The sequence below is a fragment of the Gopherus evgoodei genome, chromosome 12, assembly GCF_007399415.2.
Source record: "Gopherus evgoodei ecotype Sinaloan lineage chromosome 12, rGopEvg1_v1.p, whole genome shotgun sequence".
In the NCBI taxonomy this organism is placed as follows: Eukaryota; Metazoa; Chordata; order Testudines; family Testudinidae; genus Gopherus; species Gopherus evgoodei.
In genome coordinates this window covers 38,299,242-38,401,345 of record NC_044333.1, presented here as the reverse complement: position 1 = coordinate 38,401,345, position 102,104 = coordinate 38,299,242, and the positions used below count along the sequence as shown (strand labels likewise).

The 102,104-nt window shown below is 46.4% G+C and overlaps 1 protein-coding gene across 1 annotated transcript; it reads left to right on the top strand.

Moving 5' to 3' along the window:
• The first annotated feature begins 6,747 nt into the window (after nucleotides 1–6,747).
• SLC7A5 (solute carrier family 7 member 5) lies at nucleotides 6,748–77,750 on the top strand. The gene is made up of 10 exons (XM_030581273.1): nucleotides 6,748–7,369; nucleotides 32,320–32,445; nucleotides 50,774–50,879; nucleotides 51,973–52,017; nucleotides 53,515–53,638; nucleotides 54,785–54,888; nucleotides 56,243–56,339; nucleotides 57,807–57,956; nucleotides 59,986–60,163; nucleotides 71,015–77,750. Exons 1-10 carry the CDS (start codon nucleotides 6,757–6,759, stop codon nucleotides 71,068–71,070), a joined length of 1,599 nt encoding a protein of 532 aa, XP_030437133.1. The 5' UTR covers nucleotides 6,748–6,756; the 3' UTR covers nucleotides 71,071–77,750.
• Nucleotides 77,751–102,104: the final 24,354 nt, after the last annotated feature.

Sequence of the window (102,104 nt, the reverse complement as noted above, 5' to 3'; positions counted from 1 at the left end):
AGGTATAAAGATATCAAATTAAACTTCAACCTATCAGTTGGACTGAAGAACTGATTGTTTGTTTAATTTGAATAGCCTATTTTATTAATAGGATTAATGTAACAAATTTCAGTCCTACCGTGCCGTGCCATACCATAGCACCTTTAAGATTTGGCTGTCATATGGATATTGTGGATTCCTATTTGAATTAATTTCATTAAACATACATCTGTTGATGTGTAAGCAGGAAATTTAAGACACTGGTTAAATGTTCCCACCTGAAATTGATTAAACACAATTGACTTGTATATTCAAGATGTTTTCTAGAGAATCTGCTTATTTGATTACAGTAGACTTTTTATGATCAAGGTACTTTTCCTGATAGAAGTAACCTGTGTGTTCATAACCAAACGGCCAATTTACTTGTGATACAGGTTATTATTTGCCTTTCCTATGGAGGTCCTTTTGATGTGACAAACTCACCATGTCTGAGTATTAGCATATGGAGGATTGATTGGATAATCAAATCATTATCAAAGACTCTGCAAAATAGCTTGGAGACCTGAACAGAGCTAATAAGTTAGCAGACAGAAGTAATACAAATACTTAGCCCTTACATGTTGGTTTATATCTTCAAAGCATTGTATGAACTAATTCCAACACCATGCCTGTTCAGTAGGTATTCTCCCCATTATACAGGTGAGGAAACTGAGCTACAGAGAATTAAGGCTGTGATCCAACAAGGTATTCAAGCATTGCAATCAGTGAAATTACTTGCATGCTTAAAGTTTGACATGTGCTTGCTGAACTGGGGCCTTGCAGAAGGAATTGATGTCGGAGTTGGGAGATCCTGGTTCTCCTAGACCTTTCCCTGGAAAGACGCTGATGGTCATTCTGAATCCATGAGGCAAAAGGTACTATCCTAAAGTGAGCCACAGTGATAGTTGAACAAGTCAACTTTGTCTCATGTGACCCCTAACCTAAAGAGAGGGGAGCTGGTAACCTGCACTTGCAGTGGCAAAATTAACCCTAAAATCCAAACAAGGGACACTTAACTACTGGTATGAGGGCAGACCACCTATTTATTTCAAGAGGACACACAGAGTATGTACTTTTAGGTTTCCAGTTTTGCAGTGTTTTTAAAGCAGTGTGATTACACAACAGGCAGGTATCAATGCAGGACACGATGATGAAGCATAAGTTTGCAATGCGTTTTAATTAAGCAAATGTTTTTTCACCTTTAGTTGTAGCAAACTTAATTTGTGTCCCAATTAAGTATCAATCGAAGTTAAGTTTTTGTAATTAAATTCTTTGTGTAATGTAATTCCTTCCCTGAAGAACCGAGGGACGCACCCCACCCATGTACTTATTCTCTACATCAATACTGATTTGGACTCTTAATACATTACATGGGTGGCATATCTGATCCCACTTATCCGCTGATGCTTTAAAAGCTCCCACACCCCAATCTGGGTCTATGCTGGTTATGTGAGATATACGTATCTTGTGATCCTTGTAACCAGTACCTGTGATCCCTCATAATTCAAGCCTGACCCCAGATGTACAGTACCTTCCCTCTTAACTTGTATATATTTAATTTTAAATATTAACTTAAATAAAAATTTTAAGCTCTTTGAACTGGTCTTTGTCGTCACTCTACATCATTCCACCCGGGTCTGATGAAGAGATAAGTATGCCTAGCTGACAGGGTGGAGAAATACTGTGGTACTTATGCTGCTGCTAACAAGGTCCCCTGTGCACCAAAGAGCACCAGGAATAAATAGAGCAAATTTTGGATGGAGGAGCTCTCGGGACCCACTCTGAAAGCACAAAAAAGTTTTGGGCAATAGGGTAAAGGACAAACATTGTCACTGATGCAAGTGAGCTGGACATGAAATTTGGGAAAAGTTTCACTCCTTAATGTAAGTGGATTCACTCCACAAGGTAAGAATTTAGTCTAAACCAATGGTAATATAAATTCAATGACAAGTGGTCCTGTTTATGTAGCTGTGTAACTAAATGTGTACATCCCCACAAAACACGATGTGCCATCTGACTTCAGTTATTCTGGATCCTCTTAGCTAGTTTCTGGTGAAGTGTGTTATGTCTAGCTGTATCTATTACAGCAGTCAGTTCATACGCAAACTCCTACATTTGCAGTTCTGTAAATATTGTGCTTGGAGCTAGAAGCTGGCACACACGATCCTGAGGTGAAAGTGTTTTGTGTTTTAATTTTAAACTTGGATTTGCAAACCACCACGTATACTGATGATGGGGTTAATAGAAAATGCCAAATCCAGCTTATGGTGGGTGTTCAAAATAAACCCATTCCATCTCTGATGCTTCCTGGGGATACCCAGGGTTGGGAGGCACCTTGCTACCACCCACCCCTTAGCATGAAAAAGTCTCAGCTGTGCCTCCCCAAATCCACTGGCCACAGACAACACAAGCAATCTCCTCTATGCCTCACAGGCCTCTCTGTCACTGCAGGTTAGCAATTGGCACACCCCCACCCTTGAGGCCTGCAGGCATCCCCTTGGCGTGTTCCAGCCCCCATTCCACTGGCTACTCTCAGGATCTGCTGCACCAAAGAAACGGTACCCCCCAGCTTACCGGTTCCACCTCAGATCACCACTCTGTTTAATACACAGCACTTAGATATGGTTACAGTGAAATCAAGAACAGGTTTATTTAACAAAACATAGAGGTTCAAAGCAATAGCCAGTGGAAGTATTGGAAACAAATGTTTACATATAAAATAACACCCATTAAAAAGCCTAGTCTTAATTAACAAGATACTCTCATAACTAGCTCACCCAAAGTCCTTTCACCATGTTAGTGCCATACTGGGTGTGATGCTCTTTTCATAAGACAACCACACTGTTAGCTTGTCTCCTCAATGAAGGATCCACGGTGTCCCTTGATCCCCCTAGATATGATTTAACAACCCATAGTCCTAATTCATAAACAGGACTCTTCCCTGCTGATTGTTTCTTCCTATGGCATTTATCTTGTTGATTCTTAATCACTTGATTAGCATCAGGCTCAGTATGCAAACAGACAGGCATTGTGAGGTGGACAATTCAGGTATGATCAGAAAGAAAGATAAACGTCTGTTTCACTTGCCTGAAAGGAACTTGTTCAGCATTGCTGCATAATTCTCAAATATCATCCGTACATACATTTCACAATAATTATGATGACAAGTGGGCTAGCCACTCTCTCTTGCTAGAGACCTCACATGCAAACCATTGGTGAACTATTATGCATGTATCTAGCCCACAGGATCCCTGTCCAACTCTATGCACCACCTGTGACTTCTGCCAATTGGCAAGTCCCAGGGTCACACAGCCTGTCTAAACTTACACAAGAAATACTTTGCATTCAAAACCTAATGTTCAGTAAAGAAACTGCTCTATTTTTCCCAATGCCTACACAAGCTGGCTGATTTTAAATGCACTAGATCAGGGGTGGGCAAACTACAGCCCGGGGGCCACATCTGGCCCTTCAGACGTTTTAATCCGGCCCTCAAACTCCTGCCGGGAAGTGGGGTCTGCAGTTTGCCCTGCTCCACGTGTGCCGTGGCTCTGTGGGGCTCCTGGAAGCGGCTTCCATGTGTAGGGGCAGCCAGGTGGCTCCACACCCTGCCTCCGCCGCAAGTACCACCCACACAGCTCCCATTGGCTGGCAACCATAGCCAATGGGAGCTGCAGGGTTGGCGTGTGTGGACGGGGCAGTGTGCAGAGCTGCCTGGTATCGTCACTGCGTAGGAGCGGGGGGACATGCTGCTGCCTCTAGGAGCTGCTTGAGGTAAGCGCTGCCCAGAACCTGCATCTTTGACCCCCTCCAGTGCCCCAACTCCCTATCCCAGCCCTGATCCCCTCCCACCCTCTGAACCCCTCGGTCCCACCTTCCTGCACCCCAGAACCCTCCCACCCGCATCCCTGCCCCAGGCCAGAGCCCCCTCCAGCACCCTGAACGCCTCATTTCTGCCCCCACCCCAGAGCCCGCATCCCCAGTCGGAGCCCTCCCGCCCTCCCACAAACCAACCCCCAATTTCGTGAGCATTCATGGCCTGACATACAATTTCCATACCCAGATGTGGCCCTTGGGCCCAAAAGTTTGCCCGCCCCTGCACTAGATAGAGCTATATTTCATTTAAAGGTGTGCAGGTCAATTCAGGTTTTGTTAAAAACAAAATTTTTGCAAACAACATTAGTATGAATATCTTCACTCAATTGTTCAGAACACTCCATTATTATTAGAAATAATGTTTCTCTAGTATTTGCAATCCAATTTTTGCAGCATCCTACTTCTGTATGAAAACTAGAAAGTGAAAATGTTTGTCTTCTATGATTATGGTAATATATACATAAAATTGTCTATAAACAAAACTGAAAATATCAAGTTTAATTTAATTGTCCAAGGATAATGAAGGGCAAAAGTAAACAAACACCACAAATAGTGAAAAATAAATTTGATTTTAAAGTTCTGTGTTTAATAATCTAAAGAAATGTTGGTCCAGATTTCTTCAACTTTTACTAAGATTTTCAAAAGTACCTATTAAATACTTCATTTTTTGAGTACTCAACTTAAAAGAACCTGGTTTTAAAAGGTGATGTGCACCCTTTCACTGGAAATTGAGCCCATTTCAAGTGTTGCAGGTAGCACATCCAAAAATTGAGGCACCCAAAATCAACAGTCACCTTTGAAAACCTTCTTTTAAAAATAATTTGGCGTAACAGTTTTGTATACAGTCAGCAAGTTGACCACTGTAACATGATCACTGTAATTTCACTGCAAATTGTGATAGGTGCATATACATTAAATGATTCCAGAAGTCTGGCTGGTGCAATGGTAATCTCGTTCTAATTTTTTTCTAAATGTGCATAATCAGAGATGTGGGTAAATCCTGGTTTAAATAATGTAATTTTTTTTAAACAGTCATGGTTCAAAGACCGCTAGATGGCACATTCTGACAATGCAATATTTTGTTTCTTGTTTCCAGTGAAGATAAATGCTCTAAGAAAATGACTGGGGAAACCATAACACAATTTGAGAGTGAGATTTTGCAAACATTTGTGCAGGTGAGTAACTTGATACGTGAGTTGTCCCAATAACAGAGTTATTCACCTGCACAAGTGTTAATAGAGTCTGACACTAAAAGTTGGAAATTATATTTAAAAATAAAAGTTAAATAACCTCTCCAGGAAAATATCGACTTCAGTGGTAGCTAAAGTTAGTGTCTTACAAGCAAGCCCCTTGACATTAGTGCCAACACTTAAGCATGTGTGTAAGGACACTCATGAGCAGAGGGATCTTCCAGTGGTTAGGGTACTGAGAGACCAAGATTCAAGTCGGTGCTCTGCCACAGATGTCTTGTGTGACCTCGGACAAGCCACTTATCCTCTCTGGGTAGGTCTACACAGCCTGCAGCAGCAAGCCTTGTGCTAGTGCTCTAAAAATAGCTGTGTAGACAGCTCTTGGAGGGGCTGACACTGGATTTTGAGTTCTGAAGCCTACCCCCTCCTTAGGTTTCAAGCTGGAGCTCTAACCCACCTACAACTTCAAAAAGCCACTATTTTTAGTGCTAGCAGAAGCCCCACAAAGGCAAGTCTATCCATCCAGGCTGTGGGTACCGTAAGGGTCTCTGTTCCCCATCTGTAAATCAGGAATAAGAGCAAGGCCTCTGCCTCAGGGATGTGGTGAGACAAATCTGATAAAGGTTGTGAGTCGCTCAGATACTAGACGGATGGGGCCAAATAAGATAAGTAATACCATGTCCAGAGTGGGCCTAGTGAGTAAAGTTATACATCTGCTTAAGGGGGGGTGGGATTAATGCTTGGGAAACTGATCAGAAGCACTGGCCAACAGAAGGAATAGGGAAGGGATGGACTGATGTGCTAGTCCTGGACGTTAGGACGGGTCAAGCGGTAAGAGCAGGACCTTGGTCTATAAATTACAAAGATGTTCGTCAGTAAGGCCAGGGCGGGGCACAGGTACTTTTAAACGCGGTTTGTGCGAGAACCTGGTGTCAGTTGCTTTATGGCGGGGTTTCTATTTCCTGCTAAGGCAGCCGGGTGGCTGAGAGACCGCCACCCCTGCTCTCCTCTTCTCCGCTCCGCCTTCCTCCCGCCAGACCGGGGCTAGCTGCCGCGGCCCACGTGGCTGGGAGCGCAACCGCTGCCGTGTCTGAATAACCTGCAGCTAAAACGCCCCCGCCCCGCCCGGGTTGCAGGGCCGCCGCGGCCCCGTCCCTCCCCTGCAGCCCAGCGCCCCCTTTCCGCGCCGAGCTCCGCCTGCGGGTCATGCCCGACCCAGGCTCAGCCGCAGCCCCCCAGGCAGGGGCAGGCACCTGCTCGCCACGCAGGGGCCGCCCCAGCCCCGCCTTCTCTCCGCCCCGCCGCGTGCGATGCCGGGTCTTGCTTCCGCCTCCCGGCGCATAAAGAGGAGACAAAAAGGTGCCGGCGGCTGCCAGTCCCGGGCACCAGCAGCAGCCGCGTGTCGCAGCGCGGCCCAGCCTCGCTCCCCGCCAGCCGCCGCCGAGCCCGGCCTTGTCTCTCCAGCGGAGCCAGCCCGAGCCCCGGCCGCCGGTCCGCTCCACGCGGCAGCGCTCCGTGCCGGACCGCCTGCCGGGGTACCCAGCGGGCCGGCTCCCGGGCCGGGCGGTAGCTGCTCCGCCAGCCGGGGTCTCCTGCATCCTTCCGGCGCGCCGCCCCGGGGGGCTCCGGCAGCCTCCGTCCAGCCAGCGCGCAGCGGCGCCCGCCTTCCCGGGCCATGTCGGGCAGCGGCGGGGTGAAGAAGCGGGGCTCGGCCGCCTCCTCCTGCTCGGCGCAGGAGGAGGAGCGGCAGGCGCGGGAGAAGATGCTGGAGCCGGCGGGGCCCGGCGGCGGCGGGGCCCATGAGAACGGTTGTGCCGGGGCGCTGGCCCCGTGCGCCCCCCGGGGCACGGAGCTGGGCCCCCCGGGCGGCCGAGACGCCGTGGCGCTGAAGCGCTCCATCACCCTGGTCAACGGCGTGGCCATCATCATCGGCACCATCATCGGCTCGGGCATCTTCGTGACCCCCACCGGGGTGCTGAAGGAGGCCGGCTCCCCGGGGCTCTCGCTGGTGGTGTGGGCCGTCTGCGGGCTCTTCTCCATCGTGGGCGCCCTGTGCTACGCCGAGCTGGGCACCACCATCTCCAAGTCCGGGGGAGACTACGCCTACATGCTGGAGGTGTACGGCTCCCTGCCCGCCTTCCTCAAGCTCTGGATCGAGCTGCTCATCATCCGGCCTTCCTCCCAGTACATCGTGGCCCTGGTCTTCGCCACCTACCTGCTCAAGCCCCTCTTCCCCAGCTGCCCGGTGCCTGACCAAGGGGCCAAGCTGGTGGCCTGTCTCTGCATCCGTGAGTATCTTCCACTTTCCAGCCGGCTCTGTCACCTCTGGCTGCAAATGCTCCCTCTAGAGCCACCCCGAAGCTGCCCCCTTCCGCGAGCTTCCCTTGTATTCTGTTGCCCCCTCTGGCTCCCTCCCTGTAGCCCTGAGCTCTGTTACTCGCCCATGTGGCTTCACTAAACTTAACTCTGTCTTCTGTTGCATCTCATCGCTCCCTGGGGGACAAATTGATCCTAGCTCTCACTTGTGCTGTCTTCTCCTTTAGCACCCTGGCCACATGCCCTGTGTCCTCTGTTTTGTGAAGAGACACCAGCCTCCAGTCTGGTTTGAGCAGAAAGCTCTAATCAAATGCTTAAACAGAAAAAGCCACCACACAGGCTCCTTGGCATCCCCCTTTCTGAAATGACTTCCAGAAGTGGCCTTGGAGCACAGCATGTAACAGGTGCAGTGCATGTCCCGTCTGTGCCTAGGGGTGAGAAGTCTGGTCTCATTACCCAGGAACGTTATGAGGATAAAATCCATTCATTATGGCAAGGCACTTGGATGCCCTGGGTGATACAGTGCTTCTATCACTGATAGTCTGCACTAGGAGGGGTATCAGTTTGGTGCAGCTGAACTGGTGCTGAAAGCGGTTTCACTGTAGACAAGAGCAAACTGTTGTCAGCACCATTTCTGAAAGAGTGATTAAGCTGCTCCTTGGCTTCCAGTAGACCTCCTTCAGCTGCACCTAATGCTGTCACGGGGTGCTTCTTCCTCCAGTAGACAAGGCACATGGGGGTAAGGGTGATGTCTGATATTACCCTGCTAAATCGAGGACCAGTGCTCCGCATCAACAGCCTGAAGTTTTCCCTAATGCTGAAATCCAGACAATTTTCTTCCCCCCATCCACTGTCTTGAAGTCTGCAGCTTTGCCAAAATCTAGGAACAATTCTCTTTGCTCCATTAAATGGGATGTTACCCTGACTTCCATACCTCTCAGCCTAGGACCACTTTCCTCCTTGGTTCCAGTACCACTTGATCAGTGTTTGACCCTGTAGTTCACTTCTAGATCCTCTCCTAATAGAGGAATATTTCGGTTTATTTTGGAATAGGTTTTTCTTGCATGTGAGTTTTTTAGGTCTAATAGTACTTAGCTCTTATATGGTGCTTTTCATCCCTAGTTCTCAAAGCACCTTACAAAGAAAGTCAGTCACCTTCACAATTGGGTTACCTGTGTATTTTTTTTTAAGGTTTTGGAGAGGATTCTAGTTATTTGGGGTGTCTAAATGGACTGTGTTTATACCAGACGCCTGTACCATTTGAGGATCACTGGCCATTGAAAAGTGCAGTATTTGGGCATTATGGAAGGGGACGGTCTCTGTGAATTCATTCATACACAAGCTGCCTAATTCCTTCTCAAGCACCTTGCAAAACTGGCTTGTCTGGCAAGTCAGGCTGTAGATTGTGCAAATCAGTTTTTCACATTGTCTGAACACTTGACATTTCTCAGCTGGTGGCTAAATTGTGAAGAGTGTCAAGGTTAGTGGAAGCCATGGCCACGTGCTCCCTCCCGATCTAATTTTGTAATAAACTAGATTGAGGTAGGTACGTCATGGGTGATACAGGTAGAAGTGTCACCTCCCTGAGAATAAGAAGCTTCAGACAACAGTTCTTTTGATTTTGCTCAAATTGGAATCAAGCATCTTTTGCACTAGTGGCCTTGATGTCAATATTCACTATGTTTTATGCTGCAAATGATACCCCCAAGAGTCTGTGTATATATTATGTTCAGTTATTTGCTTTGCTTAATTATACAAGTTTTAGAGTAATGTAAATACAGATTCTTTGATTACTTATGCTGAATCATTGCAGGGTTGAGTCTGAGAGTTGAGTGCTGTACGTGTAAAGGGTTTGTTTTTTTTTTGGAGGGGGTTATAATTTCATTGGGGGGGGATATTTTTAGCAATTTTTTATTTTTATAAAGATGTCCCAAAAACTGAGATTTTTCCGGGGCTTTCTTTTTGTGTATACTGTAATGAGTAATCTCTTTGTAATGTTCCATGGTGTGCCAAACCATACCATGTTAGAGTGGAGTCTGCATGGCCAATTAATGGGCAACACATTGCGTGCTTTCGATTAATCGATTCCAAGGCCAGAAGGGACCACTGTGGTCTCTCGTCTGACCTCCTGTGTAGCACAGGGCATAGAACTTTCCCAAAATAATTTCTAGAGAAGCCCTCTTAGAAAAACATCTGATCTTGATTTAGAAATCACACCCCCATAGTCCACATTACAGCTCTGTGTAGACTAGCCCTTGGGTACTACTAGTCATGACTGGCGTTTTCCATATTTATTGGGTAAACACGGATTTGTTTTGTATTTTTTATCAGAGGGGCATTTATTGTTTAAAATCTAAAATCAGAAGCCCTACTCAGGTAGTAATACTGCTTAAAATTTCTCATTGTCAAAGCCCTGTACATTAATTAGATCTCTAGCACCTTGTAAGTTAAGGTAACTATCCTCATCTTACAGATTTGGGAAACAGATGCAAAGAGTGAAGTGACTTGCCCAAGGCTGCAACCTGTGTTTGGTGATAGAGCAGGGATGATAACATAGGCTCTCCTGACTCCCAGCGCACTAGCCTAGTAGTTCTCAACCTTTCCAGACCACTTTACCCCTTTCAGGAGTCTGATTTGTCTTGTGTACTCCTAACACAAGAACCAGGGGTCATCAAATGAAATTAATAGGCAGCAGCTTTAAAACAAACAAAAGGAGGTATTTTTTTGCACAATGCACAGTCAACCTGTGGAATACCTTGCTAGAGGATGTTGTGAAGGCCAAGACTATAACGGTTAAAAAAAGAACTAGATAAGTTCATGGAGGATAGGTCTATCAATGGCTATTAACCAGGATGGGCAGGGATGGTGTCTCTAGCCTCTGTTTTCCAGAAGCTGAGAATGGGTGACAGGGGACAGATCAGTTGACGATTATCTGTTCATTCCCTGTTCTGTTCATTCCCTCTGGGGTACCTGGCATTGGCCAGGATCCTGGGCTAGATGGACCTTTGGTCTGACCCAGTATGTCTGTTCTTATGTCCTCCAAGTTTCACCTCACTTAAGGCTACAGGCTTACAAAATCAGACATAAAAATATGTAAGTGTCACAGCGCACTATTACTGAAAAATGGCTGACTTTTTTTCTCATTTTTTACCATACAATATTTATATTCCAATTGATTTATAATTATACTTGCATTTCAGTATATAGAGCAGTACAAACAAGTAATTGTCTGTATGAAATTTTAGGTTGTACTGACATCACTACTGCTTTTTACGTAGTCTGTTGTAAAACTAGGCAAATATCTAGATGAGTTGATGTATTTCCTGGAAGACCTCTGTGTACCCTCAAGGGTACAGGTGCCCGTCGTTGGGACCCTCTGCTCTAGGCTGCTTTGCTTCTCTAATGGGTAATGCTAATGTGTTCTAACTGTTCTTCTTGCACAGTAATTAGAAGTAATGGTTTCCCTGGAGCAGAGTTCAGTCTTGTACATCTAGTACAAAATGCTCTGGGAAAGAACTTGCTAGGTCTTCAGATCTGCGTCATTTCCACGTGTTGCTTCTTTAAGCTTTATTTTTTCCCTTAGGGTACTGTTCTATTTATACTTTGGGTTGAATCCTTGCATATGTCTCCCCCCCCCCCCTTTAAAAGATTACTTTGTCATCCAACACATCTTGTAGTGAGCTTTTCTCTCCTGCTAGTTTCTGCACCTTTGATTTCTGGAATTGCTTGTTTGTTGTCAAGGTGCCAAAACCTGTAGGTATAATAGAAGGTGGGTTTTATAATTTTGGTCTGAGGAATTAACAAGTGAGAGCTACTGTGTAATTTTTAACAAACTGGCTTGTTAGGAAGCTTGCACTGAGAGCTCATTGTTGCAGTGAGATTTTTTTAAGAGTTTAGGTTATGAGAAATTTGGTCTTTGGACATACATGTTGGAGACGTTAACAAATATCCCAAAGAGGAGGTTGTCTTGGGAAGTAAGATAGGAATCCAGGTGCTTGTTCTGAAGTGCTAATGTCTGGCTGTAGAGCTAAAGCCTGTTCACTAGTCTTGAACTGCGTTGGCTCCAAAGACCTTAAACTCATTTTTCATAAAGTTTGCCTTTCAGCAGGCAGTGAAATTGGCCATTCACACACTTGTGGCTGGAGGACCTTGATATACTGGTTCTGAACCCCCAGAGTCTCCCCAATTAAAATGTTAGTGGCTTTGAGTAAGGAGGCAGGTAAAACTACACTTGAAGGAGAGATGACTCAATAAACAATTTTAAATTGGGAGTTGGGTATGTTACTGTCAAGACGCTAAACATGCTGTGTAAGGTAATCACTTCACATATAACTAAATAGAGGAGGGGTTTTCAAGCTTTTTTACTGGTGACCCCTTTCACATAGTGAGCCTGAGTACAACCCCCACCTCCATAAATTAAAAAAACTTTGTTTATATTTAACACCTTTATAAATGCTGGAGGCAAAGCAGGGTTTGGGGTGGAGGTTGACAGCTCATGACTACCCCCCCATGTAATAACTTCACAACCCCTTTAGGGTTCCCAATCCCCAGTTTGAGAACCCCTGAAATAGAGGTTCTCTACAACCAGGATTGTAATCCACACATGTTTATGAGAATAGATAAATAAAAGTAAATAACAGAGCTCACAACAAGCAAATTCCGCCATTGCAGAACTGGTTAAATTATTCATCACAAGTGTAGGTCATTCTTCTGTTCATGATTTGTTTGCAAACCAAGCTGGTGCTGCTTATTGGAAGAATTTACCAGATAATTTGGAAGAACAATTTTCAGCCTACGGGGTTGTGCAAGAATTGATCCTTTTGACAATTTATAATGTGTGGTAGGTCACCAAATCCCATGCTGTTGTTCTTCTCCCTGATTGGATGACTGTACCTCCTAAAACAAGAATAATAAATAGCAACCAAAGCATGTCTGGTAAAACTTTCTGGACAAAAATTGTGCTAAAATTCACATAACTTTCAGGACTTGTGGGTATCAAATCTGATCCCACATAAATCAAATTCACCTCAAATTCTTTTGTTGCTATTACTGCAGGAGTGTCATGTATGTATGTTTCATTCTATCTTTACTGCCAGTGAAGAGTTGTTGTTCCAGGCAGCAGAGGATATCGCTAGAGCACAGGGTATCGTGAAGGTTATGCTTGGTACATTTCTTTTGAAAACTGCCCCTGTTTTACTACATTCTTTCTTTAATGTCTTGTAATGTGCCAGATTCTCCATATTGAAAATTTCTGCTTACGCCAGTCAGCTGTCACTTGTGTAGCACATCTTTGATGTTTTTAATAAAGATTTTTAGAAGATATAAAACAATGACAGAATACCTCAACACACCTAGTATGCAACGCAGGAGTACAAAGTCACACAGTTTTCACAAAATGACAGTTTCACATCTGTTACTTTCACTCAGAGTTTGCACATGTTGAAGTGCATAGAGCTCTTCCATTATAAGGAATATAGAACTTACTTGAATATCTCAAGAGTTAGAAAACAATGTTATGCAAGTTTTAAAGTGGCTCTAACTCTGGCGTTGTCTACACTAGCACTTTTCAGTAAAACTTTTGTTGGGTGTGTGTGTGAGAAAAGAACATGCTTCCAACTGACGTAAGTTTAATCGGCAAAAGTGCTGATGTAGATGGTGCTATGTCAGCGGGAGGTGCTCTCCTGTAAACAGAGCTACTGCCGCTCGTTGGAGTTTATGCTGGTTTAGTTATGCTGGTGGGAGAGCTTTCTCCTACCAGCATAGAGCGGCTACATGGGAGACCTTACAGTGGCGCTGCTGTACAAGTACAACTGCGCCGCTGTGAGGTTTGTAATGTAGACATAGCCTAAGTCAGGTTAATTACTTCCCTAAAGGGGTATAACAAGGAGGTGGCAGAGTAGAAGGTACAATCCAGGAGTCCTGACTTCAATACCTTGCCCTAATCAGAATCAGTAATTGTAAACTTAGGATCACAGTTGTTTTACATCAGTGGTTCCCAAACTGTGGGGTGTGCCCCTCTAAGGGGGTAAGGAGGAATGTTGGCCGGGGGATATGCACAGCAGGGCCTGGGTCAGCCCCCGTAGGGAGCAGGGAGGGAATTCCACCCCCTGCTGCAGCACCGCTCCACCCCAAACCCAGACTCGGCCACAGCATCACTCTGCCCCCAGCTCCTCCTTCAGCCCCAACTCCTCTGCTGAGCCCACTGTACAGTGATGGAGAGGGGACATGGACAGATTCCGTTACTGGTAAGGGGGGAGGCATGACAGGAAAAGTTTGGGCACCACTGTTTTAAATGCTAGCTTCCTCACACAGAAACATCTTGAAACCCTTGTGTCCCCACAGACTCCATTCCCAGTTTACATGGCCTGCTGTATATGCTTTATATACGTCTGATTGTATAAAACAACCTTTTAACTTCCATTTAAATTATTTTCAACAAAATACTTGAAATCACAGTTTTCTGCTGAGCTTTTCTTTTACTGTTACTGCTTTTATACAGACTTTTTTGTTTTGACATTCAAGGTCAAGAATAAAACAATGACTGTTTCTTTGTCTTTTAAATTATTTTGTCACTCATTAATTACCTACGTTAATCTCCTGCTAATAACACTGCTCTCCAGCCAAAATGCTTCTGAAATAAATGTAGTCCAACTTTACTAATTCTGGGTCACTGAGAACGAATATGATGCTTAAAATTGTTGATTGGCTCTAGTTTTCAAGATACGCTATTGGGTCAGTATATACGACCCTTGACATGGGAATGGTAGAGGATAAGTGAGTTATAAAGGGAAGGGATCTCATTTTAAACCAGAAATGACCAAAATACATCTTTGACTGGATCTATGAATAAATCTATGGCTGGGTTTGGACAGTACTTGCTTTTGAGGCAAAACAATGAATGATGCAATCTGAAGCTGGTATTGTGTCATACATGATATGAATTGCATCATGTTATTCCTAGAAGTCATGGATGATGCAATCATAACGAAGCTTACATCACTCTGCTGAACAAATTGCCCTATATCGGCTCTAGAAATCATACAGTGTCTTGCTCTCTTATTAGTCAGTGTTTGATTTTGCAAAGGGACACACTTCTGTTTAGCCAAAGTGAGCAGAGATGCCTCGTACTTGTGTGAACAGTGCAGATAACTTCTGCTATGTTTGTGGTGAAGTGACTTTTGCATCAAAAAAGCACAGTATAACCACTCTGGTTAAGAAAGCCTATCAACTTTATTTTGGCTCCAAAATTGGAGATCAGGACAAGAGGTGGGCCCCACACATATGCTGCAACACTTGTGCAACAAATCTTCGCCAGTGGTTGAACAGGAAAAGGAAATCTATGCCTTCTACAGTGCCAATGATTTGGAGAGAGCCAACAGATCATAGCAGCAATTGTTACTTCTGCATGGTGCCTCCAGTTCGGAAAGGTGTGTCAAAGAAGAAAAAGTGGACTGTGCATTATCCAAACATTCCATCAGCTATATGCCCGGCACCCCACGGAGAAGGGCTGCCGGTTCCTGATGCACCAGAGTCATTCTCACTTGAGTCAGACGAGGAAGAGGATGAAACTTCTGGTCCTGAACCATCAATGTCACAGGACCCACATTTTCTCCCATCCTCCTCCTCTGAACCACACCTCATAACACAAGGTGAACTGAATGACCTTGTCAGGGATTTGGAACTACCCAAGAATAAGGCAGAGCTGTTGGGCTCCAGACTACAGCAGTGGAATCTCCTGGCAGGCTATCAGGGCAAATGGAGACCATCAATGCTTGCAGACTATTGCTGGACAGTGACGAGATGCTCCATTTAATGAATACAAGAGACAAGCCAAGAAGCGCTGAGTAGACACTGAATAGGACTAAACTATGTACATAATAGTTTTTTGCCTTTTGTTTCATAATAAAGTTTATTTATATAACCCTTTTGCTGATTTTTAAAGTGTTACATACACAGGACAGGTGAAATATTATCATGTAAAGCAACCATAAACACATGAAAAGACCTAGGTTTACAATTTATGATTAAAACTCTACTAGCTACACAATATACATAAACATAAAATGTAAAAACTTAAATATCTTAGAAACAGTAGCCAATCAGTTGTTTTAATTGTCATATTTGAATTCAGCACATCAAAATACATAATATCACATTTTATCGCTGAAGCAGATGACTTCTCAAAAATTGTAGACCAGTGTAATCCAATGACACTCTGCTGCTGCCAAAACTGTAGCAGTTATCTTGTATGTAGACTTTTCAAACTCCCTTTCCTTCCCCTGCAAACAACATAGCAGGCATCCCATTTAATGCAAGAACATCACTGACTTAAAAGATCAATTACTTTTCATCTGTCTTTTTTTCTGTAAAGAATCTAATAGTTGAAGAATTTGCAGCAGTCTGTGCAGAGCTGCACTGCATGGGATGACACGTGGAGCAGATGAGAGTTGTGGATGTTACTAGCTGCCTTCCTCACAGATGAGTTTAAGAGTCAGCATTCTGTTATAAACTCTGATTCAGCAAAAGATTTAAACACCTGTTTGCTCTAAGTGCTATGCTGAGTCATGGCCCAAGCCTAGAAGTAGATGAATATTAAATGGCAGCCTTTCAGCTGAAAACTATACTTGCTGTGGAACAGATGTGTTTATATCATACCAGCGTGATGCTTTGTTAACTTCACTGTGAGCAGCAGACCAAATAACCAACTGCCGGATTGCAAACTCATTTGGTATTCACAGTCAGTGGACAGGCACAAAATAAGTATTCCGCTGGTCCATCTTGGGTGGGTTTATTCTGCACCACAGATGTTCAGAATTAACCTACCACTGCAAGGATGGCTTGGTGCTTTGAAAAGTAATATTAGCTACTAACAGCAACAGGGCTGAGACTAGACAGGGCTAGATATAAAAAAGGAAGCAAAGGAGGACCCAGGTAGCACAGCTTGCACTTGTTGGCACCTTTGTGACTTGGTTTCCTCAAAAATATCCCATTACATTTTATTGCATTTAAATGCTGTGCGTTTTCAGCAGAGTCCTTCAGGATTTTGATTTCTAAACTTCTCATGAATTTGGAAAGACTTTTCCAGAGAAACCCACCAGGATCCCTCTGAGTGACTTTAGGGGATTTCAGACATTCCAAGGGTCCCATAGTCAAACAAACTGAGCATAATGGAGCAGACTGTTGCCAACTAGCATAGGGAGCTGATTCCTGGCTCTTTGCAATGCAAGCTAAGCAGCATGATTCAGGCTGAAACCTGTTTGGATTTTTTCATTAAGTCCATGACCCTGAATTTGTTGCTTGATGCTACAGTGCAGCCACCTTCCCAAGGATTTCTGCTGAAAATGAGAATTTGGAGACTGCATGAGAAGTAGCCCAATCTTGAAGATAAAGGTGGTTTCATAGATATGGAAATAAAACTTCTGTGCTTTTAAGATTGGGGTCAAAATAAGGGAAGCATTCAGTCTGGATAAAACTTTATGAAATCCTGAAGTTTCTCACTTGGTCTGGTTATTGTTTGTCATCTGCCACCCCCTGTTCTTTTATTCAAACTTCACCTGGCTTAATTTCCAAACCAATCCAAAAATTCTCCTGCCATTAATGTACACACTGATACAAATCAAAGAGGCGCATGAGTGACATTTTTGTCTGAAATTGCAAAATGCTTATCTGCATCCAAAGCAGCCATCTTGAATTCCTAATGGCAATAGTGAAAATTGTGTGCCAGATGAAACATAATTTTTTTGGCACATCTGATGCTTTGCCCACCTACTTGATGTGTGTTGAGGATCAGGAAGCTAATCCCAACACAGAACTTTGTACATATTAAACCCTATTAACAATGCTAAGTTGTATTATCTTCCACTTAAACTTTAAAAAAAAAAATTAACTTTTTTTAACTGAAATCAGATTTGCCGCCTTCTTCAAGTTAGGAGTGTGGAGGAATTCCCTCCACCCCCCTCCCTTTATGGATCAGACTCTGCTTTAAAGATGGCCACCTCTTAATCACCTACCATCACCCATTTGGAAAAAAAACAACAAACATGATTCTCTAATCAATGAGCCAAACTAGTTGGCAACTGTAGTGATCCATTTACAAGGATCAATCGGCTCTAATACCTATGCTTCTACTATACTATATTGCCTTTGTTCTGTTCCTGGATGTTATGGTGATAAAGACATTTTGTTCTGTCTTGATCTTGATCACACTTCTTTTAGGCAGTATGAATGCTGACTACTGCAGCATGAGTGCTCGCTGTGCTGGTTTGCCCAGCTCAGAAGATCTGGAAATATTTGCTTCTTATTTTCACAGAATTACGAAATCCGTGAGTGTGCTGAGAAATTATCAGCAGATATTTCCAGTTACACAGGGCATGTGTGTCATACATTCTTGAAAAGTGAGTGAGCACTTGCATCATGCAGTTTGGAAGGCAGCTGTCAGTTATTCAGTCCTCTGTTTTAGGATCCATCTCTTGTCAGTGCTGTTGGATAGTGTATATTTAAATATGAAGATGCAACCTCTTTCCAATGTCTGAATAGATGGAAAGAAAACTTTCAGGTGCTTCTCAATGCCCCATTGGAGCTGCAGCTCCAGGAGGATGCGAAGAGTCCAGCCCCTCAGTGTAATGTAGAGGATGTTATTGTTGAGGAAGTCTGATGCGCAGCCCGTAAGATAAAGAATGCCTATGCTGCTGGTATTTGTGGTATAGCTGGTGAGGATTCTGTCTCCGAAGGCTGACCCATATTATCAACAGAGTATGGAGTCATGAGGACCTACCGGTGACTGGTGCTGTGGGATTATGCTCCCACTTTGGAAAGGGAAGGGTGATGCTCTGGTGTGTTCCAGTCACCACAGCATCACTTTGCTTTCCATTCCAAACAAAATATTCATGTTGGCTCTTCTTGAGCATGTTAAGGCCGCCATAAGGAATCTACACTGTCTACAGCAAACCGTGTTTCTGGCCAGTCAGTCAATTACAGAGCAATTTTTACCATTAGACAATTTATTGGAAAAAGCCAAAAAAGAGTTTTGGCACAGGAAGGATGAGGGGCGTGTAGTCTTCATTGATTTACAAACTGCATTTGACTCTGATCATTGTTCCTTTTGGTTCTGCTTGCAAGCTGCTAGTGTGCCTGGAAAGCTCCTTGACCTTCTTGTAGAAGTGCACCACGGATATGAGAGCTGTGTCCGCTTAGATACTAGGATGTCCAGCTGGTTGGAGTAAAACAGCAGTGTCCCACTTGGGTACATGGCTGCCTTGATTGGTTCAATGCTGCTGTTGACCAAATGATGGAAGCTGCCAATAGCTGCATACTGGGAGTGGTACTGTATGACTTCTGCATAACAGACCTGAAATATGCAGATGACACAGTTGTAGTCACATACTCACAATTTCATCAGTGCCTTGTGCATATGTTTACGGAAGAAGCAAGTAAACTTGGTCCACATGTCAACTGGAAGAAGACCCAACTGGTAAAAGCGGCTGATGGACCTCTACCACTACCCCTTGTAATCGATGGACAAAACATTGAATTTGCCAACATATTAGAGTGTCTTGGTTTCATTGTCACCAAGGAGGGAGGTTGCCTTGCTGATGGAAAAACTTCATAGATGGCCTTCTACATGCTGGAGAGAAGTCATGTCTTCTGACCTTGCTCGCCTTAGCCTTTACATAGAGCAGGCTTCAACATTAGCAGGAGACCGGACTCTCCGGAAGCAGGTGATCCAGTGTGTATGCTGTATGCTCCATGAGAGGGAGAATTTAATGAGCGGGTGACTCTCGTGTGCTGGTGGCTTTTCTTCTTCTATTCTTTCTCTGTTGGCCTGGTGACTGTTAGTCATTTGCATCCTTCCTTTTCACCTGCAGTTCAGATGCACCTACTCCCGCTTCCTTTCCCCACCACCCCAGTTGAGACTAGATGCCTGGGATTGTACATGCTGGTAAAACAGCCCTTGGAGCTGCATTTTGGTCTTTGGCAAATAGATTATCCTACTACTTTATGCTACGTTTTTATACTACTATACTACGTTTTCTCCCTAACTCATAAATAGCACGTGTGTGGGAATTATTTATCCTTCTTTTATACAACAACATTGCCCTTGGATTTCTCACATTGAAGGGAAATGCTTCTTTATTTATTTAAAGAAAAGCTGCATTTCTGTTTTATTTAAATGTCTTGTCCCTTCCCCCTCCACCTCAGTTTTGTGTCTAAATTAAAAATTTGAATCTTTCTGGTTTTAGGATGTACATCTGTTGCCATTGCATTGATTATGATGTCACAAATCTGGTCCTGTGAATTCACAGCCGGAGGAGCAACTGGATGAGAGAGAGGCTGGTTTTAAACATCAGTATGTTTAACAAGGAGGGAGAATGGTAAAGAACAACCAATGACCCAATTCTAATACTAGCGGATCATCTCTGAACTCAAGTATCTGAAAGTTGCCCTTTCTAGTGTACAAGTCTCTCAGTATTTGTCAATAATTTCCATGTGTTACTCCTGTTTGAATCTCCAGGAATCCATTTCTATTTAAACATAAGTCTGTTGGGACTCTGTTTCCATGAAGCCATGTCAGTACCATCTAGGGTGTAAAAACAGAGAACAAATTCCCTTTATTTATAATTATTGGAGGGGGTAAGAAAAATGAAACAAGTGATTCTATCGAAAGTGGGCATCACGCTAACAGGGATTTTTATTTATTTATTTTTTTTTTAAATTTTTTTTTTTTTTTTACAACATGCACCAGTGCTTCGCTGGCTCTAGCGCATGCAGAGCTGACCAGGTGAAAGAATAGATCTGTTAAATGACAACACTATCTTGACCTCAAACTACAAAACTCTCTTCCCAGAGCAACAGACTGTTCTCCAGGAAACGAATCCAATTGAGGACTTACTAGTGTCCATGTTTACTGGACCTGGGTTTGATATAGAGAGCAGGTTTCCCAATCTTTACAAAAAAATAATGATCTGTATGAAACCATTTCCGTTCGGCATTTTCTCCTCACCCTAGGATTGCCCTGCATGCCTATGATTCCAATCTGGCTGGGTTCCCTCTGTGAATTTAAAGTGCTGTTGTCTGGGCAGCAACAGTCTTTGTTCCTGACTGGGAAAGTGGGATATCTCTATCTGCCTGAGTTCTGGTCAAAGGTGCCGACTTGCCTGCCCCAGAGACTGAATTTCTCTGCCTAAAGAAGGGTAAGAGGACACTCATTGCCAATCTTTTACATAAGAACAGCCACATTGGATCAGACCAGTGGTCCATCTAGCCCAGAATCCTGTCTTCTGACAGTTGCCAGTGCCAGGTGCTTCAGAGGGAATGAACGGAACAGGGAAGTTATTGAGTGATCCATCCCCATCATCCAGTCCAGTCACTCTGATAAAAGATATTACCTCACCCACCTTGTCTCTCCAATCCTAGCTTCTGACACCCTGGAGTTCAGGAACCACCACACTGTGAAGTTGCATTCCTGAGCATCCTGGCTAATTAGCCATTGATGGACCTATTCTGCATGAATTTATCTAATTCTTTTTTGAATCCACATACTTTTGATCTTTATGACATCATCTGGCAACAAGGTCACAGTTGACTGTGCATTGTGTGAAGAAGTACTTCCTTTTGTTTGTTGTAAACCTGCTGTCTGTTGGGTAACTGCTGGTTCTTGTCTAATGTGAAGGGTTAAATAATGTTTCCCTGTTCACTTTCTGCACATCATATATTGCTTCTTAATTATCTCTGTTCTAAGCTGAACAGTCCTAATCTTTTTAATCTCTTTGTACACAAGCTGTTCCATACCCTTAATTTTTGTTGCCCTTCTCTTACCTTTTCCAATTCTAACATGTCTTTTTTGAGGTGAGGTGACCAGACATAGTATTCAAGATGTGAGCGTACCATGGATTTATATAGTGGCATTATGATATTTTCCATTATCTATTCTAATGTTCCTAATATTGTTAGCTAATTTAGAACCCATATTTGTGTGTATAGCTGGGGTTATTTTTTCTAATGTGCATTACTTTGCATCTCATCTGGACATTTTGTTGTCCAGTCGTCTAGTTATGTAATTCTTCGCAGTCAGCTCTGGACTTAACTCTCGAGTATTTTTGTTATCTGTAAACTTTGCCACCTCACTGTTTCCAGATGACTTGTGAATATGTTGACAGCACAGGTCCTACTATAGACCCTTGGGGGACCGCACTATTTACCTCTTTCCATTGTGAAAACTGACCATTCCTACCCTTTGTCCCCTTTCTTTTTATCAGTTACCGATCCATGAGAGGACCTTCCCTCTTATCCCATCACTGCGTAGTTTGCTTAAGAGTCTTTGGTGTGGGACCTTATCAAAGGCTTTCTGAAAGTCCAAGTACACTGTATTTATTGACTGTATCATCTCCAGTCAGAGCATGTGGACAAGGGAGTGGGTTGAAGGAAATTCGGAAACCTAGGCAAAGTGTAGAGGACCGGCTCCAGCAGACAGGTTTCCTTCTCCAGGAGCTAGACAAATGGTTGAACCTGAGGGGTTTACAGGGCAGATAAGACTCACAGGCTGTGTCTTCTCCACCCACTACCACCTCTGAGAACTCCCAGATCTGACAGGGCCCTGGGTTGGAACACAGGAAAGGCTACCTACCATAGCTCCCTACCTACCAAAGGCTCCCTACCATAGCTCCTTAAGAGCCTAGACCCAGATGTGGTTGGAAAGCTGAAGATCCCCAGCTTAAATTCTATCACCTTGTTGTGTGCTAGCCCTCACTTGAGTAATCTCATATTGGGGTTACCCCTGTCTTTCAATTCCTGTTCTCCCCATTCTTTCCCCACAGTCTGCTTTCATCACTAGTCTTGTCTCCTCTTACACCTGCTCCTTGTCATGCTCCTACCACTAGCAGCTTGGTGTTAGACCCTACAAACAATTTGGCTGTGCAGTGCTGGAGGTGCTACCAGAAGCAGACATTGGAAGCTAGCAGGGGTTACATTACTGTATAGCCACGCCATTAGTATCTGAGGGAATAAACTTCACAGGGTGAGTTGCTATGTGCCTAGGCCTGAGATGAACCCTGCAGAGGACAGTAGGTTGTTCTACCTTCAGTGAGTGGTTCTGCAACTGAGTGCTCTGTGGTTTAAACCACTGCACGCTCTGTGTTTAGGAAGGTAAAGTACTCCCCTGTTTGTCCCAAATGGAGTGGGGTAATGTAACCTCCCTTTCCATGTAGCATCTGTTTTCTTCTGGCTTACAACATGGCACTTTGCAGGCTATGTTCTCTCTAAGTGTCAGGTCCCATTTAATTCCCGGGCCGTGTCCTGTTGTCCACTTCATTCTTCATCTCCTGGTTGTCAGTGAGTTCAACTCGTCTTATCTCTCCTACGTATTTTGGAATGTTGGGTGCATCATCCCTTCCAGTAAAGCGGGTTTGGCCTCAATCAGCACTTCAGGAACAGGAGGAACAGCCTACACTGTAGGATGGGGCTGTGTCTAAACAGGTTGAAACTGCTCCAGGAGCAGTTGTAGCAAAGGATGGTGTAAACGTCTGCTGTTGGGGTTCGCCCCTCTCTGGGGCAGCTGGGAGCTAGGCTGCCTCACTACACAAGTCCAGTGCACTGGTGAAGTAGCCTGGTGGGGCAGGGAACAGCCAGGAGCTCGGACCTACAGGCAGGTGCTGAGCAAACAGGTAGCAGTTTAAGCCCAGGCTCCTGGGCCTGAGCTTCGGGGCAAGGGGGAAGATTGCCACCTGTGAGTGGGGTAGCGGGGGGGGACGCAGGCCTGCCCACTCCTCTGCATCCCAGCCCGGGGCCACAACAGCGGCAGGCAGCCTGCTGCTGTGTCAGTGGGGATCCTGGCCGCAACACACTGACATTGGCTCTGGGCGTGCTGCAGCCAGACTAGGGTCGGCTGCCCCCAGGCTACTTCCAACCTCCCCCTCTACCGGTACCTCTGTCCCGGCTGCATCTTCCGCAGCGTCCCACACCATGGGCTCCTCAGGATACTGAGCAAGGGGTAAACTGGGCAGCTCCTCGGGGTCCCTTTGTACCAGTCGGCTTGGGGCTCTTCCAGCGTCTGGTCATCGTCTGGTCAGCGTCCAGGCTCTGCAGGTATGGCTAGTCCTCGGGTCGGTCACAGGCGGCAGGAGTCTCCCCAGCAGGAGCTAGGGCACCAGCGTCTGGCCTCTCCGGCAGCCAGGCAGCCTCTGAGCCCTGGGCTGGGCTTTTATACTTCCTAACCTGCGCCATGACTTCTGAGGGGCGGGCGCAGGCTCCAGCGCGTCCGCCCACTTTGGCGTGTGTAGGGACTCGCCCCTCCTTGGGGCGGCTGGGAGCCAGGCCGCCTCACTACAGATGAATATAGGCACCTGATGAGAATGACCCAAGTGTGGCTTTCCAGTTAATGCTCAGCTCTTAAAGCACATTTCAAACATGAATCCTTGGAACACCTCTGTGTGGTGTTCCGGATGAGGGAGCTAAGGTAGAGAGGCTGTGATTTGCCCTAGATGCACCCCGCTCCTCCCATAAACCCAAAGTTTGCCCTTTCCTCCCCAAAGAGACAGTATGGTACCCCTGCCTGACCTGACAGATGTACACATCTTGCTCCCATGGTCCTGGACAGGTGAGGGGAACGGGACAGGAGGTTGCTTTCTGTAGACTAAAATGGGGATATTTGGCTACCTCTCACGGAAGTGTAGGATTTTTCAGTTTACATCTTCAAAGCAATGCATGGCTCCTGAGCACAGTGTAAATGTAGGGTAACTTGGTAACCACCGCAGTCCAAAAACTGAGGTTTGTACAGCTAATGAAGTGTGAGGAGGAAAGAAGTAGCTGGGGGCAGGGGCTTCCTTCCATAGTGGGATATGTATATAGTAAAACAGCTGCATCTCAGTCATCTAGACAGTCATTATCTCTTGCGTTCAGCAGTAACTAATGCACTCAAGTGTGTAGTTTCCATAAACTTTGTACTAGTCAGAGCAGGCCGCTGAGAATCAGGGCTTTCTTCTCCCGCTCTCAGCTCTCCTATTGGCTCACTGTGTCACATCTGTGTTACATGCAGTTACAATATTTACATACTGGCCCAGGGTTTGGAGATTTATTCATGTGTAAATAGCATTGACTTCCTGACCCGAAAGGTGGGTACTAGTGTTCTATACTTCATGTGCACATATTTAGCAAACCCCATTCCCTTACAGCAGCTGTTCTGTACAATGCACGGGATCAGATCAGATTCTCCCCCTCCCCCCTTTCCTAGGAACAGGGCTAGTATAACAGCCAAAGAGGGCTCCTGGTTTGCTGCTTGCTTGTTAGTTTTGAGTCATCTCCCCCACCCCCACCAGTATTCCCTGGAGGTTGTCCTGACTGCTCTAGATTTCTGGTCCCTGGTCCAGATCCAGTATCCAGAGTTCCCTGGAATTTACTATGAATTTTCTTGGGTGTGACTCCTCCACTCTCATGCTCTTCCAAGGTGTCGTGTGGCACTGTAGCTGCTGTGTGTTTGAGTCATGGTGTTTCTTATGCAATTTCCCTCATTTGCCTGCAAGCCAGTGTAAGTAATGTCATGTTTGCTTTGGGCAGAGCCACACCTTCAGCTTAAACACCTGGATTCTCTGCTCTGCAACCACCCAGAGCCTGTGTACACAGGAGCTTTCCCATGCTGGCTGAGCATCCCTTTTTGAAGGAATTTATTCATGGTGCTGTCAGTGGGTGATCCTGTTTAAAATAAAATCCCTTTGGAATCTGTTTAAAGAAATTTGTTAATAAAAGCTAGTGCTGAGTGGATCAAATGTAAGTGCTTGTGGGCACTATCACTATGGCATCACACACATGAATGAATTTGTCCTCAGTCCCTCATGTGAGGTAAGAAAGTATTATCCCCATTGTACAGCTCAATAACTGAGGCACAAATTAAGTAACTTACCCAAGTTCATGCCAGGAGACCAGCAGAACTGGGAAGGTAACCCATAGCTCCTGACTCCAAATCTAATGCCTTAATCACAAGATCACCCTGTCTCTCCTTGAAATCCTTGGGCTCTTGCTCTCCAGTTCTTTGTGGAATCTGCTGCCCTTAAAATCTCTTGAAAGGACTATGCAGGAACCTACTGTTAAGGGCTGAAAAGGCACATGGATCCTTATGAGCAGACCCTCCTCTCGGGATTTTATAATAAAATGTTTTCAAATTTGCTTTGTCGCCTCTCTTGAGATCAGTACAGCTTCTTGTTACCCTAGTTCTGTAAAGCTCCAGCAGAGAGACATGACTGATCAGCTCACTGTGTATGTTCGACATGGGCTGAAATTCTCCTTCTCAGAATGGCGACGCCTGCTTTGCACCTGTTCAGATTAAAGCAGTGGCCAGCTAGGACTCTGTTTAATGGAGGGGCAACCGCCATTCTCCTTGGTTCAAATAGCAAGTCCCAAGCTAATCGCTCTGAGTGGGAACTAATGGGAATGGAAGTTTCCCTAAGTAAATGTCTTCCACTCAAACCCTGCTTCTAATGCACAGTGTCTCAGATCAAAGTAATAAATCTTTAGGCATCAAAGAATCCTGTCCCTTTCCACTTGAGCTCTCTTAAGAAATGGAACATCACTGGAAATTTGTCCTCAAGGCTCAGGCCAGGTCCACACTACAGCATTAAATCGATTTAAACGACGTTAAATCGATTTATTTACGCTGTAACCGTCCACACTACAAGGCACTTAACATCGATTTTAAGGGGTCTTAAAATCGATTTCTGTACTCCAGCTAAACGAAAGGAGTAACCCTAAAATAGATATTACTAAATCGATTTAGGGTTAGTGTGGACGGAAATCGAAGTTCTTGGTCCTATTCTTTTACTGAGCTACCCAGAGTGCACCACTCCGGAAATCGATGGTACCCTGGGACCATGGACGCACACCACCGAAGTAATGTGCCCTAGTGTGGATGCGTAAAATCGATTTTATAAAACCTGTTTTATAAAATCGATTTTACTAATATCGATTTAAAGCTGTAGTGTGGACGTAGGCTCAGTGAAACTTACCCACGTGCTCTTCTCTCTAGTAGTATGTCTATATTGCAGAAAAAACACCACAGTAGTGAGTCTCAGAGCCCCCAGGTCCACTGTGTTGCAGGGCTTGTGCTACGGGGCTAGAGATAGCAATGTGGACATGTCGGCCCAGGCTGTGAAACCCGGTGAGGGGGGAGGACTTCAAAGCCCAGGCTCCAGCCCCCGAGGGAATGTCTGCATTGCTATTTTAGCCATGTAGCATTAGCCCCCTGAGCCTGAGTCAGTTGACCAAGTTCTAAGAGAAACTGCCATGGGGGTGGGTTTTTTTAATAGTGGAGGCACACCCTTGGGCCTATGATGAGACAATATTACTTAGTGCTTTGAATAGCACTTCTAACATTGAAAGGACTTTACATACATTAATTTTGCAGCATCCCTGTGCAGTAGGCAAGTGTTATTCCTGTTTCACAGATGGGGAAACTGAAGCATAAAGAAGTCATGACTTGCCCCAGCCCAGAAAATGTGTGAGCCTGGTGTCGAATGTAGGATTTCTCAGCCCTGTGCACTGATGCAAGTCATTTCTCTATTAATGCCCAATATCACAGGGTGGTGCTTGAGGTGAATTTAAAAAATGAGATGAATACAAATACTTCCACAACATTTTACATTTAAAACCAGGTGAAGGGTTTTTAGGCAGCCCTTTCCAGTCCCTCTAGCACAACCTTGCTGGTTAGGGTGCAACCAGAGGGGCCAGAAAGAGACTAGCATTTAGCGTGCAGGCTGAAGGGAATGTCGCACAGGAAACAAAATGGCTAAATGAAGAGTAAATGGATGTTAACACTCCAAGGGCCTGTCTATACTAGGGGAGAAAGGGTGTTAGTGTTAGCTCATGTTTTCAAATCCATGTGTAAACAGGGTTAGTTGTTGTGTTTTAACACATTTGCTAGCTGAGGTGAATGCTAGGTTCTCTCCAGAATTCACTACGGAGTTGTGTTTTAAAAGGTGGAAGCTATTGTGTGTAAATGATCCTGTTTAAACACATCTTTTTCTCTAGTGTAGACATACCTTAAGGTTGCCTTCCCTACCCAGGCAGGGAGCTGTTTTATAGAATAGCTAACTTAACAGTGCCCCTTCTAAGAAAATACTTGGATGTAGATGCTGTATGTTCACTCGTTACACAATGATAGGAGCTCTATCTCTGGGCCATGCTCCTGTTGAGCTTTGATAGTGCTGCCTGCTTCTTTTCCTACTGAATAACCTCAAAGTCAGACCACTTGGTAGCATTGGAATGAGGCATGGAGATATGCCCTATCTCCCTTGAAAAATATGTAGCAAAGGAGCCATGTTCTGTGGGTTTTAATTGCTGAGGGTGGGGTGGGGAGAAGGGTTTTTTCAGTTTGCTACAGCGCCTTCCGTTCCCAATCCTATGCTCTCTCCTGTACATTAAAGCAGATCAGCCAAAGCACAGCCCATGTAGGATGCAATGCAGAACTACATCCACCCTGAAAGGAACCACTGGGGGAGACTTTAAGTCCTACACAGAGCAGCTCTGGGTCAGGATGGAGCGTTTGTGTCATAAACCCCCAACATTCAGACTCATGAGTTGTATCCCCCCAAAACTGCCTGATTGGCTTAAAAATTATGATATATACATATACAAACGTTTTAGGTTCTTTTAGTTTTGAGCCTCTAAGCTATATTGGGTCACACTTGCATGCTTTTCTCTACAACCATGAGGGCCAGAATTCGTTGTTTAAATGAAAGCTGAAATTCTCACATATTCATATGACTCCAGAAACAGGAGCTTTAACAGAAACCCCTCTAATTGTCAAGAGAGTTGCAACAACAAGCATTTCATTTTAGGACCCGTTGTCTTTCATAGGCTCTCAGACCAGGAGGGACCACTGTGATCATCTAGTCTGACCTTCTGCATAACACAGGCCAGAGAGCTGCCCCAGAATAATTCCTAGAGCAGAACTTTTAGAAACACATCCAGTCTTGATTTAAAATAGCCAGTGATGGCGAATCCACCACAGTCCTTGGTAGAAAGTTGCACAGTGGTGGGTGTGATCTGCTCTGCTTTTACAAATTTGGTTCAGCCTTCAAGCTCCTGCCAAGCTTCTGTTGCAGTCCTTGGGTGGGCAGAGTTTGGGCATTAGAACAATTGGTGTACTTGCCATGCTGTGTGCTACGGTGAGCTTTTTGTGCTGTCTGAATGAATGATGCAATCATGCTCCGCTGTGCTGCTCCGCTGTGCTGCGTCACCAGGAAATCCACTCACTAGGATGATTCATTCATTCAGACACTCCCTGAACTTGCCTTCCACTGGGTGTATCTTCTGAACATGATGTACCCAGGAAGAGTAAGGCAACAGCTTTATCAGATGTTTAGACCCCATCAAATGCAAGTCAGGACTAACAGATTAGAACATTTAAAAGCAAAAGTATTAAGTAAGGGGGGGGTGTTTTTCCCCTTTCTCCTCCACCCCACTTAGATTATCAGCTTTTCCTCTCTTTATTGCCTTACAGGGTGGCTGTGAGGTTTAGTTAACTGTTGGAGACCTTTGGCTATAAGTCCATTGGTGGAGGAAAATTACTACTAGCTGGCATATAGAATATTAACTAATACAATTTGGAGGTTTCAGTGGTGTGATTCTGCCAGTTTGGGGTACATCAATCCTGAGGTTCAGGTTTTCAGCCTTCAAATTCTGAATGGCATGTCCGATTTCACAGTCTAAGTCACTGCCTGCACAAATGTGTCTAGCAATTTGTGCAGTCTCGGCATTTTCCACATTTCCTAAACTTTCTGCACAGCTCTCCCTGGGGTTTCTGTTTCAAATGGCCAGAGGAGAAAAACCAGCTTTTTAATCACTTCAGTGTTCAGGACGGAAGTCATGGGTGACTATACTATTCAGGATCTCAGCCCCTATTTCTTCCCCTGCCAAAAAAAGGGAAAGGAAATGAGCCCCCCACCAGTATTTGAAAATGGAAAACCCCAAGCATCACACCCATGCTATGTCTGCTCTACCTGAAATGTAAACTCTGACCTATTATGGATGTAAGGCTCGTCACAGCACTGCACAAAACAGCTGTTTGGAGAAGGGATCATCTTTTCTTAATGTCTACGATGTTGATATTAGCACATTGGGGCCCAGCTCCCTTCTTGGGGTGCCCAGGCACTACTGTGGTACAGTGACAAAGCAGTTCACCTGCTGGTAGTGCTGGGTAGGACCTCGTCTCTCAGACTCCAGCTCCTATGGATTTCTCTGGCCAGGCTGAGTGCGGGGAGCTGAGAGGGATCACTGGCTAGCTTGGGGGGAAGTGGGCTGAATACTTACTTAAGAGAATAATCATATCTTTATCTAAAAACTGCAGAAAGAACCACCTGGCTGGGGGTTTCCCATCTGCAAATGAACTCTCCCCGCCTCTGAAATGGAACCTGTTGCTGCACCCCATCAGTGGGTGGGCGGAAGGAGAAGAGCTGATCGGCAAGATGTCGGGTTGGAGGAGTAGGACCCTGTTAGCCCTCCCAGATGTTTGAGGAAGGCTTTGTGTGTGGTCGGCTGTGTTGCCTTGATTCCATCTGAACAAAGTGGAAAGATGATAATGTGACCGTCTCATCCCTGCCTGTGGAGAGCAGAATATAATAATTATCCTTGGTGGTGGGACTGCAGGGCTCTGCGCTGTCCACCCTCTCTGTGTGTAGGCACGTCCCCCTTTAACTCCTTCCAGCCCAGTCAGCTGGGCATGCTTGATACTACGCTGCCCCTCCCCTCGTTTCCACAGGGAAACCAATGAGTTCAGTCTGGGCCAGAACTGTCACATGGTGCTGACAGCCGCTCCTGGTTGTCATCTCTCTTTTTCTTTCTGATCAGACTGCCGGGGAAGCTAGTGTGTGTGAATCTGTAGCCCATTCTCACTCTCTTCTGCCCCCTGCCTTCAAAATCACACCAGTCCTGCCACAGCTTGAAAGGTGTAACTGGGACGTGAATAAATGACCTGTATATTACATCTCTTGGGGAAGTGTTGCTGTGTTTGGCCGAGGATCCTGTAAATCCGGGTTGTGCTGACGGTAGTTTGATAGAGGATGGGGGTTGTTTTGTGATTTGTAGGCAGATGCCTGTTGCAAAAAGGAAACCGGTGACAGCCATGCATTGGAATGTACAGTAGCCTGGGGGCTAATCTGACCCTTCCTGGAATATATACCACCCGCTTGGCTGCCTTCCTCCTCTGTTGTCTTGTTAGAAAACTCATCTAGCTTCTGAGGACTAAAAATATACATTGCAGCCCACATGCGAGAAGATCAGCACTAACCCATGTGCAAAATCATGGCTCAGGAAAAACAGCAACAAGATCAGATGTCCAAAGACGTCTCAGTGACTGCCTGGATCCAGGCCTGCAGCAGGGAGATGGATGTGGTACTGGATCCAAGCTCTGGGTCTGTGCATTGGAGAGAGGTGATGTGCTTAGATTTGGGTTCGAACAGAGGAGAGTTACATAGAACAGACTGTGGGCCGCTGCCCACTATACGGCATACTATTAACCCTGGTTTCACCTGGCGCTACTTGTCCATCTCCCCAGCAGGAGAGGGGAGCTGGACAAGGAGAGTGACCATGTGATGAAAACCCTTGTGATCTTCTGATCACTTACTAGCTTAAAAGGAAATAAAAGGTTTTATTAGTGAGCAGCTTTCTTTCACATTAAAAGTGGCAAAATGCCTTGTGCTTTTATATGAAGGCAGTGTGATCTAGTGGACGGCGCGTTGGTCTGGGCGTCAGGAGACCTAATTCTTGGGGCTGGTCTACACTATGGGGGAAAGTTGATCTTAGATATGCAACTTCAGCTACGTGAATAACGTAGCTGAAGTCGAAGTATCTAAGATTGAATTACTCACCGTCCTCACGGCGTGGGATCGATGTCCGCAGCTTCCCCTGTCGATTCCGCAACTCCGTTCAGGTTGGTGGAGTTACGGAATCGATATAAGCGCGTTCGGGGATCGATATATCACGTCTAGATGAGACACAATATATCGATCCCCGAGCAATCGATTGCTACCCGCCGATACGGCGGGTAGTGAAGACGTACCCTTAGTCACAGCTCTGCCTCCGACCTGCATTGTGACTTTGCACATGTTGCTTTTCCTTTCCCTCTCACTCTGCGTTTGTCTTGTTTTCTGAGACTTTAAACACCTCAGGGCAAGGATTTTCTTTTCCTGTGGGTTTGCACTGTGTCTAGCATGTGTCCTCAATTTCAATTGGGTGCTATTGTAATACAGGTAATAAATATATCATCTCTAGAAATAGCTCCCGGAGTCTGTATTTCCATGGTGATTATATGTAAGCTGTCTTGACCATAGGAGTAACGGGGATGCTTTAGGAGACATTGAAGCCATGTACTTTACTGTTAGTGCATTTTTATAATGTGTCACTATACCCATGTAAGGAGGCATGTCCCTGCTCCAGAGAGTTGTAATCTGTAGCGACCACCTTCTTGAAGACAAGAAATAGGGAGGGGGAGGGATTCATCCCAAGATAATTATATCTTAAATATTTATTTTTAGTCCCTAACCTGTGTTAGCTAAAATATGGCAAACCTTTGACTATATGGAATAGTGTACTTCAGGGAATATGTAGACCCAGTGTCAGATAAGTATTCTCAGGGGCTAGAGATCTCTGACTTTGTGGATAATATGGAGGGATTATACTACATTAAGTAACATAGGGTTACTACTTAATATAATATACTCTAATAATAATAGAGAGATTCTCTACCAAGTCTTTAGAAAGCAAGAAAGTCCTAAGATGGACTTGTGAGCTCTGTTTGTTCTTTCTTTCTTTCTTTTAGCAGTTTGTGTTTACTAAATTTTAACAGAAAGCAAAGGCCCGTGAGAAGTCTCAGGGTATGTTTTGTGTTCTAAAGATTCACTGCAATGGAAACTGATTTGTCTCTCCTTATCTCTGTCCTTAGTGTTTCTCACCGCGGTGAATTGTTACAGCGTGAAAGCCGCCACCCGCGTCCAGGATGTGTTTGCAGCGGCAAAACTGCTGGCTCTTGCTTTGATCATCATTCTTGGTTTTGTGCAGATTGGGAAGGGTGAGTATGTCTCCTGTTTTTGCTGAGGGAGAGAGTGCAAGGCTGGTGGTTAGAACTGGGGACTGGGAGTTCGGACTCCTGGGTTCTCCTAGCCCTACCATTTATTTCTTGTGTGACCTTTGTGGGTTTTTTTGTTTTTTTTAATGTCAATAGATGTAAACAGTAAAGCACATAAAGCTCCTTTTTGAAACAGGTTCCATACTATGTTGCAACTTTAACTGAATTCCTTCCACTATCTTTAAAAACAAACACACCAACTCCAAGCTAGTGCACATACTAAGCAGTGATACCTTTGCACCTGGATTTATACATGATAAGGATTTCCTCGTTTCCATCATTCTCAGTACGACTGAATTAGTTTTCTTGCCAAATAACTGATAGTGGAGCTGCTTATGCCTCTCACCTGGGGAAAGATCAGGGATTGATTCTCTGTCAGTTGTAGAAGGAAATTTTTGTCCTGTCGTTACATCATGAAATCACAGTCACCATAGTGTCTCAACACAACACATCTTGATGACTCAATTTAGCCTTTTTGTGATGCTAAAAATAAAATCAGGATTGTTTTCATTGTCCTGAGGGTCAGGCTTCTAGGCTGCAAGGCTAGCTTGCAAATTTCAGGATGTATCTAGGCAGTACAGTAATAAAAATAAATTAATAGTAATATCATAATCCAGTCTAATTCCCCTTCCCCTCTGCCTTTCAGGACATTGTAGCAATTGGCTACATAGCTTTCAGAATGTCCTTATATCCTCCCACTTCCAGAATATATTTATTTATGTTTTTAAAAATCATAATAGACCAAAGAAACCTTCAGATGGGTCCAGAAATATTAATTACTCTAGAGAATCTGTCCCCAGAAAAAATTATACAAAGGTGTGTTCAGAAGCTCTCATAAATGCAATACAAGTCTGTTCTCTTCCTGTGTGCTTGAGTGATGTTTCCAGCAGTCCCTTTATAAAAGTGGGTGAGCGTGTGATGGGGTGTGTATGGGTTTGTCTACGGATAAGCTGCCATATTTTACATCTGTAAAGGGATTGCTGGAATTTATATTAATGGTACACAAAGTATTCCACCATGCAAGGTATCTTCCACTTAATTCAGCCATTGGTTAATTTGGTTCCTTGTTTAATTTGATCAAAATCTAAGGGCCGAAATAACACTTATTAAATAACACGGTGTCCATCTTCTTATCTTGATCTCTTTAGCCCAATGTTATTGGGTAACCTGATCACTAAATGCAGAAGGTTATCTCTTAATGAAAAGGGAAGGCTGTAATTCTGAATGAAATCAGAGCGCCCAGGAGAAAGTCTCCATGATAAAAGATTGGTACATTTAAAGGTGACTAATATTTCTATAAGCCCTGACATGTTATACAGAGTGTGAGGAGGACCCTAGCGATCATGTGGATAATTGACCCACTGCTCAATGCAAGTGATCAGAAGAGACTTTATTGGAATAAGACGAATTGAAAATCCTGGTTAATTTACAAGTCGTCTGCAAAACGGGCACTCCTGTCTGGGCAGGAACTTGCTGTAGGTCACTGTTGCACCAAATGCCAATTTTCTGTCACCAAGACTTTTAAAAATATGTATTCAAATATTTAAAACCACCCCAGAGCTTTTGTGGAGTCTGCTATCGCCCAGATACAAGTTTAGCTCATGAGAGAACAGAAATTCCCTTAAACGGGCTGTATAACTCTCTCAGTTTCAGGTTAACTGCACCTTTGAACCCCTCCTTGCCTTCTGCAAGGACATCCACTTAAGGTTTCAGGCTCCCAGTTGTCATCTCTCTTGGGCAGAGACCTCTCTCTCTCTCTCCAGACTGGAGTTTAGGCTTGCAGTCCCTTTACACGTCACTGTGATTTCCCCATCAGGGTCCAGCACCTGTGGGTACCCTTTCTCCAGGGCTTACAGCAGTGTACATCACTTACCAAACAGCCTCCACAAAGCAAAATACAGTTATTTGTAAGGTAAAAGCGTTACAGAGAAGACACAAAAACCAATAAATGTTCCTGCATGCATGCTAATAGCTCACCAGGTGTCACCCATCAATCTTACGGAGTCCTAATAGGCTAAAGTATTTTAAACACTTCCGCCAGGGTTGTTGCCTCCACCCCCTTTGAACAGATGGTCTTGTCCATTTGCTGGGTCAGAAAGAAGGCCCTGAGTCAGTTTAAAGTCAGCCTTTTTATGTGAAAATCCCTGAGGTTGTCTGTTGATCTCTGGAAAATCCAGTTTGAACCCGTATCGGCAAGCCTTCTCAGGGAGTGGTACCTCTCTGGGAGTGGTTACAACCCGAGTGATTTGCCTTAATTGCCTTGCACTGTGTTTAGTTCTTGGCAGAGGCTGTGGTCCCCACCCACCCACCCACCCGCCTGTACAATCCCTGGCCCACAGCGATACATAAACCATTCCTAAACGTAATACAATGTGATCCCCGAATATCTGTCCCAATGGTGACCTGAGCACACCACTCCTCTAGCAGCTAGGACACAGTGTTTCCAACAGGATCATGTTCATTCATCAAGAACTAATTAAAGCCCTTATCTTTGTTGGCTGTCAGTCACACACTGCACATTGCCGTGGTAAATGTGAACTGCAGGCTTTGTGCTGAGACCTAAGCTGCCCCAGCTGTATATGACAATCGTCCATCAGTCTGTATTCAGCACCCATGAGGTAGGTGGGACAGAAATGGGATATCCCTTACAATGCTGGTTCCTGCAGGTCTTCACGAACATAGATGGACAATTGTAACTGATCAAATTGTGCCCTCTATTGATGGCTGAAAGCAAACCAGAGGGTGAGCAGATGGGGGGGAGAGGGCAGCTCTGTTCATTGATGCTGGATATGTGGCCTGTCACTTCTAGGCTGAAACCAGCCAAGAGCCACAGTGATTGAGAATTGCTATGCACTGACTCTTGTATGTCCTTATGTAACTGGTTCGTGGGTTCCCATCCGTTTCCTAGTAGTCTGCATCCGCAAAAACAGCCCTATGATTGTCATTATCCTCCCAGAACTATCTGTGCATTTTTGTCTACATCATCCCTCATGTATGGAACATCCTCCCTGGACTAGTCTATAAGGCCACTCCCATGTCATCCTTCATATCCTTCTAGTGTGATGACTATAAGAAATTGACCAACTAATAACAGTTATGTAGGCGCACTTGGGGGTAGTTGATACTGATTTTTAAAAATGCTCGGGCTGTATGTTTTAACTCTCTTGCCCACCTGCCCCCTTTCATAGGTTGCTGGTGCGCTCAGATTGTAAACTCATCCTGGCCGGGACTGCATCTTCCTGTGTGCATGGAAAGTGCCTAGCACAGAGTGGGCACTACTGTAATGCTATTAGTAATTAGTCCTTTTATTGGCAGTCTTTGCAGAGAAGCCAAGGATTAAATGAGGCAGGGAATATTATGTCGCCCCAGAGGTGGCTTTTCCAGGACTGGGTTGAGGGTATGTTGACTGGGCAGTCGAGGAATAAGTGGCACTGGTGCTAATTTACTGAATTATCAGAGGACTTCAGTCTCCGGCACTGTCAGCTGACACTAGCACTAAACTCTCTATTAATTGAAACATTTTAAAAATAAGCTTTTAAAAAAATAAAAGGTTTCTTTTCAGGAAGACAAAGGAAGTATTCTGCTTATTTTTTGTTGTTTCCTTGTATAGTTACCCTGTGAACTTACAACTTTCTCAAAGATAGGGAAATCATAGAATCATAGATTATCAGGGTTGGAAAAAGGTCATCTAGTCCAACCCCCTGCTCAAAGCAGGACCAATCCCCAGGCAGATTTTTACCCCAGTTCCCTAAATGGCCCCCTTAAGGATTGAACTCACAACCCTGGGTTTAGCAGGCCAATGAAATGCTGTATCTCAGATTTGATTAGCAAGCAAACTTACCCTTATAAAAAGAGTTTCCATATGACTGGATAAAAGTGGATGAGAATTTTGAAATCTGGGTTTTATGAAAAGAAACTTCTTTCAGGGAGCTATGCAAGCACTTTTTTTGTTCAATGTGGATAAATAACATTTATAGCTTGTCCATCCTAGCTTCTTCCTGGCAAATTCACTTCACTGCCCTCCCCCCTCCACACTTTTAAATTCCTGCCTGACCTTTGGGAGACACTGCTGTCTTTGCAGAATTCCTTGCTTCTTCAGAGGATTTTATTCCCCTTCCAACTCAGTGCCTACAGCTCTAGAGGAACATTGTTCAAGGCTTTGTTGCAAAATATACTTCCCTCCCCCTTCCTGCTTTGCTGAACTTTATCACCTTTAGAAGAAGAAGGAAAAAATCACAAACAAATCCTCTCCTCCAATTTCCCAGTAATTACTCTGGGGCAAGTGAAATCTTTGTTTTTTCATTTTCTGTTTATTATAGTAATAATAAAACTGCTGTACATCTTTGGAGCACTTTTACTCCACACAAATCTTACCCTCAGGTCTTTTGCAGAGTATGAGTCAGATTTGGCTCCTGGTTACATAGGTATAAAATCCACGTGAACTCTACTGACACACGGGTGTAACCAAGAGTAGAATTTAGCCCTGTTCATGTAGCAACCATCCTATATCTTCCTCCCTTATCACCTCTCCACTCTGTCTCTCTTTTGCAATCTTACTTGATAACCTCCCTTCTTCCTTGTCTCTGTGCCTCTTCATTTTTCTCTCCAGCACTAGTGCATACTTGTGTCAGCAAGCAACATTTCTGCCAACCGATGAGGGGTGTTTTATATCTCAGTCCCTTTAGCAAAGCCTTCCTGATGGGAGCTAGGTGCTCCTTTTTTCCAGCCCTTTAACAGACCTACCTAGGTCCCTGTGAGTTGCACAACAGGGCAGATTATAGGGGTCAGAGGTTGACTGGATTATAAACACTATTTGTTTGTTCCCTCATGAAAATGGAGGTTTGCTAATATAAGAGTATATTGGGTACTATTTATCTCTGTAAATACATTTTGGGATGTTGTTTGCGTGGAAGATGTTAAACGTGGATTTCCAGTTTTTGGTGGGTTGATCTTCCCACATCCTACAAAATCCCAGACATGTCAGGATGCATTCCATGGGATCTTGCATTTCTGAGGTACTTCACAGGCCACTCTGGTGTGGAATGCCCTGCACGTTTAACAGCTCTTGTTGAAGTACATTTAGGACAGGAAGTGAAGAGTAATGCAATTAGACTCAATAAGACAATAAGCCCTTTACGGCAGACACCATATCTTCCTTTGTGTTAATACAACACCCAATACAATAGGGCCCCAATCAGGATTGGAACCTTTGGCTGTTACCACTGTGCAAATAATTAATAATAAAGCTATCCAATTGAAACTCATGGTGCAGTTTGGGCAGGAGAATCTCATTACTCGCATGGGGTTTAGGTAGGACTGTACATGACTGTTCTATTTAGAATCTCTCTACCTGAAGTAGATAACTCTCAGTCATTCCATGTTTACAAGCTGCCCTAACTCAAGAGACCTACCCTTCTTGCTTGTTTAGTTTTTTTCTTTAACAAAATGCGAGGCAGAGGAATCTCCCTTGTCTAATACTTACTTTCACCAGCCTCGCAGTGGAAGAATCTGTCTCAATGATCGTCTGCTAGATTCACTTATTCCTCTCATGTGCCCTTTCTCATCCTCCATTCGTATTTTAGTTTCCATCTTCCCAAAGCTAACACTTCTCTGTAATCTTACCAAGAGCTGTAAGCCTGCTACAGTAGTGATACAGCAAGGGGACTATTTTTCTTCTTTCTCCAGTAACAGAATTACGTTAGTATCACATAAGGTTGCACAGCGTCTGGTTGCTGGATCTCTTGCACACTAATATCAATAGGCCTTGTGTATAAAGTGCTGGCTCTTTAAAATGGGTAATTTTTCTCAAAGCCTGTTAAACTCTGAGTAGGTGGGTGACAATAAATCCCATTTCCATAGGAAATAAATTTTTATTCTGTGTGTCCTTGTTTTCTTTTAGACTAATCATTGTACTCTTTGGACAAAAGGAACTCTTAGCGCTACGAGCTCCGTGAATTTGATCCTTGGTTGGCAATTATTGTTGTAGCAACATACACATCAAGTTTGAAATATTTTTTGCAGCAGCTTGGCTGGCTCTGAGGTCTGGGAGGTAAAAGGGTTGGTATGTTCCCATGACATTTCATTTTGCGTCTGAATGGAGTTCATTAACTTTTTTTCATTATTATTTTTCCTGCCACTATTTTATATGTACATGATCAGTAAACAGTGGAAAGTAACAATATTGTAGTCTCTCTTATTCAAATGTGGAAACTTTGGAGTCTTTATAGCCTGTCTGTCTGCATTTCCCCCTCAGTCCTTGGCTCTGTTTTTTCTCCCTGTTGTGAAGTGCTTTCATTACTTTAAGAACCGCAGTAAAATTTTATGGCAAAGAAAACATGTGACCATATTACCCTTTGCAAAACAGCATTTTCTTATGCGCTTTCTGTTTACACCTCTAATGCAGATCCAGAAGGAGAGCAGAAGTTGGTTCCTACACCTAGGGTCTGATTACTTTTAAAAGTTGTACCAGTATTACTGTTATGGGACAGTAAAGGGCGAGGAGCTTTGGTTTTGTTTTTTTTAAATCTGGATAGTTATACTGGTAAAAGCCTTAATGTGGATGCACTTGCGATGTGTTTCCCCTCCGGTGCCATTTGGAACTGGGGTACCACTGAGCCCACCTAACCCACCAGCCTGGATTTCTTTTCACACTGTGGTGCTGTGGTAAGTTGCCAAGCTCTCCAAGCTTGCTCTTTCACCAGCCTACACACCCAGCTGCAGCTTCCCCCACACATGCTGAGATCAGCTCTGCATGGGAAGGCTCAGCTAAGACACCTCCCAGTCGCTAAGGCAACCCCCTCCCCCCCGGAGTGTAAACCCAAAATTATACCGTCTTGCGCTGCATAGGGAATTGTACAGCGTAAACTCATGAAATTCGCCCCCTCTCTCAATGTGGAGGAAGATATGCAACAGCTTTCTCCTCCAAGTATAATTTCTACATGCTGGTTTTAGACAGTTTATTAACAAGCTTATTAACTACAAAAGATAGATTTTAAGTGACAGCAAACAGATCAAGGCAGATTACTTTGGTAAATAAACAAAACTGCAAACTGAGTTTAACACACTAGATAGGATATGAATTAGCAAATTCTCACCCTGAATGATAAACAGGCTGGCAGATTCTTAAGGCACAAGCTGCCTCGGCTTTCCTGGGTTTTCATACACAGACTAAAAATACCTCTAACCTAGGACCATCACTTCCCCCATTTCAGTCCTTGTCCCTCAGGTGTTTTCAGATGTGTTGTTGTGGGGAGAGTGAGGTACCATCATGATGTCATTTTCCCCCTTTTATATCTTCTTCCCACTTGCTGGAAAGCTGTTTTGCTGTGACCTGGATCAAACATTTCCCATTGTGTAATGCTATCTCTGAGAGGTTTCTGTTGTACACAGTTCCTGGGGTAATCCTTGTGCTTGTGTGCATTTCCTCAATAAGCCATTAACATTGTTTGGCCTTTTTACCTTTGTACCTGAAAGGCTGCTTGTGCATGTTTTCAACCTCACAACAAGTTTCAGTAACACATACAGAGCCAAACTTCACATATGATAATAGCACATACAGTCCAATGAGATATTAATGTCTAGCAGATCACGACTTTTAGAATGGTACCTCACAAGGCATACCTTGTGCAAAACATATCCTTATGACAGTGGTGAATATTGGGGAGCCAGGGTGCCACAGCACTTATGCCAGTATAAGGTACCTTATGCTGGTGTATTTCAGAGTAGCAGCCGTGTTAGTCTGTATCTGCAAAAAGAACAGGAGTACTTGGGCTTTCGTGGGCTACAGTTTATGCTCAAATACATTTGTTAGTCTCTAAGGTGCCACAAGTACTCCTGTTCTTTATGCTGGTATAGTTATTCCGCTTCCTGTACATGAATAGGTCATAATTGTATCCACACTGGGAGTGGGTTGTACCAGTTTAAACTATATATAAATATAGTTAAAGGGAGAGAATTTTCTAGTGTAGACATGACCCCTGTTTTTTCCCTCCACTGCTACTGCAGACTATCTTTGTTCTCTCTTCTAGTGATACACTCATGTTTAGTTTTTTCCTTCTGTCCAAGCATGTCTAAGTGTGATCTAGCAATTAGAGCAGGTAACTGGGAGTATGAACACCTGGGGCTAGATTCTGCATCTAGATTTGTTTGGCTGGAAGACTGGGGTCCAACCATACTGAACCAGTTGCAGCAGCTGGCTCTTGGGTTGTATTCCTGGATCTACATCTGATTTGTTATGGTTTCAATTAAAATTAGTATATGGATTATGAGTATTTTGGAGCAAAATTGAAGGGAGAAACTAAGAGGATTGGGGTAGCCTTGACTACGTGGCAGCTTTCCGATCTTTGGATTTGGAGCTGATCTGATTGGGCCATTAAGTTTTCCGAGGACATGAGCAACATAAACTATATCGTGATTATTCCCATTGCAGTTCTGCAGCTGTTGAATTTAGATCCATAGCTCTATTGAAGGCCTGCTTAAAAAATCAGACTGTAAGGATTTGTTTAAAGAAAAAATATAATAGCTTCACTGGGACAGTTTTAAAGCTGGTGCCTTTAATCTGTAGCACCACACAAGAATACGTTGGTATATTTAGATGTGGAAAACGTGAAGTGGACATTCTAAAGTAAAAAAACAGATTTTAATTTTTTTCTAAGTTTCTTAATTATTAAAACTGAACGTTCTTAAACTCCTAACTTCCTTTTTGCCATTAATGCTGGGTGAGATGCGTGTGTGAGATATATACACTTTCATTGATTAATCGTGATCAATGAAAATAGTCAAGTTCAGTTTCTGGTTCTTGTGCCCAGTGCTGCAATATTTGGTTACAACCACTGCTGTGGCATGCTTAAACCCAAAGCAAAACCTTGTTCTCACCGATTTTTTTTGGAGGGGTGCGTATGCGAATGGGAGTAATTAAATTTAGATTTCTGCTAGGTTACAACTTTTAAAACATTCTTGAATTCTGATTTTAAATCATTTGCCTGTGAGCCTCAAAGCGACTGCCTTAAATCCACTCTGGTGGCAACACTGAGAATTAAGACTTCCACTCTGTCCTTAACTCACTTCACTGTATTCTCAGAGGCTTAACACAGAGAGCTGTGGCTGCTGAACAGACACGGGTGAATTAAGGACAGATGTAGGTAGGCTGAATTTCAAACATTGCCATGGAGGGTTTAGATTAGCCCCCAAACCTCGTTTTTTCCTTTAATTATATGCAAACTATATAATCCTGTACTCTTGGGTCCCCCGCCTCATGGACTGGTTCATTGTTCAGGGTAAAATGGTCTTTAAAGGAACAATTGTGCTTGGCAAACTTCCCACTGTACGTGGGACTGTTTTTAAAATAAAAGTTAGGAACTGAAGATCCAAACCTTCAGAGACTAAGCAGAGCAGTACAGAATAAATCCGTAAAAGTCCAATAGAAATATTATCTACTTACTCTGGTTGCAAGGCAGCATCTTGGCTTTGTGTTTGTGTACGTATCTTTATTTTTAATTGAATCTCTTTCCCTTTTGCTAGGAAGTTCCCTTTTGATCTGCCTCCTTCAGTGAGGTTCATTTTACTAATTCCATGGCGGGAGAAAAAGAAAATTGCCTTGTTTGTGACAAATCCTCTGGTTAGAACAGATCTAAGGGAGGGAAAGTTTACCCTCTTCCACTCTACTGGCAATAATGGTAGTTGAATGCATTGAAAAAGCCTGTCAGAGTAAATCTGTATGAGACCAAGGGATGGAGTGAAGAAACCCTTGTTAATAGCAAAAGATTGGTCAGGTTAGAGAGGTCTGGTTTATTCTGGAATCCCATGAAAGAGAAGCTAAGAAATATTCTGTTGAATTGACAGGGAAATTTGCAGTGCTTGGCCAGTAATTAACAAAATCTCAGGCTTGAAGGATCTCAGAACATAAACTGTGGACAGATTCTGACAATACATAGGGCCACAGATAGAACAAGTGTTGTCATTGTCTATGTTCCCTGCACTCCATACCCAGAGTTAATTATTCGTAACCATTCAGAGAGCAGCAGACAATTAGCATAGTTACAGCAGTCAGTAGATTTTCTTCTAATGCCTGCTGGCTGGCTGGCTCAGGGGACTGGTAATGGGGTAGAGACCTTGGACATGAAGCTCACTTATTCAGATCTAATGGTGGCAAACTCTTGACTGTTTGGAATGAGTTTGGGGATCAGAGTGCAAATACCTCGTGGACAGGTGCCCACATGGCAAAACCCATCACAACAACTTCCTCCTGCTTTCCTCCCATTTTCTGATCTCTAGCAGCGAGGCCAAGGGCTATGGAGACCGAACTGCTCTCTCATCTTTTGAATTTGTCCCTGCAGATCATGACTGAGGCACGTACGGGGATGGGGGTAAGGAAAGCTTGCCCTCTTGTTGCCCATGCTGTTCCTGTTGGGTGGGTATGATGAGAAGAGAGGCTGTTTCCATAGCTGTCAATCTGTCAGGTTCTACCAGCACTTGAGGTTTGAAGGAAAACTGCTGTTATGAGATCAACTCCAGCGTTCCTCTTCGTCATCATGTGTGTGTGAAAAGTGGGTGAAGGTATCAAAATGGAGAGCGAATGGAGTCTGGAAAAGTAGACAGTATTCTACACAGCTCTAAATCGTATTGGGCTGGCCGCATGTTGAAGACTCAATTATGCAGGATTTCTTTATGGGCTTGTTGCTCTCTAACCACCAATTTAATCTCCAAGCAAAGATGGGTGCTAATGTCTGAGGCCAAGTGAACATAGTTGATGCAGGCACATGCCAATTGCCTGAGGCCAGGTGGGCATGGCAGGTTATAATGTGTTGCACAGTTCGCATGCTGCAGTTTAAAAGGAGGCATAATTAGCTTTACCCAGCCAGTTTGTCCTTGCCAGCTGCTGCGTTAAAGCTCTTGGTGACCAAGGCCAGGATTAGTGACACTTAGACTTTGCACATGTGCAGTTGCCTGTGCAAAAAAATTAACGTACATAAAAATACAGGTGCAGTCACTGTGGTTTCTCGTCCAGTCATAGGGACTGTATGGTCAAATGCCCATTTGTGTGTGTGGTGATTCCAGTTATGCAGGGTGCACATGGCAGACTGTCCCGCAATGCGGATGTAGGAGATGACGAAATATTTTAATGTTGCTTAATGGGAGCGATGATAGGCAGTGTAGTACGTCACTGCCACCTGGCTACACCATGTTTGCAAGCCCTAAATGGGCAAAACACTTGTGCCTGTGGCTATATACCTCTGCAGGGTGATCATCCGTCTGTCTGTATTTGAGTGGTCATTTGCAGGTACCCAAAATGCATTACCTTCTCCTAGCCGCATCAAAGTTGGTGCTTAAGCTCCGAGACCCACCAGTTCATTGCAAACTGGCCACGGAAAAATTACTTTTGGCCACTACTGATCTCGGCTAGATTCAAAACAGCAAATCAGATGGAAGGTTCCATTTTAAAAATACAGCCGTGCTAATGCTGTTAACAGTATGGCACTAAACACTTGCATATTTTGCTCTTTTTTCCTCCACGTCAACTCCTAGAGTTTGTCTGTCTACCTCCAAATCGCCTTTGACTGTAGTAGGAGCAGGTTACACCATTGACAGATCAATGCAATCGATAGCTTTTCTTGTTTTACGCTATTCTTTCCCCACAGCTTCTTACTGAAATGGAGCTATGATTAAAGGCTGTGGCCTTGATAATTACAGCCCTGGATACTGAGTTCGAGCAACAGATGGGTGGCTATGCCATCTCCAAGGGTCATTGGCTCTGTTACAGAACTAGTTGGTTGGCCTTAAATCAGTTTCTATTCAGGACCTTAGTTGGCTGACTTCCCTCCACACTCCACCCCCTTCTCAGCTACAAGTTTCTATGGATGTGGATTAAACCTGCTGTGCTCAATAAACTAAGCTAGTGGGAAGTGGCTGGGAATGCATTGGACTGTTTGGAGTTTGCATTTTGCCCTTAGCCTGCCCTAATGGGAAAGAGGTGGGGGTTATTTGTGAAGTGCCCCATCTGCACCTAAGATAAAAATTGCAGTAACTTGATACATTCCCTAAAGTCTCTAACCACCACCTTTGCTTTCTCTAATTCCCAAAGGAACCTTGCCCTGTGGCACACGCCTCACCCACTCCCAGCCTGCATGGCCCCATAAGTGTAAAATCAATAGTTCTGTATTTTTTTAATAGCCGCTTCCACCCTGGTGGTTACAAAAGTTGCAAGAAATCAGGAGCAGGTTGCACAGGGGAAGGGCTTGATTATGCTTCCTTGGTAGCAACAAAATGCAAAGGAGCCAAAGAATGCAGCAAAGTGTGCGTGTGCAGTGTGCGTACACAGTGGTGCAGTGGTAGTGTAGGGAAGATGCTGTTGAAATGGATTCCTTGGGCTTTGCAGCTTTCAATAAGCTATCAAGAAGGTTGTTTTCTGAGGCTAAGGGAATACCATTTTGGTCCTGATCTAGCAGGAGTCACACTCAGAGGAGTGGTTTGATGCCGTGGTTAGGAAGGCAGATTGTAGGCAGCCTTTGACCCTTCTGGTTTATGAGCCTACAGAGGAGCATAGCTCGAGTGGACAGATAGTTCTTTCTTTCCTACCCTGGCCTCCTCTGAGAGCCCAGGGTTCCGTGATGAAGATAATGAGGGGTAGAAATTTGGCAACCAGAACTCCCATTGGGCCTCCAGGTCTTGATTATTGTTGTTATTCTAATAATAATAGCCCTTTATGAAACGTTAGCTAACTAACCCTCCCAGCGCTCTGGGGAGGGACAAGTTATTACATTTTACGGAAGGGGGAACTGAGACGCAGAAATGTGCTCTGACTTGCCCCAGGCCACGCCGATCGGTGGCAGGCGCCATGAATGGAACCCAGAAGTCCTGATTCACAAGCGGCGAGGCGGCTCTGCCTCTTGCTGAATTCCCCAGCGCATGCCTTCCTAGCCAGAAGCAGAGTCTCTCAAGCTCTGTTGCCCCTCAGGAGAAGAGATGAGGATCCTTCACTTGCAGCGGTCATACAAACAGCAGGCAAGGCTGGACGTACGGCAGCAGCACTAGGAATAGGCCGATTGTAGAAATGAGAAGGTGGCAACACCTGTGTGAGTCCGATGTAAACCATTGCCTTGCGGGAGGGGCGGTGTAGAATGGCTTTCCCCACAAGAGGCCCACTAGTGCTTCAGCCCGTCTTGTTTTAAATGACTCCGTTGATAGGACTTCCACGACTGTCCCAACTGAGTAGCTCTCGTCACTGGGAGCTTTCCCTACAATCCAGCGTATGTTTCCCTTTGCGCAGTTTCATTCCTGAGCTAGATCCACTTGGAAAAACCCTGCGTCGCTCCCCTTTGCTCTTTGACTTAGATGGCTGCGTTCCCCTCTCGTTGGCATTTAGCCCAGCTACACACATTTAATTGCAATGAATTACCTAACCTCAGTAGAAGAGCCTGCATTATTAAATCGGGAATGGACATGACCTGATACTAAATGAGTGCTTTCAAAGAAAAGGTCTGAACATGCAGCACATGGCATGAAAATTCCTTCTGCACGAAGGACCTGGGTGGCAGAGAGGTTACAGGTAGAATTACAGGCGTCTTGTTGGCTGGCAAGAGCTGCAAGTAGGGATTGTGTCAGAACTCGTTACCTTAATGTGGTTAATTTGCAAGCAGAGTGTAATTGTACAACCCATTTAAACCAGGGTGCAGGGTGAAGCGAGAATGTTGCCTCTGTAGCACTTGTTGTGATGAGGTGAGGCCAGTGTTCCTAACGGACAATATTTAGAGTAGGGGGTATCAGCTGGAGGGAAGGGCAGGTGGGTATAAACGGAGCAGTGCAGCCAGTGTTCTACACCTGTATAGTAACATCCTGCTCCGTGGGCGCCTTGGACGCCATTGAGCATGTGTGGGCCCTGGCAGGGTGAGCTGCGAACGGGTACCTTTGCACAGATTCCAGAGCACGTGCAGCAGCTTTAACTGAGCCGTGCAGTAAGAGGGTGGGAGATGTTATGCTTGTCTGTGTCAAACAGAATTCCCTGAATCTCCAGCTTAAATGTCGGGCCCTTTTCAGCGAGCGTTATTCGTGAGACGGGTGGATGAGGTCAGACTGGCTCATCAGTGAGACTTCTAGGGCTTGGCCCATGGGGGAGAAATAACTTGCAGACCTTTCTGGACTGCCAGCTGGATGTGACCTTTATTGTGCCACAACATGTAACGCGTTGGCTGCCGCGTCTGTGTACATATGGCTTATGGGTGCAGTTAAGCATGTCCCTAGGGATGTGCTGCTGCTGCCTGATATGGGGAGGTGGAACTTTGGTGCAGGGTGGGAAGAAGATGTCTGCTCAGGTGAGATGTGCCCTCCAGAATATGTTTGCTAATGAATGGGAAGGCGGACTGTTTCATTAAACCACTCAGGGCACGTCTACACAGCCCGCGGAATCGAGCCTTCCAGCCCGGGTCGACAGACTTGGGCTCATGCTACCACACCAAACATAACTGTGTAGACCAGTGGTGGGCAACCTACAGCCCGCGGGCCGCATACAGCCCATCAGGGTAGTCTGGTTGGGGGCCGTGAGACATTTTTCTGACATTGACCGTCTGCAGGCACAGCCCCCCATAGCTCCCAGTGGCTGCGGCTCGCCGTTCCCAGCCAATGGGAGCTGCGGGAAGCAGTGGCCAGCACGTCCCTGTGGCCTGCAATCAGGTCAACTTAAACAAAATGTCTCGCAGCCCGCAATCAGATTACCCTGATGGGCTGCATGTGGGCCACAGGTTGCCCACCACTGGGGTGGACGGCACTTTGTAGTTGTGACTTAGCCTTGAGCTTGAGCTCTGAAGCCCACCCGTTCCCTACGCTTCAGAGCCTGAACTCCAGCCCACGCCACAGTGTCTACAATGCTATTGTTTGACTCCCTCCCTGCGGACTAGCAGCTCGGTGCTGCAAAGGCATGGGCTAGGTACATGCTATGGCAAGTGCAGGGGTGTGTGTGTCCTATCCACACACACACACATACACCAGCCCAGCCCAGCCAAAGAATAATGAAAAGTTATGCTTTATTGTTCCTGTTGTGCTTAAACGCTGCTTCTGTAGCACATGTTCTGTGGCAAATTTCACTTCTCTTTGATCATGTGCCCTGAAGGGGCAGCCAGTCTCCTTGACACCAAGCCAAGGCGTCTGTGAAGCGCAGCACGGTACCGAATCCGGATTAGAACTAAACAAACCCTCTTTGCAGAGAAGCTGTAGAGTTCCCAGCTGGGGGATATTTCCTGCATTGGCAAGCATGGATTTCTGGCTGATGACTCGGGGATGCTGTGCTTCTGGCCCCGAGCTTGAGAGTCGTTGCTCTGCTTGGCCTTGGTAACAGACGGTTACTGTGTGCTCCAGCCAGGGGAAAGGCAGAGCGAGATCTATGGACGGTTGGGGGAAAAAAGAGGTGCTAGAGCCCTGGACAGCCTGTTACCACTATAACAGTCGTTCAGTGGTAATCAGCTCAGCGTCCTTGGCAGGGTTCTGGGGTAAAGAAACACACACGTGAGTAAGTTGCAGTGTAGCCTGATCTATCCATTATGTATTAATTCCATTAATTGCTTAAGAATTTCCAGTTACCGCTTTGAGGGTTGACAAGTTCTCATCCCAAGATCATGGCCAGGATTATTTGATTTCTTTCATGCCTAGAGATCTCGTTGTTCTGTGTACTCATACCATGCAAGCAACCACGCGCCTTACAAAAGGAAGAATCTGCTTGGCTGGTGGCAGTTCTGAATTGCATGGGTATCTGGTAGAGATCCACTTGCCTCAAGCTTCCTTAGCCAACTCTAAGTCCTTCCTGTGATTCAGAGGAACATGCAGTGCAAGGACAGCATGCAGGAGATGTCCTAATCAGAACACGAGCCTCAGCAGGAGCACACTTGGGTAGCACAGGCCATCACATGGGGAATGGAGGGGACCATTTGTTCAGGGGCGGCTCCAGGCCCCAGCACGCCAAGCGCGTGCTTGGGGCGGCAAGCCGCCGGGGGCGCTCTACCGGTGCCGCGAGGGCGGCAGGCAGGCTGCCTTCAGCGGCTTGTCTGCGGAGGTTCCACTGGCCCCGCAGCCGTGCCTGCGAGAGGTCTGCCAAAGCTGCGGGGCCAGCGGACCCTCCGCAGACAAGCCGCCAAAGGCAGCCTGCCTGCCCTGCTTGGGGTGGCAAAATGCCTAGAGCCGCCCCTGCACTTGCTGCTGGCACTACGGGCCTGCTAAAGGCTTAGTTGGGCGAAGGAGCAGTGGCAGCTGGGCAGAGACAGACAGTGAAGAGGAGACCATGTGCGATGGAAGGCATGGCTCAGGGGGAAGGGACCAGTATCAAAACAGGCCACTGAAGTGGGTAACTCCCATTGGCTCCTGCATAGAGCCTGCCCCAGCAAACTAGACCAGACTCATCATACTGCAGGGGAAAGCTGCCCTTTCTCATTGATAGAAAGTGCTACTGGATGAAAACGTGCGTGATTCTAGCAGTCTCGTTGTCACTCAGCTTTATTTTGTGTGTTCCTTTTCTGGCTAGCCTAGGTAAACGTGGTGCTGCTGAAAGCCCTGTGGTGCGGGGGAGCTGAAATTTTGCAGTGCAAGGAAAAAGTGGTGCCTTGGCTTTTAATACCCCTTTTCTTCCTTCTGTGATATGAATCTGTGGAATGTAGCCTTCCGAAGGGAGAAGGGTTAACCCCTAGCGCTGCTGATTGCCATGTGATAACAGTTTCTTGTCTGATTAGAGCAGATCCCTGCTGTAAGAGGAATCACATGGGAGGCAACCCGGCTAGTCAGACGCTAACGTGCCTCACCAAATCCTGTGCTGCTCCCCTGTCTTCCTCCCTCACAAAGGAGAGCACTTGTTTCGTTGAAGGAGAGGCCGCACCCCAGGCTTGAATTTAGGCTCCAGATCAAACAGCATGAAACGAAACACCCGCAGAGAGATTTAAAGCAAAGCAAATAACCCCTGCGGGTGTGCTGGAAGGACTTTCGGTAAATTTACAATCAAATCCTCTTTTTATGGCTTTTTAATTCAACAGTGGATAAATAACAGGAACTTTTGATCTTTAGACCCTAAGGTAGCTCACTTCCCTTCCCACAATTCAAAGGGGATACCATAACATTCTGCTTTATTGGGTCACCAATGAAACTAGAGGAAATCCTGGGTCTTTATCGAGAGAAAGCAGCTTTTGGTGGAAGGATGATATAATAGCAAAGTCTTCTAAGCATCTTTCAGCCAGAAGGATCCCAAAGCAAGCCGCATAATGCAGGAATCATTCCACCCACTGCTAAAATGCAGCTAGCGCTGGGGTGGAAGGAGCAGCTGTTTAACAGTCACCCAGCAATGCTGTACAACCATTTAGGACAGGGAATAAGAGAGGATTCCCTATTCGGTTGAAAGAGCTGGGGAGCTTTAGGGAGGCAAGGTAGAATTCTTCCACTTGGACTTTAGTCAGTGGCATCAGGGCCCCAAACTCTGTTATTGGCACGTAGTGTCTTAGGGCAGGTCTGCACTACCGCTTAAGTCAGTCTAATTTACGTTGCTCAGGGGTGTGAAAAAGACGCCCCCGAGTGTCGCAAGTTACAGCGACCTACGTGCTGGCCACACCGGCGCTATGTTGGCGGGAGACGCTCTCCCGTCAGCACAGAGCGTATTTACCAGACCTGCTACCGCGGCTGTAGCACTTGCAGTGTAGACCAAGTTCCAGCAGTGGTGAGTCCAGGAGAAACAGCATGTGGGCTTTGGTGCTGGGGATTAGGTGCTCAGAGATGCCCTTAGGAGAGCTGCCTGCTTTCATGGGGCTTTCATCTCCTGATTTCTGCTTGCTAACTTGCATCAAAAGAAGCTGAAAATACATTAGCTCCCTCATGTTACTTTCCCATGTAAGCAGTTGTCACCGTTGTCAGATGGGATGCTATGCAACAGTGAATGGGAGGGGAGGTGTCTAGGAGGCATTATCTGTCTGCGTGATCCACGCTGTGGGAAAGTTTGAGAACTCTTGCTGTGGTTAGTTAATTTCACTTATCCTAGTTTTACTGCAGTGGAATCACACAGTGTGAAACTGGAGTAATGCAGCAGGAGATGAGCCCAAGAGAAACCTGTCTACGCCTTCTCTAACAGAAACGCAACCTGCTTTGCATCGACAAAACTAATGCCCTATCGGCAGCTTTTGTCCCAGGGTGTTGCCAGACCATTTCCCTGCCTAACACCTGTCTGGGTCAACCTGCAAAGGTCTCTGGGATTCAGCCTTTGCCTGCTTCTCACCTCTTAATAGTCTGTCCTTGTTTGGTTTTTGCCCCGACGTAGGTGATGTGTCAAACCTGAGTCCTGAACACTCCTTCGAAGGCACGAATGTTGATGTGGGGAACATCGTTCTGGCTTTGTATAGCGGTCTCTTTGCCTATGGAGGCTGGTAAGATCCTGGCATATTACTCATTTCAGTGTGTCATTTAGTTCTTTGTCTTCAGCGCTTTGAGAGCATTGGCAGGGAGGGCATGGCCCAGAATGTCTGGTCTAGCTCTGCTCCTCACCCAGGTAACGGTGCAATCGCTTCCTTTTTATCTAGTGTTGTTCATGCTCAATCCTTACAACCCCTCCCCAGTCCCTATGTGCAAGTACAAGCAAGTGGTGTCAGTTGCAGTATTTAAAACAGGGAGCAAGTCTAGGGGCAGCCTGGTAAAATGCCCAGGTTGTATGGTGAGCGAACTCCAGGGGAACCAAGAGGCACTAAATACGGTGGGATTGTCTGGTTGGGGCAGAAGACGGAGAAGGATATTTGAAGAGTCAGGGGACACTTAGGTGCAGCAGGAGAGCAAGGCTATTCCAGCTAACCAAGGCAGCATGGGAGAAAGGACTCATCACATGCTCTAGGCTCGAGAAGGCTCCATCCCTCATTTTGGGCAGGAACTCAGAGGTAATATGCCGTATATGGGCCATTGGTTCAGACTGGCTGGATTTTGGTAAGCCAGTGCCCGTGGCTTGTGTAGGAGCAAAGGTCAGAGTAGAGGTTGTGGGCCCTGCAGCTGTGACCAGCAACTGTCAGTACTGACACATCAGTCTGCTAACTGACAACTCCAAGCCAAAGCTCCTACAGGTTTCTTCATTAATGCCTTCACACTCTCACATGGGCATCCAGAAACCTGGGCTGTCTTTATTTGCAATAACAATAGAGGCAGATTGTGGCCCTCCTCTGGCAATACAGAGGCGCTGCTAGCTGACCATAAGTCTCGGCATGCAGTGATCTGTCTTATTCCCAGCAAGCTGGCTGCATTGCATGCTGAGACCTGCAGAGAACACCTTTGTTTGAAGGTTTTGGAGGTAGCCTCGGCCCTTGTGTCATGGATTTGAGAAACACGGCCACCCTTGGTTTTGCAGAGCATGCTTTGGTTTCTCTGTCTCTAGTGGGGCTTGCGTATGCATGTTGAGGTTAGGGTTAGGCTGCTGGATTCTTTTTCTAACTTCATTGATCTCTGTAACCACAATTACCATTGTCTTTTAAATTGCAGGAATTACTTGAATTTTGTCACTGAGGAGATGATAAACCCCTACAGGTATGTGCACCACATGGCGAGTTCTTGGCTGGAGAGGGAAACTCACCAGCTGTTCACCCTCTAAATGCCACTTCCATCCCTTAACGTAAAGCCACCCGTTGTGTGTAGCAAGTGTTGTCACTAGCCATCCCAGGGAATGTAAAACAAGCTCTCGTTTTGGGGGCAAACAAAACCTCTGCTGTGGGCAATGCATGCTAGATAATCAGACTGCTGTTCGTTAGTACAGGATGGGGGTTTCTGCAGAGACGGGGAAAAGAAAATCTCTGTCTAAGAGAAGCCATTGTTAAATCACCTTCCCTCTCTGAAAGTCCCATTTCCTTGGCCTGGCTCAGCAGCCGCTCCTTCACAGTTGTGCCTTGCTGGCAGAAAGGGGGTTTTCTTTGCATTTGTTGCTTTATTGCAGTTTCATAATCCTGTCTAATATATATTTTCACCAAAATGCCAGAGGGCTTGCCAGGGTGAAGTTTTACTGTCTGCCATGCACGCTTGACCTCTGCATTTTTTTCCTCCCAAGGCATGGACCTTTCTGTCTGTTGCATGTCTGTGTCAGGGTTATATGAAGGGATCTAGTAACATGGGATTGATCCTACCAGAGCAGAACATCTCTGGCAAATCCCTGATGCCTGCAGGAGAGGTGCAAACCAGGCGTGATTGCCAGCGGCATCACTGGCTGCACTTTCGGCCAATTCCTGACCCCTGTGGTGATAGGCTCCTGCTGCGAAGCATGAGATTCTTTTACCCTTTCCTTGACATGTGTAATTACACATGTTTTTGTAGACAGTAATTGTCCACCCCTTTCCGAATGCAGCCACTCTGTTGACTCCCTAACCTCCCGCAGCTTTGAGCTCCACAGGCAGGTTGTCTGCTGCATTAAGAAGGATTTCCTTTTTAAGTTAGTTTGCTTAAAATAAGTTAGCCTATCAGGAAGGGCAAATTTGCCTTCACACCAGCTTCTCTTTGAGGGTTTGTTTAGGTTTCAGGGGCCCAGCCAGCTTTCTGGTGACTCTCAGCTACAGCCTGACCTTCCTGTCTCCTTTGTAGACAGCCACAAGCACAAGTGCGTATCCTCTGGCCAGCAGACTACTGTGCATGTTCTAACGCTGGTATCTGGCAGGAGGCCCCTGTGAGCTCTTCAGATGAAAGTCTGTGCCTTGAACCCAAGCGCCATTTGCTCAGCCAGAGTCCACTCACAACCTGTCTTCTCCCCAAGACTCCATCTCCCTCTGCCTCCCGGCCACCATCCTGGGCTACTTTTATTTTTGGAATTGTCTCCTCAACTTCTCCAAGGAGGATGGAGTCCAGATTGGACCCTCTGCAAGACCAAAGAAAAGCAGAATAAATTGGGCAGTCTTTAAGCCAGTGCAAAAATCTATTCAGAAAGGCTGGTCTCTGCAAAAGCAGCATCTCTCCCTAGCATGCTGCCTCTTGAATTATGTCTCCGACTGATCTTCAGAGCCCCCAGATCCTAATATGTTATGATTTCCCTCTTCCTCCCAGAAACCTGCCTCTAGCCATCATCATTTCATTGCCCATAGTCACCTTAGTTTACGTGTTGACGAACTTGGCTTACTTCACTACCCTGTCAACAGAACAAATGCTGTCGTCTGAAGCCGTGGCCGTGGTAAGATGAGTCACATCAAAAACGCTCTTATCTATTTCTCTCGGCTGCCTGAATCCCTCGTGCTATCTCTAGTTGGATCTCCCCATTCATTCAACACTTACCATGGCTGCTTATAAGATGCTGATGTTTGACAGGAGATGGGAGGCGGGGAAGGGTTGTCCCCACATGACACTGAGCTGGATTAATCAGAGTGATAAGGGTGGGGGAGGGAAATAAATGGCATTATTGTTCATAAATAACCCTAGCTGCCGACTACCGGCCATGTAACTGTCTGATCAGTTACCGGAGTGTGACATTTATGGGAAAAGGTCACTGCATCAATATCTCCCAAGTATCAGTTGGCTTTCTCTGCACTTGATTTTTTTTTTTAAACAAATAAGCATTATTCTAACGGTTAAATTAAAGCACACACAGAAATCCTGCTCGCTGGCCCTGTGGAGAGGGGGCAGCTTTGTGTGAGCTTGGAAGCTAAGCAAGACTGGGCATGGTCGGTGTTGGTGGGGAACCCTACAATCCTGCATAGATTGGCATTGGTAGTTCAGCAGGCAGCACTTTCTCCTGTGACTAACAGTGAACCCACACGCCAGCACAGTGCTATCTGGTGCTGTGCTGCTAGAGATACCAGCTCTGGTTGCATTACCCCAGTTTTATTCTGAAGTGACTCCACTGAAATAGCGGAATTGCATTGGCATAAAATTGGAGCAATATTGGGATGAATCAGACTGAGATGTAAAACTGAGACTCATTAAAGAGTCCATGGCACTTCCTGCCAAAATGGGTGTCTGCTCCAGTATCCTGGACTGAATTGACGTTTTGCATATCTGAATCCTCCTCCTGCCGTTGCAGTTGGATCCAGTATTTTCCTAGACTTTCTGTCCTAAACCATTGTGTGGTATTGCTGAAGCTGTTCTAATGGATGTCATGTTCTGCCCCAGAGATGGCTGCATGTCAGGGAAGTGCCTTCTGTCAATCGTGTAATTCTGTAAAATGCTTTGGGCGTGTGAAAAAGGCAGTATGAAAAATCTTCAGCAGTCTGTGTGTGTATAGTCAACATGAATGAGGTATTTTATATGTTAAAAACTAGTCTGGGTAAATAGATACGAGTCCCTGTAGGCAAGTTGCTGACGGAATGTTGCTTCCTTGTAGGACTTTGGGAACTATCACCTTGGTGTGATGTCTTGGATCATACCTGTCTTCGTTGGCTTATCCTGTTTTGGGTCTGTCAATGGATCCCTCTTCACTTCTTCTCGGTAGGTTTTTTGCTCAGTACTGCAGATCCCATTTACAGGCACCGTGCCTAACTTGTCTTCGTTTGGAGCTGTCCTCACGGGAGTGGGATCTCTGAGGTTCTGCCGCTGGCCAGATGCAGCGAGGGAGGGGGCAGTGCACTGTGTAAGGAGTGAGAGTGGTCATTTTTTCGAAAGGCCTTAAATCAGTGACACTCGGACCTCAGTGCCAAATTAGCGATCGACATTATCCCGAAGAGCCACAGTCATGTGAATTCAGTGTTTCATTTAAATATATATAATATATCTGTCTATATCTACGCTCCTGTGAGGACCGGTTAGTCACTGTGCCTGTAAATGAATATATATGTGTATATAATTCTCACAGCAAAGTGACTGACCAAGTATTTTATCAGCTACAGTTGGTTAATAACGCAGTAAAAGCATCCTGATTGGTTATAACTTGGGTTGGTTAACTTAGATCATACAGTGTTTTAATATCATGTGCTGCAGAGGGCTGCAGGAGACACATTGAAGAGCCACTTGCAGCTCGTGAGCAGAGTATCATTGTCTTAAACAGTATCCAAAGGCCAGATCCTTAATCCTTGGGGAGACCTTCGTCTCACTGTCTTTGGGCAAAATCCTGTTGAAGTCGTTGGATGTCTTCAGCTGCAGACTAAATAAGTACTAGGGTGACCAGATGTCCCAATCTTATAGGGACAGTTGCGATATTCGGTGCCTATTACCTCCCAGCTATCTCAATTTTTCACACTTGCTGTCTGGTCACCCTAATAAATAGACTTGGACTTTAACAGCAGTGCTCAAGAAAGCATTTTTAATGTAAACCCAGATTCTTATAAAGCCTCAAAAACAAAGACTGAGGATTCCCCAAAAAGAAGAGAGAGGATGGCAGTGGACAGACACCCGGGAGAGCTGGGTTTAGGTCTCGGCTCTGCCACAGACTCCCTGTGTGGACTGGAGTAAGGCACTTAATCCCGCTGGTTTGGTTCCCTATCAGTAAAATGTAGATAAGAAAACTTTCTTCCTCCCATCCTCTGCCTTCTCTGTGTAGAGGGCAAGCTGCATATGTGCAGAAGTCAGCATGTTGAGGCCCTGATCTCAACTGGTGCCACTCTAATGCAAATAATTAATAGCAGTGGTGGGGAGCATAAGTGGCACACAATTGCCGCTTGGAATAGCAGTGCATCACTACATACTACAGGTTGGGTTCAGAGTGTCATTTCAGCTTGGCTCGCTCCAAAATGCCTATGCGTCTGTCACGCTGTTGCACCTTGTTTTGTACTGAATGCAAACCTGGACTGAGTGAGTGACTCCCAAGCACTTGTGCCAGGTGAAGTAACTGCTCTGTTGCCCTCAGGCTTTTCTTCGTGGGATCCCGGGAGGGTCACCTGCCCTCTGTCCTGTCCATGATTCACCCCAAGCTTCTCACTCCAGTGCCATCTCTCATCTTCACAGTAAGTGTCCTATGGACTTTCAGATTAAGATGGCGCATGGCAGAGAGAACACAACGAATTGAGACGGTGGAGTAAGCCAAGGTCCATCAATGCCTGCCCCTGCTGGGGCTGCAGGAAAATGACTGTGGAATACTCCACTGAATCCAAACAAACAATCTCTGTTTGTTGTCCCAGTGGAAGGTGAACCTCCTCCATCTCCTTTTGCCAATCCCCAGAGTGTCTGCCAGTATGCCATAGGGAGTAGTCCTCCCAGGCCCCACGTGTCCTGTTAGGTTTAATCGAGTGCATGGGATGAGGATGTCCTAGTGAGAGAGCAGCACTGCACAGGAAGCTGAAATGCTAGGCAACATTGATAAGGCTATATGCTGTTTCTTAGCATGTAAGTTAGTGTCAGCTGTTACCACTGTACCTTAAGTCACTGTTCTAGGAACGTGGGGGAGGGGAGAAGTTTTGCAGCAGAGAATCCAGACTGCCACCAGCCCCAGTAAATTGAAAAGTCGTTGGTGGTCCCTGGGGAAAATGTGTGTCACTTTGGTGCTACAATCTTTCTCTGAATGTTCCCTGATGCTCTCAGAGCACCCACAAGCTGTAGAACAGTGGCTGTAGTTACAGTCTTCGGGGGCAAAAAGAACATGTCTCTGCACTTCAGAATAAAAACCTTTGGAAGGAAGTGTGGCTGAGAGAAAGAGGAAGTGAAGGGCAGATAGACTATCACCTGGTCACAGATTCAGTTAGCTTAGTGGAGATCCCTGCTGAATCATCCAGCCCATGTTTCAGCTCGATCCCACCTCACGCATCCTTGTAAGACTGACTGCACTTCAAATTCTCAGTCTACAATGGGAATAGCTGGGGGGAGGGACGGGGGGCCCACAAAGAGCGCATGCCAAGATGGAAAGAGCAGCGGGTGCTGCAGGACCGGATTTGGAGGCATTGGTACAGCTGTGCCAGGGATCAAGGACTGCAGTAGCCCGGAGCCCTGCTGGTCGTGATTGAAATGCATCGGGTGAGCTGCATAGAGGGTGCTCTTGCCAGGAATACAAGAGGTAGCATGTGTCAGAACAGAGGTGCATTCAGCAGAGCCGTGTGGGGAAATGCTCCATAGCGCCTTCCTGTTCCTAATGTGACTGATTCTGTTTGACTCGTTCAGACCCTTGGTTTCCTGAGCACTAAGAAAATTCCCCTCCTTTACATCCTCCAGAAACCCACCCTCCTTTTTCTCTGTGTGTGTTTATATGGTCCTCATCCCCATAGCATAGCCCTGGATTGCAAGTTTCACTTTGATATAATTCCATGCAGTGATCAGACTTGGTTAAATTAGTAAAAATTATGCCACCTCTTCTGCGTATGCCTGGAAATCCTTCACTGTTCTTGGATGGCAGGCAGTTGCTCTCAGACACTTGTCGTGAGTAGTGTATGGTGTTCTCTCCTGCCTGTCCCTTTGCTCATGGCTTCTGTTTCTGGCCGCAGTGCTTCATGACCCTGCTCTACGCCTTCTCCAATGACATCTTCTCCGTCATCAACTTCTTCAGCTTCTTCAACTGGCTCTGCGTGGCTCTGGCCATCGTCGGCATGATGTGGCTCCGCTACAAGAAGCCGGAGCTGGAAAGGCCCATCAAGGTGAGGATGGTGTTGGCAGCCTAGCGGGTAGCCCTGCAGACACAAAGCTTTCCCCTCTGTGCTCGGGGTTCCGTGATGCTAGTGGGAAGGTGGCAGGACTGGAGGCTTTATGGTGGCACTTCCGGGAGGGGAGCCGTTCTTTTGTGTTCTAGGATGTGACATCCACGTATAGAAATTTTCTCCCTCAGCAGTAAGGGTGAGAAAATCTGTGCAGGGAGGAGTGGAAAATGCAGCTGCTTTACAGTGCGGAGGGGCAACTTTAGAGCAAGCCAAGTTAGATGTGAACAAACAGAGGCCTGTGTGAAATGAGTGGCTGGTGCCAGACTGGTTCCTGGTAGGTGGGAATCCACGTTGCACAAAACTCCATCTCGGCTGACTCTCATTGGCTCCCTCACGGGTATAGAGGCCCAGGGCTGAGACACCTGGGTCATGGAAATTCCCTTCACGTCACAGGTGCAGTACCTTGGCAGGGCAGCACACGGGAAAGCTCTCCGTTCTAAACCTGCTCAGGGGATTATTAATAAAGGACATCAGCCCGTGTGGCTCTCAACTGGATGCTTTGTACCAGCGTGAAATCGACTTAAAAATATTTGTTTAAAAAACAAACTACATGGGAGAGAAATTTATTTGATTTGTCCTTGGCCACCCTGGCAGCACAATGGGCCCATCTGGTTAGAGGCCAGGATCGTGTCAATCACTGGAGTCATTCAGCCCTTCTTAAAGGCATGCTCTCCCGTCATCTTCCGAGCGCACTCAAATCCCCACCAAGCCACCGATGGCCAAAAAGCAACAAATGTTACAGACCTTCCCAGATCAGTGCTCCCAAGATGGCTCTTAGCAAGTGGCTTCCTGCTGAAAGCTGGGCTTTGCTCCCTTATTTTAAGAGTACTGTGGTTTTCTAAAGCAACAACCTAAATCGCTACAGCTCATGTTAGTCGTACTGCTGCGTTCGGGACTGTTAGTTGAGATACTCTATAGTTTTATATATAATGGAAGGACTGAGCGTGGGACTGGGAGCCAAGAACTCCTTGGTTCCAATTCCGGGTACGTCAGGGATTTGTTGTGTGGCCTTAGGCAAGTCTCTTGGCCTCTCTGTGATGGAGCAGAGAAGCATCACACCAGCAGTAAAGGACTGATGAGAGCCTGTGGGCTCTGCTAGCCTCATCCATCTGTACCTGCAGCCAGCTCCAGGACTGGAGGGGGGAAGGAAAGGAGAGAGCCTGGCTCAGTTCAGGGCTGACTGGCGAAGAGGCAGGAGGTAACTCTGCCTCTCTCTGGGAGGGGAGCATCACTGCAAGTCTGATGGCCGGGACAGCCGCCAGGGAGCAGCGCTGCGTCCCTGACCGAGACGCACCCAGCACTAAGCAGACTGTACTGTTTGACTGGAAGGCTAGGCACCCTCCACACTTATATCCGCCAACGTCCAGAGGGACATGAGGCCGTGGCAGGATGCCACTAACAGCCTGGGGGCTACTCCAGATGAGTCACTACAGCCTGGACAATAGGGGCCACACCTCAGACTAAAGGGACACCGGTAGGAAGTATTCCAGAGCAGTGGACTTAGCCAGTGTTGCTTCAGAGGGCCCTGGGCTGGGACCAGATGGAGAGGGCGGGCCAGGGTCCCTCTGCCATATCCCCTTAAGGGCTGAGACTCAGATGTGAGTGGAGTCCAGAAAGTTCCTCATCTAAGGTTAGCAACCAGGCACCTCTGCCAGGGAAAAAAGGGGCCAGAAGTCAGGTATGCTAACCACTAGACCACCCAGCCCTTCAAGTGGCTTATTTATGTCCTCTGTAAAACAAGGGTGTTGCCACGGTTGATGGATGAAGAGCGAAACTAAAAATCCACAACTTCTCATTCACACTGGTGAGCAGTCAGGGGTATCATCTGCAAAGAGTCTCTCAGAATCTAAACACTTCCCCTCCCAGGTCAAAACCCACCACACACATTGCAGGGAGATAAACTTCAATTGCCTCTGTTTCAGATCCTCCTTAACTAACTTCCCATCCCTTTCTTGTCTCCTGTGTCCAGGTTAACCTCTTGCTGCCCATCTTCTTCATCCTGGCCTGCTTATTCCTGATCGTGGTCTCCTTCTGGATGACACCAGTGGAATGTGCTATCGGCTTTGCTATCATCCTCAGTGGGATCCCCGTTTACATCTTTGGGGTTTGGTGGAAAAACAAACCCAAGTGGATCCTCCAAAGCATCTGTAAGTTATAGGTTCAGCCTTTGCAGGGTGCACCTTTGTCTTTGGCGCCATAGGTAATGTTTCATTTCTTACTAAGCATGCTCAGCAGGTAGCATTGGCTGTAATTCGTATTGCAAAGGTCTGCAATGGGTTTTTAATGGGTTTCTGTTAAACAGTCCAACTGGTAATGGGTTGGTGTCACGGAGTCCCCGGGCGGTGCTCCGGATCTGCTCCCCACCAAGCCAGTCAGGACTTTGGGGAGCCTCCACTCCCTTGGAGCAGACTTGTTCAGGGCAAGAAGCTCACACAGCTTCACCTCCTGGGTCTCTCCTTGGAGCATTCAGCATCCTCTGCCCCTCCGTGCGCTTCCCACAGCGAGTCCACCCCAGCGGGGTCCTGGGGAAGCCACTGGGTTCTGCACCCCCACTTTGCAGTCAGACGTGACTCTCAGCCAGCCAGTAAAACAGGTTTATTCGATGACCGGAACAGGGTCTAAAACAGAGCTTGTAGATACAGCGAACCGGACCCCTCGGCTGGGTCCATTCTGGGGGGCAGTGAGCCAGACCCCCAGGTCTGCCCTCCACCCTTGGCCCCAGCCAGCTCCAGACTAACCACCCCTCCCAGCCCCTACTCTCTCCTCAGCTCCTTTCCCGGGCCAGGAGGTCACCTGATCCCTTTGTCTCCAACACCTTCAGCTGGCACCTTTGCAGAGGAGGGGCCCAGGCCATTAGTTGCTAGGAGACAGAGTGTCAGGCATTTAGGTGCACTGGCCCTTTGCTCTGCCAGATACTTAAGAACTGCCATGGGGACACTGAGGCACCAACACAGTATTTAGAGAAAACATTAAGAACATTCCCAGTTCATCACAGTTGGTCAGCTTGTGGGCCAGGCACCCAGAATGATGGTCCACCTGCTGTAATGGCAAATCACAGACCAAACACATGAAGCTTCCCCCTCCCTCTCCCCTCCACCCCCCCACCCCCCACTCCCCGCGCAAACAGGGTAGTGATGCTGCTTTGGGACATAAATCCCTAGCGAGCTGCTGAGGCTGCCTTTCTTGTGCCCCCCAAAGAGCTGCGATGTCACAGCTTTATTAGCAGAGGAAAATATCCCGCTGGGTGAGGTGGGAAGGGGGATGGAGATACAGTGTAAAAATCTGAGTGCAATGAGGCTAATTCGAACGAAGGTGAGATCAGAATTAGTCGCCAACATGTTATCTATTTCACATAGCCAGTGGAGACCGGTCCTGGTGCATTCAATGCCCTCCCTACCATCAGTGTAAGACAGCACAGCCAGGGAAGGGGCAATATCCTGGTAGATTCTCTTAGGAGCTTTATTTGTAAGGTATTCATGTAATATAGGTGTGTCTCAGCTGTCAATGTCTACACCGTAGTGAGTGTTCAGGGATGGAAAGCTCTGCCTGGCACCACCTAATCTCTGTCTGAACAACTGATTCAAGAAAGTCAAGCTGTGTTGTCTAAGTAACTAAACTCCACCATCTGTCTGAGACTCTAATACAGCTGCCTGACCTAGAAAAGCAGACAAGCAGAAATGCCAAACCTTATCTATGTGCTTTTTATTAACAAGAATAGTGCTTTTTAACAGTGCTCAGGACTTTTTTTTTTTTTTTTTTTTTTTTTTTTTTGTGTTAATTCTAAGTTTCAGGCTTAGTGCTTGGTAAAGCTATTTCCACAGCAGCTGAGTTGCAAATTAGCATATTAATTATGTTCCACCAGGACAGGCTTTTAAGCAGAGAATAGAGCAAATAGTCCAAGAACACAAAATAAGAAATCTGACAAGTGTCTAATTAGGAACACATGAGCCTTATGCCCACGTGTGTATTAATATACTGTAGATCAGGGGTTCTCAGACTTCTGCACTGGTGACCCCTTTCACACAGCAAGCCTCTGAGTGCGACCCCCCCCTTATACATTTGTGACGAACTAGGAATGTTCTTCTTCGAGTGATTGCTCATATCCATTCCAGTTAAGTGTGTGCGCGCCGCGTGCACGTTCGTCGGAGAAACTTTTACCCTAGCAACCCAGGCGGGTCGGCTGGGCGCCCCCTGGAGTGGCGCCGCTATGGCGCCCCATATATATCCCAGCCGACCCGGCCACCCTTCAGTTCCTTCTTACCGCCCGTGTCGGTCTTTGGAACTGTGGAGCGCGGCTTCGCTGACCTCCACACTCCCTAGCAGCTCATTTCGCTATCGTTGTATATAGTAGCTATAGTTTATTATTGTATATATATATATATATAATATATATATATAATTATTAGTCAGTTAGTTAACTAGTGTTATTAGTGTAGTTATTAGTTATAGTTTGAGGGGATCGGGGACCCCCCCCCCGCACCGGGGGCCGGAGTTCATGCCCAGCTCATCGGGTTTCAAGCAGTGCTCGGCTTGTCAGAAGCCCATGCCAGTTGGAGACCCGCATGACTCCTGTTTGAAGTGCCTCGGGGAGTCGCACTTATCGGCTAAGTGCCCGATCTGCAAGTCTTTCAAGCCGAGAACCAAGAAGGAGCGAGACATTAGATTAAGACAGCTCCTTATGGAAGCAGCCCTGACACCTCCGCCCTCGGCAAGTCAGCCGGCAAGTAAGGGCACCGCCACGGCACCAAGCGCTGCTACCAAAGACTCATGGCACCGGCCGCCGGCGGCACCGAAACCGACCCCGAGCCGCTCCCTCTCCCCGAGGCCGAAGACGGCGAAGGCGCAGACCATCCCGACATCAACTGCCTCGCAGTCAGAGCCTGCGCCAAAGATGGACCGCCCAGCACCGATACCTGCCGCGGCACCGTCTAAGCCGGTACCGTTGACTCTGACCCCACGAGGGCCGTCGAGTCCGGCACCTGGCGGCTCCCCGGTGCACACTGTGGTAGAGCCTGCTTCGCCTTCTACCCCAGAGACGTTTGCCGCAGCGAGGGATCTGATCGCGATCACAGAGCCACCGCTGCCCATACCCCCGGCGCCGCCGGTGCGGGTACTACACTCCATGGGCAAACCGACCCTGACCAGACCAGCTTCGGTCAGCGTAGCAGACCGGCACCGCTCCAGATCGCGGTCCCGTGGACGTTCTGCATCGAGGCGTCGCTCATGCTCTCGACGTCGATCACCTTCCCGGCACCGATCACCTTCCTGGCACCGGTCAGGCTCACGGCACCAATCACCTCGGCACCAGTCACGTTCGCGGCACCAGTCAGGCTCCCGGCACCATTCAACGTCTCGAGCGTCAACCCGGTACTCGCGGTACCACTCCAGCTCACGGCACCGCAGCGGGCGCCGCGCCTCCAGGAGTAGATCGAGACAGAGGGACTCGAGATCTTGGTCGACCTCCCGGCACTGAGCTGGTTGCAGGTCCCGGTCTCGCTCTCAACATCGTCACCGATACACACACCAGTCACCACAACTCAGAGGTGTAAGGTCGGTCGGTACCTCGGTGCCAACTTTCGCCGCCCCACCTTGGCCGTCTAGAGGCACGTCGGCATCCTCCCAGGCGGGTAGCTACTATGAATGGGACCAGGATCCTGAAATACCGCTGGGAGTGTTCCAGGACCCCCGCCCGCAGGACGCGGGTGCCCAACAGTGGGGTTTTTGGATACCCTGGGCATATCATCAGACCCAGGGTGACCCCGGACACGTTCTACTGCCTCAGAACATCGGGTGCCAGAGGCCACTGTTTCCCGCCCCCCCCGTGGTTGAGTCGGATAAACAGCCACCACCAGACTCCCCGGGTCAACTCGAGCAGGAACCAGTCCAGGAGCAGGAGACCGCACAGGATACCCTCATCCCCGGAGTATCCTCCTCCTCCTCCTCGCCAGACGAGGCTGTGGCTGGGTCTTCAGCGTCAGGACCCCCACCAATAGACCTCAGGGCCCACTAGGACCTCCTCCGTAGAGTGGCCCTTAATATCAGCCTACCTGTAGAGGAGGTCCCAGAGGTTGAGGACCCGGTAGTGAGCATCCTCTCTGCCGATGCACCTACCCGGGTAGCCCTCCCATTCATAAAGACTATCCAGTCTACCGCCGATTAACCTGTGGCAGTCACCAGCCTCCATCCCGCCGACAGCTAAGGGAGTGGAGAGGAAGTACATGGTACCCTCTCGGGGGTACGAGTACCTATATGTTCACCCTCCTCCTTCCTCCCTGGTGGTCCAGTCTGTCAACGACAGGGAACGGCATGGCCAACAGGCTCCGGCCCCCAAGGCCAAGGAAGCCAGACGAATGGACCTCATGGGGCGCAAGGTGTATTCAGCTGGGGCCTTGCAACTCCGTGTGGCCAACCAACAGGCCCTACTGGGCCGTTATAACTATAATATCTGGGCGGAGATAGGTAAATTCTCCGAGCTTCTGCCCCAGGACTCCTGCCGGAGTTTAATGCGTTCCTGGAGGAGGGTAAGAAGGTGGCCAGGACCTCTCTCCAGGCGTCCCTCGACGCGGCTGACTCGGCAGCCAGAACATTGGCCTCGGGAATAACCATGAGGCGCATTTCCTGGCTTCAGGCCTCCACCCTACCTCCAGAACTCCAATATACCATCCAGGACTTACCCTTTGACGGGAAAGGGTTGTTCTCGGACAAGGCGGACTCCAAATTGCAAAACCTGAAGGACAATCGAGTCATCATTCGCTCACTGGGGATGCATACACCGTCCACCCAGCGTAGATCCTTCAGGCCCCAAGCACGGCGACCATACTTCCCACCCCGTCAGAGGCAGGACCTCAGTAGACGGCGCGGTCGGGGGGGGCCGCAGAATCCAATCCGGCTCCCAGGGAGGCCAAAGCCAAGGGCCCTCCAAGGCACCACCGGGCTCCAAGTCCGGCTTTTGAAGGTGCGCCCGAGGACGGCGTACCAGACGCAAGACAGGATCCTTCCCCTACCTTCTCCAACGGCCTCTCCCACTTCCTCCTGGCGTGGTCTCGGTTAACTTCAGACCGTTGGGTGCTGCGCACAGTGAAGCAAGGATACCACCTGCAATTTGCTTCCTCACCACCTTCCCGCCCCCCTTCCCGGTCCCTCTTCAGGGACCCCTCTCACGAGCAAACCCTTCTGCAGGAGGTTCGTTCTCTCCTTGCAGCAGGAGCTATAGAGGAGGTACCTCTAGGCGAGAGAGGCAAGGGGTTCTACTCCCAATATTTTCTGATCCCCAAGTCCAAGGGAGGTCTCAGACCCATCCTATACCTGCGGGAACTCAATAAATGGATGCTCAAGTTGAAGTTCCGCAGGATCTCCCTGGGAACCATTATCCCATCCCTGGATCGTGGAGACTGGTATGCCGCCCTCGACATGAAGGACGCGTACTTCCATATCGCCATCTTCCCACCGCACAGGAAGTACCTTCGCTTCACGGTCAGACATCAGCACTTCCAGTTCGCGGTCCTACCCTTCGGCCTCTCCACGGCCCCGAGAGTATTTACCAAGTGCATGGCCGTCGTGGCCGCCCACCTCCGTCGGCGGAAAATCCATGTGTTCCCGTACCTCGACGACTGGCTACTAAAGGGGTCCTCCCAGTCGCAGGTACGGCGACATATCGAGGTGGTTACGGACCTCTTTTCCCAGCTAGGCCTGCTTCTCAATGCTGAAAAATCCAGCCTGGTGCCCACACAGAGGTTGGATTTCATAGGCGCGACCCTGGACTTGACTCAAGCCAGGGCTTACTTAGCTCAGCCCCGCTTCCAGACTATCGTCTTGATCATACGGAGCTTGCAGGCCTCCCCAATCACCTCGGCCCGCATGTGCCTCACACTACTAGGACATATGGCCACATGCACTTACGTGACGAAATATGCCAGACTCCGAATGAGGCCCTTCCAAACGTGGCTTCACTCCGTATTCCGACCGGGCAGGGACCACCTAGATGTTTTGGTGACGGTTCCCCCAGACTCTCTCCGCTCCCTCGACTGGTGGCTGACCACACCCCTAGTATGCGCGGGGATGCCGTTCCATCCACAACCACCGTCGATGACTGTAACAACCGATGCATCATCCCTGGGGTGGGGGGCCCACCTAGGGCGCCTGCGTACCCAGGGCCTCTGGTCGTCCCAAGAGCTGTCACTCCACATAAATGTCCGGGAGCTGAGGGCAGTCCGCCTCGCCTGCCAGGCGTTTCAATGACGTCTACACGGCCGTTGTGTTTCCATACTCACGGACAACACAACGGCCATGTACTATATCAACAAACATGGGGGAACCCGTTCGTCTCCCCTATGTCAGGAAGCCATTCGACTCTGGGACTTCTGTATAGCCCAATCGATAGATCTGGTGGCATCCTTCCTCCCAGGGGTCAAGAACACACTGGCGGACAGACTCAGTCGATCCTTCCTATGCCACGAATGGTCGATCAGACCGGATGTCATCCATTCCATCTTCCAGAGGTGGGGATTTCCCCGCATAGACCTATTCGCGACCAAGTCCAACAGGAAGTGCCAGGAGTTTTGCTCCTTTCAGGGCCTCTCTCCCGGGTCGATCTCGGACGCATTCCTCCTGACATGGTCTCACAACCTACTGTATGCCTTCCCTCTGTTCCCTTTGGTGCACAAGGTCCTGTTGAAGCTACGCAGGGACAAAGCGCATCTAATCCTGATCGCACCCGCGTGGCCCAGACAGCACTGGTTCACTACCCTGCTGGACCTGTCTGTGGACCCTCCAATCCCCCTTCCTCTCCACCCAGACCTGATCACACAGGATCACGGCAGGCTCTGTCACCCGGACCTACGAGCCCTACACCTCACGGCGTGGCTCCTGCATGGCTGAACGTGGCGGAGCTCAGCTGCTCCGCACCGGTCCAGCATATCCTCCTTAACAGCAGGAAGCCTTCCACTCGCTCAACGTACAGGGCCAAGTGGAAACGCTTCTCCTGCTGGTGTGCGACTCAGGGAGTGAGCCCTACGCAGACCCCGATTTCCATGGTCCTGGACTACCTCTGGTACCTTAAGCAGCAGGGCCTGGCGTCATCCTCCTTAAAGGTGCACTTGGCAGCCATATCCGCCTTTCGACCAGGAGATGGTGGCCACTCCGTATTCTCCCACCCCCTAGTCACCAGATTTGTTAAGGGCCTGGACCGTCTCTACCCCCCCACACGCCGCCCTGCCCCTACCTGGGACCTTAACTTGGTCCTAAACAGGCTCACGCTCCCGTCATTTGAACCACTAGCGACTTGCTCGCTCACGTACCTATCTTGGAAGACGGCCTTCTTGGTGGCCATTACATCGGCCAGACGGGTCTCCGAGCTGAGAGCTCTCACAGTGGACCCACCCTACACCGTCTTCCATAAGGACAAAGGGCACCTACGAGCCCACCCAGCGTTCCTTCCTAAGGTTGTGTCTGCCTTCCATACCAACCAGGACATCTTTCTCCCGGTCTTCTTCCCGAATCCCCACTCTTCTCGGAGAGAACAGCAGCCTTCCTGTCGGCAGCCTTCCTGGCGCACGTGCCTATCCAGGAGATATGCTGTGCAGCGACCTGGTCATCGGTGCACACATTCACCGTACACTATGCGCTAGTCAGACAATCAAGAGATGATGCGGCCTTTGGCATAGCAGTTCTAAATACCGCCACATCTCACTCCAACCCCACCGCCTAGGTAAGGCTTGGGAATCACCTAACTGGAATGGATATGAGCAAGCACTCGAAGAAGAAAAGACGGTTACTCACCTTTGTAACTATTGTTCTTCGAGATGTGTTGCTCATATCCATTCCAAAACCACCCTCCTTCCCCACTGTCGGAGTAGCCGGCAAGAAGGAACTGAAGGGTGGCCGGGTCGGCTGGGATATATATTGGGCGCCATAGCGGTGCCACTCCAGGGTGCGCCCAGCCGACCCGCCTGGGTTGCTAGGGTAAAAGTTTCTCCGACGAACATGCACGTGGCGCACACACTTAACTGGAATGGATATGAGCAACACATCTCAAAGAACAACAGTTACAAAGGTGAATAACCGTCTTTTCTTATATCAAGTATCAGAGGGTAGCCGTGTTAGTCTGGATCTGTAAAAGCAGCAAAGAATCCTGTGGCACCTTATAGACTAACAGACGTTTTGGAGCATGAGCTTTCGTGGGTGAATACCCACTTCCTCAGATGCATGTCTTTTCTTAATGTTTGCTCTGAATGCTCTGTTGGTGCCTCAGTGTCCCCATGGCAGTTCTTAAATATCTGGCAGAGCAAAGGGCCAGTGCACCTAAATGCCTGGCACTCTGTCTCCTAGCAACTGATGGCCTGCGCCCCTCCTCTGCAAAGGTGCCAGCTGAAGGTGTTGGAGACAAAGGGATCAGGTGACCTCCTGGCCCGGGAAAGGAGCTGAGCAGAAAGGAGGGGCTGGAAGGGGTGGTTAGTGTGGAGCTGGCTGGGGTTGAGGAGTGGGGGGTCTGGTTCACTGCCCCCCAGAATGGACCCGGCCTAGGGATCCGGTTCGCTGTATCTACAAGCTCTGTTTTAGACCCTGTTCCTGTCATCGAATAAACCTCTGTTTTACTGGCTGGCTGAGAGTCATGTCTGACTGCAAAGTGGGGGTGCAGGACCCTGTGGCTTCCCCAGGACCCCACTGAGGCAGGCTCGCTGTGGGAAGCGCACAGAGGGGCAGAGAATGCTGAATGCTCCAAGGAGAGACCCAGGAGGTGAAGACCTGTGAGCTTCTTGCCCTGAACAAGTCTGCTCCAAGGGAGAGGAGGCTCCCCAAAGTCCTGCCTGGCTTGGTGGGGAGCAGTTCCAGAGCATCGCCTGGTGACTCCGTGACAACATTAAAAACACTTTTTTTTTATATATTTAACACTATTATAAATGCTGGAGACAAAGTGGGGTTTGGGGTGGAGGCTGACAGCTCGTGACCCCCCATGTAATAACCTCATGACCCCCTGAGGGGTCCCGACTCCCAGTTTGAGAACCCCCGCTGTAGATAATCTGATCAGATCCAGCTCATCAGAATCCCTGTTAATTGTATCTGCCAAGATTGTCTCATGTGCAGAGAACACTCAGTGTAGTAGTGATGGCACAGAGCCATTGAAACACACTTTAAAAAGACACGGTCAAGGTAACTTATGTTTTCAAAAAAATCTTACAATTTATACCCCCTTATAAATTTGCAGTTGAAATGTTTCCTAACTAAATCTCCTCCCCCCTCCGTTGTGCATGTGCCCCCCTCTTTTGTTGTTGCAAAGTTGTGCATAAGCATTGGGCTGCACATTCTGATTTGCCCTTGTGTTGGTTGCTTGTGACAGTGCAACACTGCTGTGTTCTTAAGGAAGATGCATGTACAGGATCAGATATTCAGAACCAAGCAAGCAAAAATGCTGTCTCACAACATGTATGCACCATTACTGTGACTCGGCAGTAACTGCATGTACAGTTCTGAAATTTGGGCCTTAATTATATGCATGTGTTAAATAGCATGTGCACATATGTACAGTAATAACTGATCATTCCCATGAGTGTGCAGTTAATAAGACTGGATTTAGACATGTACATGTAGTCAATACACATACTCTGACGCCGACATCGGGTTAATTTTTACGCTTATTCTATGCACAGACTCTTGCTGTTACAGATGGAAGTTGTGGATAAGGAGTGAGGCAGCATATAGCCTTGGTACAGTAACTCCTCACTTAATGTCGTCCTGGTTAACATTGTTTCGTTGTTACATTGCTGATCAGCTAGAGAGCATGCTCGTTTAAAGTTGCACAGTGCTCCCTTATAACGCTGTTTGGCAGCCGCCTGCTTTGTCCATTGCTTGCAGATAGAGCAGCCCGTTGGAGCTTGGTATCAGGGTGGACTGGCAGCCCCCCATCAGCTCCCCTAAGTTCCCTGTGCACCTGGCCAGCAGGCTGTCAATTGCCGGGCATTTCAGCTGTCCCTCCCCACACTGCTGTGTCCTGCTCCTGGCCTCTGCCATGGAGGTGCTCCAGGGAGCCTCCTGCTTGCTGTGCCGGGGGGGAGGGGGCAGGAGAGGGAGAGAGGTGCTCCCCCTGCTCCTGTACCCTGTCTCCACAGAGCTAGGGGGATACGACAGGGCTCAGGACGGAAGGAGCTTGCTAGCAGAAGTTGCTGTCTCAACCTGCTGATCTACTTAAAAAGGCAATGTACTTAGAGTAGGGGCAATGCGTATCTCTCTCTCACACACACAGTATGTGTGTGTGTGTCTCTCTCTCTCTCTCACACACACACACACACACACACACACACACACACACACACACACACACACACACACACACACCGGGGTAGCTGTGTTAGTCTGTATCCACAAAAACAACAAGGAGTCTGGTGGCACCTTAAAGATTAACAGATTTCTTTGGGCCTAAGCTTTCAGATGCATCTTCAGATGCACGCACACACACACACACACACAATGTGTGACACTCTCTCTGTAACACACACACACACACACGGTGTGTGTCTCTGTCTCTCTCTGCCATGCTATGTTTCTTCCCTCCATTTGTGCTGCCTTGTAGAGTGTGAAGCTACATTAACAACAATGTGTTAACCCTTGAGGGCTCACTCAGCTGAGGGCTAGTTCATCATTTAGCAATAAGGCATTCCCTGGGAAATATCCCACCCTCTGACTCCACCACCGCAACCAAGCTTCACAATCATCATCGCTATGTACAGTATTACATTTGTTTAAAACTTATACCAGGTATAAGCTTAAAGTAGCATTTTTCAGGAACATAACTACAATGTTAGGCCAACAGTAACTGTATTTGATTTGCAATGAAGACCTATGAGGTATTTAGACAGACTCCTTTGAAAGAAAAAAGTGGGACGGCTGCCCTGTCAGGCCATTTGAGGTAGAGAATCATGAAACAGGCTACCAGCTCGCCAGGCTGAAATGAGTAAAACTTGAATTCCGGTGCCTTTAATGTGCTCTTGTTTCCTCCCATTCAGTTTCCGTGACAGTCCTGTGCCAGAAGCTGATGGAAGTGGTTCCTCAAGAGTCTTAAGGAGGAAAAGCAAAGATGTTCGGCTCGGGGAAACGCACAATATTATTTTAAAACAACACAAAAGAAAATCCTTCTGATCCCTCATAAATCTAGATACCCTGAGCACCTTGGCAGAGCTGCTGCATCCCTGAGACTCCACTCCCTGGTGTGCCCTGCTTTCCCCTCCCTGGCCTCATCACCACCAACAAGCCAGGCAGCTGAGCAACACTTCGAAGAAGAGTTCTTGGGGTACGAATTTAGTTGAGGAAGAGGAGTTTCTACTGGTATCCTCAAGAGGCTCCAGCATGTCTGGTTACCAGGAAACTGGTCAGGCACTCTCTGTCTCTGTGTGTGTCTCTGTGTGTATGATTGATGGCTGGACTTCGGTTCTGTTTGTGCTTATTTGTTGTTTTGTTTTAATTTAAGGTTAGCATATAGTTTCTCCATCACAGTGGCTGCAGCTGAATCTGCTAAATGAAACAGAAATTTCAAGGCAGTCAGTGTTACACATGTGCCTGTGCAAGGGACGGGGATTTCACATTGTCACAGGGCTGCAGAACAGTCCTCCAAGTCATTTTCTTTCAAATGCAACGAACCCAGCCAGCTTACCAAGCAAGATCTCTGGAAGGCTAAACACTCCTGGGAACAAGTAGACAAAACAAATGGACAGAGATAGACATGATGCTGATATTAAACAAGGACTTGCACTGATTTCAACTGGATCCCTGGCCCTTTTTTGCTGCCCCCCCATGAAATTTTTTTATTATTGTTTTTAGTGATACTAAAGCTGTAATCCATTGGATATCTATAGATATATATAGATATATATATCTATATAGATATATATATATATATGGTTTTGGGTTTTCCCCCCACCTCAGGGAATCCCAAGTGTTTCTGCTTTTTACCAACTTAAAATAAATATTAGCAAATTCTTAGAGATGTTTGCAAAGCACAGAGTGTTTGAGAGGCGTTGTTTGATAATTGGCACACGCATGCCCCCGCACACACAAATATATTCTTCTGGATGCTTTGGAGTCTGCCAGTGAGGTGCCATGACAGTGATATGCAAAATCCCAGGGTGAAGCAGAATTAATGTCTCCAAGAACCTGGGGCATGTACATGTATTTTGATTTCATTCTGATGCTGAAAAGAGCAATCTGGATCATGCTCAGTTGCCTGTTTTCTGCTGTTCAGTCTTAGCCCTCTCTTGGTTATTAGACCAGCATGCCAGGCTACTTTTCTAGTTACACTAGTCCATCATTAGCCTCGAGTACCCAGAATGCATATCATCTACTCCTGTAAATTAGTACTGGGGTAGAGGTGAGGGTCCAAGGGCAGCGTTTCATGGGAAGTTTAAGCTGCCTTCTGAAAAATGAGCAGAAGGCCAGGTGGTGAGATGGCTGCATTCTACATTATCCTGAAGACTGGTTTGAGTCAAGCACATACACAGCTCAGTGCCATGCCGACAAGTGGCGCACTCCATCAGCATTCAGAGTAATTAATGCTTGCTCTTAAACAAGTCATACAGAGAATATTTGGGATGGATTCTCCTAGCTCAAACTCACAGATTGCATGTCAGTGTATTGGCTGCTGTGATAGCTTTATTAATGCAGTACTCATGTTTCTTCTAGAAGTGTATTCAGAGGAGATGGGACTAAATAAGTCTGGGGTAGTGAGTGTCCCCAAACGGGGGATCCTCAGGGGTCACTTTGCTACCCATCTACCATCAGTTTAACTGATCTCCTTCTCACCGTTCCTTGAAGCGATGCTGGAAAAGTGCTCCTTCATGTAAAGCTGCAGCACCAGATTCTGGTTGGCTGGCATTAGACCTTTCTAGGACATTCTGCCTTCCAGAGGGTGGCACTGCTTTGGATGCCAACCAGGATCTGCAGTTCTGTGGACCATGTGAATGTGTCTCTGTTTTCTGGGTGACTACAGGGAGCCAACTTTCCCATTCCAACTTGAATATAGACTCTTATGCTCTCATACAGAGTGCTGTAACCTATTATGTTCCCATGTCGTCAAGGGCATTCTCTTAAGGACTGTATTGGTTCCTTACCTAAAAAATCTGTCTCTTTAGCAGGACACAGGGCCCCAAATTCTGTAACAAATTGCCCTGAATTCATCTGTGTGAAAAGTGATGTTCTCTTTGAAAAGCAAAAGCATGTTTTCCTTAAGTGAGCTGTGCTAGTCACTTCCAGAGTCTCCTTTATGCTTTTGCCTGGTCATCCCCTCCCTTAGAAAAGAGTAGTTAAACTTGTACCCTGCAGTATTGAGGTTTTTTGTAAAGCAGGATATTTTGAAGTAGTAACCCTGTAGAGTTAGGGGCTTAGAACTCTGCCTCTGGCAGTTGTCTTTCTGCTTTGTTTTGCCTTCTTTTGTCAGCATGGAAGATCTCTGGAAAGAGAGGCAATAAGCATATTGAAGCCTTTAGTTGATGCACTGTCCTTTTATGAAGCTCTGTTGCTAGGAGGCTAGGCAGCTTGTAGCAGTTCCATATAGCAGCATCTCCTAAGACCATCTGGAGAAAATGACCAATGGTTGTAATTAAATCAACAAGTTATATAAGCAGCACTGTTGCTGCTATTTTAAAAAAAAAAAAAAATTCTCCTTGTTCTTAGAAAGTATGATGGGAGGAGCGGATGGCTCATTTGTCCTGTAAAACATCTCCCTGCTAGGTCACCTATTCCAATCCAACCTGTGTCGATAGGGACACGTATGATAGCTGTTGAGGGGAACTCTGTGCAGTGGGTTGGTAGGTCTCAGACCATTCCTAGTGGACAGGTGAACAACTCATGGGCCAGGGAATCTGAGCTCCTCTCCTCCAGATCAGGGGTGAGGTGCTTTGGCAAGACAGCGAAGGGAGATTTGCACTGCCACCGCGTGCGCAGTCAGTACCTCTTCTGCGGACGGAGCACCTCAGACAATCTGACACCTTTCACTAGTGCTAGATTTTCTTTTCTTTTAGGGTTTAGTGTTCTTTGGACCAGCCACATGGGGTACCAGGTTTGAATTTCTCGACTTGGGCTCTAGCCCCCTTGGCTGGCAGGGACTTTAAGTGCCATGTAGCCAACTGCAGAATTATCGGGGATGGGAGGAGAGAGGGTTTTTCATCCCTCCCCCACCCCAAGCTGAAGTAAATTAGTAGCTGTGCTGAAGTCACAAAAAGTTCAGATCTGGCTCCACAGCTCCCCAGAGTTTTGGCGTTGCTTGGTTTGCACTCATCTCTGCACTAGCTTCAGGAGTGAAGAAGAGATGCAAATGGATTTCCTCTTGTTTAACCTTTAAGACCAGTGTGTACAGAAGGATTTTCACACTGGGGAGTTCATTTTTCATTTTTTTAACAAGTCTTAATTAAAACCTGCTTGCATCTCTTTAATAACTTTCCTTCCTGACACTGAAGTGAAGAGTTTTCTCTCATGTCAGTCTGCGTGCTCCTGCAGTGAAATGATGCTCCGTTATGACATCACTATTGTTTCTATGGCAATAACTCTATCATCAAAACAACTGCGGCATCACCACAGGATGATGCAGGAGGAGTACCTGGTAGACCACGGTTGAAATCTCATTCTGACTTTTCCCAGTGTGCAAGTTCATCTTTCAGGGACCAGACTGATTGTCTTGGAAGGGAATCCCAGGTAGTCCTCTTCATCCAGAGGATGGTGGCCTAGATGTATGTATTTTGGGGGGTTGGGGAGGGAATGGGTAAAGGAGTAAAACTGAATGAATTTTCTTTGGGGAGAAAAAACATTGAAAGCAGTTTTGGCAAAGAGAAGAAATTGGTGTTACAAGTATAGATGCTGTCAGCAGAATCTACATCCCAGTGCTAAGGTGCATAATTATCATTCTGAAGCTTGGAGATGCCGGCTTTGAGGCTGGACTTGTTAAGCTAGGATAGCGTACATCCAACGAAAGACCTCTGCTGCCTTTCTGATCAAAAGCAGGATGAAATGTGCCAGCTGACAGGGGACATTAGGAGCTGAGAGGGGGTCTGGAGATACTGCATATAAGTCATCCAGACTAGACATGGTTTTGCCTGTGATTAGTCATCCTATTGTATGTTCTGGATGACCCAAAAGAGAGAGGCTAACCCTCTCCTCACACACACTCAAACAAAACCACAGTGTTACTTGTAAAATACTAATGACTATTTGATGTTGCCGTTTAGTAAATTTTCCCAGCCAGCTAAATATCTTGTAAATGAATTTTATAGCATGGTGTTGTGCAGTTGTGATTCCAGCAGCTACACCTTACTGTAGTGTTAATAGAATAGAGTGTATGGGACTATGGCAACTAGTTTTTAGGATTAATTGCAGGGAAATAATTATCACTGAATGTTCATGGCAATCTTCCCTTATTGTTACCTAGAGGGTAAGGGAGAGGGGTCCTTGATTCAATGGGCACATTCCCCAATGTGTTATAGGGCTCTTCCTCTCTCTCTCTTCCCCTAACCCATAACCATCCACCCTAATTGAAATGAGACTTTGCCCTTATTAGCCACATCCATTCTGGCAAAATAATGCCAAGTAAACCATGCCAGCTGGGATTTCATAGAGATGGTTTCAGGGGTTTAACTATGACTTCAGTGTAAGTTCTGCTGGGCAGGTGAAATACAATGGATGGTGCCATTTAAAAAACAAATGATTTCCTGACTAATTAAACTTCCTCCAGTATGTGCAACATTTCCCCTTCCAAATATTGTGTTGTGGTAAACAGGGTTTTAGTGGCAAACAGGGTTTTAGTGGCACCCACTGTACATACCTTGTTGCTGTCCAGCAAACTTTAAAGATCGTCCAATTTGATTGAAACCCGTATTACATTGCTCTGTTGTTTTTCCCTGCTTCAAGCAATGCTGACAGCTGAGATGGGAGTATAACTGAAATTCCTTGGTGTGGCTTTCTTGCAGTCGGTTTGTCTCCAGTGCTGAATTGTGACATAGACTGGAGAGGTGGAGCAGGCTGTGCTCATTAATCAGCGCTACAGATTCATAAATAACTTGGCCATTGGCAGTGATTGGAAGGAAGACGGTACCTGATGATTTGAAGATGTTTCTGGAATGCATGTTTAGGTTTGTCTGAACATGACAGGGTCATTTTCCATTTAGTGGTGACACTGGGAGGTCTTTTCCCTTTTGTCTGTGAAAGCCCCCTGAAAGCTTAAACAGATGTTACCGTATTCGGTGGTAAGAATTCCAAACGCTACCATTTACAAAACACTAGAGAGCCTCTACTGTGAGGCACTGCTGCATTTTCATAAAAGGGTTGCATAACCCCCTTTCGGTGACATCAAAGGGAAGGCTAAAAGAACTGTTGAACCACTAAGAATTTTTTTTTAATTTAAAAAATATATTGAAACAATGTTCTTAAAGTTTGAGTCCTCTGTTAGAGCTGAAATGAGGCAGGCCAGAAGTGAGATGGCTTTAATTTCCTCCAGGACCTTTGCTGAAGCTCAGGCACTGAGCTGTCTGACATTTTTCACATCAGCAGGACTCTGGCATCAATTACAGCCTTGTATTCACACTGGGAGCCCACATAGTAGCTGCTTTATCCAGCTGCAGGAAGTGGCATCCTCCCGTGAGGACAGTGGAGTTCAAGATACTGACTTCAGGCCAAACCTCAACACTCCTTCAGGTGAATCTCCCATGGAAGTTATAAAGTTCCCTAGGCTGCTGAATATTTCATGGAGGCTGCACCCAGTTGTGGTTGTGATGAATTTGGTCTCTTGACTTTCGTGGGTATTTTGCCTGCATGAGAATAGTAGCACATGGTTTTGTGGGGTCTGATCATGAAAGATGCTTTAGCTCCTCTCAGTTTTCACTGACTCCACTGGGAGTCACGGGGCTTCAGCCTCACTCTGGCTCGGGCCATGGTAGGGGAGTTTCTTACCATCCTCTCCACTGCAGCATTGGGAACTGTAGTGTAGATGGGCACTGGCTGCTGCTGGTAGTCTAAGCAAGATGTCAAGCAGACCTGCTTTGAACAGGGTGACTGTGCTCAAGGTAATGGCGGCAACTGGCAGCCCATCTAATAGGGCTCTCAGTGTTTCTAGCACTGGTGGAGCTGAACCGTTGTTTTTAACAGTGAGGAATATTTAGAAGATGTCCCTAGTGTTAGATGATGGCCCTTTAGAGACCTGCTGTTCACAGGTCCTGTCCTTAGCTGCTTTTTATCACTGTTGTTCATTGCTTTAGAAATGATGTCACTTCCTCCAGTTGTAGTGTTTAATACAAAAAATATTTTTTTAAATATTGAATTAATTGCAAAAGGCCAAGGGAGCCTTTATACCTAAATTATTCCCTTTAGTGTGACATTCACCCCAATGCAGAAGATCTGCACAATGTCCTGCGTGCCATATTCAGTCCCATGTTGAGGGACCAAGTGATGCAGATGGCTTTGGGTTTTCTGCACTGTGATGAATTTCACGTATAGGGAGAACTTTGCTCCTTGTTTGTTCAGAAGGACAGCGAGAAGACTAAGTCCCATTTAAGCCCTTAAAATGGGAGTTTTAAGTGTTGTGTAGGCCTCGCGCTGGCCCTCTGAACAAAAACAGGATGAATTTTGCACCTAGTGAATAATCTGACTTTTTAGAAATGTCTTTCTTTTAAAGATAATATAAGTTTTTTTTGTTGTCTTTTGTTGTTTTAATTTTCTTAACAAACAAAAAATCTAGGTTAGGATTTTGTTACACCCGGTTGCTTTAAAAAAAAACAAACTACTAATTTTATGGTTGATCTAGATGATTTTCTGTTCGCTTTAATGGGTAAATATCTTTAGTCTTAATATTTCTACAGTAAGTGCTGTCTATTTACAATGTTTGCGTTCTTGTCAACATGGCTATTCCATGATTGACCTAGAGTGCTGTTCTGTCAGTCATTTGTAACTTAATCAAATTGCCTTGTACAATGAAATGTATAATGCAATGTATTATTTTTCTCTAGTATTTCTCAATTGTTTTATTATTTCTGGTTAACAAGTCTGTTACATTAGAATGTTTTGGCTTTTATTTGATCACTGAAATATGAATTATAACTGTTGTTGCTGGTTTTTGCCTTGAAAACTTTTATTTGCAAAAAATTGCCTGCTTTGTCTTTTTTTAAAAAAAAAACCATAAATCTAATGATGTCATTTGACATGGACCTCTGAATTGCATTTTCAAGGGTTCCACTTGCATATGGGTGCTGGCATAGTAACATAACGTAACAAAGATAATTTGCATTTCCATATCAGCTTCATTCAGAAGATCTCAAAGCCCCTCACAGACATGAAGCTTTGTCCTCTAATAACTCCCTTGTCAACTGTTTATTATGAGCCCCATTTTACAGATGGGGAAGTGAAAGCAGAGAGAAGTGCTATGACCTGGGATAAATCAATGAAGTCTGTGCTGAAGCTGGGAAAAGAACCCAGATGTCGTAACTCCTGAATTTTGAACCACTGTTGTTCATTTCTGTGTGTTCTGATAGATGGGGCTAGACTTGTCAATGGGCAGGAGAAATCTGGAAAGCAGTAATGCCAAAAGAGACCTAGGTGTGACAGTGAGACAGATTGTCATGTGATAAAAGTAATCCACCCCCTAAAAAGCCCCTCTGCATGTTTGGGCAGCATAAACAGAAGGATGGGGTCCTGCAGTTGGGAAGTAATAGACCTTGGCAGAACTCTTTCTGCAAACTCGAGGGAAGTTCAGAGAAGAGCAATAAAAAAGAGTTAAGTTTGCTTGAAGATTGGCAGTGAGATTAAAGGTGCTAAACATGTATAACTTGGCTAAGAAACAATGAAAGCAGGTCATAACACCAGCCTACAAATACTTGAAGGATGTGAACACTAATGAGAAAGGGGAATTCGCTAGGATGGTGTAAAAGGGCTCAGCCGAGGCTCGTTCCCCCCCGAGGCTGTGGGGGATCCCACCGCCTCGCAATAGTTCGCTATGGGCCCCAGGATGGGGCAGCAAACACACAGTCTGGAGCTCAGGCTTCTGAGCGTCTGGTGCGAGGGAGAGACTACCACCCGTGAGTCGGGTGACGGGGGACGCAGGCCCACCCACTCCACTGCGTCCAGCCTGGGGCCCTAGCAGTGGCAGGAGACTCCCTGCTGTGTCAGTGGGGATCCTGACCACAACACACTGACTTGGGTTCTGGCTGAGCTGCGGACAGATCAGGGTTGACGGCCCCCGGGCTACTCCCGGACTCCCCCTCGTAGGGTACCTGGGTTAGGACGGTGTCCTCAGAGGTTTCCAGCACCATCGGTTCCTCTGGGTAGCGGGTGAAGGGTAGGCTCGGCTGCTTCTCGGGGTAGCTGGCCAGGGGTAGGCTCGGCTGCTCCTCGGGGTAGCTGGCCAGGGGTAGGCTTGGCTGGCCCGGCCAGTCTTCATGTTGGCCGCAGCCTGCCGGCGTGTCCCAACCTGGAGCTAGGCCACAGGCATCTGGCCTCTCCGGCGGCTGGCTTTCAAGTGAGCTGGTGCTAAGGGAGGCTGATCCCTACACAGGGCTGTGGGGTATTCCACCATCTTGCTACAGATGGGACTAGTTTGTATAATACTGGAGTAGATGGAATAAATAAAAGGCTAATTTAGTGCTGAATAAATTAGTGCAAGGATAATTAAATATAGGGATGATGCAATTTACTAAAGTGATAATTGAGGCAGGCAAATTCAGTGAGAGATACATTGGGTTGTGCAGTAGGTCCCTCAAGGGAAGTGATGGTAGCTCCACTTACAGTTATACTAAACGAAACTCTAAAAAATGAGTTATTCTTATGTCATCCATCTGTAGTGTGCAAGACACAAAATAAAGATGGTTCCTGCCGTGGGCCCCATGCAAATAAGTATGCACTCCCCAGTCCAGTTGTCCCTGGTTCTGTTGGAGAATGGCTTGCAGGTCTCCAGACGTGTGCTGTCGGCTCTTAATCGAAAGGGTGAGACTACTAACTCTAACCAAGGCATCCTTTCAACGCAGTGTTCATTAAGTGTTGAAACTAAATAGCTGTAGACAAAACTAAACAAAATGCAGTTTTAGACAGTCCCACGCAATTGCTTCTCAAATTTGTGCAGATTTCACTCTTGTGATGGTATCATTTTGCTGGTTCCCTATCACCCTCATTATGTTCCAGGGTTCACAAGACCTGAATTTCTAATGCATACAACATTTGTGTAGGAAGGAATGAGCATAAACCTTCCATCCCTTTTTCTGCATCATAAATATAAAGAAGCATAAACGGACAGCGTCCAGCTCATTATTCTATTCGAAGGTCACCTTTGACTTCTCCTCCATTAATAACTGTCTGTCCTAAGCAAGCATGGCTGAATGTTAGTGCTGACTCTGAAAGCAGACATCAAAGCCCTTCTGGGAATAGTCCCCTGACATTTTAAGCTAAAGTGCCCTCTTTCATATGAAGACATTGTATAACAAAATAATTAAGTGGGAGGTTTGGGAGAGGATGAAGCTTTTGGTACATGCTTAAGGCGAAATAACTCTGCATTAGCGTCTTTTGTGAGTACATGGCAATTTTCAGTGCATCAACACAAGGAGTATCTTGTGTTTAATTTACAGTTAAATCTCTTGTCTTTATACTCCACCCCATGGAAACAAATTTTATAAGAAGAACATATATCCCCATGCTTTTATGGTAAGCAGGCTGCAGATGGACCTTTATGTGAAAACGTTGACAGCTGTTAATTTCCGAAATCCCTGTATTATGGGGGTGTGCGAAACTATAAGGAAAGTATCAGGAAAATGGGTGCATTTTTCAATAGTGGGATTGTCACAGTATGTAGGGAAGTCAGGGCCCTGCATCTCTCTTCCTGAGATTCACCGTGACTCTCAGCCAGCCAGTAAAACAGAAGATTTATTAGATGACAGGAACACAGTCCCAAGTGGAGTGTGTAGGTTCAGCCATAACCCCTCAATCAAGTCCTTCTGGGGGGTTTAGGGAGCTTATACCCCAGCTTGGGGTTCCCTGTGTTGCATCACCCAGCCCAAGACTGAAAACAAAACCTCCTCCCACAGCTCTCTTCTCCCTCCCCCCAGGTCCTCCTCTTCTTTGTTCAGTTTCCCTGGCAGAAGATCCCAACTCCCCTCCTGGCTCAGGTAGCTTCCTTCAAGGGAAGTCCTCCATCCCAATGTAACTCTCCTGCAACATTCCCAGGTCAAATCCGCCCCGCTTCCTGCTCTGTAACAGGGAGTAACAGATGCATGTGCAACATTTTAGAGAACGGCAGTGGGGTTGGGTGGTTAGCTTGGGACTCAGGAGAGCTGGGTTCTGTTCCTGGGCCAGTCACTTCCCGTGCATGAATTGATCCCTACCCCATTTGTGTAAGAACATTATTATTTATTATTTGTATTACCACAGTGCCTAGGATTCCTGTCCATGCACGAGGACCCCATTGAACTAGGTCTTGTACAAACCTAGAACAAAATCACTGTCCCCACTCCCAGCGTCGTGCAGCCTAACATCTTTGAGATTGACAGATGAAAACTGCTATTTAGGGGCTAGGTGGTGGCAGTGGTGGTGTTAATGTCACTGTGAAAGCTTCATCAAACCTTCACGTTTGATGTTACCAGATGAAATCCATAGCTGCAGAGTCTAGTCTCAGTAAGCATCTTAACTCTTACATATTGTGTGTGAAGACCAGGACCGTGAGAAAAGTTTGCTATGGGGCTGGACCTCCATCCCCTAATTTAAGTGCCTTCTAAGCTAGATGCCTCCTTAATAGACTGCCTTGCAAGGAACCTCGCTCCCCGGTGAAATGAGTTCTGCTAGTGTGTTTGTCCCTGAATGTCAAATTGGATTCACATTTTGCCCTGGGATATTGTTGACCGTCGTTGTCTTAGAGCCTTGCTCAAATATGCATTTCAGGGAAATTGTTCCTGGATTTGGATCAGTTGAAATCCCACTTAATACCCACCAATTACCCATCACTTATTCCAGTTGTTGTGCCCTACAGATATTTGAATCAGAAGCTAGCTGGTAAGCATTAACATTAGAACAACGCAGGGGTAAAGGAGGTTGCTAGGATATGTTAAAAAGAAGTGTGTGTGGAGGGTCCTTGCGAATGATTTCAAAGACAATAACCAACTTCTGTTTTGCGTAAAGAGCTCTTTTGCAATCCACAGTTTTAAACCAAATTGCATCTGCTTTGAAGCCTGAGTCTAAGGCTATGTCTACACTGGCAATTGAACGACAAAACTTTTGTCTTTCAGAGGTGTTAACCCCCACTTACCCCCCAAAAGACAAAAGTTTTGCCAGTGACAAGCACCAGTGTGAACAGCGCAAATGCCGCTGGTTGAGGGTGGAAGTTTTTTGTTGCCAGGAGAGCTGACAAATAGCGGCTACACTGCATGACTTTTAGCGGCACGGCTGTAGCCACATAGCCATGTCGCTAAAAGCTTGTAATGTAGACATAGCCTAAATAGGCGTAAACCATGGGAGCTACAGCAAAGCTTACTTTTATCTTCTCTGGGGTTACATTCTTACATGATTCACAAGTTTACATTTGTTCTTTGGTCTTTGTTAAGATCTCTCTTACTGCATGCTATGCGTGAGATTTTCAAAATGCCTAAGGGTGCAAGTCCCATTACAAGTCACAGGTACAGATGCTTTTAATCCCCTTAGGGCCAGATTTTCAAAGGTATTTAGAAATGTAAAGATGCAGATAGGTGTCTAGTGGGATTTTCAAAAGCACTTAAGCAGGTTAGGTGCCTATCTCCATCTTTGGGCACCTTTGAAAATCCCACTTTATTTATCCGTTCATTTGCCTAGTACAGTGGCTTGATCTGGGTGCGCCCTCTAGGAACTACAGCCATATAAGTGAGTAATAATGATCTTTTGTCATCCTAAGATCCATGGCTCTGTTACAATGGGTCTTTCAGCCAGGTTGCAGCTTGGGGCTAGAACCAGTCCTGTCAATCACTGGCAGCAGGGAAATGTCCCCCAGTATTCCCAGCAGTTGTGTTGTGCCCCTGTGGCGGCAGACGGGCAGCTCCCCCAGTCCTCCCTGCTGCAGAGTTTTTATGAGGAAAATTCCAATCTTTTGTTTTCAAACTTCTGACTAATTAAGAATGACTAACAAGCTGGCTCAATAAATCCCAGCTGTGTCCCAGGCCTGTGGCTGCATCTGGGGGAGTTTTCCCCTTAGTTCTATTTCCCTGTCTGTGGTGTCTTGCAGTGGCTGATGTCCCTGGGGGCTTGAGAGAGGGAGGGATGCCTAACAGACATAAGGAAAGGTCAGTGTCCCGGTCTGCCTCCCCATACTGAGGCCTTCCCTGTGGACAGAATGCTGATTTCCCTCTCACCGCTGTGTTGGAAGAGTTGTCGCAGCTCCCTCTCCCTTGGGTAGGTAAGGAGCCAGGGAAGAATTGAGAAGTTGGCTCTGATTGGCATTGTCCTAGCTGCGCAGTCTGGTAAGGAGTCACCTCGGCCATCATTCCCCACCCGGGCAGGGAAGAAGTTGGGTAGCATTGGAAAAACTAGCTTCAGCGTCAAGTGGCTTTCTGTCCCTCATCTCCATGAGGGGAGTGACACCAGGAGGGCAGCAATCCAGAGGTAAGATGGTACCTAAGTCCTGAGAGCTATCACCAGCATCCAGGCTCCAGACTGCAGAACTCAGCCTACGCCATGTCCCCTCAGGCAGCCTGATGGAGGGCACTAGGCACTGCTAAAGCATCACTGCCCTTTGAACTCTGTCCTTCCTCCTGCTGCCACCTCAATAACAAGTCTCCCAAGAGTTCCTCTCTGATGCCCTAAGGCTAGGCTGGGACCTCTTGGGAAAACACAGAACCTTCTGGCTCGTGTAGTAGAGCACTGGGACCTCCCACCCTCGGCAAGCTAGTCTCTGGGCATCGGGTTTTGTGGGAGTTCATTCCCAAATCCCAGAGGGCTCCTTGAGAGATCCGGAGTGAGGGGGAGACAATGAGTCCATATAACCATGTATCCCTCCTGTGCCCTGGAAAAACATGAGAGGAATGGAAACACCTGGAGTGTGGGCTATTGTCCTATCTACCACTGCTGATCGTTATTCTCCTCCATATGGACTATCATGCCCAGCTTAGGGTTGCCAACTGTCTAATCTCACAAACCCAAACACCGTTGCTCTGCCCCTGCCACGCACCTTCTCTTAGGCCCCGTCCCCACTCACTCCATCCCCCCTCCCTCCGTTGCTCGCTCTCTCCCACCCTCATTCACTTTCACCAGGCTAGGGGAGGTTGGGGTGTGGGATGCAGGCTCTGGGAGGGAGTTTGAGTGGTGGGTGCAGGCTCTGCACTGGGGCAGGAGGTTGGGGTGCGGGAGGGGGTAAGGGGTGCAGGCTCCAGCCAGGCAGTGCTTACCTCAGGTGGTTCCTGAAAGGGACCTGGCACATCCCTCTGGCAGCGGCTCCAACGCTAGGGGACCAGGGGGCCCTGGGAAGTCAGTGCTTGGGGCAGGGCAGTGTGCGGAGACCCCCTGCCACCCTCCCTAGGGGCCACAGGGACGTGCTGGCCACTTCCAGGAGCAGCACAGAGCCAGGGCAGGCAGGGAGCCTGCCTTAGCCCCACTGCGCCACCAGACTTTTAGGGCCTAAAAACTCCCAGTTTGATTTCAGCAGCTTCCAGGAGATAGAGCCTGATTCTGGGAGACCCCCAGCAAAACCCGGGGGGTTGGCAACCCCTAGTCCAGCTGCTGCTGCAGGTTGCCATGTCCTTCTGACCAAGATAAGTCCACCACCACTTACTGTTCCTTAGCTCTGATGGGACAATCGGGAGAGCAGCCCAGATGTGGAAGCCCAAGTAGGAAGCAAAGGCCTATTAAATGCACCAAAAAACAAATTGCTGAATAATTAAGGTCCATTCTGCATAATCCTTGGTGGAATATGAAGGAGTATAACCCACATTAGTACCAGCAATGCTCTTTGCTCCCCTCTAGTGGAAAGGGAGGACACTCGCTATAAAAAAGGGGCTACTAGTAAATTCCCTTCTCACAATGTTGTGAGGACAAATATGCTGCTTGTGAGGTGATTGGATTCTGTGTAGGGTGACCAGACAGCAAGTGTTAACAATCGGGACGGGGTGTGGGGTAATAGGAGCCCATATAAAAAAAAACCCAAATATCGGGACTATCCCAATAAAATCGGAACCTCTGGTCACCCTAATACTATGATGATAGGGTCATGCCAATATCTAGACCATGGAAAGACATGGATCTGCTACTGTCCCCAGATGAGAGTCTGTGGTGACAGGACTGGAACCTGGGTCTCTGGGATGGCCAGCGCCTCCACACTGCTACTTGGCAGCCATGATCGGACCATACGCATTATCACTGTGGAGATAAATACCATAGGAATTATAGCTTTGGTGGGCCAGACTGACAGCTTCTCTTGTGGCCCCTGATTGGTCCAGGCGCCCTATTTAAGCCCAGGAAGAGGTCTCGGAAGTGTCTATGCAAAGAAAAGGATCCCCTGTCAGCTGAAGTGACAGACCTGCATCTCAGCTTGTTCTTGGGCTCCCAGCTCTGACCCTGACCCTGACTCATGGCTAGACGCTGACTCCTGGTCCCGGTTCTGACCCTTGGCTTTCCTCCTTTCTCTTGGCTTTCCCTCTGACTACTGTGCCTGACTCTAGTCCTGGTCCTCTCTGCTAGGCCAGAATATCCATGTCCTGCCTGTGGACGCCCCCGAGCTAATAACTTTAGATCCAGCGGCCCTAGGTTCACTCCTCATAAAGTACCAACAAGATCTTCTGTAAAGCAGGAGGACTGAGGGCCCTTGTAATTTTTCACTTCACTTGTGTAAATGCAAAAGCTATTTTTATTTGATATTTTAATTTGTCAGTTCTGCCTATGCCCTGTGCTATGTCCATCACTCAATTATAAATGAAAATGAATCACAATATCATCAGACAAGACTCTGTTTTGAAAACAGACTTCTAAACAATTGTTCATGTACTGTACTTGTCGTATCCTTTCTAAAATTGCTAAGCTGGCTGCCTCCAGGGTAGTTTGCAATAGTGCATTTCATAGGGTAAGAATAACAATGACATGTATAGGTGCTCGTGCTGAAAGGCCTCTCTGCGTGCCATGACAAAATTAGAAGAAACAGGCCCTATGCCTATTAAAAAAACTAACAGCTTAATTATGTGCTGGTTAAACTAAAACGTTACCCACTTTGAGCATGTTTGAATGCCGGTTTGTTTTGTCAATTTAGCAGGCAAGGCTCCAGGTTTTAATGCTCTTAGGACGGCGTTTAGGGTGTGAGGAGAAGAATTTGTGTAGAGGTCTCTTCTGCTACCAATGCAGTTTAATCAAATAGTGCAACTGCTGCCTGATGGAATAAAAGGTCCTGCCTCAGAGGCTCTGTGGATAGCACTTTCTTCCTAGACTTGGGCTAACGAAAGCTCATAAATCAGGCATGAGCATTTTAAGCATTCAGGAGGCCTGTCACTATGATGAGAAACATGAACATGGTGGTGCATGCTAGATCCTCAGTGTAACTAAGCTGCAAACAAAGACGTCAGTTTGGTATAAAATATTTCCTTTTGAGGACCGAGCGTGCTTTAGCCAGGTGATGCACAAATGAGGAAGCTGCTGCTAATTGCGAGTGACTCAATCCCCACAACGTACTGCGTGGGAGAAAATAAGCAAAACAGGGACAGGCATGCAAGTATTTGAGATAAAGACGGCTGCTGGCCCTTTGCTTTCATTAAACAAATGTTAGCAAACTAAGTAGATGTGCAAAAGAGGCAAAGTCATTGTACAGGGACATAAATCAGTGTGCAACTAACCTTTAGACAATCAAGAGTTTGTGTCAAATGAGAAAATCAGGCAGCTACATTATTATATGTACAAGAGTTTGTAGAAGAATCCTCCTGCCTTGGCAAGGTCTGATCACACATAAAGATGTGAAAGAAAGATCCAACTTAGAGGGAAAAGAAAGTTCAAACTCTATGACCCCCTTGTTCTTTATCCTCCCATTGACACTGGCAACAAAGGAGTTAGTTACTACCAGTTGTGCATTTGTGAGGCACAGGTCTGGTATTTGTCCAATAGGAACTGGTCAGATCATTGTAAAAAGGCTCAGTGATCTCAAGAGAACGTACTGTGCTGACGGCAAGCTCCAGAGAATCAGGAGCAGTGCAAATTGCTTATTGCACTTTGAAATACATCAGAAGTAACGGGGGGCGGGGGGGGATGAAGCAACATTTCATCCCCAAACTGGCCCAATCCATAATAAAATCAGCAACAAATGCTGATTTTTGGCTTGAGGCAAATCTCACTAATGCTGCCAAACTGCAACTATTGTAACTTTATTTTGTTTTTGCACTTTTTTATCAGCTTTGTTAAAGGAACTAGGGGCTAATGAGACTTTGGGCCCATATGTTGTACTGAAGCCACATTCTGGCACTTTGTCAGAAATCTCATGGCCATCAATGTGTGTTCTGTCACTGCTTGAGGGCATTATAATAAAGAAGAGATCCGAACCTCTCCTCACTTACCAATATAACTCTATTGCTTCAATGGAGAGACTGATTTTCACTCCCATAAGGGCTTGTCTATATGTGGAAGCTATTCTGGAATAAGGTAGGGTGAGCAATTAAAGCGCTGTAGCTAATAAGAATGTCCACACGAGCGTGGCTCCCAGCACTTGGAGCCTGTCCACACTAACGCTTTAAAGCGCTCAAACTTGCTGCCTTCAGGGGGGTGATTTTTCACACTCCTCAGCTAGCACCTTAGAGCACAATACAATGTAAGTGTAGACCAGCCCTAAAGCGCTGTAATTAAACCACTGTTGCATGTCCACACCATGCTCCTTGTGTCGCTGGAGCACATCCATACTAGCAGCTTTAGCAAGTGCACTCTGAGCAGCTATCTCACTGTGCAACTGGCTGCAGAGTACTTTGGGAAGGGTTTGCAATGCCCCATGGGGCAGGTACAGCATCACATGATGCAGGTTTCTCTATCCTTTTGTTCCATGGGCATCCTACTAGATTGCCAGCTGCTTTTCAAATGACTGTGTCGGCATGCTATCTCCTAAATTCAGACAGCCGCTGGAAGCAACCTGTCTTGAAGCAGGGATCAGGGTGGCCATTGCACCCCAGAGGGATGGGATTGTAGCGGAAGAAACCCTTTAGAAATGGTGACTCTGCACTTTCTCTGTTTTGTGTTCATGGTTTCTCCCAGGTATAGCTCCAGGCGGACACTTGTTCAAACCAGTGCACTTCAGTTCCCATCCCAACCCATTCCTTTGTTTACAAACAGCCTCAGTTACCACCACCTCTCTGAGAGAGCCAAGGGGCGATGCCTAAGAGCTGTGTTGAGACATGGACTCTCTTCCCATTAATTGTGCTGCATTTATATTGCTGTAATCCCCACAGGCTCCATACAGGATTAGAAACCCATCATGCGGAGTGCTGTACCAACAGAGATCTCCATGAATACCTGTAAAATGCCCTCATATTTAATGAATACTTTGGAGCCTTAGTCCTGTTGGAAATGCCTTGCAGTCAAATCACGTCTAGTTTGTTGCCCGCTTACCCAGTTAGAGGACGTCCCGGCCTTCAAATCTGGCACTGTTCACTAGAGCTAAATTCTAGTGCTTAGCCACCCTGGTGATGGAGACCTTACAAATATCCTACGTAGATAAAGTTGCCTGAAATGTAAATAATCTATGCAGTATTGCCAACCCAACATGTCCAAATATCATGCATCAGGCTCAACAAAAAATCATGAGATTACGTAAAAATGATAGATTTGGTATTTTTTTATTTGCCTTCTGCTTTTTGAGCCTTTAGGGTGCACTGGAGTCACATTTTGAAGGTTTCCCCACATCCATGAGGGTTAGAAACTTACATTTTCTTTAAGAATGAAGGCTGAAATCATCACATATCCACTTGACTCCAGGAGCTGGGGCTTTAAGGAAAACAATAATTATCATGAGGCTCATGATAAAATCATGACAGTTGGCAACACTGCCTGTGACTTTTTAAAATGTAAGCATCTTAAGCTCTCACATGAGGTGTTCTGTTGTGCCATGAACTCAAAAATCACCATTAGACAGAGTGATATACTGCCCTCCTTGTGACACAATGTGAGAAAAGAACAGGAGTACTTGTGGCACCTTAGAGACTAACAAATTTATTTGAGCATAAGCTTTCATGGGCTACAGCCCACTTCATCAGATGCATGCAGTGGAAAATAAAGTAGGAAGATATATATATATATATACACACAGAGAACATGAAACAATGGGTGTTACCATACACAGTCTAACAAGAGTGATCAGTTAAGGTTAAGTAATAATAGTAATAGCTCACCTTAACTGATCACTCTCATTAGAGTGTGTATGGTAACACCCATTGTTTCATGTTCTCTGTGTGTATATATATATATATATATATATATATATATATATATATATATATATATATATATATATATATATATTCCTACTTTATTTTCCACTGCATGCATCCGATGAAGTGTCCTGTAGCCCATGAAAGCTTATGCTCATATGAATTTGTTAGTCTCTAAGGTGCCACAAGTACTCCTGTTCTTTTTGCAGATACAGACTAACACAGCTGCTACTCTGAAATGTGAGAAAAGAAACCCAGGACATGCAGCTCAGTGAGAAGGCTTGTGACTAGTCAGCGTTCAAGTAAAAGTGCCAGGTCCTATAAAACAATCATTTAAAGTCTCAGTTATCAAGGCACAGGACATTTCTTGTGGTTAGTCAGAAAATAATTAGTGCCAGTCAAAATTTTTCAGATGAAAACATAATTTTAAACAAACCCCCCCCCACCCTTTTTTTTTTTTGGTAAAGAAAATCTGTGGAAAATGTTCAAGTCCTTCACATTTTTATATATTTTTTTTCAATAAAATACTGAAAACCTAAAGTTTTTCAAGTTTTTGAAAAGTGAAAGCCACCAACCTCCTCACCCAATTTATGTTGTTCAGTTGCTTTGGTTAACTTTTTGAAAAAATTAAAAAATGGAAAACAACCGTAAAATTTTTTGAAAAAACTGAAAACATTTAATCAATTTCAAAATGTGTTATGGAAATTAGTTCCCGTTTTCTGACCAGCTCTACTAATTGCTAACCCGCAAAGAAGAGTCAACAATTTTTGCCATTCTTTCAGTATTAAGCTAAATTTAAGGGAAAACATTTGTAAAATACTCTGTGTGGCATTTTCTTTTTATTATTTGGCTTTAGGGGCCAAATTCTCCCTTAATCCTTTCCTGCACTGGGCACAGGAAAGGGAGGGGTGGAAGTTAGCTTTGAGCCTCTTGCATTCTGATCTACCGCTTATCTGTAACAGCCCTTTATGGGCCAGTACTTCACAAGAGAATAGCCAGGGACATGTCATGGCTGTCACTGTGCAGCCGTGGCCACTCTGAGCTTCCCAGTGACAGCAAGGATACAACACTGATCCTCCTCTCCATAAACACAGGCCTTTACCGCTTCAGCTACAGGGACAAATTACTCTTTACCCATGGGCTGGGGAAGAGATGTGAGGGTTGTGAAAGAGTTTGTACAGGATGGACCAATCCTGGCCAAAACTTGTTGTTTCATTAAGTTGATTAGAATAGCGGAGGAGGGTGGATTAATAAGATTTTATTACCCTTATTAAATTAACCCAATAAATTACATAACAGTGGACTTCCTGGATCATATGCCATTGTTTCCTCAGGCACAAAAGTCTGGTACCAAGCTCTGCTCCACCAGTGCAAGTTGAGGCTGGGTGAATGATGCATTCATGATTCATGATTGCCATGCTCCAAACACCAACAGCACTGGCGCTAAGGAAGGAGGCATGTTCAAACTCCCACACAATATCGCTTTGGCTACCTGGTTGCATCAGAAACTGCTGTTGGCCTACAGGACTTTAATTATTAATTCAGAGGTGTTACATGTTGAAGCTTTCTTGAAAGCAGAGTTGAAAGGTAAAACATTGAGACAAGGGAACTTCTCTCGTGCCTCCTGCTGAGTGAGGGCAATTAGGGGAGATGAAAGCTGGATTTATGAGCAGTGGTTAACTGCAAATATGGGTGATTCAGCAATAGTACAGGTGTTTGTGAGACACTAAGGCTGGAGAAAGGGAACGAGAAGAGACAAGAATCAGAGATAACTCCGTCATGTTAAATGGACAAGTTAACACAGAGATAGACCTTGGGAGGTCTTGAAGAAAGAGTGGGATTACCTGTGCAACTGCACAAAAAGCAAAAGGCTATTTGGGAATAGCATCCCCACAAGAGATATAGCTTGGCTGGTTTGGAATTAGGAAGATGCTAGTCTCGACAAGGAAATAACAGTGTTTAGGTGAGAGCTGGTGATATATGTTTATATGACTAACCGCCCCCTGGGCTGACAGCAGGGTCTGAAGCCTGGACCTTCAGTGCTAAAAGCATAAGTTCTATTGTCTGAGCTAATTCCATTATCTGGAGCAATAGCAAGCTACTAGAAGAGGACAAAGACCCCCCTACTCCCCTTTGTGCATTACCCTTAAAAGGAAGGTGGAGATGGAGGGTCCATGAGAGGCTATAAAATCAAACAGCACCCCATTCTTCATTTGCCAAGCTGAGGTCACGTCTAGAGATGCATGAGTGGGGACTGAATTCCCATGATCAGTCCAGTCCTTGGTCTTTTTCTCAAGACTTCCAGAGTGGCCCAGATATAGTGATTTATTACGTGAGCATCTGTCAGTGGGATGGAGCCCACCATATCATTTCACAGCTACCACTAGATAATTATGACTTTATGCCGCCACGAGTTTTAGCCACATTTGTTCCAGTGCCCTGCAGGTAAAGGGCTCGTGATCCTATGGCTGGTTTTCAAGCTTCATTATGGTGTTATTCTTTTGGTTTGGGGAACAAGCAAGGAGTTGCTGTCGTATGCCTACTAAGCCTACTAAGAAATCATCAAGCCTCCACCAGGGATAAAGAAGGGTTGGATAATTCAAATGATACTGAAGCAACATTTGTCAGGGAGGCATCAGCAGATTACACCTGCTTCCAGCAGAGTTCTTTGCAAAGCAAATTGCTGCCTAGGCAAGATGTCAGCCTCTCCTTGAAGCTATTGTGCACTTCAGAGCTACCACTTTTTTTGGTTTGTTTGCACCAATAAGAAGCCATAATACAACTAATGTGAGCGAACAGTTCTGTGTAGAAGAAATAACCGTCAAGGCAGATCGCTATGCTGGTAATTATATATCAGCCTGGTACACCTCTACTCGTTATAACACCACCCGATACAACATGAATTCGGATATAGCATGGTAAAGCAGAGCTCCAGTGGATCAAAGCAAGTTCTATATGATACAGTTTCACCTATAACGTGGCAAGATTTTTTGGCTCCCGAGAATAGCGTTATATCGGGGTAGAAGTGTATTTCAAGAAGGGAAGCAGATAAGTGCCTTTTGATTTCGGTGAAGTCAGATGCAGCCTGGGAAGAAAGCTGAACGAGAAAGAGGCTTCCTCGGCATTTCTGCCCTTTGTTTATTTTTCAGAAATGTGAAACCTATTCTGCTCTGGCAAGTGGCAGCTGTGTCAAGATCAGCTCTTTACAACCATATCTCGGCATCAGCTCAAGTTATAGTCACAGTAATCCACAGTGGTTGCTCTCCATCTCAGTTCTCTTCCTGGAGACAGTGGAGGGAGCAAGTGTAGGAGAAGGAGGTTTTGAGCTGACCCACTAGTTCTGGATAGAGATGCTTGTACTGTGATGCAAAGAAATGGGGTTCAACTCCTGGGTGAAGGTTCCTCTTTTCTAGACAAGCAGGGCCAGCAGGAACTGCAGAGTCAGGGCATTCAGCTCCAGGAGAAAGCACCTCACCTTTCTCAATAGTGAATCTCTCTGGCTGGTTAAGATGAAGCATTGATGGACTTTGCTCCAGCTCACGTCGATCAAAAGGGAGGTCGCTGCACTGTGAGGCCTCCAGGATGTGGGCTCTTCAGCATTCTTATTTCCAAAGGATCTCAAAGGGCTTTAGAAACTATTGTATTCAGACTGTACAAAGCACAAGGAAGATGCCACTTAGCACTGCAAGCATGGGGGCTCCTTCTCAGAGGGCATGAGTCTGAGGCAGTAGTGAACAGCAGTCACTTTGGAGAAAGCAGTGTTTTTGTTGTGAGAGCCAGTGTGTGTGTGACTGTGTGTTGGGGGACTGTGAAAGAGTGTGTGGGGGGGAGTGTGAGACTATGTGTGTGTGCGTGACAACCTGTATTAGGGGACAGAGCCTCATAAAGAGCAGTGTGTGTGTGTGTGTGTGTGTGTGTGTGTGTGTGTGTGTGTGTGTGTGTGTGAAGTGATCAGAGACCAAGCAGCGCAGGCAGGCAGGAAGGGTCCAGGGAGGGACTCCTATTCCAGGCGGTGGTGGGGCAGGCCGCCAGTGACTGGCTGCACAGCTCTGGGCTCCCTGGGGCTGGAGTGGCAGAGCCAGAGGCTGGAGCCCTCAGCCGGTTGGCTGAGGCACGGGGGAGAGAGGGGTTGGGGTTAGGGGAGGGATGAAGCCCACTGGCCCAGCGTGAGGGAGGGGCCGGAGACTAAAGGGTTCCAGCTGTAGCCAGCGAGGGGAATGGTGCCCCAAATTTCAGGTGCTCTATGCAGCCGCGTATGCTGCTTATGCCTAAGGACGGCCCTGGCTGGGATGGTCTTGGGCCAGGAGAGTGTATTGGCATTGTAACAGTTCTTTGTGTTGGTGTGCTCAGGATAGTGTTATTCGGTAAAATCGAGGCAGTAAGTGATGATCTTGTCCTCAGAGGCCTGAACAGCTGATAAGTACCTGAGTATCAGAGAAAGTATCTGAGTACCAGAATGGGAGCCAGGAACTCCTGAGTATTAATTACAGCTCTGACACTGAGTCCTTCTGTGCCCATGGGGAAATCATAGACCTCATGTGCCTCAGTTTCCCAATCTGTAAATCAGGGATAAAGATATTTGCATACAGTGTCTCCAAAGGGTAGATCTTGTTTGCAAAATGCCAGATATGTTTATAGCGCTCCCAAGGTGAAAAGTACTTGAGAATGATTGTCATACAGTTCAAGTGGCCATGGTACAGCTACCATCCTCAGTTGGATTCTTTGCTGCTTTTACAGATCCAGACTAACACGGCTACCCTCTGATACTTGACATCCTCAGTTGATATGAAAGCTAGCCACACTGCAATGTCTTAATTTATCTCCTGGGAAATTGAGAAGCTGTGTTGAATTTGAATGGCCGCTATGGAAAGCTGAATCATACATCCTGACACAACAAATGGCAGGTAGCTGAGCAAATATTTATTTCTGAATGGAATGTGATTCTCAACTCTTTCATTAATAAAATGGACAGTTTGTGTGGTGTGCGTGATTGAATCGCCTACGGTTGCCTTAATAATGAAGCAAGCAATGCTTATTTCAGCCCCACCGACGGTTGTTGTAATTAGCCAGAGGCAGGATAGAAAGAGCCATGACATTATCCCCAAGATCTGCCTATGTACTTACCGTGTTGCTGCCTTTCCAATAAGGTGAATGAGATCACAGGTCGGAAACATGAGCTAATAGGCATTTCTGAAAGCGGCAACATGTTCTGTGGTGTGGGAAATCTGTTGATGGGCATTAGTTCAGTACTGCTGTTGCACCTTGTGATTTTAAAACAAAACCCTTCCATACTAAAGATTAATTAGTGACTGATACACAGATATGGCACATCATTTCTGTACAAATGCCCCGAGACAAAGGAAAAAACAGTGTGTTCTAAAAATGTGATGCTATCATTTTAGAGATGAGTCAAAGTAATGGGTAGTCCAAGTTAGGGCATAATCCAAAGCATGAACTGCTGCACCAGACTGGAGAGGAGTAAAAAGGATCCAGCTCGGGCCACCCCTCCCTCCAGCACCTTCCTTGACTCTGAATAGTCCCGGGTGGGGACCCGTCACAGGTGGTGTCTCCCCTCCCCCTGCACCATGTGAGCTTGGGAGAAAGCAGCAGAGGAGCCAGCCAGAGACCCCAGCTAGTAGGAACAGAAACAGCCACAGCAGGGACTTTGGGTCCTTTGGAGAATTTTCTGCGGTGTTGTTGACTAGACTTTCTCTGCTCTGTGCTGGGCTAATTGGCTGCTTGCTTCTACCCTCCTTCACAATCTCTTCACCGCACCCCAACCTCACTCCTGACCCTCTTCCCTGCCCCCCTACCTCCTTCCCTTCAATGTCCTTTCCCTTTAGCTTATTCCGGAGTGCGCAGCCCTGCCTCCCTGGAGCACTGCTTTACCGCTTTATATCCGAATTCGTGTTATATTGGGTCACGTTATATCAAGGTAGAGGTGTACCATGACTTTGCTACCATCATCTTGTTCACTCTGCTTGGATGTGATTCCCCTTCCCCCATCCTGTGTCTGTCCTGTCTAGTGAGATTAGATGCACCTCAGGGCAGAGACTGTCATTTTATTCTGTGTTTGTACAGCTCCTGGCACAATGGGGTCCCAGTCCATGACTGGAGCTCCTAGGCTCTACCATAACACAAATAATAATAATAATAAACTAAGCGGTATAGTATTGTGGTAAACTAGCAAGTGTGAGTATGTATGACACTGTTTTACTGGATGGAATGAGAACTTTTCAGCTATGTGTCATAGACCCTATATTCTTAACAATAAATGTCGAATATCCTTTAGCTAGAATTGGAGGTGCCATCTATGCAAAAAGAACTAATTACTAATGATCATCACCAAGAGTCAGAAAATGATGGGCTCAGATTCATTATTAACCCGAGCCATTCACCATTCAACACACATCTTTTATGCAAGCTGGTCTATAGCATGTTCTTACCATTAACCAATATGAGCCAACTCAACCTTCACATCTGTGCAGTAAGAGAGAAACGAATATAGGCAAATCCTGTAAGATGAATTCCTTTTCCCCATTCAAATATTCTAATACTCCAGAGAAACACAAATTCCTATTCATCAAGAAGTGCATGGTACGCACAAGTCCACTTATTGAGATTTATAAGAGTAATTAAGTAATTCATGTTCTTTTTTGCAAAGACACAGGAAATCTTGCAGGGCTAATCATTTCATTGGGGATAAAATTTTATAGTCTGCAGCATGATAAGAGCATATATAGGGGGTTATTATATTATTTGTATGGCCTAAGAGAACCAGATTGAACTTGTGTGTGACAACAGACTAAATCCCTCAGTAATTTATTGTACAGACCAGTAAACCTTGCTCGAACCATGCTGACTGAAGCAAAGAAGGCATTAACCAGCTGATCTTAACTCTGATATCTGTCATATTGTTACCCACAGAAAACATGGGAGTAATTCAGCCCACTCTATGGGGGCCAGTAATTATTACTATTTTTATTGTGGGAGCAGGCAAAATGAGCTTGGCTGTATACAAACAAATGTGAAGAGACACTGTCCTAAACTGCTTACACCACAAAGGTGGGCAAGTTGATTTTGTGCCTGGGCTAGTAAATGTTCATGACGGTTTTGCAAGGCTAAGGTATCTGTCAGTTATTTAAATACCCAACAAATTAGGCCTCGGCAGCTCAGGATACTGGTAATAGGAGTATGGTCTCTTTTTTAGGTCACCAGTTCAGATTTGTCCCACATGGGTAGTGACCAAAATCTGCTTCCAGCTGGTGGTTGTTTGGTAGCTATCTGAAATGAGTTCATTTTCCAGTGTGCAAGTATGTAAATTCCAAAACCACCTTCACAGCTGGTACTGACAGATGCCCTTATTGACAGTCTCCTCAGAGGACGGTAATGCGCTTTCATGTGTAGGGTAGCTTGCCCATGTGGTACCTCTTCTGTGGATGAGAAAGCACTGATTATTTACAATTCCAACAGTGAATCTCAAATAAGCATTCTGGCTAGGTGTGTTGTGCAGCTGTCAATCAAGTTGTGAATGAGAAGGCTGTTCATAACAGAGAGGTAGACGGTTTGGCTTGGAGCAGAGCTGAGTGGGAAACTAACATTTTTGCAAAAACAAATTTTGGTTTTGCATTGAAAACTGAGCATTTCAGTATTCTGCCCAGCACTAGAACAGAGGGGAGGGGATCTTTGCAGATGTGATTGAGTTTGAGAGCAAGGTCAGTAAGACACCAGTTTCAGAATGCCCTCTTCCTGTATGGACTATCAAAATATTCAGAACTAGTGAAACGTGTGTATCAAATGGAGAATAGGTCCCCAAAACTGCATTTATAACTCTGTTCTTTGTGTCCAAGAGAAACCACCATCTTCTTGATTTTAGTGAAATCCCCAAATGCAGAATGTGAAACCCACTCTGCACTACTCTTGCCTCTGGAGACTGGTAAACTTGCCAGTTGAGCATGGACTCTTCAGGTGGTTAATTGAATAATTGGCTTCCCTGGCTAATAGAACAAGAAGTAAACACAGGATTAACACTTTTGTCCTGGCTGGAACCATCTCCTTTGGGTTCTACATGGATTTAGGGAGAGGAGGTCCTGACTGTGAGTGAATGAAGTTTGGAGATCCTGAAAGAATTAAAATGGAGTTTTTAACCTACATGATCTCTTCTTCATAGATTCATAGACTTAAGGTCAGAAGGGACCATTATGGTCATCTAATCTGACCTCCTGCACAATGCAGGACACAGAATCTAACCCACCCACTCCTGTAACAAACCCCTAACCTAAATCTGAGTTATTGAAGTCCTCAAATCGTGGTTTAAAGACCTAAAGGTGCAGAGAATCCTCCAGCAAGTGACCCGTGCCCCATGCTGCAGAGGAAGGCGAAAAACCTCCAGGGCCTCTGCCAGTCTGCCTTGGAGGAAAATTCCTTCCCGACCCAAAATATGGTGATCAGTTAAACCCTGAGCATGTGGGCAAGACTCACCAGCCAGCACCCAGGAAAGAATTCTCTGTAGCGACTCAGATCCCACCCCATCTAACATCCCTTCACTTTGGTTCATAATCCTGCTCCTGATCATTTAACACTGCTGAGAAAGAATAAAAGCCCCAATTTTGCAACATGATGCAATGCTTCAGCATTTGTTGCACCATGTGTGCAGTGTGTTCCTAAGAGGATGTGGATGCGGTTTGTGGCTCTTCTCTGCTGAAGTGCTGACACCTGGTGGACTATGAAGGCCATGACAGCTTGTCAGGTCTCACCACATTCCAGTCTTGATTGCATCAGCCTAAGAACCTGACTAATAAAGACTGCAGAACTGGAATTAATTTGCAAACTAGATACCATCAGATTAGGCCTGAATAAAGATTGGGAGTCGGGTCATTACAAAACCTAAATTTAATTTCCCCAGTACTAATTTCTCCCTACTGTTACCCACACCTTCTTGTCAACTGTCTGTAATGGGGCACTCTCTTACCACTTCAAAAGTTATTTTCCCTCCCTTATGTATCAGAGGGGTAGCCGTGTTAGTCTGGATCTGTAAAAGCAGCAAAGAATCCTGTGGCACCTTATAGACTAACAGACGTTTTGGAGCATGAGCTTTCGTGGGTGAATACCCACTTCCTCAGATGCATGTGGTGGAAATATCCAGGGGCAGGTATATATATGCTAGCAAGCAAGCTAGAGATAACTAGGTCAGTTCAATCAGGGAGGATGAGGCCCTGTTCTAGCAGTTGAGGTGTGAAAACCAAGAGAGGAGAAACTGGTTCTGTAGTTGGCAAGCCATTCACAGTCTTTGTTCAATCCTGAGCTGATGGTGTCCTGAGCTGATGGTGTCATCTGCAAATTTGACACCATCAGCTCAGGATTGAACAAAGACTGTGAATGGCTTGCCAACTACAGAACCAGTTTCTCCTCTCTTGGTTTTCACACCTCAACTGCTAGAACAGGGCCTCATCCTCCCTGATTGAACTGACCTCGTTATCTCTAGCTTGCTTGCTAGCTATATACCTGCCCCTGGATATTTCCACCACATGCATCTGAAGAAGTGGGTATTCACCCACGAAAGCTCATGCTCCAAAACGTCTGTTAGTCTATAAGGTGCCACAGGATTCTTTGCTGCTTTCCCTCCCTTGGTATCCTGCTGTTAATTGATTTATCTCATTAGACTGACCTAACACTAGGTAAAGCACCCCCATCCTTTCATGTATTTATACCTGCTCCTGTATTTTTTACTTCATACATCTGATGAAGTGGGTTCTAGCCCACAAAAGCTTATGCCCAAATAAATTTTTGAGTCTCTAAGGTGCAACAAGGACTTTTCGGTTCTTTTGCTGATACAGACTAACACGGCTGCCACTGAATTCTGGTGGTGTTTCATTAGGTACCTCTGGCTGTCATGTCCTTCTGAGCAATAAGTCCTTTTCTTTCACTTGGTCATTTTCCAGATGGCTTTCCCTTCAGTCAGCCTTGAAACGGGGGTTTATTTTCTAACTAGTGCACCTACATTTTTTAGTTTTATTTTTAAATGACAAAGTGGATTCAAAGACAGTGTATAAATTGGAAATGGGTCCAAGCCCCTGAGTTTTTAATCTGGGCCTGATCTTCTACAAAGTCCAGATTCAGGATTTTTGTTCAGTGGGCCGTAGAGATGTGAATTGATGTGAAGCGAAGCTCCAGCTCTGAAAGAATATCAGAGGTGTTTTGTTGCAGGACTATCTCTAATAAAAACATTCAGCTTACTAAGCCTTCCTGGTCCCCACTGCGACCTGTTATGTGCTAGCAACTCCTGTGTTTCTGAAACCGTTCTGCAGAGACACATGATGTAAATGTTACCTAATGGGTAGGACAGTGCCTTTGCAATTTCAGGAAGCTAGCGGTTGTTTTATGTTTCCCAAAAGAGATATTTGCAAGCCACCCCCACACTGTCAATTGCTGGGTTTTAATAAATTATTGGAACAAGGAAGCCAGTCGCAAACACTCATGTTAATTAAGAAAGACAGGCTCATTTGATCTGATTGTAGTATTGCCAATGTTACAACACATTGCCCAGAGGAGTGTGCTTTGAATGCTTCCTGCTTTTTAAACTTTCCAAGAAGTGAGTTTTCCCCCCAACTCACACATCTGATGATAACCCATATGTAAGCAGAGTCAGGATAAGCTCTACCCTGACATCTGGTGGAAAGAATTTCAGAGAGTGTATTTGCATAGGCACGCCTACCCTATCCCAGACTGCTGAGCTGTGGGACTGCTTGGTGACAAATGACTTACCCTCAGTTGGGTGGTACTTGCTAGACAAGAGACATGGGTTTCAAAACCCAGTGAATTGAGAGAGGCTGGGGACAGGTATCTGTGCCTGGTAGTGGAGGCTCCTTGTGGAGCCAGAAGCACCAGTTCCACCCACTCCTCTTTCCACTGTGGAATGTCAGAGTTGATTTTTATTCCCTCAAGAATTTAAATACAGGTTACTGAGCTGAACTCACTTTGGGCTAATGGTGCACTAGCACTGGGGCTCCCCCACTAAGAGCTGAGATTATTAAGAGTTGAAATTACTAAAGAGCTGAAATAACTGAGCTGAGAGCACTGAGTACTGTGCTAACTAGTGGGGGAGCCTGAAGATATACTGTGGAACAGAGCAGCTGGTGGAGTGGAGCAGTTGCAGGGACGACTGGAGCGGATTACGGGACAGCTGGTGGCAGCAGAGCGGCTGGCAGAGCGGAGTAGCTGTGGGACGGGTGGAACGGCCCACAGAGCGAGCAGAGCAAAGCCGAGCAGTTTGCAGAGCAGCTCATGGAGCAGAGCAGCTGGTGGAGCGGACCAGTTTCTGAGGACGGCAGGAGGAGCAGCGTGGAGCGGCTGGTGAAGCGGAGCAGTTCGTGGAGAAGGCAGAAGCAGAACAAATGGAGAGGCAGGGCAGTTGGCACCGGACCACGTAAGGTGCCCCTTTCTATCCAGGCTGGGGGGAGGGACCTCTGCAGATAAACTCTCGAACTCTGGGGTGGCATTGACCAGAGACTTTTGGGTTGTTGGACTTTGGGATGATTGGACTTAAAACCCTAAGGGAAAAAAGGACAGTGCCAAACGTACTTGGAGGTGGGTTTTTGTTTATGGTTTGTGTTATAACCCGGTTTGTGGTGTTTCTCCCATGGGATGCCGCATTGATTCCTCTCTTTATTAAAAAGATTTTGCTACACTCAAACTCCGTGCTTGCGAGAGGGGAAGTATTGCCTCCTAGAGGCGCCCAGGGGAGTGTGGTATGTGAGTGTCCCAGGTCACTGGGTGGGGGCTCGAGCCGGTTATGCATTGTGTAACTGAAACGGAACCCCTGGATACTGAACCCGGCCCTTGTTGCTGCCTCTCTGAGTTGGCAGCAACAAGGGCCGGGTTCAGTATCCAGGGGTTCCGTTTCAGTAACACAATGCATAACCGGCTCGAGCCCCCACCCAGTGACCTGGGACACTCACATACCACACTCCCCTGGGCGCCTCTAGGAGGCAATACTTCCCCTCTCGCAAGCACGGAGTCTGAGTGTAGCAAAATCTTTTTAATAAAGGGAGGAATCAATGCGGCATCCCATTGGAGAAACACCACAAACCGGGTTATAACACAAACCATAAACAAAAACCCACCTCCAAGTACGTTTGGCACTGTCCTTTTTTCCCTTAGGGTTTTAAGTCCAATCACCCCAAAGTCCAACAACCCAAAAGTCTCTGGTCAATGCCACCCCAGAGTTCGAGAGTTTATCTGCAGAGGTCCCTCCCCAAAGCCTGGATAGAAAAGGGCACCTTACATGGTCCGGGGCCAGCTGCCCTGCCTCTCCGTGGGTTCTGCTTCTGCCTTCTCCACGAACTGCTCTGCTTTACCAGCTGCTCCACTCTGCTCCTCCAGTCGTCCTCAGGAACTGCTCCGCTCCACCAGCTGCTCTGCTCCATGAGCTGCTCTGCAAACTGCTCGGCTTTGCTCTGCTCGCTCTGTGGGCCGCTCCACCCGTCCCACAGCTACTCTGCTCTGCCAGCCGCTCTGCTGCCACCAGCTGTCCCGTGATCTGCTCCAGCCGTCCCCGCTACTGCTCCACTCCACCAGCTGCTCTGTTCCACAGTATAGCTTCAGGCTCCCCCACTAGTTAGCACAGTACTCAGTGCTCTCAGCTCAGTTATTTCAGCTTTTTAGTGATTTCAACTCTTAGTGATCTCAGCTCTTAGTGGGGGAGCCCCAGTGCTAGTGCACCATTAGCCCAAAGTGAGTTCAG

Coding starts and splice junctions, on each gene's coding strand:
- SLC7A5 (XM_030581273.1), top strand. CDS start 6,757: ATGTCGGGCAGCGGCGGGGTGAAGAAGCGGGGCTCGGCCGCCTCCTCC. Junction 57,957..59,985: donor AGCTGGAAAGGCCCATCAAG/GTGAGGATGGTG, acceptor TCCTGTGTCCAG/GTTAACCTCTTGCTGCCCAT. Junction 60,164..71,014: donor GTGGATCCTCCAAAGCATCT/GTAAGTTATAGG, acceptor CCTCCCATTCAG/TTTCCGTGACAGTCCTGTGC.